At 43.2% G+C, this 141,267-nt stretch overlaps 17 protein-coding genes and 4 non-coding genes across 21 annotated transcripts; 10 read left to right on the top strand and 11 right to left on the bottom strand.

Annotated features, from left to right (window-relative positions):
* Window positions 1–2,196: 2,196 nt before the first annotated feature.
* On the bottom strand, window positions 2,197–3,138 carry LOC118583695 (olfactory receptor 2B2-like). Its single transcript, XM_036187296.1, has one exon. It carries the CDS (start codon window positions 3,136–3,138, stop codon window positions 2,197–2,199), a length of 942 nt encoding a protein of 313 aa, XP_036043189.1.
* An 11,211-nt stretch (window positions 3,139–14,349) lies between these two features.
* LOC118584627 (olfactory receptor 2B2-like) lies at window positions 14,350–15,291 on the bottom strand. The gene has a single exon (XM_036188894.1). It carries the CDS (start codon window positions 15,289–15,291, stop codon window positions 14,350–14,352), a length of 942 nt encoding a protein of 313 aa, XP_036044787.1.
* Window positions 15,292–48,320: 33,029 nt separating this feature from the next.
* LOC118583692 (olfactory receptor 2B2-like) lies at window positions 48,321–49,309 on the top strand. Its single transcript, XM_036187292.1, has one exon. It carries the CDS (start codon window positions 48,353–48,355, stop codon window positions 49,307–49,309), a length of 957 nt encoding a protein of 318 aa, XP_036043185.1. The 5' UTR covers window positions 48,321–48,352.
* An 11,058-nt stretch (window positions 49,310–60,367) lies between these two features.
* Trnag-gcc lies at window positions 60,368–60,438 on the top strand. Its single transcript has one exon. It is a non-coding gene; the product is annotated as a tRNA-Gly (tRNA).
* A 373-nt stretch (window positions 60,439–60,811) lies between these two features.
* Trnam-cau lies at window positions 60,812–60,883 on the top strand. Its single transcript has one exon. It is a non-coding gene; the product is annotated as a tRNA-Met (tRNA).
* Window positions 60,884–64,435: 3,552 nt separating this feature from the next.
* On the bottom strand, window positions 64,436–64,864 carry LOC118583743 (histone H2B type 1-H). Its single transcript, XM_036187343.1, has one exon. It carries the CDS (start codon window positions 64,829–64,831, stop codon window positions 64,451–64,453), a length of 381 nt encoding a protein of 126 aa, XP_036043236.1. The 5' UTR covers window positions 64,832–64,864; the 3' UTR covers window positions 64,436–64,450.
* Window positions 64,865–65,134: 270 nt separating this feature from the next.
* Window positions 65,135–65,527, top strand: LOC118583723 (histone H2A type 1-B). Its single transcript, XM_036187323.1, has one exon. The coding sequence runs from the start codon at window positions 65,135–65,137 to the stop codon at window positions 65,525–65,527; it is 393 nt and encodes a 130-aa protein (XP_036043216.1).
* Window positions 65,528–66,344: 817 nt separating this feature from the next.
* Window positions 66,345–66,755, top strand: LOC118583722 (histone H3.1). The gene has a single exon (XM_036187322.1). The coding sequence runs from the start codon at window positions 66,345–66,347 to the stop codon at window positions 66,753–66,755; it is 411 nt and encodes a 136-aa protein (XP_036043215.1).
* A 4,244-nt stretch (window positions 66,756–70,999) lies between these two features.
* Window positions 71,000–71,530, bottom strand: LOC118584628 (histone H2A type 1-H-like). The gene is made up of 2 exons (XM_036188896.1): window positions 71,510–71,530; window positions 71,000–71,383 (listed from the first exon to the last, which is right to left on the bottom strand). Exons 1-2 carry the CDS (start codon window positions 71,528–71,530, stop codon window positions 71,000–71,002), a joined length of 405 nt encoding a protein of 134 aa, XP_036044789.1.
* Window positions 71,531–71,656: 126 nt separating this feature from the next.
* Window positions 71,657–72,104, top strand: LOC118583740 (histone H2B type 1-M). The gene has a single exon (XM_036187340.1). The coding sequence runs from the start codon at window positions 71,681–71,683 to the stop codon at window positions 72,059–72,061; it is 381 nt and encodes a 126-aa protein (XP_036043233.1). The 5' UTR covers window positions 71,657–71,680; the 3' UTR covers window positions 72,062–72,104.
* Window positions 72,105–83,573: 11,469 nt separating this feature from the next.
* H1-5 (H1.5 linker histone, cluster member) lies at window positions 83,574–84,344 on the bottom strand. The gene has a single exon (XM_036187314.1). It carries the CDS (start codon window positions 84,286–84,288, stop codon window positions 83,617–83,619), a length of 672 nt encoding a protein of 223 aa, XP_036043207.1. The 5' UTR covers window positions 84,289–84,344; the 3' UTR covers window positions 83,574–83,616.
* A 2,379-nt stretch (window positions 84,345–86,723) lies between these two features.
* On the bottom strand, window positions 86,724–91,133 carry LOC118584629. The gene is made up of 4 exons (XM_036188897.1): window positions 90,729–91,133; window positions 90,151–90,164; window positions 87,845–88,040; window positions 86,724–87,223 (listed from the first exon to the last, which is right to left on the bottom strand). Exons 1-4 carry the CDS (start codon window positions 91,131–91,133, stop codon window positions 86,741–86,743), a joined length of 1,098 nt encoding a protein of 365 aa, XP_036044790.1. The 3' UTR covers window positions 86,724–86,740.
* A 1,066-nt stretch (window positions 91,134–92,199) lies between these two features.
* Window positions 92,200–92,593, bottom strand: LOC118583733 (histone H2A type 1-B-like). Its single transcript, XM_036187333.1, is given in 2 exon segments — window positions 92,200–92,460; window positions 92,462–92,593. Coding segments are annotated over 2 exon segments (393 nt in total).
* A 301-nt stretch (window positions 92,594–92,894) lies between these two features.
* LOC118583744 (histone H2B type 1-C/E/F/G/I-like) lies at window positions 92,895–93,290 on the top strand. The gene has a single exon (XM_036187344.1). The coding sequence runs from the start codon at window positions 92,895–92,897 to the stop codon at window positions 93,273–93,275; it is 381 nt and encodes a 126-aa protein (XP_036043237.1). The 3' UTR covers window positions 93,276–93,290.
* A 6,007-nt stretch (window positions 93,291–99,297) lies between these two features.
* LOC118583738 (histone H2B type 1-C/E/F/G/I-like) lies at window positions 99,298–99,723 on the bottom strand. Its single transcript, XM_036187337.1, has one exon. The coding sequence runs from the start codon at window positions 99,714–99,716 to the stop codon at window positions 99,336–99,338; it is 381 nt and encodes a 126-aa protein (XP_036043230.1). The 5' UTR covers window positions 99,717–99,723; the 3' UTR covers window positions 99,298–99,335.
* A 294-nt stretch (window positions 99,724–100,017) lies between these two features.
* LOC118583727 (histone H2A type 1-B) lies at window positions 100,018–100,410 on the top strand. Its single transcript, XM_036187327.1, has one exon. It carries the CDS (start codon window positions 100,018–100,020, stop codon window positions 100,408–100,410), a length of 393 nt encoding a protein of 130 aa, XP_036043220.1.
* A 20,660-nt stretch (window positions 100,411–121,070) lies between these two features.
* On the bottom strand, window positions 121,071–121,689 carry LOC118583761 (histone H4). The gene has a single exon (XM_036187362.1). The coding sequence runs from the start codon at window positions 121,681–121,683 to the stop codon at window positions 121,372–121,374; it is 312 nt and encodes a 103-aa protein (XP_036043255.1). The 5' UTR covers window positions 121,684–121,689; the 3' UTR covers window positions 121,071–121,371.
* Window positions 121,690–123,057: 1,368 nt separating this feature from the next.
* On the bottom strand, window positions 123,058–123,450 carry LOC118583726 (histone H2A type 1-B). The gene has a single exon (XM_036187326.1). It carries the CDS (start codon window positions 123,448–123,450, stop codon window positions 123,058–123,060), a length of 393 nt encoding a protein of 130 aa, XP_036043219.1.
* A 292-nt stretch (window positions 123,451–123,742) lies between these two features.
* LOC118583739 (histone H2B type 1-C/E/F/G/I-like) lies at window positions 123,743–124,132 on the top strand. The gene has a single exon (XM_036187339.1). The coding sequence runs from the start codon at window positions 123,752–123,754 to the stop codon at window positions 124,130–124,132; it is 381 nt and encodes a 126-aa protein (XP_036043232.1). The 5' UTR covers window positions 123,743–123,751.
* Window positions 124,133–132,233: 8,101 nt separating this feature from the next.
* On the bottom strand, window positions 132,234–132,307 carry Trnai-aau. The gene has a single exon. It is a non-coding gene; the product is annotated as a tRNA-Ile (tRNA).
* A 520-nt stretch (window positions 132,308–132,827) lies between these two features.
* Trnat-agu lies at window positions 132,828–132,901 on the top strand. Its single transcript has one exon. It is a non-coding gene; the product is annotated as a tRNA-Thr (tRNA).
* The last annotated feature ends 8,366 nt before the right edge of the window (window positions 132,902–141,267 follow it).

The following is a 141,267-nucleotide window of genomic DNA, read 5'->3' on the forward strand; positions in this document are numbered from 1 at the left end:
CAGTTAGATGAGAGTAAGATATTTTGGTGTGCTGTTGCACAGTAGGGTGACTGAAGATAATGATTTCATACTGTATATTTCAAGAAGCTAGAAGAAAGTATCCTGAATGTGTCCATAGCACACATTTTGGAGATGTTCAATCTGATTTATGCACCACTCAGTATCTATATGTGTTAAAACATCACATATTACCACATTAATACAAAATTGCATGGTTTGTACATTGGCTAAAATAAGTTTACTTTATAAAGTATATTTCTTCTGGACAGTGTAGAGTGGGTCATTGGAATACTATGACAATCTGGGTCTTTTCACTGGAATTTAGTAACATAGGGTAAGTTTTTTGTTTTTTGTTTTTTTTCTTACAAAAACGGAGTAAAGGTATTGCACATTTGCATGATATGAATGTTATTTGTAATATATATATATATATATATATATATATATATATATATAATGTAGATAAGAGAAAGTGTAAATGAGAGAGTGTACTGAATGTGTTTGTTGAAATTAAATACAAACAGACAAGTTCTACTGCTCCTAATAATCTTATCACCCATGCATGAAGTTGACAAAATCAATCAGCACAGGCTGGAGAGATGGCTCAGAGGTTAAGAGCACTACTTGCTCTTCCAAAGGTCCTGAGTTCAATTCCCAGCCTCACAACCATCTGTAATGAGATCTGGTGCCCTCTTCTGGTCTGCAGGGATACATGCAGACAGAACATTGTATACATAATAATAATAAAAAACAAACAAAAAATCAATCAGCACAGTGTTATTATCAGTATGCTATCCCAGGTGAGGTTCCTTTGGAATTTGTTGTCAACCATATTTCAGTATCTTGTAGTGTATGAAATGAAGAAGACATATGTATATTGATTTTTGTTAAATTTTACCAGCTTATTTCTTGCCTTTATTCTTATTTCATACATCTTTAGGATAATTTTCTCTCATTCCATTGTCCTTTTTATATCATTTATTATTATTAGTGTTTTGTCTGCTTGTTTATCGGTGCACCTCCTTTGTGCCCATTACCTACAGAGGCCAGAAGTTCAGAAGAGGGCATCAGATCTCCTGGGACTGTAGTTACAGATGGTTGTGTGGAGTCATGGAGACACACTGGGGACAAAAGAACACTAGTTGCTTTTCCAGAGGACTGGGGTTCGATTCCCACCATCTACATGATGTCTAATAACTGTGACTTTCATTCCAGAGGATCAATTGCCCTCTCCTACCCTCCATGAACACTGCATGCACATGCTGCATAGACATATAGGCTGATAAAACACCAGTACACACAAAAAAATGTGTCAGCACTTTGCTAGGTTCTGAAAGCCATATGAAAGATGGATGAATCATGGTATGTTCTACCTCAAGGGAACTAGTAATGATTCAATAAGCATTCTTCTTGCATATGAAAAGTGAATTGAATAAGTTGTGGAAATCATTGTACAATGAGCTTTTGTGAGATCATATAAACTGCATACAATGCCTTAATGGTTAAAGGAGAGAAATGTAAGGAAAAAAAGAAATTGTTCAAAATGCCAAAGATATGTTTGATTCTGACTGTAAAATCCAGCTTTATTTATATATATTTATTTATTTTTGATGGACAAGATTCAGGAAGACTTTAAGAGAACTAGAAAGTACAAGAATAAAAGTATTAAAGATTTGATTAAAACTGTAGAAATTACCATTGTATTTTTTAGTATACTGTTTCTTAAAGAGTGTGAAATTTCACTGTAGGTCTTCTAAGAGTGTACTTCTGATTACGGAGTAGAAGCCATAGATAGTTTTACAGAATGATACTAGATCTACACATGTCAGGAAAAAAATAGTAGAGTTCTGATTTTTGCATGTAGATGAGATATTTGTGTTATTAAAATGTATTATTGGGGAAAAGATCCACAGACATGTATTTCAGACCCTGAGATGTCTAAGAAACCTCACCAAAGACAAAAAGGCTGTAATCCTGAAAGTGTGAAGCTTATAAGGTTAGCTGTTTTGGAAGATCAAAAAAGGTCACTTCTCACAGCTTGTGAAATGAATATATCTAGCAGAATAACACTAATATAGGTTTCTGGCTTCAAGATTTTATTTTCATAGGATCATCATAATAGTGCCATGGAAAACAAAATAATATAATTAATCAGGCTATAAGAGCTTATGTTAATAGGGTTATCATTGGTATTCCTTATTTTGTGACCAAGAAGACCCTTGTTATCAACCTCTTAAATGCTCCCTTTACTTCTTTGTTCCTAAGGGTGTAGATGAGGGGGTTCAGCATGGGTGTGATGATCCCATAAAATAGGGACACCATCTTCCCCCGGTCCTTGGAGGCAGGGGATGGTGGCTGCAGATACATATAAATGGCAGTACCATAAAAAAGTACCACTACAATTAGGTGGGAGCCACATGTCCCAAATGCCTTTCGCCGACCTTCAGCTGACCTTATTCTCAACACTGCTTGGACAATAAAAGTATATGAGGTAAGGATGAGAGACACAGGTATTAAAAGAAAGACAATACTTACAAAAAAGAGTTCAGTTTCAATTGTTGTGGTATCCACACAAGACAATTTGAGCAGGGCAGGGATCTCACAGAGGAAATGATCCACTTCCTTGTGACCACATCGTGGCATCTGAAGAGTCCATGTAGACTGCAATACTGAGTTGCTGAAGCCACTGATCCAACATACAGCTGCTAACTGGAGACAGCGCCTGTGGTGCATGATGACTGCATAATAGAGAGGCCGACAGATGGCTACAAACCTGTCAAAGGACATGACGCCCAGGAGAAAACATTCAGTGCAACCCAAGGCCAGGAAAATGAAAAGCTGGGCCACACAGCCACCATAGCTGATGACCTTCCGGGTGCTGCATATGTTGATGAGCATCTGTGGGACTGTGCTGGTGGTGTAGCACAGGTCCAGCAGGGACAGGTTAGTGAGGAAAAAGTACATGGGGGTGTGGAGTTTGGCATCCAGGCGGGACACAAGAATGATCATCATATTACCAAAGATGGTCAAGATATAGGACACAAGAAACACCACAAAGAGCGGCAGCTCCAGCCATGGCCGATCTGAAAACCCTAAGAGAATGAATTCCTCTGAGATGCTCTCATTCACCAGACTCATGTCAAATGGTACAGCCTCCGGGTCCCTGGAAGAACACAAAGGGTTAGTAAGTGGTGAATGTGATTATTGGCCGCATCAGTTAGTTATGAACTGACAATGCCAGAGAGTTTCTTGCATTTATAAGCTGATCCTGTTAGGTTTGAAAAATAGACTGACAAAAGGTTAAGCATCTGTCAAACCTTTCATAGGTGTTTATGGATTCCTATGTAACAGTTCATAGCAAAGTGATTTCAAGTCACAGCACTGTATGAGTTTCTAGAGCAACAGAGCTTCTCCTTTGGGGTTCCTGTTCCATGGATGGGTCTTCTGGGGTCTTTCTACCCAGATTCCTGCTGTTGGGGGGGGCATATAGATATTGTTCCTATTATTTGAATTCACTTAAATCTCTCCCCAGAATCAGTGGGAGTGTCTGGTTGTAGGCATTTGTTACTACTTAAACCTTGTTTCCCCATTATTCCTGCTCTTCCTTCAAATAAATCCAGATGTTATGGCATCTATCTAGAAAGTTTTGGACACAATGTCAGGAGACTTGTCCTCTTAGGCTCATGGTACAGAATCTACACAGGATTGTTTGCTGGTGTGATAATGAGGCTGGCAGGCCTGGCTCATCCACCCCAAAACCTCTTTTGTAACTAGTTTCATTGCCCTACAAAATGTGTCCTGTGCTCTGATCTTCAGGTTCCTCCTTTGTAGGACAGAAATACAAATGCATTTTCTGGCCTGTTGAGAATCACAGGGTCACTCCACTCAGCCTGATCCTGGTAGGGAACACAGTAGTTCCAAATGGGTCAGTGATACAGATGGTTATGTTACAACCCTAACTGTTGGCTTCAATCCCAGGGGCCAAGACATTATCTTCTGTGTAAACTGTTTGGCAGTGCATGGTCCCCAGGAGCACAAGTACTGGGCCACAGGAGCACAGGTGCTCGGCCACAGGAGCACAGGTGCTGGGCCACAGGAGCACAGGTGCTGGGCCACAGGAGCACAGGTGCTGGGATACTTTGCGTGGATTGAGAAGAATCCTAAATATCTTAGAAGGAGTGATGTAGCAAGTCCAGCATATAAAATAACAAATCCCAAAGAAATCGCCCTAAGAAACTGTGTTCAAAGTGACTTTATCAATTTGAGAATGTATTTTTATCAGTTTTATCCGTAGTCATTAAATATTAGCAATGGGTATTGATTTCCCCCACTTATTCTAAAATATTTACCCCTTCCTCTGCTGGGATTTTATAAAACAAGATAAGAAATACTATTTCAATGTATTTGTGTGTGTGTGTGTGTGTGAGTGTGTGTGTGTGTGTGTGTGTGTGTGTGTGTGTGTGTGTTGGTTGGTGCTTGTTAGTACACACAAATGCTGAAGCACATATAGGAAGGTCAGAGGGCACCCTGGGCTACTTTTGTCTTTGACTTTGGTGGGGACCAAATTTCTCTTTTGTTGTTCATGTTATATAAGGCAGACTAGCTGGCCCTCCAGATTGAGGCCACTTTCCTATCTGTGTCTCATCTCCCTAGAAGCACTGAGATTCTGCAGAGCAGAGTGTGCTCTAACTAAAGTGTTTTTCTGGGGGGAGGGGTTGACTCAGGTCCTCACATCTATGCAATAAGACATTTATCTGCTGAGCCACTTTCTCATTGTCTCAGTATAGTTTTTATTTCTGGAGTTATGGTCTCATGTATCCCAGGCTGGCTTCAAACCCGCTCACATTCTGTTCCTGTGACACCTCCTTGTTCTATGTTTTCCAAATTACCTCATTTTCTTAGGAGAAAGTCTTTCAAGTATGATGTTTTCTAAATTTGTAAACAATAAGTTTTTCTCCACAGACAACTAATAAAAAGAAGGTTTTTCATAAAAATTTCTCTTTGAAGAAATGAACCCTGAAGGCAGAAGCTTGGGTTTCTATGCTACTCCAGCTTAGCTAGCTTTCCTGACAGCCCAGATCTGCTGGAGCCACAAGCAGAAGGGACAGCTGACCTGCTGTGAAGGCCATGATCCCCACCGAGATGACAAATGTCTCCTAATGCTCAAATTCTAATGCAAGTCTATTGAGAAATTTCTTATATATTCTACTTACCTCTGATTTAAGCATGAGAGACAGAAAAATTTGTTTTGACTTCCAAAACGCCTGGCATTCAAACAGAATTAACTCAAAAGGCACAAATATAATGCCATTTCCTTGTACTGGTCATACACTTGTTCAGGTGGAGTGGATTGTTCTTTAGTTGTGCTTGCTGGAAGTCTCAAGGTCTGCAGTCAGAGCAAACTGGATGGTGAGCAGGATGCACAGGTGATGCCCAGGAAGGGTGGTTCTGGAGTTGATTCAATTACACTTCAGAGAGCCGTTCACTATTTTTTAAAGAGATATTTTCTGGTTGAATTTAGAAAAAGGGGGAAAATACATTTTTCAGCCAAATCCTGAATTAGGCTTCTGGTAAAAATCTCAACACTGTTCCTCCCTTTATACTATCCGTAGGGGCAAACCAACCTCCTGATCCAATGGAAGACAGGAAGGAGATCTAGGAAGGGACGTCACTCTTTCATTGTTTGGTTCAGGATAAACATCTCCAGGGACCAGTTCCTTAACTGTGTGACACTACAGCAGTGATGATGAGGAACAACAACCACCAGAACATCTGAACAACTAACAACTGCATTGTGTGCCCAAAAGGGCTGTGTTTACACTTGTAATTTCTTATTCAATGAGTTCCCTAAAGTCATTCCATTACTGTTGTTCTTTTTCCTTTAAGTTTTTTGTTTTGTTTTGTTTTTTGAAACAGAGTCTGGATAGATACCCCAAGCTGTCCTAAAGATCAGGCTCCTCCTGCCTCGGTCTTCCAAGTGTTGAGATTAAGGAGTATGTCTTCAGTGGATTCACAGGGCTGTGTCTCTCCATATGGATTCACAGGGGTGTGTCTCCATATGGATTCACAGGGCTGTGTCTCCATATGGATTCACAGGGGTGTGTCACCACATGGAATCACAGGCATGTGTCACCACATCTGGTCATCATTTAATCATTTCTATCAGGAATAAGAAAATTCATTTTATGTTCCCTAAGATAACATCTAAAAGCATGTTCTCATACCATTTATTTCCACCCACATCAGGAAAGAGACTATTTGACCAATCTTGTCCAGTTGCTTATTAACTTTGTCTATTATGTATTTCATAAAAGAAAAATTGTGAAAACGTGTATTTATGTGCAATATATGCAGAATGTCTTTTCTTTCCTGGGTTCATTCTCTCTATAAATGTAACGAAAGTAAGCTCCAAATGGAGGTCCTTGGATGCCCATCATCCTTGGATGAAGTAGATTGGTGCTGCCAGGAGCAGACGTGTCTCACTGTCATAAGAACCTCGGGTTATAAACATCTTAAATGTCATATTCTACTGGTCTTAAAGTGCTTGACAGACACCTATCTATCTAAATATATCTGTTTGACCTTGAAAACAATACCTAACATTGTTACAAGTTTGATTATTATAGATGGCTTTTCTAGTAACTTGTATTTCTTAATTATACATTACATTTCAAAATGAGCTGCATAAGCACAAAACCCCAAACAAGAATAGAAACATACATACGTTATAACAAAAATAACTTCAAGTTTGTATCAATATAGCAAAGTCTATACCAATGTAAAATATTTGAGGTTAATAGTCATCTTTTTATCCTATATTCCTATATCACCACTAAATGATGACTAATATCCAAAACCTAATGAGTAACCCAAAACCACCCACCACACCTCTTGAGAATTTGGGCATCATGTCCTCTAGACTGCTCCCTGTGGTCCAGGGATGAGGACATCTTTAGGAGACCCTGAGAAGATTAAGATAATGGTCAAGTCCTGGGAGAGCTAACTGTTGTCTAGTCTTGGTAAGGTTGGAAAATGTAGGACTTACCTGAAGTCTGGCTGGAGTAGTCTGTGGGGCTGGACCATCTCTGTCAGGTTTTCTTTTGGGTCACCAGCCAGTGCCCAAATCATGGCATGAAAAATTGTTATTTGTAGTTGGAGTTTTCAGTCGCTCAGACCCAATCAAGAAAGCACACAGAAACTTACATTGTTTAGAAACTGTATGGCCATGGCAGGCTTCTTGTTATCTACTTCTTCTATCTTAAATTAACCCATTTCTGTTAGTCTATACTTTGCCACATGGCTTGTGGCTTACCAGTGTCTTTACATGTTCCTTTTCACGGCGGCGGCTGGTGGTGTCTCTCCCCAGCCTTCTACTTCCCAGAATTCTCTTCTCTCTTGTCCTGCCTATACTTCCTGCCTGGCCACTGGCCAAACAGCATTTTATTTTTACAGAGCGATATCCACAGCACTTCCCCTTTTCTTTTTTCTTTTTTTTTTAAAGGAAGGTTTTAACTTTTATATAGTAAAATTACATATAACAAAACAATTATCAAGCAAGAATTATAGTTACATTATTAAAGAAGATATCCTATCTTATATTGGTGAGTCTAAGGTTTTATATCTAACTTATCTTTTATCATAACTAAGCGAAATTATAACATTCTAGTCTCCAACCACATCAAAGACCTCAGAAGGATATAATATTACCTGAGAACCGGGAGAAGGATGCAAGCAACTTTCGGGAGTCTTGCAGGGTAGACAGAGACAGCTGGCAGCCTGAACAGTCACCTAATGTTCCTTTGTAATGTTGGGCCATTTGTCTTTGGCCCACAGGGCTAGAGTCTCTCGGTCACTTCTCTCAGTGTCCTGTAGAATGTCTGGCAGTTTCCTCTGCGAAGCAGGAACCTGAAGGACCATTTTGTCAAGCAAAGTTCAGTGGTCACCTTTCTATGGGCCCTGCATGTCCAGTCGATCAAGCAGTCCAGGCAAGAACAGTTTCTTGCCCAAATGGCTATTTTTGCCAAGGTGAAGATAAGATATGAAGTGGCTTTCAATACCCATCCTCCTCTCTGAAGTAAATCGGTGCTGTTAGGAGCAGATATGTCTCACTGTCCAGAAAGTCTAAATTTTAAAAGTATTTTAAATGCCATATTCTGTAGGTCTTTAAAGTATTTGAAGATTACCTATCTATCTGAAATATCTCTATGTATACCTAGAAGACTTAACTAACATGGCTACAAGTATGATTATTATAGATGACTAATTATTAATCTATTTTTAATTATCCATTACAATTTAAAATGAGTTATATAAACATAATACATTAAACACGAGTAGAAATATATACACAATATAACAAAATCAACTTTAAGTTTGTATCAATAGACTAAAAACTATACCATGTAAAACATTTAAAAAAAGTTATTGTTCTTTAGAAGTTCCTTAATCTACCCTTCATCCTATCATATCTATATCATATCCCCTTTTTATCTTTAGAAAGAGATTGCATAAATAATCAACCAGTTTTAAATAAAAATGTTGGTTTTTCTCTGTACCACACCAGAGGGTTCTTCTGACTTGGGAAACAAGAATCTCTTAACCTTTTCTTTTAGCAATATATCTGGGTTTAGAGAAGGAGTGAGCCAATTCCATCTCCAAAGCCAGCTTGATAATTTTGGGAATGTGGGCGTAGTTTCTCTTACTACTTCCTGATGGAGGGGGGCGCTGTATCTTATGGGGACACAAAGAAAATTTTAGGATTATGGAGTAGTCCATGAGGGTAAATCTCTGAGCAGTTGCCTTGAAACCATTCTGGATGTTGGATCATCTGGGCCATGGTGTCATCAGAGACCTTTCAGGTGGTCTTGGCTGATCAAACCTGATGTATCTTAATCTGGAACAAATCCACAGCCTCTGGCTTTCTGTGGAAACAAAAGCAGAGACTCTTTTCCAAAGCAACATAGCCTTATATCCAAAATTTGAAGTCAAGGTACCTTTAAAATTTACATATTTGTTTAATTCAACAGCTTTTACGATCAAATCTTTTTCAGCAGTTAAAAATCCCAAAGACAAGACAAACCAGATTCTCTGTGTAATATCCATCTTTGTCAAGACTGAAACACCGCTGTGGCTGCTGGATCCGCCCACCTCAGCTTCCCAACATGGCAGTGGTACAGTTTACCACCAGCTCTGGGTCTGGAGCCATGTGTACCATCAACTATCAGAAGCAGTTCTATCAAAGCAGCGCATAGCCTAGAAATCTTTTCTTTTAACTGGCAAAGGCTAAATCCACCATGCAGCAGAGCAAAGTGCTGCTTGTAGATTCCTCATTCCTACCAAACGGCAGGTCAGACGCACACGCCAGGAACCAGCCATAGTAGCTCAAACCAGCAGACTGCCACTAACTTGAGACAACTAGGAAGCTGTTTTTAGCTCCGTTTTAGAATCTTTTTTGTCAGGTTTTAGGTGGAAACTCTTGCCAATACGTTGGTTGCCATTTGTAGTTGGAGTTTTCCTGCCTGGCCCAGTCCAGACAAATCTCTCTTACCTGCCAGTCCCACAGTTGCTCAGACCCAACCAAGAAAGCACACGGAAACTTACATTGCTTACAAACTGTATGGCCGTGGCAGGCTTCTTCTTCTATCTTAAATTAACCCATTTCTGTTAGTCTATACTTTGCCACATGGCTTGTGGCTTACCAGTGTCTTTACATGTTGCTTTTCATGGCGGCAGCTGGCGGTGTCTCTCCCCAGCCTTCTACTTCCCAGAATCCTCTTCTCTCTTATCCCGCCTATACTTCCTGCCTGGCCACTGGCCAAAAATATTTTATTTTTACAGAGCGATATCCACAGCAGTTATTAGTTATGAATGCTCAGCCTTTTCTTTGCTCTTCTTCTAATGTGTTTCTCTTTATCTATGATTTATGTGAGGGCTTTTTACCTTTCTCTTTTCTGTCTATCTTCTATGGAGTTTCCTCTGTGTCTGGCTGCCTGGCTTCTGGCCACAGGCATCTCCCTTTCTTTCTCCCTTACTCTCATTCCTTCCCTCTCTTTCTTCTCTCCTTCTACTTATTCTCTCTGCCTGCCAGCCCTTTCTACTACTGCTCCCTACTGCCTAGCTATTGGCTCTCCATCTTTTTATTAGACCAATCAGGTGTCTTAGACAGGCAAGATGAAACAGCAACATGTCTTTATATACTTAAACAAGTGAAACATAAACCAATGTAACACACTTTTACATAGTTAAAGCAATTTCCCACAACATGAACAAATGTAACACATCATTGCCAAGTTACATAATAATCCACAAAACAAATGTCATTATGAATCCTCAGGGGACAGGGGATGAGACATTTAACTGAATTTCCCATAGAGGAAGAAGAAATGTGACATAGAACCAAAAGTGTTCTGGAGTCAATCAATAAGACATGCCTACAGTGACCACTAGTTAAAACAGGCAGAGGGGCTTCCCTACTCTTTCTTACTTTCCTACCACTCCTGAGTGAAGCCGTTACTGATACTATGATTTCAAAAGTATGGACTCTAGAACTTTAAAAACTAACTTTTGTTGTTTCAATGCATCAAGAATTGGACAACATATTATGGTGGCTTTGGGTGATGAATACAACTGATTTTTTCATTGAGTCCAAGATTTTAACTTCTGGGAACTAACAGAATTCATCCTATATTGTGGTTGCCAGAACCATAGACCTTTTGGATTAGAAGGGATCTTACAAGCTGTGTAGTCTGACATTCTTCCTATATTGTGGTTGCAAGAACCATAGACCTTTTGGATTCAAAGGGATCTTACAAGCTGTGTAGTCCGACTTCCCTCCAGGATTTGTGAATGTCAGAGATATTAACCCATTTGTGCCACCCATATCTTATAGTGTGACATCTAGGACAAGAATTAGAACAGATTCCAGCAGCTCTGTTCTCAGATGACAAGCCATCAGTCCAAAGTCTACACAACACCCAATATGTCATACCTTCATTTTCTCTGTTTTATTCTTTGGTCATTCACAGACGTCAATGTATCAAGTTCGATTTCACTGTAAAAATATTTCTAAAAAAAGAACTGATATAGGAAATCATTAAGTAGATTTTAATTTGGTCTTTATTTTATATGCATTTCTATTTTCTAAGATTGTCAGAAATGGTCCACTTAATTAGCATGGTATAGCTTCAATAACTTTATGAGTGCTTTCTTCTGTAGTACTAAAATTAAATTCTTGATTTTTACCCATTGGTAGGGATTCTGCTCTTTATGAAAGAAACTATATTTCATGAGCACCCTTCCAATACTGATGTCAATGACATCAGGACAAAGCAAGTCCTACTCCATGCTGAACAAATCCATGCCTTAAAAACATCTTCAAGAGTTTTGAAATTCTGATTCCTTAATTCGTCACTCACTCCCTATTCTATGAATTCATTTCAGTTGCAAAATAGATTGATTAAAGTGAAAATCCCAGAGCTGAAACCATAGTGTATTAGTGTTTGTCTTAGTTACGTTTCTATTGCTATGATAAAAAGCAATGACCAGAAGCAACTTGGGGAGGAAAGGGTTTATTTCATCTAATGCTGGCTGGTCCATCACCCATGTAACTCAGGGAAGGAATTCAAGGCAAGAGACCAGAGAAAACTTCAACTACAGAAATCAGAGGCAGGAGCTGAAGCAGAAACCATGGAGAAACATGTATTGCTGATTTGCTTATAATGCCTTGCTTACCCTGCATTCTCCTGTCATCCAGGACCACCTGTCCAGGAATGGCAATGCAAACAGTAGGTAGGGCCTTTCTACATCAATTGAGAACTGAGAAAATGTCCTACAGACTTGTTTACAAGTCAATCTTATGGAGGCCTTTTCTCAATTAAAATTCCCTCTTCCAAGGTATACTTAGGTTTATGTCAAGTTGACAGAATCAACCAACACAGTGTTATTATCAGTATGCTATCCCAAGTCATGTTCTTATGGAATTTGTTGTCAATCATATTTCAGTATCTTGTAGTGTATGAAATGAAGTAGATATATGTATATTGATTTTTGTTAAAATTTACCGGCTCCTTTCTTGATTTTATTCTTTTTTCATACATTTTTAGAAAAATTTTCTCTCATTCTATTTTCCTTTTTGTATCATTTATTCTTACGTGTATTGGTGTTTTGTCTGCTTGTTTATCTGTGCACCTCCTTTGTGCCCATTACCTACAGAGGCCAGAAGTTCAGAAGAGGGCATCAGATCTCCTGGGACTGTAGTTATAGATAGTTGTGTGCAGTCAGGTATACACTGGGAACCAAAGAACACTAGTTGCTTTTCCAGAGGAATGGAGTTTGATTCCCACAATCTACATGGTGTGTTACAACTGTCCTTAACTCTAGTTCCAATGGATCAAATGCCTTCTTCTACCCTCTATGAACATTGCATACACACGGTTCATACACATTTAGGTAGACAAAACACCAGTACACATAAAAACTAAAATAATATTCTTCAGTACCTTGCTGAGTTTCAAAAGCCATATGGAACATGTATGAATCATGGTATGTTCTACCTCAAGGAAGCTAGTAAAGATTTGATAAGCATTCTTTTTGCATATGAAAAGGGAATTAAATAAGTTGTGGAAATCCTTGTATGATGAGCTTTCATGAGATCACTTAAACTGCAAGTAGTGCTCTAATGGTTAAGGGAGAGAAATGTACGGACTGCAGAAATTGTTCAAATTGCCAACAAGAAGTTTGATTCACATTGTAAAGTCCAGCTTCATTATTTTTATTTATTTATTTTTGGTAGATGAGATTGAGTTAGATGTTAAGATAAGTAGAAAGTCAAAAATAAAAGAATGGAAGATTTGATTAGAACTTTACAAATTATAATTGAATGTTTTAGTATACTTGGTGTTTCTTAAATAGTATTGTGTGTACTTCTGTTATGGAGCAGAAGCTATAGACAGTTTGTAGAATTATGCTAGATCTATATTTGTCAGAAAAAATAGCACACTTCTGATTTTTGTATGTAGATGTGAATATTCACGTGTACTAAAATGTATAATTTCTGTGGAAGAGATCCACAAACATGAATTTTAGACCCTGAGATGTCTAAGAAACCTTGCCCAGCATAAAAATGGTATAAAGCCTGCAAATGTGAAGCTTGTAGGGTTAGCAGATTGGGAGGATCATAAAAAGACACTTCCTGTGTCATGGAGAGCCTTCAGCTTTAGAGCTACAGGTCTGGCCCCTTCACATGCTCCAGACGTTCAGGGATGATGTGGATGTTGGGGTAGGATAACTATAGCCCTGGTTCTGGGACTGGGTGGTAGCTGGGTTGCTCAGCTTAACAACTTTCCCTTATCATCACCATTAAAGTGAGTTCTCCACCATTGCTGTGGGTAGCTCACACAATAAAGAAGGCAGCAAGAATCAGGGCCAGTTCTCCTGTTTCCTGCCCTCAGGGATGGCTCACCCACACCCACACCATCAGGGACAGCTCTTCTGTTTTGCCCATGAGAGGTGCAGGACCCACTCTCCCAACTGCTGAGGTTGGTAAGGGGCAGGTCCAGCTCTCCTGCTCTCATGTCCCAGAGGCCAGCTCTCCTTCCCACCTAGGGTGGGTGATAAGCAGGGTGGGAAGAACTCATTGATGCTACCACATCGTAGATGTGGGGGTGTCATCTCTTCTGTTCTCAATCTGGACCACTGGCTGCATACTCACTCCCTCACACCCCTGGCAAAAGTGTTAGCTCTGGTGTGCAACCAGGCAAAGTTTCATGGCCCACTATCCTGTGTGTTGCAGCTAGTGAGGGGAAGGGAGAGGTCTCTCAAGGCAACAACAGGATACCATCAAGAGTAGATCCAGTGAGGTCCCATATTGAATGTGTAGTAGAAGCCAGAGTCCTTCAACCAGACCAATGACTAATTGCAATGAACATTTCCAAGTTGGGATGTATGGATTAGTGGGTATAACAGTGTGACTCACTGTGTCACACTACAGCATCTGCACAGATGCTGTTATATGTTAATATGTGTTTTTTGTTTGTCTTTCAAACTTTATTTTATTTTTGGGAGGAGGTTGCAAGGGGAAGAGGTTGAAGAGCTGATAGGAAGGAATGGGGGATGAATGATATCCAGTTGCATGATGTGAAATCCACAAAGAATCAATGAAAAGATTAAAAAAATAGTCACATCTCAGGATTTGTGAAATGAATATACCTAGGCAGCAAAACAGTAATAAAAGTTTGTGTCAGCAAGATTTTATTTGAGGAGGATCATCATAGTATTTCCGTAGGGAACCAAACAATATAATTCATCAGGAAGTAAAAATGTATACTAATAGTGCTGTTATTTGGGCAACCCTTATATTTTAATCACAAAGACCCTTGCTATCAACCTCTTAAATGCTCCCTTTACCTCTTTGTTCCTAAGGGTGTAGATGAGGGGGTTCAGCATGGGTGTGATGATCGCATAAAAGAGGGACACCATCTTCCCCCGGTCCTTGGAGGCAGGGGATGGTGGCTGCAGATACATGTAGATGGCAGTACCATAAAAAAGTACCACTACAATTAGGTGGGAGCCACATGTCCCAAATGCCTTTCGCCGACCTTCAGCTGACCTTATTCTCAGCACTGCTTGGACAATAAAAGCATATGAGATAAGGATGAGAGTCACAGGTATTAAAAGAAACAGCATACTGATAAAGAACAGCTCTGCCTCATTTGCCGTTGTATCCACACAGGACAACTTGAGCAGGGCAGGGACTTCACAGAAGAAGTGATCCACTTCCTTGTGACCACATCGTGGCATCTGAAGAGTCCATGTAGACTGCAATACTGAGTTGCTGAAGCCACTGATCCAACATGCAGCTGCTAACTGGAGACAGCGCCTGTGGTGCATGACGACTGAGTAATGGAGAGGCCGACAGATGGCTACAAACCTGTCAAAGGACATGACGCCCAGGAGAAAACATTCAGTGCTACCCAAGGCCAGGGAAATTAAAAGCTGGGCCACGCAGCAACCATAGCTGATGACCTTCCGGGTGCTGCATATGTTGATGAGCATCTGTGGGACTGTGCTGGTGGTGTAGCACAGGTCCAGCAGGGACAGGTTAGTGAGGAAAAAGTACATGGGGGTGTGGAGTTTGGCATCCAGGCGGGACACAAGAATGATCATCATATTCCCAAAGATGGTCAAGATATAGGACACAAGAAACACCACAAAGAGCGGCAGTTCCAGCCATGGCCGATCTGAAAACCCTAAGAGAATGAATTCCTCTGAGATGCTCTCATTCACCAGACTCATGTCAAATGGTACAGCCTCTGGGTCCCTGGAACACAAAGGGTTAGTAATTGGTGAATGTGACTATTGGCCGCATCAGTTAGTTATGAACTGACAATGTCAAAGTGTTGCTTGCATTCATAAGCTGATCCTGTTAGGTTTGAAAAATAGACTGACAAAAGGTTAAGCATTTGTTAAACCTTTCATAGGTGTTTATGGATTCCTATACAACAGTTCATAGCAAAGTGATTTCAAGTCACAGCACTGTAAGAGTTTCTAGAGCCACAGAGCTTCTCCTTTGGGGTTTCTGTTCCATGGATGGGTCTTCTGGGGTCTTTCTACCCAGATTCCTGCTGTTGGGGCATTTAGATATTGTTCCTATTATTTGAATTCACTTAAATCTCCTCCAAGAATCAGTGGGAGTGTCTGGTTGTAGGCATTTGTTACAACTATTTAAACCTTGTTTCCCCACTATGCCTGCTCTTCCTTCAAATAAATCCAGATGTTATGGCATCTATCTAGAAAGTTTTTAGACACAATGTCAGGAGACTTGTCCTCTTAGGCTCATGGCACAGAATCTACACAGGATTGTTTGCTGGTGTGATAATGAGGCTGGCAGGCCTGGCACATCCACCCCAAAACTTCTTTTGTAACTAGTTTCATTGCCCTACAAAATGTGTCCTGTGCTCTGATCTTCAGGTTCCTCATTTGTAAGATAGAAATACAAATACATATCTGGCCTGTTGAGAATCCCAATGTCACCCCACTCAGCCTGACTCTATGGGAACACAACTTTGTGCTGAATGCTGACACAGTGATACAAGGACAAAAATGCCCAAAGATTTCCTTGGAGCTTCTTTTCCAAATGTCGTGCAATTGGTTATGTTACAACCCTAACCATCAGCTTCAATCCCTGGAGCCAAGGCACCATATCTGGAGTAAGGATGTTATGTCTGTGTAAACTGTTTGGCTGTGTCTGGTCCCCAATAACACAGGTGCTGGGCCACAGGTGTCAGAGTGCTGGGATACTTTGGGTAGAGTTAGTCGGAATCCTAAATATCTTAGAAGTAGTGATGTAGCAAGTCCAGCATCTAAAAAGTATGAATCCAGAGAAATTGCCCTAAGAAACTGTTGTTCAAATTGACTTTATCAATATGAGAATATATTTTTTATCAATTTTATCCATCGTCATTAATATTAGCAATGGGTTTTGATTTTTTTCCCTCAGTTATTCTAAAATAACTCCTCTTCTGGAATTTTATAATGATGAAATAAGATATTGATTTCCCAGGGTTCAAGGGGGCTTTGTTATGTGTGGCGTGGGATCTGATGGCAAAGATCTACGCATACTATGTTCTTATGTCTGTTAACTTTATTCCTCTAAGACAAAATTCTATCCATTCAGCTGTAGCTCCATCAGGCATTCAAGGCAGGAATAACTCTAGACATACCAAGCTCTATATCCATCTACTCTATTTCTCTGGGATGAATTCCTGTCTCCATAACTACAGTTCCATCCAGCTCCTTAACTCATAGTCCAGCTAACGACTAACTCCTATGCTTTCAGCCTCATCTTCGTCCTCTGTATCCTCTTTCTTCATCTCTACTACTCTCTACTCCTGGCACTCAGAAAACTCTGCTCAAGATCTGCTTACCCTCTATGGAACCTCTGTTGTCTTCTCTTCTCTCTTGCCATGCTGTTCTGTCTCTCTACAGAATATGTCTGCCTTTCTTTCCCTGGCACCTTGTTCCCTGCTCCTCAGGAATGATGTTTTATCTCTCACCTTGATATGCAAAAACCTCTTTTGTTCTCAGTCAGTTGCTCTGGAGAACCACTAGGCCTCCTCAAGGCAGGGGATGGCCTGAGCTTCATTAGCACAGGAAACACAGCTATGTGTCTCCTGCCAGCTTGTCTCCTAAGCTCAGCAGGGAGGTAGTAACTTAGTAGGTTCAGCAGGTCTGGGGAGCTGAACTGTTTACCAATTGGTCTCAGCACTCCAGGATTTCATAGAAGAAGACAGCTGGAATATTAAAGGCTGGATAACCCCAAATATCCATAATAAATGACTTTGCCTTTTGACAGACCCTTGGCAGGTCAAAGGTCAGCTTTAATACACAGCTGAATCTCTATGATATATTCTTGTAGGCCATAAGAATAAGAAATAATGTTTCAATGCAGTTTCGTGTGTGTGTGTGTGTGTGTGTGTGTGTGTGTGTGTGTGTGTGTGTGTCCTGGTTGGTGCTACTTTGTACACACACATGCGGAAGCACATATAGGAAGGTCAGAGGGCACCCTAGGCTACTTTTGTCTTTGACTTTGGTGGAGACCAAATTTCTCTTTTGTTGTTCATGTTGCATAAGGAAGGCTAGCTGGCCCTCCAGATTGAGGCCACTTTCCTATCTGTGTCTCATCTCCCTAGAAGCACTGGGATTCTAAAGAGCACAGTGTGCTCTAACTAAAGTGTGTTTTTTGGGGAGGGGTTGACTCAGGTCCTCACATCTATGCAATAAGGCATTTATCTGCTGAGCCACTTTCTCATTGTCTCAGCATAGTTTTTATTTCTGGAGTTATGGTCTCATGTATCCCAGGCTGGCCTCAAACTCATTCACATTCTGTTCCTGTGACACCTCGTTATTCTGTGTTTTCCAAATTACCTCATTTTCTTAGGAGAAAGTCTTTCAAGTATGATGTTTTCTAAATTTGTAAACAATAAGTCTTTCTCCACAGACAACTAATAAAAAGAAGGTTTTACATAAAAATTTCTCTTTGAAGAGATGAACCCTGAAGGCAGAAGCTTGGGTTTCTATGCTGCTCCAGCTTAGCTAGCTTTCCTGACAGCCCAGATCTGCTGGAGCCACAAGCAGAAGGGACAGCTGACCTGCTGTGAAGGCCATGATCCCCACCGAGATGACAAATGTCTCCTAATGCTCAAATTCTAATGCAAGTCTATTGAGAAATTTCTTATATATTCTACTTACCTCTGATTTAAGCATGAGAGACAGAAAAATTTGTTTTGACTTCCAAAACACCTGGCATTCAAACAGAATTAACTCAAAAGGCACAAATATAATGCCATTTCCTTGTACTGGTCATACACTTGTTCAGGTGGAGTGGATTGTTCTTTAGTTGTGCTTGCTGGAAGTCTCAAGGTCTGCAGTCAGAGCAAACTGGATGGTGAGCAGGATGCACAGGTGATGCCCAGGAAGGGTAGTTCTGGAGTCGATTCAATTACACTTCAGAGAGCCGTTCACTATTTTTTAAAGATATTTTCTGGTTGAATTTACAGATATGGGGAAAATACATTTTTCAGCTAAATACTGATTTTTGGCCTCTGGTAAAAATCTCAACACTGTTCCTCCCTTTATACTATCCGTAGGGGCAAACCAGCCTCCTGATCCAATGGAAGACAGGGAGGAGATCTAGGAAGGGACGTCACTCTTTCATTGTTTGGTTCAGGATAAACATCTCCAGGGACCAGTTCCTTAACTGTGTGACACTACAGCAGTGATGATGAGGAACAACAACCACCAGAACATCTGAACAACTAACAACTGCATTGTGTGCCCAAAAGGGCTGTGTTTACACTTGTAATTTCTTATTCAATGAGTACCCCAAAGTCATTCCATTACTGTTGTTCTTTTTCCTTTATGTTTTTTGTTTTGTTTTGTTTTGCTTTGTTTTTTGAGACAGTGCCTGGACATATTCCCCAGGCTTTCCTAAAGCTCAAGATCCTCAATTTTCCAAATGTTGAGATTACAGGGGTGTCTAACCACAGGGATTTAGGGGTTTTGTCACCACATCTAGTCTGTTCTATCAGAAAGAAGAAAATTCATTTTATATTCCCTATCACGCCATCTAAAATCATGTTCTCATAACTTTTATTTCCACAGCAGGAAAGAGACTGCTATTTAAGTGATCTTTTCAAATTGTTGTTAACTTTGTCTATGATATATTTCATATAAGAAAAATTTAAAAACATATATTTATATCTAATATATCCAGAATATCTTTTGTTTTGTGGGTTCATTCTCTCTACACCAAGTTACTATTAGCAGAGGATTATATGTGGCCTATTAAATTATCTTGTTTACAATCTAACTGCAATATGTCATTTATTTCAACCAGAATACAATATGTTTGTAGTTTCACTTTTATGATGTACAGGTTCACTTCAATTTACTTTTTAGACAGATAGATTTAGAAGATGTGCTTATAATTCTAAAAAAAATAAATAAATAAAACCCTAAACTTTAAACAAAATTGGAGAAAAATATCCAATAAACTACCAAATTAAAAATAAAATGACAAACTGATGTAGAGTAGCCAGGTTTGAGAAAAGCACCTCAAATGATCAATGTAAGAAAATAGATTCAATTATCAAGGAAGTCTATAATATAGAAATGATAAAATTCTATTTTCTCATCAGATTTTAAAAGGGAACTCAGTTTTGCAGGCTTCCTGAAGAGGAATAATGAATTAATTCCTTTTATTTATTTTTTTCATTTTTTTATTTGTTTTTGAGAATTTTATAAAATGTATTTTGATCATATTTGCCCTCTTCCCAACTCCTGGTCATTCATCTCCCCTCCTCAACCCACCCAACTGTGTCCTCTCATTTTGTTTAGACCTATCAATTCCAGTTTGTGCTGCCCATACATTATTCTTGGATGTGTGGCCTTCATTAGAGGATGGTCAACTCCCAAGGGGCTGCACTCTCACAGAACACTGACTGTCCCTCTACCAGAAGCTACCAATTACCAACAGATCTTTACCTAGGGATGGGACTTAGTGCCTTCCTCTATCCCCATGTGGGAATTTTGTCTGGTTTCATTCAGTTTCTTCATACTGTCTCAACCACCACGATTTCATATGTGGAATTCTTCTTCTGTGTACAGAAAACACTGTTTCTTTTGATTCTTAATATGTTTCAACCTTCTCTTCTGCAATGATCCCAGAGCCTTGAGCAGAGGAAGTGTGGTATAGATGTTCCATTTAGAGGTGAACATTCTGTCATCTCTCATTATTGTACCTTGACCAGTTGTGAGTCTCTAGGTTAGGTCTCCATATACTTGAAAGAAAGAAAGAAAGAAAGAAAGAAAGAAAGAAAGAAAGAAAGAAAGAAAGAAAGAAAGAAAGAAAGAAAGAAAGAAGGAAGGAAGGAAGGAAGGAAGGAAGAAAAGAAGAGAAGAGAAGAGAAAAGAAAAGAAGAGAAAAGAAAAGAAAAGAAAAAGCTCCTCTAATGAGGTTGAGAAATGCACTACTCTGTGGGCACCAAGTTAAGTCTGTAGTTAGAGTTTTCCTGCCTGGCCCAGTCAGGACAAATCTCTCTTACCCGCCAGTCCCACAGTTGCTCAGACCCAACCAAGAAAGCACACAGAAACTTACATTGTTTAGAAACTGTATGGCCGTGGCAGGCTTCTCGTTATCTGCTTCTTCTATCTTAAATTAACCCATTTCTGTTAGTCTATACTTTGCCACATGGCTTGTGGCTTACCAGTGTCTTTACATGTTGCTTTTCATGGTGGCAGCTGGCGGTGTCTCTCTCCAGCCTTCTACTTCCCAGAATTCTCTTCTCTCTTGTCCCGCCTATACTTCCTGCCTGGCCACTGGACAATCAGAATTTTATTTACACAGAGCGATATCCACAGCATAAGTCATTAGAAGTTGGTTGAATATTATGCACATTTAGGAGAGTCGTAGAAGTTTCTCCCCTAGAATCTAGGACCTGTCAGCCACAAGTACTTGATCCTGATTACAAGGCCAAAAATGGGTTTCACCTTGTGGAGCAGATCTGAAATCCAATCAGAAAGTGCTTGATTACTCCCATGACATCCGTATCAGGAGTATTTCCTACTATCTCCTCTTTCAGAGTCGGGCTATCAGGTCATATGTTGCTCCATTTGAAGTTTAGTTATGCAGACTTAGAGACAAGTAACTAATTTCATTCTTATTCTAATTTCAAACCCATCCAGTTTGTCCAGCATCATGGTTGAAGGTATTATCTTTTCTCCAATGTGTATTATCAGCTTCTTTGTCAAGAATCATGCAGGAGTGTGGGTTTGTGTGTGGGTCCTTAATTTTATTCCACTGATCAACATGTATGCTTTATGCTAGTACCATGCTATTCTTATTACTACAACTCTGTACCATAACTTGAAATCTGGGATGATGATTCCTCCAATATCTCTTTTATTGTTCAGGATTGTTTTTACTGTTCTTGGTCTTTTGTATTTCCATATGAAATTTAAGGTTAATTTTTTTCAATTTCTGAGATGAATTACATTGGAATTTTGAGTGATTGCATTGAAATTGCTTTCTGTAAGATGTCTATTTTCACATTGTTATTCCTAGGATGGAAAGTCTTTCCCTTGTGGTATCTTCCTCAATTTCCTTTTTCAGTGTCTTGAAGTTTCCATTGTATAAGTCTTTCAGTTCTTTGGTTATTTGTACATCAAGTGTTTTTGTTTTTATGTTTATGTTATTGTGAATGAATCACTACATGTAGAAGAATTAAACTAGATGCTGATGTCTTTTTCAGAATGATTGTCATTTATGATTAGTAGCTACTGGGGTTTTTTTTTTTGGTGTATTAATTTTAAATCCTACCTTTTTGCTGTAGGAGATTTGTGGTAGAGTCTTTAATGTATAGAATCATCATCTGTAAATAAGGATACTGTGAGATATTTCCCCTAGAGAGTTAGGTCTTACACAGATTTACTTTTTAGATGGCATTATTACATCTCAGATTAGAAATGGAAAGTGAAAAAAAAATCTAGAGTTTGAGGATCTTAAGAATTTCCTACCTGATATAATGAGTCCTTCTGAGAATTGAAGATGAGTGTCTTATAGGTCAGAAACTCAATAAAAGTTGAGGAAAGTTAGCCAGGAAATAAAACTCAGCATACTCTTCATTTTTTTTTCTTCCATTTTGCTCTGACCCTTTCTTTTTGTTCACACTTGGCCCATCCTTACACATAACTCCTTACAAATATATTCAAGTTTATAATCTAAGGGACTATTACTGCTGTAGAAATCTCTTTTGGGTGAAATAATGTAATACAACCCAAAGATCCTAAGTGTTGTAGGTGACAGTATGACTTAATGTATTATAATTTGACACCATAGACCATCTCAGAAGAAGAAACAAAGTTTATGCCAGTCATCATTTCCACAAATTCTATGCTATTGATATGCATTCTCTTTTGTTGCAACTTAGTCTAGTTGTTTTCCTGGTAGCTCTAGAAGGGAATGAGAGATCACCGATCACCGATAGTACTTTCATTGTATGTATTCAGAGCATTTGATGTCAAGTGCCCATAAGTTCTTTGAACTTTATTTTCCCAAACTGCTTTATGTGATTTTAGCCTCTTTGTGATTTGTACTATTTTCACATTTTAAAACAGACTTCTTACATCATTTCCCCCTTAGTATTTACATTCGCTAAGCTGCTAAACCAACCCTGACACTTGCCTTTCAGAGTTCCACCTTCTACTTTCTGTTTTTTCTTATCCTAGCCTGCTACCCACTCCATTGGTATAAAGACACCTTCATTAGCAAAGTTTCTTTAGTAAACTTTGGGGCAGAGTCTCACTCTGTAGTCCAGCTTTTCCTGGGACTCATGACAATCCTGCCTCTGCATCTTGAGTGATGGAATAATCACAGATGTCTATAGTATGCCCTGCTTCATTTGTTAATTCTTGTGTCTCACTACTTGTAATTGTCTTTCTCTTTACACTAAAGGAGGCTTTCTAAGTATAAGTTTTATCAGGCCATGTATAAAGTCCTGACAAGGAAGCCCTTAGCCTAGAGAACACATATATTCTTTAGTACTGATTATTAACCTAATTGTGTTTACATTTCCAGCTCTACCTCAAGCTTATCTTTATCTTGTGCTAAAATTATTAAACTATTGATTATTTCTCCAGTAACAATGAAACATTGAATTAATTGTAATAAAATAACTTGGAATAAATTACAGGATGATAACATTTAGAGGGAAAAAAAATAGCTCAAACTCCAGCCCAGAAACAACTACTGTGGGCTTAAAATTTTAAAGTCTCATTTAAAATTACAGGGGTGGGAGAACCCTTTGAAGAGTGATTGTGAATTACATAAGGTAAGAAATGCTAGATGCCAGCATTGTCCCCAACACACAATGCATGTTTTGCAAATATACATTTTATAATTGGCATTTCTATAATCAAAGAAGGTGTAAAGGCATCATGTTAGGCATTTTTCAACTAATAATCTGTGATGTTGTTCTGAGATTGAAAGATGCTAAAGAGAGGCACTGTTAAACTATCTGATAAAGTATTCATCTCTATAAGCATCTCAACAGGAAGATGATGGAAAAGGAAGAAAACGGAAATGGAGATCAAAGTGAGGAAGATGGACAGAGTGAAGAAGATGGAAAAGATAAAAATACAGGTGGTCTGCAACACTCAGGAGGCACCTTGTCTGAGCAATGCAATAGAGCCAATCCTGTTGGCGGAGAGGTGTGGGTGAGCCCAGCCCCAAAGTTGTGAGCATGGGGGGGGGGATGCAACCCTGTCCATCAATGCCTGAGGCAGGTGAGAGAACTGACCTTGAGCTCATAAGATCAGAAGAGCTAGCCCACCCCTCATCTGCTGCAGCACGCAGGAGAGTGGCCCCTACCATGCCTGGGCAACAAAGGAGAGCTGGGCCTGAAGATATAGGTGTGGGAGATTCGAACCTGAAAACATGAAAGCAAAGAGAATTGGCCTCTCCCCTTGTTCATCTCTGCAAGGGGTGAACTCCAGGGCATTGCAGAAGAGCCCACCCTGGCAGTGAGGACAAGGGAAAGGGGAGAGCTGGCAGGCTGAACAGGTCTGCAACTACCCAAGTCCAGAACCAGGATTATGAGTTGGCCCACCCCAATATCCATGCCATTTGTGATGTACTGGAGCACATGAAGGGACCAGTCCTGCAGACCCAAAACTGCAGGATCTCCACTACACAGGGCAACAGCAGGAGAACCAAGAGGAGTCCCAGTGAGGACCCAGCATCAACAGGTGTAGCAGAAACAGAGGCCTCAAGCCAGACCAATGACTCCACAATGAACACTTACAAGTAAAGACATATGATCAAAAGTGTTTACTGCGTGACTCACTGTGTCACAATGCAGCTTCCAGGACTAGATTTTTTTTTCCTATTCTTTTTTCTTTTAAATTTTATTTGGGGGAGGGGCTGCAAGGGCAGAGGGTGGATACAAAGGGACAGGAAATGAATGGGATCAAGATGCACGATGTGAAAGACATAAAAAATAAATAAAAAAGAAAGTTGAAAAAAATGTGGCTAGTGAAAGAAATGGAAAGCAGGATAAAAGTGGTGTGGAGGCCGGAAAAGAAGCCAAAAATGAAGATTTCAAATGGAGGAAAAGAGGAGTCTTTGAGTATTGTTTAAAACACCCCTATGTGATATCATAATTTGGTAACACAGTTGATTTTTTATTTTTGTTATATCTTTGCAACAGACAGACAGAGAAAGCCACAACCAATCAAAATGCAGAATTGTGGACCAAAGGCTGCACACCAATTGGTTATCCAGTACCAAATGGTTAGTCCTGAAAATACATGCATAAATAACATGATGCAGACTGAGCAGGCTGCATTTATGTATTTAGGAAGATGTGTGTGTGTGTGTGTGTGTGTGTGTGTGTGTGTGTGTGTGTAACAATAATTAATGAAAAAAGAGGGCATGGATTTGAAAGAGAACCAGGAGAGGTAGATGGGAAGGTCTGGAGGAAGTAAATTGAATTGGGAAATGATGCAATTGTACTATAATTTCAAAATGAAAGAAATAGTCTTTAAAAACTGCTCCATGCACTATCATAATTCTGCAGCACAGTCTGTTTGGACCATTGTTATCTCTCCTGGCAGTGTCTCCCCACCTGTGACATTCTGTTGAGCATGCTCACCCTGTGACAGTTATTATCACAACAGTCAACACAGGTGATTCTCCTCCTGGAAGGGGTCCTGCTCCCTCCTGCTGTATTTGGTCCTGTCTTCTGTGGGCTGCAGCAGCCCCTCATGGCTCCTGTGGGGTCTAGCAACTCTGTTCTGTGTCAGCTCTCATTTCACTTTGTGCTGGATTTTACTTCAGTTTTTAAAATGTAGATACATTGTGGGCAGGCGAATTCTTGATAAAAAGAATGGAATGTGTACACAGAAAGAGGGGAAGAGAAAATTTCAACAAACTTAGCAAAATGAAACAGCCAAATGTGTGTTGTGGTCAGTAAGTGAAAAGATGTGGGTATAGGGGTAGAAGATGGAAATATGGTAGAAAATGAAGCCCCTTATCTGACCTACATACAGAAAAACTCCACATTTTGTGATAATGACATTAGTCTTTGTACAATCTATTATTCAAACCCCAACATGTAGTTAAAAACTACTAGACTTGAGAAGAAATCAGAGCAATCAATAATTAAGGTTTCTTTCAAAGATGCTGTGGTAGTTTGAGTGTAATTGGCCCTATGAGCTCATAGGGAATGGCACTATTAGGAGGTATGGCTTTATTGGAGTAGATGTGGGCTTCTTGGAGGAAGTGTGTCACTGTGGGGGTGGGCTTTGAGGTCTTCTATGCTCAAACTATACACATTGTGGAACACAGACACCTTCTAGTGCTTGCAGATCAAGATGTAGAACTCCCAGCTCCTTCTCTACCACCATATCTGCCTTCATGCCTCTCCTGCCTGCTCCCTCCCAACCAACCCCTGAGGCACCAGTGACCACCAGTCCCATGGGCCCCACCTGCACTGATTGGAAGAAGAGGTGAGTCTCTGAGGTCCTGTCTAGATGGCCCAGTTCCCTAGCCCCTAAGCTCATCACAGCCCCAGAGACAGGGCAGCAACATCCTCTCCTGCCCCTTCACCAACCATCCCCTGCAGCAACAATGATCACCAGATTCACAGGCCCCCACCTGCAAGTCTTGGAAGAAGAGGAACTCCCAGAGGCACAGACTCCATCTGTATGAATTGGAGGAAGAAACGGTTAGATGGCAGCATAAGAATACATTCGAAGCCGGGCGGTGGTAGTGCACGCCTTTAATCCCAGCACTTGGGAAGCAGAGGCAGGCAGATCTTTGTGAGTTCAAGGCCAGCTTGGTCTATGGAGCGAAATCCAGGAAAGGTGAAAGCTACACAGAGAAACCCTGTCTCAGAAAAAACAAACAAACAAACAAAACAAAAACAAGAATACATTCAAATCTCAGTGAGTTGAAGGCCAGCTTGGTCTATGGAGCGAAATCCAGGAAAGGCAAAAAGCTACACAGAGAAACCCTGTCTCAGAAAAAACAAACAAACAAACAAACGAAACAGAACAAAACAAAAACAAGAATACATTCAAATCTCAGTGAGTTCAAGGTCAGCCTGGTCTACAAAGTGAGATCCAGGACAGCCAGGACTGTTACACAAAGAAATCATGTCTCAAAAACAAACAAACAAACAAAATATTCAACAACATAAAGAGTTGAACCAGAAACTAGTGGTTCTACAACAGCAAGACCTGAACATCCTACTGCAGATGAAGCAGAAGAAAATTACCTTAAAAATAACTTCATGAAGATGATAGAGACCCTTAAAGAGGAAATGAAAATTTCCCTTAAATAAATAGAGGAAAAGACAAACAAAAATTTGGAAGAAAACAATAAATCCCTTAAAGAAAGCCAAGGAAAAACAATCAAACAGGTGAAGGAAACAGTCCAAGTATTGAAAAATTGAAAAAGAGGCAGTGAAGAAAACATAAATTGAGGGAATTCTGGATGAGTAAAAAAACAAACTACAGATGCAAGCATAACCAACAGAATACAAGAGATGAAAGACAGAATTTCAGGCATTGAAGATACTATAAGGAAATGGATTCGTCAGTCAAAGAAAATGTTAAATCCAGCAAATTCTTAACACAAAACACCCAGGAAATCTGGGACACCATGAAAAGACCAAACCTAAAAATAACAGGGATGGAAGAAGGAGAAGAATTACAGCTCAAAGGCACAGACAATATATTCAACAAAATCATAGAAGAAAACTTTCCCAACCTAAAGAAGGGCATGCCTATGAAGGTATAAGAAGCATACAGAACACCAAATAGATTGATCCAAAAATAAAAAGTCCCCTCGCTACATAATAATCAAAACACTAAACATACAGAATAAAGAAAGAATATTAAGAGCAGCAAAGGAAAAAGGCCAAGTAACATATAAAGTCAGACCTATCAGAATTACGCCTCACTTCTCAATGGAAACTGAAAGCCAGAAGGTCCTGGACAGACATTCTGCAGACACTAAGAGACAACAGATGCAAGACCAGACTACTGTACCCAGCAAAGTTTTCAATCACCATAGAGGGAGAAAGTAAGATATTCCATGACAAAACCAGATTTGAAAAATACATATCCACAAATCCAGTCCTACAGAAAATACTAGAAGGAAAACTCCAACTTAAGGAAGTCAGGTACACCCACCAAAACACAGGCAATAGATAATCCCACAGCAGCAAATCTCAAATAAGGGATACACACACACACTATCACCACCACCACCAAAACCCAAAATCACAGGAATTAAAAATCATTGGTCATTAATATCTCCTAATATCAATGGACTCACTTTGCCTATAAAAAGACACAGGCTAACAGAATGGGTACAAAAACAGGATCCATCCTTCTGCTGCATACAAAAAACACACCTCAACCTTAATGACAGACACTACCTCAGAGTAAAGGGTTGGGAAAATATTTTCCAATCAAATGGACCTAAGAAACAAGCTGGTGTAGCTATCCTAATAATTAACAAAATAGACTTCAAACTACAATTAATCAAAGAGATAGAAAAGGACATTTCATGTTCATCACAGGAAAAATCCATCAAGATGAAGTCTTGATTCTGAACATTTATGCCCCAAATACAAGGGCACCCTCATTTGTAAAACAAACATTATAAAAGTTTAAATCACACATCAAACTCCACACATTAATAGTGGGAGACGTCAACACCCCACTCTCACTAATGGACAGGTCTGCCAGGCTGAAACTTAACAGAGAAATAAGGGATATAACACATGTTATGACTCAAATGGACCTAAAGTTGACTACATACTCAGTAACAAAATAAACCTCAACAGATAGAAGAAAAAATTGGAATAACCCCCTGTATCTTGTTGCATCACCATGGCTTAAAGTTAGAATTCAACAACAACACAAATTTCAGAAAGCCTACAAACTGATGGAAACTGAATAATGCTCAACTGAATCACCAATGGGTCAAGGAAGAAATAAAGAAAGAAATTAAAGATTTCCTAGAATTCAATGAAAATGAATGCACAACATACCCAAACTTACAGGACACTATGAAAGCAGTGCTAAAAGGAAAATTCATAGCACTAAATGCCCACATAAAGAAGTTGGAGAAATCTCACACTAGTGACTTAACAGCAAACCTTGAAAGTTCTAGAACAAAAAGAAGCAAACTCACTCAGGAGGAACTGATGACAGGATATAATCAAATTGAGGACTGAAATCAATAAAATAGAAACAAAGAGAACAATAGAAAGAATCAATGAAAAAAGAGTTGGTTCTTTGAGAAAATCAGCAAGATAGACAAACCCTTATCCAAACTAACCAAAAGGCAGAGACAAATTAACAAAATCAGAAATGAAAAGGGAGACATAACAACAGGCACTGTGGAAATCCAGAAAATTATTAGGTCATACTTCAAAAACCTGTACTCCATGAAATTGGAAAATGTAAAAGAAATGGACAATTTTCTGGACAGGTACCACAAAATTAAATCAAGATCAGATAAACAATTTAAATAGGCTCATAACCCCTAAGGAAATAGAAGCAGTCATTAAAAGTCTCCCAACCAAAAAAAAAAAAAAAAAAAAAAAGCCCAGGGACAGATGGTTTCAGAACTCTACCAGAATTTCAAGGAAGAAATAATATCAATACTCCTCAAATTGTTCCACACAATAGAAACATTGCCAAACTCTTTTCCCAAGGCTACAGTTACCCTGATACCCAAACCACACAAAGAGATGACTAAAAAAGAGAAGTACAGACCAATCTCCCTCATGAACATTGATGCAAAAATACTCAATATAATACTGGTAAACTGAATCCAAGAACACATTAATAAAATCATGCACCATGATCAAATAGGCTTCATCCCAGAGATGCAGGGATGGCTAAACATATGAAAATTTGTCAATGTAATCCACCATATAAACAAACTGAAAGAAAAAAACCACATGATCATCTCATTAGATGCTGAAAAAGTCTTCAGCAAAATCCAACACCCCTTCATGATAAATATCTTGGAGAGATCAGAAACACAAGGAAATACCTAAACACAATACAGGCAATTTACAGCAAGCCCACAGCCAACATCAGATTAAATGGAAACTCAAAGTGATTCCACTAAAATCAACAAGACAAGGCTGTCTACTTTCTCCATATCTTTTCAATATAATACTCAAAGTTCTAGCTAGAGTAATAAGACAACAAAAAGAGATCAAGGGGATACAAACTGGAAAGGAAGAAATCAAACACTCACTATTTGCAGAGGATATGACAGTATACATAAGTGACCATAAAAATTCTACCAGGATGCTGGGTGTTGGTGGCGCATGCCTTTAATCCCAGCACTTGGGAGGCAGAGGCAGACGGATCTCTGTGAGTTCGAGGCCAGCCTGGTCTACAAAGCTGAGTTCCAGGAAAGGCACAAAGCTACACAGAGAGACCCTGTCTCGAAAAACAAAAACAAAACAAAACAATCTACCAGGGAACCCCTATAGCTGATAAACACCTTCAATAATGTGGCAGGATATAAGATTATAGCTAAAAAAATCAGTAGCCCTCCTATATACAAATGATAAACAGTTTGAGAAAGAAATCAGAGAAACATCACCCTTTATAATAGCCACAAATAACAAAATACCTTGAGATAACTCTAATCAAACAAGTGAAAGACCTGTATGACAAGAACTTCAAGTCTTTGGCAAAAGAAATTGAAGAAGATATCAGAAAATGGAAAGATCTCGCATGCTTTTGCAGAGGTAGGATCAACACAGTAAAAATGGGAATCTTACCAAAAGCAATCTACAGAATCAATGCAATCCCCATCAAAATCCCAACACAATTCTTCACAGACCTCAAAAGAACAAAACTCAACTTCATATGAAAAAACAAAAATCACAGGACAGCCAAAACAATGCTCTACAATAAAGGAATTTCCACAGGTATCACCATCCCTGACTTCAAGCTCTACTATAGAGCTATAGTAATAAAAACAGTTTGGTATTGGCCTAAAAACAGACACATGGATCAATGGAATCAAATTGAAGACACCGACATTAATCCATACACCTATGAACACCTGATTTTTGACAAAGAAGTCAAAATTGTACAATGGCAAAAAGAAAGCATCCTTAACAAATGGTGCTGGCATAACTGGATGTTGACATGTAGAAGAATGCAAATAGATCCATATCTATTGCCATGCACAAAACGCAAGTCCAAATGAATCAAAGACCTCAACATCAATCCAGTTACACTGAACCTGATAGAAGAGAAAGTGGGAAGTAGCCTTGAACACACTGACACAGGAAACACTTTCTAAATATAACACCAGTAGCACAGGCAATAAGAGCAACAGTAAATAAATGGGACCTTCTGAAATGGAGAAGCTTCTATAAGGCAAAGGACATGGTAAATAAGACAAAACAGCAGCCTACAAAGTAGAAAACATCTTTACCAATCCCACATCTTACAGAGGGCTGATCTCCAAAATATATAAAGAACTCAAGGAACTAGACATCAAAATACCAAATAATCCAATTTTAAAAATGGGGTACAGATTTAAACAGCGATTTCTCAACAGAAGAATCTCAAATGGCCAAAAGACATTTAAGGAGCTGCTCAACATCCTTAACCATTAGGGAAATGCAAATCAAAACGACTCTGAGATACCATTTTATACCTGTCAGAATGGCTAAGATCAAAAACACTGATGACAGCTCATGTTGGAGAGGATGTGAAGTAAGGGGAACACTCCTCCATTGCTAGTGGGAATGCAATCTTGTACAGTCACTCTGGAAATAAATATGGCAGTTTCTCAGAAAATTAGGAACCAACCTACCTCAGGACCCAGCAATACCATTATTGGGAATATACCCAAAAGATGCTCAATCATAAAACAATAACATTTGCTCAACTGTGTTCATAGCAGCATTATTCATAATAGCCAGAATGTGGAAACAACCTAGATGCCCCTCAAAGGAAGAATGGATAAAGAAAATGTGGTACATTTACATAATGGAGTATTTCTCAGTGGTGAAAAAAAGAATGACATCAAGAAATCTGTAGGCAAATGGATGGAACTAGAAAAAAATCATCCTGAGTGATGTAACCCAGACCTAGAAAGACAAACATGGAATGTACTCACTCATAAGTGGATATTAGATGCAAAGCAAAGAATAACCAGGCTACAATCCACAGCCCCAGAGAGGCTAGGTAAAGAGGAGGACCCTGAGAGGGTCATACATGGATCACCCCAGGAAAGGTAAATTATTAAGATCTCCTGGGTAAACTGGGGAGTGGGGGGTAAAGGGAAAGAGATGAAGGATGGGAACATGAGGGATTGAGATGGTCGAGTTGGGGGGGGGGCAGAGAGGGAGAGCGAAGAAAGAGATATCTTGACAGAGGGAGCCATTATGGGCTTAGAGAGAAACCTGGTACTAGTGAAATCCCTAGGAACCCACAAGGATGACCCCAGCTAAGACTCCTAGCAATGATGGAAAAGGTGCCTGAACTAGCCTTCCCCTATAATCAGATTGGTGACTACCTTAATTGTTATTATAGAACGTACATCCAGTGACTGATGGAAGCAGATGCAGAGACCCACAGCCAAGCACTTGACTGAGGTCCTGGAGTTCAGTTGAAGAGAGAGAGGAGGGATTATAGGAGCAAGGGAGGTCAAGATCATGATGGAGACAGCTGACCTGAGCTAATGGAAGCTAACAGACTCTAGACTGGGGCGCCTGCATGGGACCGAACTAGGCCCTCTGAATGTGGGTAATAGTTGTGTGGCTTGATCTGTTTGTGGGTACCCATTCCCTATGGTGTGATGCCTTGTTCAGCCTTGATGCAGTGAGGAGGGTCTAGGTCCAGGCTCCAACTTGATGTGCCAGCCTGTTTTGACTCTCCAAGGGAGGTCTTACCTCCTATAAGGAGTGGATGGGGGAGGTGAGGTGGTGGGGAGCAGGAGAAGGGGAGGGAGGGGGAACTGCGGTTGGTATTTAAATTGAAAAAATTTTTAAATTAAAAATATAAAGAAAAAATATTTTTAAAAGATGGTAAGTGGAGGCTAGAGAGAGGGCTCAGTGGTTAAAAGTGCATAGTGTCCTGGTGGAGGACCCAAGTTTAGTTCCTAGCATCCACTTGGGGCAGTTCATAGCTGTCTGTAACTCTAACTCCAAAGAATCAGATGCCTTCTTCTGGCCTGTGAAGAAACTTGCACTCATATGTGGTGATATTTTATGTATGATCTAACAGATAAAATTGGCCTGAACATCAGAGGACAGAGCCAGCCACCAGATTAAACATAGGAGCCAGGCAGTGGTGGCACACATCTTTAATCCCAGCATTTGGGATCTCAGGCCTTTGCTCCCAGTACTTGGGAAGCACACACACCATTAATCCCAGCACTAGGGAGGTTGAGACAGGAAGTGATATGGCTGGGCTGAGAAAGGCATGTAAGGTGGGAGGAGACAGGAACTCAGTCCTTTCCGCCGCCGAGGACTCAGGGGCATTCAGTCTGAGGATTCCTGGAGACAGGATCTTTCCCTTTTGGCTGAGGAGTTGGTGAGGTGAGAAGTGGCTGTGGCTTGTTTCCTCTGATCTTTCAGTATTTATCCCAATATCTGGCTCTGGGTTTTTATTATATGACCAATTAGGACTTGTGCAACACTCATGTGCACATACTCACACACAGATACACACACAGACATACCCAGACACATTCATTAAAATAAAAACAAATTCCTTTTTAAAAAGAGGCTAGGAATAGCTTGGTCAGGCTGTGCAAGTATGAGGACTTGATTTCAATTCCAAGCACTCAGTTACAATGTTAAGTGTGGCACAATATGCCCATAATCTCAGGTGAATCCTCAGGGTTTACTGGCCAGCCTGCCTAGCCAAATTGGTAAGCCCTGGGAAAATATGAAAGACTCTGTCTCAAAAAGCATCGTGGAGAAGTCTGGCCACTGGCCCCACACACCTGCACATGCCCCCTCACTCCTGCACACAAATAATACACATGCATGAAGAGAATAAGGATGATCTGTAAAAATCAATGTTTGAATGGCACAATTACATTTCTAATTTCTCAAAAGTGTGGAGTATCTGGTATGTATTGGTTTTTGATATTTAAAAAAAGGGATATGACAACATGTGCACTCTTCAGTGAAAATAGAAGTACAGACAGGGAAATAAAAAGCAAATTAATGAGAGTTACCTAGAGAAAACAGTGGTTTGTAGTTTACAGAGTAGGACAGTGGGGTAGGGTGGGCAGGCTGAGAAAGAACTGATCCTTCCTTAAGTATGTTTTATGTAGTTCCTCCTTATAATGTAATAATGTTTTGCATATTTAAATTTTAAATAGATAAAGTAGAGAAGAATGGAAGGTGTCCAAAAGAAATACAAACAGAAGTAAATGACCTACTATGGTGATATTGTGTTCCCCAAAATATTGTGCACCCTAATAAACTTATCTGGGGTCAGAGAACAGAACAGCCACTAGACAGACATAGAGGCCAGAAAATGGTGGCACACACGCCTTTATTCCTAGCATTCCAGAGGCAGAGATCGGCAGATCTGCCTGGATCTCTGTGACTTCAAAGCCACACTGGAAACAGCTAGGCATGGTAACAATAGCCTTTAATCCCAGGAAGTAATGGCATGAAGCAGAAAGGTATTTAAGGCATGAGGACCAGGAACTAGAGTCTGGTCAAGCTTTTAGGCTTTTAGCAGCAGTACAGCTGAGACCCATTCAGATGAGGACACAGAGGCTTCCAGTCTGAGGGAACAGGATCAGCTGAGGAATGGGCAAGGTGAAGTGGCTGTGGCTTGTTCTGCTTCTCTGATCTTCCAGCATTCTCCCCAATAACTGGCACTGGCTTTGTTTTTATTAATAAGACCTTCTAACAATTCATGTTACAACCTACTTGAACTAAAAGTGTGCACTGTCCCCAAGTTATAGAAGATAAGGAAAGCTGGGTGGAGCTGTAACTTAATGTTTAGGAAAACAGTATTGTAATTGTTGCTTTCAGGGTCAAGACAAAAAGAAATTTATTAAAGTTCTGTAATCTTGTTACTAATAGTATTATTCCCAGAAGGAGAGATTAACAGTTCTGAAACTCTCTGTGTTATAGGATTGAGCACAGTGTAAATACATAGTGGACAACAAAACCAACTTCCCATTGTTGGAGAAAGAAACAGGGAAAAAGAAAGAAGGCTGGAGGGGACCCTGTGGTGTTCAGATATGAACTAACGTCATCAGAATGATCTGTGGATACACACACACACACACACACACACACACACACACACACACATATACTCACACACACACATACACACACACATAAAGAGAGAGAAAGAGAGAGAGAGAGATTGAAATAATACAATCAATATGTATGTATTCAGTTTTCATGGCTATAACAAAATACTTGAAGCTATGCTATATATGAAAGAAAGACATGTTGACCTCACAGTTTGAGAGGGCAAAGGTCCCAATATGTACCAGTATTGATGAGATGGAAGGCATCATGCTGGGAGTGTGTTGAGTGAGACTGGTCATGGGCCAGGCTTGCCTTTTACACCATTTCTTTGCTGCACACAAATTGATGGCCCATGAGACACCAATTCCTTCTGCAATTTGGTAATCTTGTGATAAGCTTCATTTCTTCCATATCGAACATGCATCAGTAGTGCCAGGCATGGTAACACAATCCTTCAATCCCACCACTTGGGAAGCAGAGGCAGTTGGATCTCCATAAGGTGAAGGTCAAATCTGGCCTACATAGTGAGTTCCAGGACAGTTGGAGATTCATAGTGAGACCCTGTCTCAAAAAAAAAAAAAAAAAAAAAAAAAAAACCCAAAAAAATCTTCAGCACTGATACACTGGGAATGTATCAGTAATGTACAACTCTTTGAAGAAGACAAATCATACTTGAACCAAAGCAGTAATCAGATCTATTAAAAAGCTGTTTGGGCCCAGTGGTGGTGGTGGTACAATGGCTTTAATCCCAGCACTCAGAAGGCGGAGGCAGGCAGATCTCTGTAAGTTGGAGGCCAGCCTGGTCTACAGAGCAAGTTCCAGGACAGCTAAGGCTACACAGAAAAATCCTGTCTGGAAAGGGAAAAAAAAAAAAAAAAGCTACTTGCTGAAAGGAACCAGAAGCAAGAAGTACATAGTAAGGGGCATATTTAGTGCCTAGAACTTGATTTTCAAATATATAGTCCAGTAAAAGGAGCCAGGGACCCTGGAAGAAACAATGTTTCAAGGCTGGGCAGCAAAAGGTACTAGATGACCCTGGACAGTGGTCACAGAGCTTAGACACGCTCAAACAGTGAGCATGCTGCCAGGTCATGGGAGGCTCCCAGGGTAGCTATCACAGGCCAAAAACTGGGACAACCTGATATTAGTTAATTACAACTCAAGATAAAACAGGAGACAAACCTGGGCTGAGTTGTAGTCCCATGAGTGTGCCCTTGAAGAGATGAGGGCACGTTGAAAGGACAAAAGAGTAAAGTTGAAAGATCTTTCAAAAGACAAATAGAGGGTAATTTCAGTGACAGCTGAACCAGGGTCAGCTAATCTGCAGGGCTTCACAGCACTTTATCAGTGTTAATTCCCCGAACACAGAGTTCCTGAATTGTCTTTGCAAACTTCTTAGAAGTTTGAAATCAGTTTCAAACAAAGTGCATTGGGAATAATTCATTTAAGATATGTTTAATTTAAATGTAGAGAAAATATAAGCATATATATATATATAATTTATACTTCTTCAGAAAATTGAGATTGTAAGCCGTAATTTAAGGTGCACTCTGCCTCTTTTTCTTCAGCTGACCATTCTTTGATAAGGCATGGGTTTGCTACAGAACTCTTGTAATTTTTCTAAAACCCTTCTGTCCGAACTTACACAGCCTCCACATAGCATCCAAGCTGCTTCAGGGAGATAAAGAATCTTGCCTCTGCATGGATGGGTTCATTAGCTTTCTCTTGGCTTAAAGCCACACATGTATTAATCTATACCTAGGCAAAAGCAGTACCCAGACATAGTATATTTCCCCTCCAGTTTAAAATTAGCTCAGTCTGTCCACTCCATATGAAGCTTTGACAACTTACGATTTGATAACAACATAAATTAGCAGCTCTGAAGACCAGAAATGCACTGTTGTCTACAAAACCCAAGATCCTCTGGCACACAGCCAGCTCTGGTGCTGAGCTGGAAAACAGAAAATCATTTTAACAAGTGACAAACTTGTCTTCACTGTGATCACTTCAACAAGAAGAAAAAATAGCATTTTCTCTCATTCCTTTTCCTTCACAGAAACACAGTTGGGAAACTTCAGGTAAGTGCAGATAGAGGGTTTAACTCATTGCTAAGGATAGCTGATTCAAGGAATCCTGCTCTTCTTTGAACCTGAGACCCAGGGTGAAAACAGGAAAGGCCAGAAGTAGGAAAGTACTGAATCCAAGTGAAGTACCTAGTCAGGTTCCTGTCTGCATTGCAGGCCCTTAGGATGCTCCAATGCAAACACAGTCTTGTGCTCCATAAGGATGCTTCAGTTAGGGACCTACTATGTGATGACCGTGACCCTACGGCATCACAGAAGAGACGGACATTTCCTGTCATCTGATGACATTGTGACAACTGTTAGAACAAGCTATTGCATCTGCGCTTCCTGTGGAACTGATGGAAACAAACCTGTGTTGCCAGTGATGAACAAGCCACACACTATTATGCACACAGTAAGGAGTACTTAATGAGTGGCCACGTTACTAGCTTATATTATTGTATTTTAAATTGCACCCTCATTACTTACAAAGCATTTCCCATAAAGCATCATGCTCTTTTGTGCTGGCAGCAGTCTTAATACATGTGTAATGATTGCATCTTTTGATTAATTTGCACAATTTATGTTCACAGAGTGAAATCAATTGATAGTGTATTTCTCAGAATGTATCTCCCTTATACCTGAACACCTGTGAATATGGTTGGCAGAGGAAGGATGGCAAGAAGGGCTGAGCCCTTGATGACAACACTCTCCAGAGACCTTCCATGGTCCTGGTAGATTAAAGATAATCAAGGATACTGTAGTTTAACGTATGCCGTGGAATTTGAGAGCTTATGTATCTCTGAGGAACATGGGCCCCTCCATGTCCTCTCTTCTCCTTTTGGTAATACCAAGTCATTGAAATGGCTTTTAAGAACAGCCTCATCAGGACCAAAGAAACAGATGCCCGCAATCCCAGTACTCAACAAGGCAGGACTGAGAATTGAAGCCAACTTATGCTAGATGTTAGTGAGACCCTGTCTTGATCCAAACCAAAACAACAACAGCCTTAACAATAATAATATAACAGTCAAAGGGGTAGGTCCATCCCAGAGCCAGCAGCTGAACTGATCCTTTCAGTAAAGGTGTCTACTTCAGGTCATTTTCTCAATTGAGGAGCCCTGTTCCCAGATGACTCTAACTTATATCAAGATGACAAAGACTAACTTGGAACATCCTATTAGAAAAGACTGGCCTGTCTCTAGTTACCTTGAGCCTTGGAGTGTGTCTCCCATGCCTTTCTATTAAAGAGCTGTGTGCTCACCAGAGGCTAGCCACTGTATTAGTCATGACGATTGGATTTTACTCCCCAGAATTGTGAGACTTGAAAATGCAACTGTTTTTCAGGATTTTTTATTTTCCTCTTTTGTTAAATGTAGCTTTTAAATTTCCATCTCTACTATATTTAAAGGCTTGTTTAAAATCTTGTATAGGAGTCCTTAATTAATTTTGGTCACTTTAGCTTTATAAGAATAACAATTTTTCCCCATCCCCTACCCCTTATTCCTCACTAGATGTCCTTTTGCCAGTTGACTATGATATGATTAGATTTATGAAGCCATCAGCTTCTGGCTGGCACCCAAACCCAGCAAATTTCTCTAGGGAACAGCAACTTCAAGTCCACTTCACAAGTCTTCACTCTATGGAATAGCAGCCTTTTGTGTTTATTGCTTCAGTGGCTCTGTTACTTACACAAATATTTTTGATATTTTTTATTATGACTTCTTCAGTTCCTGAAGGATTAGCATACTTCCCAAGATATTCTGTTGCCTAGAAGCAAAATTCATGATCTAGATTTGTGCTAAGTTTGCAGCAGAGGACATAGATTTCACTACCAATGGCTTCACAGGTAGTGGTTACAGGTCACAGTTTCACCGTGAAACTGAGCTTAGTTTCCTGGACTAGCAGTTGCACAGGCCCTTTCTAAGACCCTGGTCCTAGGGGTGCATTCATACAAACTTATCTTACCCATAACTCATGCCTCTCATGCTTTTCACTTACATATTAACTGGTAATGAAACAACAATGAGAATTTTTATCATCTAACTAAGAGATGGTGTAGCTGGAAGTTTTCTTGTGTCCTGGCCTGTTGGCAGTCAGGAAAATCTCTCCCACTCCTGTGCCCCAAGTAAACACACAGAAGCTTATATTAATTAAAATTGCTAGGCCATTAGCTCAGGCTTATGACTGACTAGCGCTTATACTTAAACTCAGCCCATTTCTGTTCATCTATATGTCACCACGTGTTCCGTGCTTTACCTGTGTGCCATCACATGCTGCTCCCTGGATAGTGGACTGGCATCTGATTCAGCCTTCTTTTCCCCAGAATTATCCTTGTCTGCTTATCTCACCTATACTTCCTGCCTGGCTACTGGCCAATCAGCATTTACCAACAAATCAGAGCAACACATATTCACAGCATAAAGAACATCACACAGCACCTCCCCTTTTCTGTATAATCAAAAAGGAAGGTTTTTAACTTTAACATAGTAAAATTATATATAATAAAACAGTTATCAAGCAAGAATTACAGTTTTAATGTCTAATATATTTGCAAAATTAAAGAAAATATTCTATCTATCCTACATTTATGAGTCTAATTTATCTTTTATCATAACCAAGGAAAATTATAACTATCTAGACTTCAACTACATTAAAGACCTCAGAAGGATATAATATTACCTAAGTAAACAGGAAATGCATTTTAAGCAACTTCCAAAATTCTGCAAACAACAGAGACAGCTGCCTGCCTGGACAATCAGCCAAACTTCCTCTGCAATGTTGGGACATCCATCTTTAGCCCATAGGACTAATCTTTTAGTCACTTCTCTCTGTGTCCTGTAGAATGTCTGGCAGTTTCTTCTATGAAGCAGGAACCTGAAGGATCATTTTGCCTTGCAAAGTTCAGTGGTCACCTTCCTATGGGTCATGCATGTCCAGTTGATACAATATTTTGTCAAGCAGTCCAGGCAAGAACAGTTTCTTGCCCAAATGGCTGTTTTTGCCAAGAAGAAGATAAACTCTGTATGGAGTGTCTTCAATGCCCATCTTTCTCTTTGAAGTAAATTGGTACTGCCAGGAGCAGACATGTCTCACTGTCCAGAATATCTATTTTTAGAACATTTTAAGTGCCATATTCTGTAGGTTTTTGAAGTGTTTGAAGATTACCTACCCAATTGAATTATATCTATGTATACCTAGAAAACTTAACATGGCTATAAATTTGACTATCATAGAAGATTAATTATTAATCTGTATTTCTTAATTATCCATTACAATTTAAATAAGCTGCACAAACATAATATCTTAAACAAGAGTAGAAATATATATATACAGTATAACAAATTTAATTTCAAATTTGTATCAGTAAACTAAAACCTATACCAATGTAAAACATCTTAAACAAGTTGCTGCTCTTTAAAAATAGGTTGATTAATCTACCCTTTTATCCTATCATATATATATATGTGTGTATATATACATATATATACTATATTTCCATATCATATCCCCCTTTCTTCTTTTAGAAAGATACTGACTATGACCAATAACAATTTGTAACCAACAACCTAAACAAAGACAAACATCCATAATCCACTTTTTGGGAATGTGGGTGTAGTGTTCCCAGGCTACTTCCTCCTGATAAAGGGTGCTGTATTCCTGTGGAACACAAAGAAAATTTTAGGATTATGGTCAAGTTCTGATTGGATTGGTCTGTGAAGCTGTATTCTTTGAGCCTAGAAGCTGTTTTTGGATGTTGGATCATCTGGAGACCTCTCAGGTGGTCTTTCTTGATCAAGCTATATGAGCCTGGAAGCAATCCACAGGTTCTCATCTTCTGTGGAAACAAAAGCAGATCCTCTTTCCCAAAGCAACATGTCCTTAGACATGAATTTTGAAATCAAGATATCTTTAAAATATGCATATTGATTTAACTCAGTAGCTTTTTGATCAAATGTCTCTCTGTAGTTAAAAATCCCTAAAACAATATAATCCAGACTCTCTGTGTAATATCTATCTTTACATGGCTTATTTTTATTTTACCTTTATTGTCTCTTTAAAGACTTTATTTTTAAAACGTTCTATTTCTTGATATAACTGTCTATATTCTTTTTCCTCTCTTCTAAGCCTATATCTATAAAACTGTTTAGAGGTTTATTTTATCTGAATCTGTTTTATTGTCAATCTATTGTCAATCTATTGCTTTAAACTGCAGAGGCTAGTACTGAACCAGCAGCCGTGGCTGCTGACTCTGACCATCTCAGTTTTTCAACATGGTCGAGATAATTTATTGCCAGCTCTGGGAGCCATGCTGTCCACTGACTCTGGGAGGTAGTGGGTCTATGTTTCCATCCAGCAGCATGTAGCCCAGAAACCTTTTCTTTTCTTTTCTTTTTTTTTTTTTGACTGTACTAGCAAAAGCTACATCCACCATGCAGCATACTGTGCAGCTTACTGCGCAGCTTGGAGATGCCTCTGAATAACACAGTAGGAATCTACCATGTTGTAGGTCAAGCCTGCACTCCACAAACCCGCCATAGAGTAGCTCAAGCCCACAGGCAATAGCTGGCCTGAGAGAGACAACTAGGAAGCTGTTTTTAGCTCCATTTTAGAATCTTTTTTTTTTTTTAAAGCTTTCTCAGGTTTTAGATAGAAACTCTTGCCCCACATTGGGTGCCATTTGTAGCTAGAAGTTTTCCTGTGTTATGGCCTGCCAATGGTCAGAACAAATCTCTCCCACTTGTGTGTCCCAGAGGCTTATATTAATTAACACTGCTTGGCCATTAGCTCAAGCTTACTACTGACTAGCTCTTACACTTAAACTCAGCCCATTTCTGTTAATCTATATGTTGCCACATTCCCTGACTTTACCTGTGTGCCGTTACCCTGGGAGGTGGGCTGGTGTTTCATGACTCAGCTTTCCTCTTCCCAGAATTCTCCTCTCTGCTTATCCTGCCTATACTTCCTGCCTGGCTACTGGCCAATCAGCATTTTATTTATCAACCAATCAGAGCAACACATATTAACAGCATATAGAACATCCCACAGCAAGATGGCATGATTCGTAGTCATTTGTATATATAGGTAAGTGATGATTAGTCTTTCTGCAATAGGAAGAATCTACTAGTTACATATGTGCCACTGTGATCAAAATGACAGAAACAACTTGAGGAAGAAAAGGTTTGTTTTGGTTGTGGCTTGGCAAAGATTCAGTCATCAAGGCTGGAGGGACATGGCAGCCAACCTCAGTCCATGCCAGTTAGAGAGGAGGACTAGCCACACAACAGTGGGCCAGAAAGGTCAAGGGGAGAGGGAGGAGAGAGGACAAGGAAGAGGAAGAGGCAGAAGAAGAGGAAGAGGAAAAGGAGGAAACAAAGAGAATTGTAGACAACACACCAATATGCATGTAATACAGCAAAAGCAGTACTGAGGAAAAATTATACCCATTAGTACCTACAAGAAAAGTGAAAGATCACAGATAAACAATCAATTAGTGACCCAAGAAAATGTACTACACACACACACACAAAAAAACCAAACTCAAAAGTAGTAGAAGGAAAATCTAATAAAGATGAAAAAGTACATGAAATGGACTCCCTCAACTAAGAAAAGAAATGAATAGACAATTGTTTATGTAGCCATAAAACGGAACCCAGCTGTAATAAAACAAAAACACTACTAAGATGCATGTAGTAAGCGGATAAAATTCAAAACATTATGCACAGTTGAAGAATCTAACAAAAGTTTACACACTGCACACAAAGAAGTTTTGGTAGAGAGAAGTATGTGGTGCTCACACCAAGTATCCCACACCTGTGACACTGTCAGGACTCAATGGAGTGACCTGCCTCACGACGAGAGTGATGACATGCAGAGGGCTGGCTAAGCAAGGAGCTGTGTTGAAGAGCCTGGTTTCTTCTATTTGGAGAAGAAACAGATAAACAAGGAAAGGGAGAAGACCAAATTGAATTGGAATGAAGGTATCACTGAGAACTCATGTACTTACTGTGTACAGGTGAGTGAGTTAGAAAGAGGTGAAGAATGTCTGTGTGGGGGTGTTACATACTAATGTGTTCATGCACTCTTAGGTCAAGCTTTCTTTTCCATCCCCCCACCCCCAAGGAATCCAGAGCACTGTGGAGAAATGGCTGTTCGAGAAACATCTTGTGCTGAATGTATGGAAGGGTTTCTAGAAACAAGAGGACAAGACAAAGGGTGTAGTGGCAGCTCCAAGAGACTTATGTGGGTACAAAGTGGGGGAAATCTGAGGTCAAAATAATGACTGACTGAAATTTCAACTATTAGGATGAAGAGGGAATGTGTGAGTATATACTGCTTTAAAGTTTTGAACAGGAGAGTGGAGATTGGAAAGGGATCATTTCAAAACCATGGTGTCATGGATGCAGGTACACATCGAGGGGAGGCAGGAAGCAGAGGGGACTTTTAGTCAGATAAAAGAGGTCCAAGGCTATCTAAAGGATTCTTCTTCGTTAAGTCAAACATGACCTTAGATGCTATCTTAGGAAATTTATATGTGAAATAAAATTTTTGTTCTCATTGAATTAAGCAGTGAGCAGATGTGGTGGCATATCCCTATAACACCAGCACTTAGGAGGCTGAGGCCATCCTGAGCTACACAGCCAGACCCTGTATCAAAAATAAATACCAAACAAAAACAAACAATGGCAATTAACTGGTTCTGAGAAACTCTGGATAGCTTACAAAAAGAAAATGAATCCCCAATGAGCACAAAATGTAGTTTTCATTCGATAAAGCACTTTATTTCCAGGCCATTCCTTTAGTGTCTGAAAAAGTAGAGAATCCCATCCCTAGAGGGAAGTTCCTTTTGAGCTAATCAGTGATAGAGAGACATCGTTTGGCAGATCCCCTGCCTGTGTCCCATTGGGTCAAGTGCTGACTTTGCCACTATAAACAGAAGACCTAGGCAATGTACAGTTGAGATTTCTTCCACCAACCAAAAGGAACAGCAGTCTTTACAGACAAAGTATTTTTACCCAGGTTTGCAATACTGACAGGAAAAAATAATCTTTAAAAGTAACAGTAGATTCCCTAAACTGTAAATGATATGGAATCAATGCCACACATTCCAGGTCTGAGTGATACTCCCTGCTCCCTGTTCAGATAACTGTGTTTGGGGATCTCAGAACTTCTGCACAGCAAGTGAAACTAAAGAACTTTATTCAGTTTGCCAAAATGAGTATACAGCTAAACAGAGGAGGAAGGGGCCACCGTTTCTGTGCATTTTAAATTAATACTACTTGCATTCAAGGCTACTTGGTCATCAAAGCAAACTCATCTGTTTCCAATGCTTAAGTTGGTGGTAAGTAACTGCATTTATTCAAACTGCTAAAATTCACATTAGGATTTCAGTGTTAGAAGACATTTGTCATCTGGGTGGGGACCATGGCCTTCACAGCAGGTCTGCTGTCCCTTTTGTTTGCTGCTCAAGCAGATCTGGGCTTTCAGAAAAGCAAGCTAAGCTGGAGGAGCATAGAAACCCAAGCTTCTGCCTTCAGGGTTCATCTCTTCAAAGAGAAAATTTTATGTAAAACCTTCCCTTATTAGCTGTGCTGGGGGAAGACACCTATTATTTATGCTTACAGCTTATCAAAAAAGGGTAGTATGGTAAAGAGCCTCTCATCAGGGTATAAGGTAATTGGAGGAATCATCAGTAAATAATTTTCCATGGAGAGGAAAATGTCAACTCAATCCCAACACAGAAAAAAAAACTGACATTGAAAGTGCTTAATTCACTCACTCAACTGCACAGGTGGAAGACCTGGAACTGACTCTTGTTCCCTTCTTGTCCCAGTGTTCTTCACATCATAAAGCTTAAAGAGCTGTTATCAAGATTTCTCTCATCTTTTTGAGTTTTCAAGCTCAGATATGGGGCCAGGAAACTCAAGAGGAAGATGAAAGCAGAAGGCCAACCCACACACAGGCTAAAAACCAAATACATAAACATATAAAGTAGTGATATTATTCATCAAGGAGGCGCCCTAAACTTTGGATTAAAATACTCTCAGATGACTGCAGAAAAAATTGTAAAGACCCCTCAGCAGCTTCCCAAAACTCTCAATAACCAATGTCAGCTTTAACTCACTGCTGTGCTCAGATTAAACTGTTTTGGGTTTTTTGTTTGTTTGTTTGTTTGTTTTTTGAGTTTTTTGCTGGCTAAGTGACAGTTGTTATTCTAGAGGATAATGCTATTACTCTAAGGTGCTGCAATGTAGGCATGCTTTAAAGGAGAGAGACCTATTTGGTGACCTCAGAGACACCAGCAGTAACTGCAAGCAAGTAGAGTAGACATTAAGAGGCAAAAATAAGAGCATAGTCCAGGTAGTTCACCAATGCAGCGAAGGGTACCCTAACCTTTGATTTTATGTTCTTTTTCATAAATAAATGTTCTTCTAAGGCAAATGCTCTAAGTCTGAGTTCAACTCACTTAAAATACAGAATGATAGCAATACTATCTAGAGATATGCTTTTAGGAGTTCATAAATGTTTGAGGGGGTCTCACTTGCTGAAGATGGACACATTCAGAAAGCTGAATAAAGGCACAGTGTGAGAACTAGAGCATTGAATTCTTCCACTCCCTTCCTGGCTTTCCTGACTGTTTCTCTGTTGTTACCACTGTTCCAACAGTTCCTCCTAGAGCGATGAATTCTTCTGTTCCTCTTGTTCTGTGACTATGGAGCATGAGAGGATGTCACATATCACAGCTGCACTAATATATATGTTGTTCATTAACAAATTATAAATCATGACTCTCAGGGTGAGGGGTACATTGATTAGAAATGAGTTGACTAATTTTCTCTCCTTTATTGATAATGAAGCTTCCTGGAGAAATAGTCTTTTGCTGAGTTCTCAGAAGAAACATTAGAATCAAGGTCTTAGTCATTTGGGTCATTGGTCATGTTGGAGGAGAAGACACAATGTCCTTGATGGTGAGATGCCTCTTTCGCAATAATACAGAGATTATTTTACTCTTTAGCATTAGTTAGGGAGACTTTACAACTTAACCAGTGAGAACCCAGTTTGGAAGCAGAAGTAACTCAGTCAGTTACTATGCCAGGACCACAAGTCCTTGGTGAACTGAGACATACAGTCACTGTAACTATATGGACTTGTTACAGGATGGGGGGTGGGGAGTGATACACTCTTGTAATACTAAGACATGTAAAGTGTATAGTATGTTAGAGACCTGTACCCAGCACGTGGAAGGGTACAGCAGGAGGATAATGCCAACATCAGCTATGTATCAAGATTGAGGCTAGTTTCAACTACATAAGACTCTGCCTGAAAAGAAACAAAAACAACAAAAATGAAATTGTGAAGCATGTGAAATGTATCCTTACTAATATTATTTTTCCTGTTCTTTCTACCCTGTGCCCACAATTCTTGGCAATGCATGTTTTTGACTAAAAGGATAAAAATGTGTTTCTTCAATCCATGCATTAAATGTCCTTGTAGATTCATATTGAATTTTAAGAAAGCGCCAAGTTAAAGAAATTTAATTTCTTATGAAGATTCAAGTCTGATGGCTATTAAAGTCTTCACTAAAGTTGTTCTAGTCTGGAAATAGAAGCCCAAATAATCTGGGGAGTAAAGCAATTAAAATATTATAAGAGAAACATGTGCTCATTTTAAAACAGAATCGACAGCTGGCAGATTAGCAGGCCAAGACTGGTTTGCTTTCCTCTCAGTCTGTGTTTCCCAGGGACAAGAGTCTCTTCCATATTCCTCATAGTAACTTTCAACTTGCATATTAACAATTAGATCCTGAATGCTGTATATTCTTTAAATGGAAGGAATCATGCTATACAACTGTTTAGTAATGTAATTTCACTTAGAAGGACATTGGAGACAGGGAATCTAGCTGCGTTTGGCTCACTGCTTGTCTGCTGTGCTTGAAGGCCAGGGTTCTGTCCCAGCATGCTTCAAGAGAGAAAGACAGGGCACATCTCTGAACTGCACTCTAGAGGTGGGAGCAAGAGGGAGACCCAGGTGAGCCTGGGCTGCCAGGAAGTTTCATGCAAGTTTGGCCACCTGATATCTCGTCTAAAAGAAAAACTTAAAACTTTGTGTCTCTATATATGACCATATATCTCAGGTTTCTTAGGGGAGAGCAAGGGGATGCTTCTTGAGGGAGTACATGTTCTGGGACGAGTAGAAAAAAAATCAGCACCCTTTGCTAAAATTTTGATGAACAGGATCAGAGCTGAGAAGCATATTTTCTAATGGTGATTAAGTCATAAAGTAATTTAGATTATCACAGAGAATGGTTTAGGATGCATACATTCGTTAACTGTCAGATTGTCTCATAAGTACTGTCAGAATGTAGAGCTATGAGTAGTTTCTCAAAGTATCCCAGTACTCGGACACCTGTGGCCCAGTGCCTGTGGTCCTGTGGCCCAGTACCTGTGGTCCTGTGGCCCAGCACCTGTGCTCCTGGGGACCAGGCACTGCCAAACAGTTTACACAGATGATGATGTCTGTACTCAGGATATGGTGCGTTGGCCCCTAGGATTGAAGCCGACAGTTAGGGTTGTAACATAACCACCTGCACCACTGATCCATTTGGAAAAAAAGCTCCAAGGGAATCTTTTGGGCATTTCTGTCTTTGTATCACTGTGGCTACATTGAGCACACTGCTGTGTTCCCATAGAGTCAGGCTGAGTGGGGTGACATTGGGATTCTCAACAGGCCAGATATGCATTTGTATTTCTATCTTACAAATGAGGAACCTGAAGATCAGAACACAAGATGCATTTCTAGGGCAATACAACTAGTTACAGTGGGGGTTGGGGTGGATGAGCCAGGCCTGCCAGCCTCATTATCACACCAGCAAACAATCCTGTGTAGATTCTGTGCCATGAGCCTAAGAGGACAAGTCTCCTGACATTGTGTCCAAAACTTTCTAGATAGAAGTCATAATGTCTGGACTTATCTGAAGGAAGAACAGGAATAATGGGGAAACAAGGTTTAAGTAGTTGTAAGAAATGCCTACAACCAGACACTCCCACTGATTCTGGGAGGAGATTTAAGTGAATTCAAATAATAGGAACAATATCTAAATGCCCCCCCCCAACAGCAGGTATCTGGGTAGAAAGACCCCAGAAGACCCATCCACGGAACAGAAACCCCAAAGGAGAAGCTCTGTGGCTCTAGAAACTCATATAATGCTGTGACTTGAAATCACTTTGTTATAAACTGTTGCATAGGAATCCATAAACACCTATGAAAGGTTTGACAGATGCTTAACCTTTTGTCAGTCTATTTTTCAAACCTAACAGGATCAGCTTATAAATGCAAGCAACACTCTGACATCGTCAGTTCATAACTAACTGATGCAGCCAATAATCATATTCACCACTTACTAACCCTTTGTGTTCCAGGGACCTGGAGGCTGTACCATTTGACATGAGTCTGGTGAATGAGAGCATCTCAGAGGAATTCATTCTCTTAGGGTTTTCAGATCGGCCATGGCTGGAGCTGCCGCTCTTTGTGGTGTTTCTCGTGTCCTATATCTTGACCATCTTTGGGAATATGATGATCATTCTTGTGTCCCGCCTGGATGCCAAACTCCACACCCCCATGTACTTTTTCCTCACTAACTTGTCCCTGCTGGACCTGTGCTACACCACCAGCACAGTCCCACAGATGCTCATCAACATATGCAGCACCCGGAAGGTCATCAGCTATGGTGGCTGTGTGGCCCAGCTTTTCATTTTCCTGGCCTTGGGTTCCACTGAATGTCTTCTCTTGGGCGTCATGTCCTTTGACAGGTTTGTAGCCATCTGTCAACCTCTCCATTACTCAGTCATCATGCACCACAGGCGCTGTCTCCAGTTAGCAGCTGCATGTTGGATCAGTGGCTTCAGCAACTCAGTATTGCAGTCTACATGGACTCTTCAGATGCCACGATGTGGTCACAAGGAAGTGGATCACTTCTTCTGTGAAGTCCCTGCCCTGCTCAAGTTGTCCTGTGTGGATACAACAGCAAATGAGGCAGAGCTATTCTTTATCAGTGTGCTGTTCCTTGTAATACCTGTGACTCTCATCCTTATCTCATATGCTTTTATTGTCCAAGCAGTGTTGAGAATAAGGTCAGCTGAAGGTCGGCGAAAGGCATTTGGGACATGTGGCTCCCACCTAATTGTAGTGGTACTTTTTTATGGTACTGCCATCTACATGTATCTGCAGCCACCATCCCCTGCTTCCAAGGACCGGGGGAAGATGGTGTCCCTCTTTTATGGGATCATCACACCCATGCTGAACCCCCTCATCTACACCCTTAGGAACAAAGAGGTAAAGGGAGCATTTAAGAGGTTGATAGCAAGGATCTTTGTGATTAAAAAAGAAGCATTGCCCAAATAACAGCCCTATTAGTATAAATTTTTACAGCTGATAAACTATATTGTTTTATTCCCTACGGAAATATTATGATGATCCTCCTCAAATAAAATCTTTCTGAGAGAGAACTACATCAGTGTTTTGCTGCCTAGATATATTCAGTTCACGAGCCATGAGAAGTGACCTTTTATGATCCTCCCAAACACCTAACCCCATAAGCTCCATATTTTCAAGCTTTATGCTATTTGTGTGCTTGGTAAGGATTCTCAGACTTCTCAGGGTCTAAAGTAAAAACCTGAGAATTGTTTCTACAAAAACAAGGCATTTCATACACATGCAGATACACTGTTATGCACATAAACATACTCCCACGCTCTTTTAAATGTGTAGATGCTCTAACAGAAATATGTAATGCGGCCATAGACTCATCTTTTTGAGGCTTGGGTGAAAATTCAGCATTGTCTCTACACCAACACATATTTAAAATTCACAGTGAATCCTCCACCCAAAGTTTATTAAAATATTTATTTTATTTCTATAGTTTCTACCTCTGTTAAATAAAAGTCACATCCTGTTTTATCTATCAAAAAAATAATAAAGCAATATTTTAACCTTTAATCAAACTGCTTTGTGACATTCTAAATTATTTCTCTCATATATATTTATACATATTAAATATATATATATCATCTTTCCTCATTAACTCTTAAAGGATCTATAGTTTAAATCATTTTTTTTTAAAAACAGCCTTACAATGATGCCCACTCATGTCCACTGTACTTTTGTTATGCAAGAAGAAGTTTGTTTTCTTGCTGTTACTTGCCTTGAGTCAACAGACTATAATTTATATTCTTCCACATTTTCAGAAATCAATAGTGCTGAACAAAATTGTTATACACTATAAGTCCTAACTGATTGTTTATTATATATTACACTAATTAATCTCTTCAATTCTTTTTCACCAAACTGATCTTAAAAACAGAGAATGCAGTAACAACAACAAAATGCATAGAACACTCACACTGAATTGAAGCACCCTCGGGGGTTCTAACACAGCAGATCTGAGGGGAGACTAAGAACTTGTCTTTCTACAAATCCCCAGAAAGTGTTGATGTTCCCTGGCAGGGAGCAGGCTTTAGGAACTGCTCTACTAACAGTTAAAGAAAACAGCAATTACACTGGGGTCCCATCCTTTATATCTATCAATGGGAATTAAAGAGAAAAATGGGAAAGAATACTAGAAGTGTATTTTGAAAACCGGAGGGCATTTTCTAAGGGAAGTACACACATATCTTAAAGTCCACGTAAAGGAAAGACCAAATTTCCAGAGACAACTTTTTAGTCATTTCAAAGTCAAAGTCAGTGTCCTCTAGAGATCTGTGAGAAGCTGGCTGTGACGGCTCTCAAAGGCAGGATGCTAAGGAGAGAGCGGTTGGACCGCGTGCTCCATCCTGGCCCTCTGAGATAGTACTGATATTTTCTCAGATGTCATCTGGATGCAGCCTCAGAATCAGGGTGAGGTCGAATGAGCTGTTCTCTGTCCTCTTGACTAAAGGGGGGTGGGTGTTGGAGGAACTAGCAAAAGGAAGGAAATTGAGGTATTTTATGCTTTTAAAAGTGAGGAATTTAATTGATTCGGCACACTGTATACTGGTGAATTTTAAAGGAATGTATAGCTAAATGCTACAAATATTTTCCTAATAGTTGATGTATATGTGTACAGATGATACACGATTCTTGATTGCCCCAGGTAATTCTCATTATACTTTTGTACAATGTGGATCCAATAGTGACTAAGGAGACAGAATAATTCTATGTGCTCCTATCTGTGTTAAAACCTCTCATAACTAGTGATTAATAAAATGCTGCTATCTTGGAAATAATTCACTATTGATACAGGTTTTAAATATTTTACTCTACTAATTGACACTTATCAATAGCCTGTCTGGATTTAAAAATGACAGGATTAATAAGATGATGGAATAAGAGAAAATAATTCTAAAGGCATGAGAAATATGATTTAAAGTAAAAGAAACAAATAAATGGGTGTTATTTAACATAAATCAGTGTAGTTATGTCAAGTTCACTTTCTATACTAAAAGGTACAGAAATATGATTGACTACATATTCCATAAAATCCTCACCTGGGAGAACATACTGATAAACTATTGGTTATAGCTCTGAGATTTGCATTTAAGTTGGCATGTTATATAACTAGAATGCCTTCATAGAATAGAGAGTGAGGAACTGAGCAATCAGAATGCCAAACTTCTTGAAGACTTTTTAAGGCATGGATTTGTTCAGCATGGAGTAGGACATGTTTTGTCCTGATGTCACTGACATCAGCATTGGAAGGGTGCTCATGAATGTAGTTTCTTTCATAGAGAGCAGAATCCCTACCACTGGGTAAAAACCAAGAAGTTAATTCTAGTACTACAGAAGAAAGGACTCATAAAGATACTGACACTGTACCATGCTAATTGAGTGGACCATTTCTGACAATCTTGGAAAATAGATAATTATGACACAAGGCTGAAACAAAAATCTCCTCAATGCTTTTCTATTTCGTTCTGTTTCAGTTTTCTAGAGTGAAATCAGATTTGATATGGTGATTCCTCTAAGTGACCAAAAGAAAGAAAGCAGACAAACAAAACGATAGACAGGATACTGGCAAGTCCTGCGCAGATGTTGAGCTGGTGGCTGTGGCTTCTAAGAAGGACAGAATTGCCCATTTGATTGTGCTCATGGATGTCATACTGGAGGAACGGGTCAGTGTCTCTGAGATCTCCAAATACTGTGGAGAAGCTGGACCGCGCAGCTTGTAAAGATCCTTCCAACCTAAAACGTTAAAGTCCTGTCAGCTATAAGAAGAGTTTGGCTAGATATGAAAAAGATTTCCAAAGTTCTGGATGTTATGTACCTGAAACCAAGGCGCAAGCTGGCCATTTTCCTCAGGTGAGTGTCGAGGAAGAGCTGTCCCATGCATGCTGCAGCTCCCGGAGTCTGTGGGCTGGTCAGGTTGCTTGCTCACAACCGGATGCTCTCACCTTGGCTCCTTTTGCTTTTCTTTCTCTACTTCATGAGCCTCAGCCGAATCTCTCTCAACCCGTCTCATAAATATTCATGATGGCATTTGGGAGTCACCTAAATAATCTAGAATAAATGCCTCCTCTGAAGATTCTCTATTACACCTTTTGCTAATTAAGGTAACACAAGTTCTGTGGACCTACCTCATTGCCAAAGTAAGGTCATCACTAAAGTGCTGAGCCATCTGCACCGTTCTGGATCGGGTAGCCACTCATCTCCTAAAGACAGAAGGAGAAAGCTGTTTCCTAGAGTCTCAATCACATTAGCAAGAATCCACTTTCATCTTACTCTTAGCATCAACACTAGCTGACAGTGGTGAGAAAAATTTAGACTCCACACATTTTTCCTATTTGAAGCAGTAGAAGAAAGATTGCATCACTTACCAGGATATGCATTGAATTAAACATTGGGCAAAAGTTGGCAGGAAAATAAAAATTTTCCATCTCTTGGCTGTTGTGAATAGAGCTACAGTAAACATGGGAGTGCACATGTCTCTGAAATACTGATTTCATTTCCTAGATGACTGGGCAGTAGTGAGATTTCTGAATTATATGGCATTTCTAGTTCTTTGAGGAACTTTTAAACTGTTTTCTGTAATGGTTATGCTAATTTAAATTGTTTTCTGTGGTAGGTAATATGGCACCAACAGTACATAAATGTTCTATTTTTTTCTACATCATCACCAGTATTATAAAGCCCATTATTACTGGGGTGAAGTGACGGATCATCATTGTGGTTTTGGTTTGCATTTCCCTGATGAAGTAAGGCTCCGTATTTTTAGAGGAACCCACTGGTCATCTTTATGTCAACCTCTTCGAAATGTCTGCTTAGATCTATTGCCACTTTTTCTATCTTTTAAAGCCTTGCTATATCCTGAATTCCTCACATATTCTGAATGGTGACTCACATACAATCTGCAGCTATGTTCTCCATTTTTTAGTTCAATTGTTTCCTCTTGTGCAGAAGCATCTGAGTTTGATATGGTCCCATATACTTACTTTTGATTTTATCTCTTGTGCATTTAAGGGCTTGTCCAAAAGAGCCTTCTACATTCTAATGTTGTCAAACATTTCCTCCATTTTTTTTTTTTTCATACAAAGACTGGCCTATTTTGAAAGTGTGTTTTTGCATCTTTGTTGAAAATCAATTGGCATAGATGTACAGGATTAATTCTAATCTTTCTATTCTGCTGTTCTGTTTGCTTTTATGCCAGAACTTTTTCTGTTTTGATTGCTTCAGCTTGATAGTATATTTTTAAACCAAGAAATGTGATTATAATTGCTTTATTTTGTCCAAGACTTCTTTTTGTGTGAGTGTAATATATGTGTGTGTATATGTTCATGAGCATATAAACATACATTCGAAGGGCCATTGAACGTATCAAATGCCTTCTGCATCTATTGAGTTCAAAGTGAGATTTTTGTTTTTACTGTATGGTGTAGCATGCTTGTTATTTGTTGGAGTATCCTTTCATCCCACTTAGTCTTGGTGAATAATCTTTTAAATGAATTGTTGGGTTTGGCTTGTGAATGTTTCCTTAAGGATTTATTTAGTTGTGTTCATCAAAGATACCACCCTGCAGATTTATCACTGTGTCTCTGTCATCTTTTATATCAGGGTAATGCTGGCAACATAGCATATACTTGGAATAATTCCTTCCTCAACTTTGTTGGAGTCATCTAAGAAGAGTTGATATTAGTGACTCTTCAAACTCTTGGCAGGCTCTGCTGTGAAGGCCTCTGGCCTCGGCTTTCTTTTGATGCAACTTCTTCATTGCTATTCATTGTTACTGATCTTTCCAGATTTCCTACTTTGTCCTGGTTTAATTTTGTCAAGGTATGTCTGTCCAGGAATTTGTCCATTTTTTCTAGGTTAGTTATCAAGTTTGTTGACATATAAATGTTCGTACTAATGCCCAATGATTTTATCTCAGCTGTGTTTGTTCTGTTTCCCATTTCTCATCTCCTCTTCTCTTTCTCTTACTTAGCTAGCTAAGGCTTTGCAAAATTTGTTTATATTGCTGAAATAAAATTTTAGTTTTTCTGGGCTGTGATGGCACATACCTTTAGTCCTAGCATTCAGGAGGCAGAGGCAGTCAGATCTCTGAGTTCCAGGCCAGCCTGGTCTACACCATGAGTTCTAGGACAGCCAGAAGTATACAGAGAAGCCCTGTCTCAAAAACAAAAGCAAAAAGTCCCTTAGTTTCTGCTGACTGTTTAGGGTCATTTTATTTGTCGTTATTTAAGTTATCTCTGTCTGAACTTAATTATGTCTTCTTTTTGGCTGATTTTGATTTTAGTTTATTCTTGTTTTCCTAGATTCTTAGAAGGTAATGTGAGTTATTTGAGATTCTCTCTCTCTCTCTTCCCCTTCCTTATGTTGTCCTGATGTAGCTGCTTGTGATGTATTTTCCTCTTGAAACTATGGTTACTGTAGGACATGTTTTGTTATGTTGTGTGTCTTCTCCTTTCATTTGTTTCAAGTTATTTCTTCTACAAAGAATTACTATTTAAAGATCTGTTTTATCTTCATTTATGTGTCTGTCTGTAGGAATGTATGTAGGTGCCTGTGGGGACCGGAAGTGGGCATCTGATCCCCCCGAACTTGGGTTATCGGTGGTTGTGAGCTGTTTAACGTGAATAGTGGAAACCAAACTTGCACTTATCCTCTGGAAGACTAGCAAATGCTTTGAACCATCTCTCTAGCTTCCTCACAGAATTACTTGTTTTGGGGGGAAAAATGGAAGAATGGTAGCATTGTGCATAGTAGTAGAAACAAGTTTATTAGACAGTGATCATGAGTCTGTTGGTCAGGTGTCTGGCTCTCTAGCAGGGATCCCACCATTTGGGTGATGGAAGCAGAAAGATTGTGCGTCAGATGCCAGCCTGAGCTAGTGGAATTCTGTCTCAAACAAAACAAAACTCTCCTAAAAATTAAAACAAAACCAAACAAAAAAATGAACCTACAGGTTTAGGATGTGTCTTGGTTTGCTTGATAGTGTGTGACCAAAAGTAACTGGGGAGGAAAGAATTTACTGTCATAAAGAAGGAAGTCATGGCAGAAACCTGGAGTGGGGAACGGAAGCAAAGACCACTCAGGACTGCAGCTGCTGTCGTGTTCCTGGCGGATCACCCAGGGTTACCTGTACAGGGGTGGTACCACCCAGAGTGGACTAGCTCCTCCTACATTAATCATTAATTAAGAAGACACACCACAGATTTGTCTGCCAGCCAGTCTGATGGAACCATCTTGTCAATTGAGGTTTCCTCTTCTCATGTGACCCCAGCTTGTGCTAAGTTGACAAGAAAGCAAAACTAAGTACCAAACAAAGCATCAGCTAATCGGCACAGGATGCTCGTGTCATATTATTATAGGAGATAACTGCCACAAAACACTTCCCAAGGGTTATTGGGTTTCTGTGGAAGTTGATAGGTTTTCATTGGATTTGCATCTTATGCACCGTTTCAGCTCGAAAATATCTAAGGCCTATCACCATATTATTTTTCTTTTTATTTTGCTAATTAATTTTTTTGTGTGGTACTTAGAATTGCATCTTGGACTCTATGCTTGGCAGGCAAGGACCCTATCACTGAGCTGTGTGCTCACCCTTGCTACCTTTTTCTAAGATAAAGACACAGGCCAATGAAACAGGACATGAAGACAAAATGCAGACTTCCAGATGATTTCAACTAAGTTCATGATTTTTTTCTTGACCCACTGAAGGTTCAAGAGGAAGTTGTTTAAGGTCTGTGCATTGATATAGCCTCCAACTTTTTCATCCTATAAGTTTCTAGCTTTACCACTGTAGTTGGGTTGGAAAATACATATATTCGGTATTACTTCAGTTCTTTTAGAACTGTTGAGACAAAAAGAAGCCATATTTTAAAGACACAAAAAGGCAAATGGTAGATTATTGGGAAGGAGTGTATGATGTTAGCACCAGTAAAGGAAAATCTGATTTGGCTATGTTGTTATTAAAAAATAGATTTCAGACCAAGGAACATTATCAAGAACTTATCATCAGTTACTAGTGATAAAAGATGAGTTCTTCAGAGGGTATGCAAATTTTAAGCAAGTGTACACATAATACAACTTCAGGATACAGGAAGAAAATCTGGGAAACAAAAGCAAAAGTAATCATAACAGCTGAAGACTTTGGCAGACACAGGAGAAGCTCTGGACATTGCTCCTTTGTAAAGAACTGACACTGTCAACAGGCCTTGGTCAGAAACATAAAGAAATTTATATTAATAACTGCACCTCGTCAGAGAAGCAGGCGCCAGACAGCTTTCGTCATCCAAGACACTCACCTGTGTGTAGCTCAGGATGCTGTGGTAACTACTGCCATCCAGAACCATACACAGAATGCCAGCTGTGGGAACAGCCAGAACAGTTTACACAGGCAGCCTTGCCTGTGAGGAGGCACAGTCCTCGGCTTTCTCCTTGAGGGCAGCGATTAGGGGTATGTGGGGGACAAACTGCAGTGAAGGAGGGAGGATTGAGGCAGGGAAAAGTGAGATGGTGGACTATTGTTAGAGTAAGAAACATGTTCAAAAGATAGTGGTATCAAGCAGCGTGCTCCTAGGGTGGAGTTGAAGCCATTAGACGTAATGCTCTCACACCTGTGATGGATCAAAGCAAGAGCTGCTGGTTTTCTTAAGGTATTAGGCAAAAGTGTGGCAATGAGACCCAACTAAGTAGATGTGTAGTTGTTTGCTTTTTCTCTTTGCTCTTTGGGGACCCACCACCCAGCTCCCAAATAAATACATGAGTCTTATTCTTACTTATGAATGCCTGGCCTAGCTTGGCTTGTTTCTAGCCAGCTTTTCTTAACTTAAATGATCCCGTCTACCTTTTGCCTCTGGGCTTTTACCTTTCTCTGTTCTACGTACCGTTCTTTCCTTACTCCATGGCTGGTTGTATGGCTGAGTGGTCCCTGGCATCTTCCCTCCTTCTCCTTTTCTTGCTCCTCCTTCTTCTCTTTTTCCCCTTCTATTTATTCTCTCTGCCTGGCAGCCCTGCCTGTCCCTTCTCCTGCCTAGCTATTGGACATTCAGCTCTTTATTAAACTAAGCAGGTGTTTTAGACAGGCAAAGCAGCACAGCTTTACAAAGTTAAACAAATGCAACATACAGAATGCAACACATCTTTGCATCATTAAAACAAATATTCCACAGCATAAAAAAATGTAACATATCTGTAACAATAATTCCACAACATAGATGAGAAGTGGAGAAAGGCAGAGAAAAATATAAACAATCTGTCTTTGGTATTTAGGCATGATCTTTATTTAGGTTTAAATAAGAAGTATTTGGGCATAGGAAAGATATGTACAGTGATGCAGTCTGTTCAGAGTGGACTGACTGATCCCTGTGTCACTTCTCCAAAGCTCAGGGAAGTTGTCGTTGCTCTCATGACTGGAGGGGAGTGATCTGACTATGGAAACATTTCTATCTCAGTTTTTCCTGATCTCCCACAGCCCCAGTGCCAAGGCAGGCCATGGAAGCCAGAACCTTTCTTCTCTCAAATAGTCACAAATCCCAGGAGTGTTATTTCAGCCTTTCCCTTCTAGTCTGTGTAGCAATGGCTAAGAAATTTCCTGACCTACATGACCTGATAAGACATTCCAGGAGGAGTCTTATCCTAAACCAGTGAGGAATTAACACTGCTTGGAGAGGCCAGGAAGACTCTGGAGACAGGCCTTCTAAAGGCTCTCACTCAGCCTATTTATGTTTGTTCACACTGTTCAATGTTCAGTCATTGCTGTCCTGTCCATTGCTGCCCACACTTCATCAAATGCAATCATAAAGATAGATGGTTCACCCTCAGTTCAAGGCTCCCACATCATGTCAAACTTTGATCAAATATATTTGCTATGTTTTCTTCTTATTAGCCTCTTTCCTTAATAGAGGTGTTGGCTCTGTGCTTTATGATGGACAGAAAAAGAATGATCTCCTTTGATGTCATTATACCAGAAAAAGTCAGCTGTGAGGAATTGAAAGGGTAGCGTGATCATACCATATAATGCCTTACTCAGAGGCTAGCTGGTCTTGTTGCCTGGCTCATGCTAAGGGCCAGCATTTCATTAGCGAGCATATTATTATGACCGATGGCAAAGATAAGCAGTTCAGCTCATCACTTGTTGGTAAAAAAAAAAAAGAGCCCCACCTGGGTTGGTGAGACAGCTCAATGGTAAAGGCACTTGCCACTCAGATGTGAAGGCCTGAGTTCAATCCCAAGATCCTAGAGCAAAAGGAGACTAGCAACTTCTGACCTCCACAGGCAGGTGCAAGCATACAATACACACGTGCATGCATGCATGCACTGACACACCCACCCACAATAATAACAAAGTAAAGCTTTCGGAAAGAAGAGCGGTCCATGAGTCCTAAGTCCTCTGAGCAGGGTGCGAGGCAAGAGAGCAAATAGAAACACCACTCCAAGGCCTCCGCTTGGGGGTTTCCTGATCGGAGGCCCCAACCTTCGCTTTACCCTTCTCTACCGTAGAGAAATCCTTTTTGTGCAGACCTTACGATCACAGGGTTCTTTCCTTTTTTGCAAGAGTTCCTTTCTTTCTTTGCAATAGCAATATTGGGTTAAAGTCTCTCCTGGATGTAGATTTTCTTTTATTTTTTAAGTTTAGTTTTGGGAGCGCTTAGCTCTGGAAAACACTAACAGATCTTTCAGGAAGAGAGTTCTTATTGCCATAGTCTCTCTCTCCAGTGTTGCTTCCAAATGGGCTCTCCTTCTTCAGTGTGGTTTTTTAATCTAACAGTGTATTCTGGAAAGAAGCCCTTTATCAGGTATGCTGTGCATTTTTTCTGTAAACAATGCCTTTGGCTGAACAGGTTTTACATTTTAATTCAATACTGAATATTCTTTCTCCTCTCTCATTTAATGTGGGGTTTAAGGCTGCATCCATAAAAGAGATTTTTGTTTTGTTTTGTTTTTCATTTTTTTCTCTCCCTGTCCCCTCTATTTATCCTTCACTCATCACCAGGCTCCACCCTCAGCTTCTGTCCCATCGGATATTTGGAATCCTCAAGTTTTTTTGGAGAGAATTTCTCCACCCTTTCAATTTCTCCAGAGGTTTCTGTAGAGCTGCACAATTATATTTTCACTCCGGAGGTGCCTGAAAGGAGACCCCGAGCAAAACCAGATTTAGTATGCACAAAGGAAACCCAGTTATGACCTCGCTCACACATTCATTTCGACATTCCTGAGCTTTTATGGAAAGGCTTCTCTTTGGATTTTCTGTTGATTGGATAACAGCAACTACATCTTGAGTTTATTATGCAAAGTCATCTAACACGAGCTCATTTTTATATTTTTATGGAAGTCACGATTGTGCCTTTTGAGAGAAGTTATCCCTTGATGAGATCGCTGCACTCGATATTTCTAAAAGACATCCCAGAGCTACTTCAGAAATCAATGCAACCTTGACCGCCCAATGTCCTTCTTACCCGCCAGCACGCCTGCTGACCTCCCGCGGGTGACCAGCAGGGAGCAGCACTGGATCCCACAAGCCAGAGAGGGTCTCGGGGTTCCTGCCCTATTGTGCTCTGCTCTTCTGCGCCCTCTGGTTGGGCTGGGGAATTCCTTCCCATTTTCTTACTTTTCTTCAATCTGCTAGTGTTCCTCCCGGTTCCACCCAGATTCCTAAGCGACTGCTGAGAATTGCATCCCTTGAAGTGATATTCACAGTCTTCGCAGGTGCCCGCCTCCTTACTGGCCCCCAACAATCTCCCCCTACCCTTACCGCCCCGGTCCTGCAACCTCTCTACCCCTGAAGGGAAACTTATAAGGTCTGCAAGGTGGTGGCAAGTGTCTGGGACGCCCAGTGGTTGCAATAAATCAGGAAGAAGCATTACGAAAGGTTATTCGATAAAAGTATAAAATGACATTCATACCTTTTTTATAAAGAAATTATATTTTAATAGTTAAAAATAGGCAATGCATACATTTGTAAGATTATTAAGCTCATGGGAAGTACAGGCATTGGTGGTTCAGTGGTAGAATTCTCGCCTGCCACGCGGGAGGCCCGGGTTCGATTCCCGGCCAATGCACGACGATATTTTCTTTTTTTTTTTTCTTTCCTTAAAAGCTACACAGAGAAGCCCTGTCTCAAAAAAAAAAAAGAACATCTTGAAAATACAATTCGCCTCAAAGTCAGTCGCTTTCCTTACTTTTTCGACTATTTGCATATGTTAATCATATTTTTATTAAAATCGCCCTTTCAAATGAACAGGACTAATAGTTTAAGGACAAGTTGTTTTCTTAAACAGTAACTTTTATTTATCTGAGGCCATTTGAAATAAAAATTTTCCGAACAAATTTCATTAGATCTGAATTTTTAATTAAAGTAACCAAACATTTTTTTAAGGGTGGTGTTTACATGACTATATAAAGGTATCAATTCAGAGACCTAGTCGTGCCGTTAGCAGAGTGGCGCAGCGGAAGCGTGCTGGGCCCATAACCCAGAGGTCGATGGATCGAAACCATCCTCTGCTAGAGTGAACTTTTTACATTCTCCACAAAGAAAATCTATAAAACTGAAGTTTTAGCAACTTTCTACTGTTTGCTCATAGAAACGGGAATTAATAGCCAATTGTAGCGTCATGCTATTACTATTCCTCCAAGCTCAAAAAACGCGGTTTCAGTTAACTGGGAGATGGTAACTATCTCAGAACGGTGATATTAAACCCAGCGTCCAAAATAGCACGTCTGTACGCCACCAGACCGCATAACACAGATGCTCAGTTCAAAGGAGCTGCTCCTTATAGCTACTACGTATAGCACGGGTTTAAAGTGTCAGCGGAAGTGATAACGAGTAGCCTTTTGCTCCTGCTCCGTTTTCCTCCTCGCAGCTTATTACCACCACCAGCTCAGTATGGTGTGCTTTCTTTACCCCTTTGGCAGTGTGGGGAGCTCATTCACTAGGACCGGGGTTAATCTGTTTCTGTTCTGTAGTCCCCACTCTACCTTGAGCCTGGCATGGTGACGTTTGACACATCTTGGATACTGGTGATATCTAGTTCATCGTGCACTAGAATTTAACATTGTTCTTCAAAGGTTACAAAAATGATCAAATGGCACTGATCTATTTATTTCACACCATGAACTATAGGTCTCTTATATTTAAAGGAAGGAGAGGATGAAGAGTGGGAATTTTGATGGAGGATAGTGGGAGATTCACACAGCAAAGATAACGCCAGCCTTATTTCGGTAGCACACCAGTGTTGTTCTTTTCCATGTAGTTGTCATCCAGGTCCATCTCGCCCACCTTGTAGAATTTAGACTTCTCCACAGGGCAGGCCAGAACTCAGTGATGCAGGTTGTGATGCCTGTTAGAGGCATGTTCTTTGAGGGAATGGGCTTCATGGCTGGTCAATTCTAGTGAACAAACATTTACACCCTAGCACTGTAAATTTTGCTTATCTCTAACAGGCCGGGTTAAGCATACTACTTATTTTGAGAGTCAGTGCCCCCTCAGCTAAATTCTACTTTGTGTGATTTTCTGTCTCCCAAGCAAATCTATTAACAAAACCTTTTTATAATATTAAGCCCATTACTTTGAGTTTCTTCTACTACATAGCCAGTTCAAGGACAGCTGGCCTATATGACACCTTGTTTCAACAAACAACACAAAGTCATTTTGAGAAAGAGCACCTATGGGAAGGTTGCTTTCAACGGGAGCACATTTTCTTTGTACAACAAATCCCTTTCCCAAGGCTGAAACAAATCTTTTCGAGTTCACATTTGTGAGTGAGGCCTTTTTAGAAACAGGCTGTTTCTGAATGAAGAGCCTTTGAGGTCACTTCTAACGGAGAGAGAAGGGAGCAGGAAGAGTGGATACTGCAGAAAATTACACAGAAGGCAGTGGAGTGGAGTGGGCAACGCTACAGCCTCTCATTCTTCAAATCATTTACACATTTTAGAGCTCTGGACATTGAGTATGGAGATTTCCCAACCTCAGAATTTCCTAGACAGGAAACTGTGTGGGGAAACAGTCTCCTGGCAGAGAACTGAGTGTCACTGGTGAGGTCTAGAGAAGCAAAGGGGGACTGAGACCCACATATCAGCCTCACCTTCTTGCCACAGTCAACATCTGGGAAAAAAAACAAAAAACAAAAAAACTGGCATCTTATCAGTTACAGTCAGTCTCTATTGAGTTGTAAGATATCCTGACCATCAAAGGCAGCCAAAGACCCCCATTATTACAGTCAGGTTATCCCCTGAAAGGGCATAAGATCTTCTGGAATTGTCTTTATCCACCTCCAAGTCTTTGGCAATTTGTTCTAACAACTCTTATCTCTTTTGTGAAGAATCACTGATACTGTTCCAAGCCAAGTTTCCAGTGTCAGGCCTGGCTGCATTTATCTCCCAGTAACTAGTGGACTCTCCAGCATCAGGCCTTGGAAGCACCAGCCCTTCTAAATTCTGTACACAGAGACTCACGGCCACTGCAGAGGACCTGTGCTGTCACTGGGCATCATGAGATGGACCTGACCCGGCAATTGCTACTTCAGATGAAGAATTTTAGAGGGCAGAGTTCAGAGGTCGTGACACAGAAGTAATGACTGAAATTTTGAAGTTTTGCCTCTCATTGTAGGTGCTTAGGCATAGAGGATGACTTCAGCCAATGAATTGGCTGAGCAGCATCTGGAGACCTTGTATAGGGGGAAACACAAATATAATAAGATCTAAGGCTGGCACTGATGGTTTTCTTCTTAAAATCCATGCTGCCTTCTGGGATACAAACTGACACCTTTTTTTCTGCTTAAAGTCTTAATTGTTGATTTCCTTAAAGTCAGAAGTTGATTTCCTTAAACAGTTCTCTTTGGTTCTCAAACATGAGTGGAGATTTAAAAAAAAAGGTCATCAGTTCACTACACAGACATTTTAAAAACAACTGGTGATCCTTGCTTTGTCTAAAGTAGCCTGGAGAAGAGAAAGAGAGAAAGGGAGAGAAGAGAGAATTAAAAACAAAACAAAACAAACAAGAAAACCTTAGGAAGTTCATTTGCCAAGGATCTATACTAGGAATCAGCGCTCGGGCTGATTCATGTCACCTTTACCCTCACCCTTTTGCTTCTTGTAAGACAGAAGAGAAGGGAAAAGCCACCAGAGAAAAGGGAAGTAATTTTAAGGACAAGACTGAGGAAAACAGGTAGAAGAGAGTGTATCACAAGGCACAGAGGCAAGGAGGCCACTGGTATCTTAACTTCCTTTATTTAGTCATTCGGCATTGTATACACATATCAAAACATCACATTGTGTCCCAACTAATGTATAAAACTTGTCCTTGCTAGTTAAGAATAAATAAATAAAAATAAAAGCAGAACAAAGGTAATATATGTAGAAAAGAATGATTGTTTTTATGACATCATTAAGTTTGCAGGCAAAATGGATGGAACTAGAAAAAATTATCCCGAGTGAGGTAACACAGACCCAGAAAGACAAATATGATATGTACTCCCTCATATGTGGTTATTAGGTGTAAAATAAATGATAACCAGGCTATGAGCCACAGCCCCAGAGAGGTTAGGTAACAAGGAGGGCCCAAAGAGGGATGCATAGATTTCCCTAGGAAGGGAATAGAAGAGATCTCCTTTCATTAAACGGTGTGGGGTGGTGATATGAGATGGGGTTGGGTGGGCTGGGGGCAGGATGGAGGGGAAGAGTAATGAAAGTCTTGATGGGGGGAGTGTACTTGGGGATTAGGGACAAATCTGGTGCCAGGGAAGCTGCCAGGAATACACATGGGTGACCCCAGCTAAGACCTCTAGGAATAGTGGAGAGGATACTTAAAACTGTCCGTCTCCTGTAATCAGATTGGTGATTACCCTGTCAGCATGGAGCCGACAAAATAAAGGTCGACCTCGATTGATTCAAACATTCCTATTACCCCGGAAAGGGGGAACTTGCCGGGCTAAAGGGTAAATAAAGCTCTAGAGTGGGAGTGGAAATATCAAACAGGACTGACTTCCCAAGATTAATACATGTTAACAGCTATTTCATATGTAAACTGTGGGTGGCTCTGAAAAGAGCCTTTGGGTCAGAGTGGGGTCCGCCCGCTCACTTGGAGCTGGTGTACTTGGTGACGGCCTTGGTGCCCTCGGACACGGCGTGCTTGGCCAGCTCCCCGGGCAGCAGCAGGCGCACGGCCGTCTGGATCTCCCGCGACGTGATGGTCGAGCGCTTGTTGTAGTGCGCCAGGCGCGACGCCTCGCCCGCGATGCGCTCGAAGATGTCGTTGACGAACGAGTTCATGATGCCCATGGCCTTGGAGGAGATGCCCGTGTCGGGGTGCACCTGCTTCAGCACCTTGTACACGTACACCGAGTAGCTCTCCTTGCGGCTGCGCTTGCGCTTCTTGCCGTCCTTCTTCTGCGCCTTGGTCACCGCCTTCTTGGAACCCTTCTTCGGGGCGGGCGCAGACTTCGCGGGATCAGGCATAGCGATGAACAGAACAAGAGAGAAACAAGCACAGTAAAGAGCAACTAAGAGTCAAGACGTAGCCTGCGCTGGCTGCTTTTTAAACAGACTTGTGGCTATACCGATCGCAACTACCAAACGTCACTCACTAAATGCCCAATCAACGCAGGGATTTTTCAAAACCACGGTGCCATTGGTTGAGGCGAAAGTGCTCTATGTAACCAATGAAATCGCTCCGTTTTCGCGCCCTGCGGTGACTATAAACTGCGCCAGTGTGTCTTTCTCGTTACTGACTGAGCATCTTCTAACAGCCAGTTTCCTATCATGTCTGGACGCGGCAAGCAGGGCGGCAAGGCTCGCGCCAAGGCCAAGACCCGCTCCTCCCGGGCCGGCCTGCAGTTCCCCGTGGGCCGCGTACACCGGCTGCTCCGCAAGGGCAACTACTCGGAGCGGGTGGGCGCCGGCGCCCCGGTCTACCTGGCGGCCGTGCTGGAGTACCTGACGGCCGAGATCCTGGAGCTGGCCGGCAACGCGGCCCGCGACAACAAGAAGACGCGCATCATCCCGCGCCACCTGCAGCTGGCCATCCGCAACGACGAGGAGCTCAACAAGCTGCTGGGCCGCGTCACCATCGCGCAGGGCGGCGTTCTCCCCAACATCCAGGCGGTGCTGCTGCCCAAGAAGACCGAGAGCCACCACAAGGCCAAGGGGAAATAAGACATTAAAAACAAACCTTTTAGCTAAGCCAAAGGCTCTTTTAAGAGCCACCCACCCTTTCTCCAAAAGAACTGAACACTGAGGAGAATAGAATAGAATGGCTGTTAGGTGCATTATGTTGTTGCCCCACCGTCTGCTCAAACCACTGAAACACTGTTGCCTCTGTACATTGAGTCGAAAATTGTTTAACTCCTGTGGGTGTGCTAACTAAAGGTTGGATGTTGTCTAGAGGTTAAGACTGGTACTTTGACCAAATAAATGTTTGTTTCAACTCAAGACACTTAGAACTGCATATTTATTGGGAAACGATCACTATGCACAGCCCTCACTTGAATGCTTTTTATGAGCATGACTGATAAGGCAGCCGCCATTTGCCAACATCAAAACCAGCTAAGGATGTCACATCAATACGTGGTATCACAGCTAAGCATATTTCCACTCCCCCTCTCCCCCTCTTCCCCTCTGTGCAAATTAAAGGCCAAAGTGTTAATCATTTAAAGCCGTTTTTAAAAGTCACTACCTAATCCATTACCTTTTATATAATCTGAAACAGAAAGAAGGCTGTAGAAATATGCTTTAAGAAAAATTACATTGGTTTCCACTAACACGCGGTCGAATTGTCTTTTCATTGGGGCAATTCCACACTATTGCTCAAAAAGCAAATCATTCATCAGCCTGCGAGAAAACACAAGGACTCCACAGCCAATTGAGTTGTTCCTGCAGCCATTTTGACCAATCAGAATCCGTTCGTCTGTATAAATTTTGGTCGCGGGACGGGTTAGCTCAGGCTTTTTTGCAAACTGAAGCTGTAGAAAGTATGGCTCGCACTAAGCAGACGGCCCGCAAGTCCACCGGCGGCAAGGCCCCGCGCAAGCAGCTGGCCACCAAGGCCGCCCGCAAGAGCGCCCCGGCCACCGGCGGCGTGAAGAAGCCGCACCGCTACCGGCCCGGCACCGTGGCGCTGCGCGAGATCCGGCGCTACCAGAAGTCCACCGAGCTGCTGATCCGCAAGCTGCCGTTCCAGCGCCTGGTGCGCGAGATCGCGCAGGACTTTAAGACCGACCTGCGCTTCCAGAGCTCGGCAGTGATGGCGCTGCAGGAGGCCTGCGAGGCCTACCTGGTGGGTCTGTTCGAGGACACCAACCTGTGCGCCATCCACGCCAAGCGGGTCACCATCATGCCCAAGGACATCCAGCTGGCCCGCCGCATCCGCGGGGAGAGGGCGTAAAGTTGGTCTCTTCAGTCTTTTTCAAAGGCTCTTTTCAGAGCCACCCACGTCTGCACTGAAAGAACTGTTTGGCTTTGTTCAGCCTTGGCATTTTGGGACTCTTCCTTACCAGTTTGTTACCCAAATTACTTAGTGTTGGGTCTAGTACCTAAGCATTTGGTCGTAAATTTGTAGCCTAAATACCTGCGCGATTGTTTTTTAGGTACTTGCACAGCCATTGAAGCCAGAGTCCATTACAAAGCCATCTCCATTTTAGGTATGTGTGAAGCTTAAGGCTTTGTCTCCGTTTATCATGCTAGAAATTAGAGACAAATGTGCTTTTAAAGTGTTTGGGTGTTTAATCTTTGCATGTTTGCGCCACTTGTACCTGGTGTTCTCAGGCTAGAATGGGGCATTGTGTCCCCTGAGACTAGAGATCTAAAGGATTTTGAGTGAAGGGGTTAAACTCTCACAACTGAGTTTAGATTCCAGTTCTCCGAGAAAGGCAAAACGTGTCTCCCACGAAGAGCCATTTATCCACAATACCCTTACTCTTCCGGAGAGGAGAAAACAAGACCTAAATCAGGTCGGCCTCACCATGCCTCAAGGGCAAATCCAGCAGCTCCTTTCTGAGTCATGTCAGAACTTGCCCAAGCTTTTGCAAATGTCCAAAAATAAGACTAAATTTCAGCCCATTAAAAATATACTAATGTAACTGCTGCTTGCTTAACCAATTACAGGTGAGATGATCTAACTTCTGAAACACCTCTTAGCTGTGCTTTAAAGGAGCCTCCACGATCCTCTTGGGGGCATTGCCATTTTTACAGGCCAATGACCCCATGTGTGCTGGAATATTAATAGACACTCTTTGCTCTTACATACTATTTGAGTCTGGGGTCTCCTTCAGCGTCTCTTTGGACCCTTACATGAGCTACCATGCAGTGCTAGAAATCTTAGGTCTTTCTGGAAGAGCTACAGGCCTCTCCATTGCTCAGCCATTTATCTCTCCAGCCCCATGAAGGGCATTTGTGTGCTCCTGATAATGTGTTCAGGATCCTCGGATAAATGAAGAAAACCTTGAGGGACGTGCAAAAGCCATGATGAGCCAGAGTACTAAAACCAGCTTCCTGTGGCCTGTGAAGGCCATCCTTGAGTGTAAGTGTCTATATATCTAACATTCATTTTCCTTTTTAGCAAAGCATTCAGCTTTTCCTGGCCAAGTGGCCTACGTAACAATCCTGTCTCAACTTGTCAGTGGGCTTACTGAAAAAAAAGTGTTTGTGCAAGAGTGAAGAGTTCTGGTCCCTAGCGATCACAGGCCTGCAACTCCACCGCAAAGGAGGCAGAGATAAGTTGGCTAACTTGACTACGGAGTCCCTGGGCTCTGGGTCAGAAGAGGGAACCTCAACTGAGGGTATAAGGCAGGAAGTGGTCAGGCCAATGTCAACCCCTGGCCACACACCTGCACTACATGCACACATTACCATACATACCACACACACACACACACACACACACACACACACACACACACACACACAGAGAGACACACACACACACAAAATAAAATAAAATTTTAAGTTTAATAATATCATAGTGCTTTGTGTTACCATGAATTCCTAAAGCAAAATAAAGTCCCTCTCCAAGGAAGTGACCTCTGTAAAGGAAGATGGATATTTTGGAAGGAAGGCTTGTGAGGCTTACTGCAGATGGAGAGTTTGTCTTGGGATCCAGGATAAGCTTCCGTTGACTGTACAGTAAGCAGTACATTCTTTCCTTCCACACGAAGCTCTCTTACAAATCCTAAAAGGACTTACACAGGCTTTGGTTTTGTTTTTTCAGGTTTACACTGATCAAAACTTGGTATGCATCTCACAATTTTGGCCTTTCAGTTAGAATTACATGAAATGTATTTTAGCAGCAGCGATCATCAGATACATGTACATGAATATTCTGTATCTGACAATATTCCATATGCTGGCTATCATAATGTGGTCAGGTAGGTCATCCTCTAGATAAACTAAAAACTCAAGCACACCTCATCTCCCATATAAGAACTTGGTTTTGCTTTAGTAATGGCATATAAAAATGAATATGAGGTAACAGATGCCACATTCTTTTGGCATGCCCTAGTAGGTAGACATTAATGTTATTAAGACAAGGATCAGTAAAGAGTTGAAATGCTGAGTGATGGATCTAGTTTTGTGTTTGTTTTTCTACAAGAAATCTTGACATGAGGCCAGGAGTCACATAGAGGGGTTAAGTCTCTGACAGACATAAAGATCTGGAATTCTGTAGTATATGAAAAATATTGAAAACTAAAGGAGAGGGCTATCTATCTCTTGTAGCTTTTGCTTTATTGTCAACATTAAAGTTTCTGACTTGCCTAGTTCATAGCAGCCATGACCTGTGCTTGTGGGCATTCTCTGCAGGGTCCCATACTACCCTTTAATGATAATTCCTTTAACTTCCAGAGCGGGGGTTCCCTCCATAGGTTAGATACTCTTTTAGACCACCATGCTCCCTGTCCCCCAAGACTGCACCCTTTTCTTCATCCTTCTTAGGTTATTGACTCACTTTTGTGTTGCTCCTCACTAGATTATTTCTGTAGCTCAGACACTATACTCATGGCATCCAAGGGTGAAATGAATTGTTTCTGAAAGAATAATTCGAATTTAAGGAGGTAAAACAACAGTTATTGTGCTTGAACTTCCTGAGGCAGCATCACTGTTACATGATATAAACTTCCTTTCCAACATCCAGATTTCCTATGTGCTAAAATGGGCAACATCAAGGGTATTTTCCCCCACTGTTCTCCAAATGGCCTTTAGCTTTTCAGAAGAAATTAAACTTTTCCTGAACACAGGTTGTCTGCTTATTAGTGCTTTGGGGGTTGGGATGACAACATTCAATATCATTGTTATTACTGCAGTCTCATTTAGCAACCATCCCTGGCCGCACGCGCAGGCGTGCGTGTGTTGTGTGTGTAGATGTAGGTGTTCAGTATATAAAGTAAACACTTAGCTCATTGCTTCTAGCAATTTTTTTTTTTTTTCGTTTTCTTTTTTGTGATGGAGTCACACTGTAAAGCCCTGGCTGGCCTGGAATTCACAGAGATCTGCCTGTTTCTGCCTCCTGAATACTGGGATTTGAGACGTGGGTCACTCATGCAGAGTAATGTTCCTTACAGTTTATGATATGAGCCAGCAACATAAGACAGCAAGGTACAACGGTTAACTACAAATATTCATAACAGGAAAATAAAGCCAGAAACATAATTTTCTAAATTTGCATTAATTTATAGACCCACCTCAAACAGCAATCCCACTTCCTTGGCCTTTGGCTTCTTCAAACTCAGCAATCCCACTGCTCAAACATCAATGATGGTATTTACAGGTATGAGCCACCCCATACCTGGCTTGTGAAATTTCATTTCTGTGTCACAGCAACACAATCATATATATGAATACTAGATCACTACAGAAAATGTAAGTTGTGTTTCTCAAAGGACATATTAATGCACCGTCAACCTCTCCCTACCTGTAACTCCAGTTCCATTTTATTTCCAAGCTGAGTCATAAAACAGACAGTCATCGGAGGTTAAGTCAAAAACAGAGCTAAGCTAATATTGCTTACTTTCTTTAAAAATACATATCTATTCGTAATTACTATTGCATCAGCAGGGTATGCATATGTGAAAGCCAGAGGACAACCTGTAGGGGTTAATTTTCTCCTTCCATGTGGGCTCACAGGATTGAATTCAAGTGTTCAGAGCAACTGTTTAAGGCTTCCTGGCTCTATACTGGGCCACTAGCTGAATTTTATTCAAACAAAAATGAAGATTGCAGAACTGTTACTTAGATGTGATGCTCCAGGAACAAAAAGCAGTAAAGAACAAAATAGTGCTGAGGACGCCTTCGGCAGAGTTTTCTACCTTGAACTCTAGACTGGCACTACACAGTGTTCACAAGTATTAATCCGTGTTCAATTTGGCATAGCATCTGGGATAATACAGCTAATTTTGGTAAGGCGCTTGTCATGTAAGCCTATAATCTGAAAGTGATAACTAGAAATGAAGCACTCAAGTTGGCCGGCGGCTTCCAGACAATAACTCAATGGAACAACATGAAGGTAAAGCTCATCTTCAAACTGTTTCAATAATGGACTAATCACAAATCAAAGCGTCACTTTTTTTTTTTTTTTAGTAAAGAACGGAGCTCTGAAAAGAGCCTTTTTTCCCTAAGAACTCTTGAAAACTACACTGCTCACTTGGCCTTGTGGTGGCTCTCGGTCTTCTTGGGCAGCAGCACCGCCTGGATGTTGGGCAGGACGCCGCCCTGCGCGATGGTGACGCGGCCCAGCAGCTTGTTGAGCTCCTCGTCGTTGCGGATGGCCAGCTGCAGGTGGCGCGGGATGATGCGCGTCTTCTTGTTGTCGCGGGCCGCGTTGCCGGCCAGCTCCAGGATCTCGGCCGTCAGGTACTCCAGCACGGCCGCCAGGTAGACCGGGGCGCCGGCGCCCACCCGCTCCGAGTAGTTGCCCTTGCGGAGCAGCCGGTGCACGCGGCCCACGGGGAACTGCAGGCCGGCCCGGGAGGAGCGGGTCTTGGCCTTGGCGCGAGCCTTGCCGCCCTGCTTGCGCCGTCCAGACTTCACACAAAAACAGATGGGTAGGATGATTTACCTGCTGCAGTGCAAGAGCAGTTCATTTAGGGCGCTAAAAAAAGGAGACGTGGCATTGGTTAAGACTCTAGTTTCATGTTAACCAATGGAAGCACAGGATTGGAAAATCTGCATTCTGATTGGGTAAAAGTAACTTCTAAATAACCAATAACGATACGTCCAATTTTTCACTCTATTTGCATACAGAAACCTATATAAGCAGAGCGTTCACGTTGTCTTGTACCCTGACAACCGGTTCTGTTAGGTAACTTCCTAGGTAATAACATGCCGGAGCCAACTAAGTCTGCGCCCGCCCCGAAGAAGGGCTCCAAGAAGGCGGTGACCAAGGCGCAGAAGAAGGACGGCAAGAAGCGCAAGCGCAGCCGCAAGGAGAGCTACTCGGTGTACGTGTACAAGGTGCTGAAGCAGGTGCACCCCGACACGGGCATCTCCTCCAAGGCCATGGGCATCATGAACTCGTTCGTCAACGACATCTTCGAGCGCATCGCGGGCGAGGCGTCGCGCCTGGCGCACTACAACAAGCGCTCGACCATCACGTCGCGGGAGATCCAGACGGCCGTGCGCCTGCTGCTGCCCGGGGAGCTGGCCAAGCACGCCGTGTCCGAGGGCACCAAGGCCGTCACCAAGTACACCAGCTCCAAGTGAGCGGGCGGATCTCATTCTTAACCCAAAGGCTCTTTTCAGAGCCACCCAACAGTTCATTTGGAAGGGCTTTTACACCACAAACATTTCATAGGGTCTTTTTTTCTTAATCTGCTTATTTTTCAGTTTTAATTACAAGCTTTGCTCCAAAGCTATGCAGACACTTAGAATGTGTCTACCCCCACTAGGGATTAAGTGCCTTTCAGCTGTTATATTTCTAGTGGTTTTGGTCCTATCTGTTCGGGAAGTCACAATGTGTTTTAAAGTAGTTAGTACTTGGTTCACAAATCTCAGTTGCAGATTTCATTTAGTTTTCTGAGCACCAGTTCACTAAACTGCCTGGCTTTGATTTCACCCTAACCACCCGAATTTGCCTCAAATTTTGCGTATTTTTTCCTCAACTTGGGTAGTTGGAATTATAGGCCAGTACAACCAGGTTTGGTTTTACAAGCTCCCCTTTTTTTCCCATGGGGTTGCCAGGTAACCTTAGGTTGTTTATTGATTTATTGTCTTCTGTTGTACCATTGCTTGCTTGCTGTGACTTATTTTTAGTTATTTATAGAAGAATATTGGTGTGATGTTGATATTTCAAAATGGAATTTGTTTCGGGATTCTGGTTACAAGGATTTTTTTTTTTTTTTGTGAGCTGGGGATCGAACCCAGGGCCTTGCACTTGCTAGGCAAGCACTTTACCACTGAGCTAAATCCCCAACCCAACCCTGCAAATTTAATGGTAACATATTAGTGAGATTTCCTGTCCCTATGGCAAAATACCTAACAAGAGCAATCAGGAAGGAAGGGTTTATTTCAGCTCCTGAGCTGAAGGGATACAGTCCATCAGAGCAGGGATGGCATGTTAGCCATCCTGGCATGGGAGGAGACCCTCCCTTCCAACATCAGGCTACATGAGCGATGGGCACTCCACCTGAAGTATATATAGTTGCCCCCTGAGAATCTCATGCTAGGAGAAGGAAGATGTTAAAGCCTTGATACCAGCTGGAGAAGGAACTTGCCTCCTCAGAAGAGGTTTCAAATAGTTCTGACAATTTATCAGGCAACCTTACGGGAACAATGGCTCTTGAGATAATGGTGGACCAGTGTTGGGTGGGACATGCCTTGATCAGGACTACCTAGTCAAGTATATCCCTTCCCTTCTGGTGTAAGCTCGTGTCAGGACCCAAAAGAAAAATATAAAGGTCACTGAACCTCCTTATTTGGTCCTCTTCCACTTGAGGACACATTGACAAATCCCCTTTCTCTGCTATTCTCTAGGCCTGTCTCCTTAGTCAGCCATCATGTTGAGACTGGGTGGCCATGGCAAGCTTGCTGTAGCCCAGGTTTAACTGTTTAACACTCCAATACTAAACACGGCATTGGGAATATGAAGTAGCTGTCACATCACATCCATACCAGGAAGCAGAAAGATGCATGCTGGCATTCATCTTGTTTCCTTGTTTTAATTTTTTCAGTCTAGGACCCCGACCAAGCTTGAGTTGGTCCGTCCAACCCACGTTGCAGATATGTCTTCCCTCCTCAGTCAAATGCTTAGCAACCGCATCACAGACCCACCCAGGGGTGGGTCTCCCATGTGATTCCAGATGCAATTGCTCTGAAGAGGAACAGGAACTGCAAGAACGACAGAGAAGTTGCCTTGATGTCCTTTAAGCACAGTGCTAGGAGCTCTGCTGGAAGGCACAGGTCTAAAAGTCTCTAACGTGCTTAGATGACTGCGTGGCAGTTTACTAAATCAGCTTAAAACACAGAGCAAGAGACAAGCAGGTAAGAGGAGCGAGCTAACATCCTGCGGCACAGATGGGTGAGATGGCCAGCTCTCGGAAGTCAGTGGAATTGTAACAGATCTGTCTGCCTTATTTGCACAGTGACTTTGGAGAGAGACAAGAGGAGCAGACCTGACCACTGCTGGGAGCTGTCAGTTTGTCCACTGAAGAGCTACAGTGTCCTTTTTGTCCTTCTCTTCTCCTCCCTCTCTCCCTCCCCCTCCTCCTCCATCACCCCAAACACTCTTGTTCCCTCCTTCTCTACCTCTTCATCATACAGTACATGCTACCCTGGAACTAGCTACGTAGCACTGACTGGCCTTAATCTCATGATTCTCCTGTTCGGACTACTGAGTACAGGAACTAGAGGTCTGCACCACCATGCCCAGATTATATCATTTCTTCAGTACAAAATTATTGTATCCCCAGTTTGTGTGTTTTTAAAGTCTATGACTAGTTGATGTTTGAGTGTGTCCTGTGACTATCAATTCTATTCAGTGTTTCCATTTTGTGCCTCAGCATGAGCTATCTCATGATGCCAAGGCCCTTCTGTCTATAGTAGACTACACATGCTCCATTTCCTAAGTACTTATTTAGACTTAAATTAGCTTAAGTGGTTTTGCCTATAGCTTACTAACTAAAAGCATATTTATTTTTTATAACAGAATTGTTACAAAGCCAGGCATAATGGCACATACCTTTAATTCCAGCAGTCCAGAGTCAGAGGCAAGTGTATCTCTATGAGTTCAAGGTTGGTCTTGCCTACATAGTGAGAACTCCTCTCAATAAACAACAACAAAAAAAAAACTTACCAAAAAAAATGTGACTTCAAATCTAAAGGCATGCTACAATATAAAAATCACTAAGTAATGGTGTGATTTTTTTCACATAACATGTTTTTATTTGTACATATGTAAAAGTTTCTAGGTTAAATGTATAGTGAATTTTATCATTATCAATAATAGGGTGAGTCAAAGCTGTACAGTTCTGTTCTTACATATGTGAAGATTCAGCAGTCAGCTAAATGGCTTGTTATGTTGTCTTCACAAACATTTTGTAATGGTGACACATTTGAGAATTATAGAAATGAAAAAAAGTTTGTTAGATATTTGAATTCATTTTTGCTTTTTTAAAAATTAACAGCCATGGCCAGGTGGGTGGTGGCATACGCCTTTAGTCCCAGAACTTGGGAGACAGAGCCAGGCAGATCTCTGTGAGTTTGAGGCCAGCCTGGTCTGCAGAGTGAGATCCAGACAGGTACCAAAACTACATAGAGAAATCCTGTCTCGGACCAAAAAAAAAAAAAAAAAAAAATTAACAGCCAAAACAAATGGGTTTCATGGTAGCATTTTCATACATACATTGTTCCTATATGCCTTCCCCTTAATATATGCTTTCCTCCTTTCTCTGGTAGTGCCTTAGACACTGTTCTATTGTTGTGGATAGACACCACAACCAAGGAACCTTATCAAAGAAAACATTTATTTGGGGGATTACTTACAATTTGAGAAGGCAAGTAAGTCTATGACCATCATGGTGGGAAGCACAGCAGCAGGCAGGCAGGCAGGCCCTAGAGGAGCAGCTCACTCACATCTAATCCACAAGGAAGGGGGGGAGGAGAGAGAGAGAGAGAGAGAGAGAGAGAGAGAGAGAGAGAGAGAGAGAGAGACTGGGGCTGGCCTGGGCTTTGAAACCTCAAACAATGGAACTGGACATGACAGCACATAACTATAATCTCAGCATTCTGAAGACTGACACAGGCAGCTCTTGATTGGCAGGTCTGCTAGTCTCAAAGGCAGAACAACAGGGGCTGGGGAGATGGGTCAGGGAGTAAGAGTACATCATGTTCTTGAAAAGGATCCAATTTCAGTAGCCAGAACCAGGAGATCAGAGGCCATTTTCTTTACTCATAAGCACAGGAACACACACACACACATACACACACACACACACACACACACACACACACACACACAATATTTTTTTAAAAAGCAAAGCAATAGTAATGCATTTTGTTAGTCTTCTGTTGTTCATGCATGTGTGGAAATTTTAGGGTCACTTCCAGGATGAATTTTGTCTTGAAGGAGCAAGAAAGCCAGTTTTTGGTGAAATGATTGCCACTACTTTGCACAAAGGCCTTTTTTGTTGTTATACAATCTACACCTTAGGAAGTCAATTTCTGCACAGCAAAACCTCTAATCAGGAGTCTCCTGAATGAGACTTCTAGACACCTCTTCATGCTCCAAGCACTCTCATAACCAAATTCTGCAAAAGCTTTGAACCCTTCAGGAAGAATTCAGACAAGATTCAAACACCTCAACCAAAAGGTAACATCACAAAAGGCAATTCATAGCCCAGGCACTAACACTCTGGAATTCAAAACAGATGCAATGCAATACTACATACAGTATTAATTGATTTTCTTCTGCTATAATAGAACACCAAAATCGACTCAACTTATAGAAGAAAGTTTATTTTGGCATACAATTCCAGAAAGTCAGAGTCTGTAATGGCAGGGACCAGGCATGGCACCTGGAGCAGGAGGCTGAAAGTTGTGAGCATGAACAAGCACAAGAATGGAGCTGGTAGCAAACTGTAAGTGGGTCTAGGCCTTAGACTGTCAAACCTGCACCCTTCCCCATCCCACCCTCCCACCCCCACCTCCCCACCCCCCCACCCCATGACCATGTTTTCCAGCAAGGCCTCACCTTCTAAACCTCTCCAAACAGCATCAGCAACTGAGAACCAAGTGTCCAAATACCTGGGACAATGGGGGACATCTCTCATTCATTCAAACCACTACAAAAAGAAAGACATTTTTTTTTTTTTAAGGTCACTCCATTTTCCATTATTGCTCACGTTTATGTTAGTCATTTCAACGTTTATTGAACACGTCCTTAGAGTCGGGTTCACAAGTCAGCAGTGGAATCACACAGTCACATACATCTGACAGCCTGAAGACTGAAATGGATGCTGCACGAGATGGGGGGGGGGGGGATCAGAAAGGAACAGTGGCTGATACAGAAATAAGAGGAAGCTCTGGGGCCCCTACATGGAGATACAGGTTTCCTGAACCTGAGCATGTAAGGTCTGCGGCAGGTCCTAAAGAAGAAAGAGAACTGGAAAGCAAACAGTAAAGGTGTGCTGAGAACTTAGCTCTACTTTGTGAACTTGGTGCTTAGCCACCCTCGGGGCTTTGGCAGTACTCACACGCGTATTTCCATCTCCTTTTGTCAATCTTTATCAACTGCAACAAAATTCCTCAGGCGGGCCTACTTCTGGAGAAAAGAGTTTTGTTTAGCTTACGGTATTGGATACCAAAAGTCTAAAGATAGTGAAGGTCCCATGACAAATGGCTGAGAACCCTAAAAAAATCACTTTTTCAAAGAGAGGCTTGCAGTGGAGGGTGGCTCGCTCACTCTTCTGTAATAATTCTTGAGAATTAACTCAGGGCTTTCCACAATTACTGTGATCACTTCCATGGCCCCGGCCCATAGTGACCTAAGGGCTTCCCAAAAGGTCCTGCATGCTAAAGGTGTGGACTAAAGGTCCCATATCACCACTGGGGAGCACATTACCATCACAGTGATGTTTGCAAACCAATCAAAACAAACTCAAACAACATTGCCATCCATTATCCATCCATCAGGCAGCAATCCATCCGCCCATTCACCCATGATCCTATCCATCCCACACCACACATCTATGCTTCGGTTCACTCACCACCCTCCCGTCTACCCTTTATCATCCATTGCTCTTTGGTGTGACCATCTACCCTGGCACTATGTACTCACTGAAGTTTTCTGTACGACCCCGCTGGCCAGTTCGGATTCCCCAGCCTCCAATTCTTTCACAGTAGCCTCAACTGTGGCTGGGAGAGGTGAGAGTGTTAAGGTCCATGGACTGTGGATTGCTTCCCCAGGTCTCTCTAAAAGCAGGAGGAGGACCCTACAACTTCTCACCCAGGGGCACCTTACTCAGATCATCCTCTCGTTCTCTTACTCGCATCCTCCCTTCTTTTTCACTTCCCGCTCTCCAAGCCCTTCGTCTCCATCCTGGCTGGAGTTGTGCCGTCACTGTCTTCCTTCTTCCCAAAATTCACACAGAAGCTCAGCAGTTAAATCCAGTGTTTCCTGCAGCCAGGTGTGACTGAGTTTCAGTCTTGAGATAGTTGACAGGATCCCAGATCTTACCCTTTAAAAAAAAAAGTATTTGGAGGCTGGAGAGCTGTCTCCATGGTGAAGAGCACTTGCTGTTCTTGCAGAGGTCCCTGGTTCAATTCCCAGAAGTCGCAGTGACTCACATTTTGAACTCCAGTTCCAGAGGATCTGGCTCCCCCTTCTGGCTTCTACAGGCACTGCAATATACGTGGCTCACATTAACAGGCTAGCAGAAACAATCGTGCACATAAACTAAAAATAAATTATTGTTTAAATTGTTTTACTATTTAAAGTGTGTGTGTGTGTGTGTGTGTGTGTGTGTGTGTCCGTCCCTGCATGCATGTATGTACGTATCCTTGGCAGCCAGAGTCACCAGATCCCTCTGGAGCTGGGGTTTTGGGAATATTTGCTGCCTGATGTGGATGCTGGAAACTGAACTTGGGTTTTCTGCAAGAGCAGTATCTGCTCTAAACTCCTGGGCCATCTCTCCAGCACCCCAGATAGGAGGAGCACACTTTTTGGTTCATTCTTTATATTTTTCTCTTTGAATACAAATGTAATGGCTGGAGTCGAAACACCTATTTTGGACAAGACCTAGAGTTCAATAAAAAGAGCTTGAATAGCAGACCATGAAAGATGAGAATGGTCTATGCTGTTTTAGGTTTCCAGTAACTCAGGACAGAAGTTATGAGTTTGATGAGGGCACACAGTTCTGCACCCAAAGTCACAAAGTGGAAAGGACAGGCCCTTCGCATTGTCCTCAAAGTGGCATCCAGATGTAAGGGAGAAAGCTGTCTCTCTCTGTTCCTGCTCCCTCTCTCTGGCATTCTAGTAGCCTGCCTGCATGCAGCAGTTCAACCTGACCCAACTGGGATTTTCTATACTTATCTTTCCGGGTAAGAACAATTTCTCATTTTGTTACTACACATTTAAAATGCTATCTGAAGTGTGAGGGCAAATATGATGGCCAAAACATTCTAGTCAGAGGAGTAAGAGAATGTGTCTGGATTTTTCTGAATTCTTGCAGAATAATTCAATCTGGGTTCTTAATGTCATGTGTCCCTCCCTGGATCTTGATCTTGGCATGGTCTCAAGTCCTCTGCCCAGAGCCCCAGAGGTACCAAATTCAGCTTACCTCAATTTCACAAGCTTCGAAGAAATGCTGAGACATGGGTTAGTACAAGTCCATCCTCAAGAACAACTCCTACTGTGCGTTCAGTCCCCAAAGAAGCAGATGGGCACACATTCCAGCGTAACAAGTCTTTTGTACAGCCGAGAACTCCAAGGGCTCAGAATCGCTGACCTCAAAGAGTAGAGTGCCTGGCCACACACTGCAGGCATCCTAGCTCTGGCTTTCATCCCAATAGGTTTCACAGAAGCAGCCCTCTCCTGAGCCAACTGGGAACCCTGAGCTGCTCCATTTCCTTTGTGTACCATACTCTGCTCTTTCCTCTGCCCTCTCCTTGGGGTTTCCCTGTCCCCTTCTCTGTCTCACTGCTGTCCTCTGACTTACTGTCTCCTGTCTTGCAGTCTGTCCTTTCCAAGCTGAGCCTCGGTGGACCTCACAGTATGCTGCAGCACTAGCTCTCCTGCCCCTGGAACAAAAGGTCCTCCGGTAACCAACCCAGCTGGAGTATCTCCCACACTGCACTTCCACATCTGCAACACAGTATGGTTCAACATGCCACCTACTAACATACATTGTGCAGATCTTACTGAAAGGACCAAGCAGGATGCCTTAATAGGCTGCTCAGTCTTCTCTCAGAGATCAGACCTCAATTTCAGTCTCCTGAGACTTGAGCCAGCAGTTTCACTGATGCACCTGCCAGCATGGACAGAGAGACAGGATGCACAGAGCCTGCGTCACTGAGCCAGCCCCCACAGTCAGTACATGCTAGGCTGGCCAGCCTCCACAGCAGCTCAAGTGGACTTGTCCAGGCCTGCCCAAAAATGGATAACTGTAACCACCAAAACTAAGGCAGTGGAGGTGGACCTAAATGACACGTAACATTGTAGCAAGGGCCAGACAAAGCAGGGACCGGGATGCAGGTGGGTGTGGGTATGGGGGAGGGGATGCAGGTGGGTGTGGGTATGGGGGAGGGCAGCTCTGACTGGCACTAGTGATGTCACCTCTCCTTTCCAGGTCTGGACACAGGGCTGTGACTTCTGCATTGACAGCAGCAACAAGAACCTCACCTAAATTAGTGTTCCCTTTCCTCTCCTGCTGTTCTCGCCCCTCTTATTCCTCCTGTGTGAGCCTGAGCTCCAGCTAGTGCGCAAGCATGCACAGAGAGAGAGAGCCAGAGTGAGAGATAGAGAAACAGAGAGAGAGAGAGAGAGAGAGAGAGAGAGAGAGAGAGAGACAGAGACAGAGACAGAGACAGAGAGAGAAAGGGAGAAAAGTTTCCCAGAGCCCGTTGTCTTGATAAAACCACATTTACCACTTAACCTCATTGGTTTCCATTCCAATTATAAATAAAAGCAATTATTAACAAGAATGGCAGGATTTTCATCAACAGTGTATTCTATCCTCTGCTCTAAGTCTCTGTGTGGGCTTAGGCCTAGTGTAGCCAACGTATTTCAAAACAATCAAAGCCGGGCAGTGATGGTGCACTCAGGAGGCAGATCGAGGTGGATCTCTGTGAGTTCAAGGCCAGCCTGGTCTACAGAGTGATATCCAGGACAGGCACCAAAACTACACAGAAAAACCCTATCTCAAAAAACCAAAAAAATAAATAAAAATAACAAAACTTTGCAAAGTTCCCTTACAAACTACCAAATAAATAAAGTAACATTCCGATGAAGAGATATCAATACAAAAAATTCAGAGGCAAAGTTGAATCAGATACATTTGTGTACCTCTTTCTTGTCTCTCTAGCATACTTCTGAAATACCTTTGTTACTCAAGTTCAAAAATATACTCTCCTTGTTATGCCCAAATCTCGGGGACCCCCCAAAAGACCACCACAGAGACCGAATCCCACATGTAAAAGCAAAGAGCCTTTATTTCAAGCTCCAGAGCTTGGTCTCTGTCTGACACAGAGGTGAGAGAAAGAGCCCTGAGCTCAGGTGGGGCAGAGTTTTTATCAGAGCAGAGATTGGGGTGAGGGGATTTTCAGGGTTCAGGACCCTGATTGACTGACAGTTGTCCAGGGGAATCTGTAAAAGAAAAATAGTGTGTACTAGACTCAAGGACGTCTGGCCACCTTATCTAATGGTTTGGGATGTCAGGTACTTCCCCATCCCTGGGTGGATCCCTGGGTGGTGTCAGTTTAAGGCTCTTCCCGGATCTGGGTAAGCCTGTCACAGAAGCTGTGTCTAGGCCCCTAAGCCTTTCATGGCTGCTGTGTGGTCAAGCTATTTTGGGGCCCCTTCACATCCGGCCCCCTCACATCCTACCAATTAGTCACAGATGTATTATTTTTCTATTTGTTAAAAGTACATATGCAAACATATTGACCACCTAAGGTGTTTAATTAGCAACATACTCAAGCTGGTCACTTAACATCTCTCCAGAATGGGGTCTTGAGATGGGGGTACAGGACACTTTGAGTCTTTGCTTAAGGCGAGGCATCAAATTTGGAAATACTGCTCTATTGCTTAGAATTTCTCCCCCACATTGCAGACAAGAAAAAATGTAGCTAAATGAAACATACAGCTAATTTTAAGAGTAATCTCCATTGTGGATGAAGGAAAATTCTAACCCTATGGAATAAATGGCATCTTGGCAGGATGGCACAAGCATTCTAAAGCATGCTATTGCCAGCGCTGAGGCTCAGTAAGGGCTGCTTTCAGTTGGAGGTCAGTCTGGGCTGACTATGACCAGACCTGAAAAATTAAATAAGTAATCGCAAAAATCATCTTTTAGGGGGCGAGATGTTAAAAGGCAAATCAAACACAGGCGTCAACATGAAGTAGCATTTTCATTGTAGGAACTTCATACAAAAGGTATGGCGACAGAAACAAATATGGCTACTTTGCTCATCTACACAAACTGGCCAAGTTGGAACTACCAGCATAGTGTTTACACCAGAAGCCACTTCTGACTTAAATTAAGCCTGTGGGGTGCCTTAACTCAGTGTAACTTAACTTCTCCGATAACATTCAGGCATTTCAAATTAAGCCTGCAGTGAGTGAGCAAGAAACCACATTCCCAATATTTATATTGCGAAAGAAAACGTGACTTGAAAGTTCTTAAAGACTGTTTATTTCTTATTACTGACTGCCCAGCTGGGATGCCTGAAACAGTTAACAATGTTGGCAACAATCTAACCTTAAAAGTGAAGACTATACTGGCTGGAGAGATGATGGCTCAGCCATTAAAGGCTAGGCTCACAACCAAAAATATGAGTTCGGTTCCCAGCACCCACGGATATCTCTCCAGCCACCAAGAAAAAAAAAAAGTGAAAACGATACACGATCTTTAAAGCTTAAAACCGACCAAATGTTAAATAAATACAATAAAAATCCTGTTTGGGGTATCACAACAATTACATTAATAAACCTTTAAAACAACAAAAGCACTGCTATCCAGGAACTTCACTGTCTGTGTGCTACCAATGGAAGAACCAAGTAAACGCTCTGTAAGTGTAAATGGGCCGGGTGGTGGGGGCGCACGACTTTAATCCCAGTACTTAGGAGGCAGGCGCAGGCGGATCTATGAGCTGGAGGCCAGCCTGGTCTACAGAGCTCGTTCCACTAGTCAAGGCCAGTAGTCAAAGATGTTAGACATTTAAACCCTGTCTCGAAAAGACACCTGAAGTGTCAGTGACTTGGAACGCACAGCCTTGGTGCACTTGGACTCGGCGTGCTTGGCATATGGCATCGGAAGATGCCCGTGTTGGGTTGTAGCTGCTACAGCACCTGTACACGAACACGGAATAACTCCATTGCGGCGGCGACTGCGCTTCTAGCAGTCCTTCAAAGATTTGCTCATCGCCTTCATAGACTACTCCTTCCGGTCGGGCACGGACTTCACCAGCAAAAGAACTGTGAAAAACAAATGGAAATGTATACGTAGGGTGTAGGCTGCAAATGTAAGCAAGTTGTGACGATTGAGTAGCGCGACTCTTCAGACGTCACCAACTAACTGTCCAATCAAAGTACCGTTGGTACGAAGCCATGGAACCACTGGGTTAGGGGATTGGACTATGTGCAACCAATGAATTCGGTCTCTTTTTTCGCGCCCTGCGTTAACTTCTACGTTGGTAAAGCCTCAGTGCAAGCTAAGTGAACACATTGTGCCTTCTCAGCATGGATGGTAGTAGTACGCGCTCAAAGGTCAAGACCGGCTGGAATGGGGAGTGGGAGTGGAGGGAACATGAACCACATGGGGAGGGATCCAGATTAGGGAGCGGGGTCACGTTCGAAAGGGCTAGTGGCCGTGTTCTGGCTAACATGGCGACTTCGCTACAGTACCTCAGTGGCATAATTTCTATTTCAAGAAACTCCGCCAGCCTTACCTTACAGACGATCCCGCATGGCCATGTGTTTGGGTCAAAGTAGAACACACGCGGGATATTTGAGATAAAGGTAGGTCAAGTGTGTACAGCTGATTCCCAGAGCTCTGTGGGTGGCTCTGAAAAGAGCCTTTGGGGCTTTGTTGCTGTCAGAAGCAAACCTACTTCTTTTTGGAAACAGCCTTCTTCGCCTTGGCAGTTTTAGCCTTAGCCGCCTTAGGCTTGGCAACCTTAGGCTTGGCTGCCTTGGGCCTCACAGCCTTGGGCTTTGCCGGACTCTTAGCTGCCTTTTTAGGCTTGGCTGCAGCCTTGGCCTTCTTAGGGCTCTTGGCCACTTTCTTTACACCAGCCGCCGCAGGCTTCTTTGCTTTCTTTGGAGTTTTCTTGACGGTCTTCTTTGCCCCCGCAGCCTTCTTAGGCTTTTTGGGAGTAGAACCTGCAGGCTTCTTAGCCTTGGCCGCGCCTGCCTTCTTGGCCTTGGGCTTGGCCTCGCCGGAAGCCGCCTTCTTGTTGAGCTTGAAGGAGCCGGAGGCGCCGGTGCCCTTGGTCTGCACCAGGGTGCCCTTGCTCACCAGGCTCTTGAGCCCCAGCTTGATGCGGCTGTTGTTCTTCTCCACGTCGTAGCCATCAGCAGCCAGCGCCTTCTTGAGCGCCGCCAGGGACACGCCGCTGCGCTCCTTGGAGGCTGACACAGCCTTGGTGATGAGCTCGGACACCGGGGGTCCGGACGCCTTGCGCTTTGCTGCGCCGGCCTTTTTTGTCGTCTTCTTCTTGGCGGGAGACTTTTCCACGGGAGCCGGAGCAGCAGTCTCAGCGGGAGCGGTTTCGGACATGGCAAAAATATAAGTTGCTAGGAAAGCAAAGAAATGCTAACTCAAAGAGCAAGTTTTGCAATGCTCCTTTGTTCAGGTCCCGGGTTTATATAAGGCAGAGCTGGGCTGTGATTGGTGGAACGTCCAATCCACCGCCCTCTGGCCGCGGCGACTCAAGGTTAGAATCCCAAAATGTGTTTGTTAGTCCCCAAATTTTTACTTACTGCTGAAAATTATGGCACAGAAATTGGCAGTCTGGAGTTCCAAAGAAGAAGAGCCTTCGGTCTCACATGTCTGTGTGTGCTTTTTTGAATCACACCCAACTGACCAAAGATATTTATAAAAATCCCACCAGTGTTTTCGAAGAATCCAGCAAAGCAGAGAGCATCGTGATAGTTACTTACATGTTTCCATAAACTTATAGGAAGTATGCAATGAACATTACTTAAAAGGATTTGTTCCCAAGTCCCGCTTTTAATTTTTGTAAGAGTAAAAGTAAAAATGTTTTTTATTTGAGCACAAACTTTGTTTCTGACTGTAGCAAATAACACAGGTAAGAGTGTCCGTTTGGCTACAGGCTGAAATTAACCATTTCAGAGATTTCTTTTTAAAATGGTTCAGGCTCTTAGTAGTTTCCAAAATTGATATCTATAATGGAGAATGCATTTTTTTGCAATTGTGAATGTTTCTTCTTTCAAGTAGGAAGATTAGAAATCATTGACTTCAGGAGTTGTTGAAATGGCAGAGCAGTTAAGAGCATTTACTGCTCTTGCAGATGTGCGTTTCTTTCCCGGAACCATAGGGCAGCTTGCAACTGTGTATGTAACTCGGAGTCTCAGAGGAATCTCAGGCTTTTTTCTAGATTCTCCCGATCTCGTGCATGTAAGTGGTGCACATATATACAAGTAGGCAAAACCTCATTCAAATAAAGATTTCTAAAGTAACTCAAATATTTAAAAATAAATCACTAACTTCAAGGCTAACCAACTTAATTCTAAGTCAAAATAAATCAACTATGAATTTGATTGATGGGCTTTTGTCAAATTTCCTAGTCATATTTGAAGACAAAAAAAATGCTTAATAAACATAATTTACATTATAGAACTGCTTTAAAAGACGTTCAGAAAATTCTTAGGGTGACGCTATGGCCCTCAAATGCAGTTGTTTGAGATGGCCAGTGAGAATTTCAAAACATTTAGGAAACAGAACAATCAGGCATACTCTTAAGTAAATAGTCAAAGCCAATAGAGGTTTTTTTTTTTGTTTGTTTTTTGCATGTTGAGATGCCAAGCAGGCCAATATTTTAGAATATTATTAAGAGGCCAGCCAACAGAGTTTCAAAGAATTTGAGAAAAATGAAATGAGGTAAAGAGAAGGGGCGAGGTGAAGTTTGTTGTAGGGGAAAACGTGACACTTGCTATGATGAGAGCTGAGACATGCTAGACTGGGGAAAGACATACAGAATTCTGCATTAGTAAAGGACATCATCATGTTGATTCAGTTGTAAAATAAATCACGAAGAATGCTGTCCTTTTATTTTACAATTACAATGCAGTTTCTTTTGACATTGACAATCTTGATGCAGCTTTACTGTGGCACGCCCATAACCTTGACAATTATGCAGTAGAGACAAGAATAGGACTACAAGGTCATCCATTGCTTTGTATCCAGGTGAACAATGAGTAACTTGAAACCTTACCTCAAAAAGTAAAAACGAATAAAAAAGACTGTCTTAGAATACACGGAGACAAGGACAGTAGAGGCCAACGAACATGTTTGCTACAGGAGATGTAGGAATGGTGTATGAAACAGCCAAACCTATATAGTAAATTGTGACTCCCAATGTAGGAAAATTTTAAAACCATATAAAACATCGTTAAAAGTAGTCAAGAATGTAACTTGGAAATCTTAAACTTTACTTGCTCACCCAGAACAGGCTAATTAAACACGAGAGACTATATATTAATAACACTTGAGGGCTCAGGATTGCCAGATTCCAGGCAAGCCTCATCTACAGTGAAGCACAGCCTCACAAAACAAAAACCAGTAATGTAACCAAATCACTATTCAAAACAAGTTCTACTTAGGGAACACTCCAATGGAGCATGAAGATACTTTACATTAACTAGTAATAAAGTACTGGACTCTTTAAGGGTATGCTCTGAAGTTTCATTTGCAACCACAAAGTTGAGACCGGAAAAGCTAACAAAGAACATGTGTCTGTAATGTGAAAGACAGAACTGGTCTCACAGGTTGAAGTAATGTATAAATGGCATCCCTGCAAAAGGCTGCTTATGCATAGAGCAATGTAAATGGTGCCTCACTACACTAAATACCCAAGAATTGCGAAATGCTTGTGTTGAGTGGATAAATTGTTTTAAGAAAACGGACTCTTATTAAGCCAACAGCTTGCTTTTGGTGACAACGGAGGGGCTCTTAAAAGAGCCTTTTGCAGAATAGACACCCGTGAACTTTACGCCCTCTCCCCACGGATGCGGCGGGCCAGCTGGATGTCCTTGGGCATGATGGTGACCCGCTTGGCGTGGATGGCGCACAGGTTGGTGTCCTCGAACAGACCCACCAGGTAGGCCTCGCAGGCCTCCTGCAGCGCCATCACGGCCGAGCTCTGGAAGCGCAGGTCGGTCTTGAAGTCCTGCGCGATCTCGCGCACCAGGCGCTGGAACGGCAGCTTGCGGATCAGCAGCTCGGTGGACTTCTGGTAGCGCCGGATCTCGCGCAGCGCCACGGTGCCGGGCCGGTAGCGGTGCGGCTTCTTCACGCCGCCGGTGGCCGGGGCGCTCTTGCGGGCGGCCTTGGTGGCCAGCTGCTTGCGCGGGGCCTTGCCGCCGGTGGACTTGCGGGCCGTCTGCTTGGTGCGAGCCATTTCAGAAGCAGGGAAAGGACCCCAGTAGTTAAAGCTGTAGGAAAGCCTGCGTTTATATACTGTGCTGCCCTGCTGGATTGGACAGTAAATTGCTGACATCATAGATCCAGACATGGGATTGGTCCGCGTTTAAACCCAGTAAAAAAGCAAGAATTCGTTACCTACCTCTTATTTAAAATGTACAAAATTCATCTTTTAAGAATAAATTACTCTACCATGTGTCAGGAATTAACATCACAAAAAATGTTGACTTTGAAGATTAAAGGACCTTTTCATTATTTAAACAAAGGAGACATTTGGGGCACAAATTTAATTAAACAAAACAAAACAAAACAAAAAAAACCTGAAAGGGAAATTGACAAGAACTTCCTGGCGTCATCAGCACTTCCCCACACTTGAAAGCACCCAAGAATGGCTCCAACACTTCCATCACAGGAAACTGCTTTAGAAATTGCAGTTCACACGGCCTTTCTCTCAACTGTTGCGGTTTTGGCGCTAAAAAGTTCAAAATGGGCGAACCAGCAAAATTCCTGTAGTTACAAACCCAGAAGGCATTGAGATTGGACTACTATGTTACACTGTCACTGAAAGGGACCATGGCTGGAGAGTGGCATTCATTTACAAGTTACAAAGTTACACAGTTCGTGGTTCGAAGGAAACCCCGGAATTATTCACAGAAACAGCAACCTGTACAGAAAAATGTATACAGCCCTGGGAGACTAAGGCAGCCTCTGGAATAGCTCTCCGGTGATGCTTTGGATGCCGCCCTGCTGTGCCGGGAGGCAGGGAGCGGGCTTGGGGATCCTTCTCTGTGTTGTTCAGGACTGTGCAGTGGCGTTTAGCACAGCCTTTGCCCAGACCCTTCTCATCTTTAATGTAGTCAGATGTGCTAGACACAAAAGACAATAAGGTCAGACTGTAGGGGTGTTGTTTTATGAATAGGTTTGTTGTTGTTGTTTGCCTTTATTTTTGTTTGTTTGTTTGGTTGGTTTTTTATCGAGACAGGGTTTCTCTGTGTAGTTTTGGTGCCAGTCCTGGACTCACTCTGTAGCCCAGGCTGACCTTGAACTCACAGAGACCCGCCTGCCTCTGCCTCCCGAGTGCTGGGATTAAAGGCGTGCGCCACCACCGCCCGGCTATAAACAGGTTTTTTTACCTGATAGGAAACACCTTGCACCACCAATTTACTCAATGTTTTACCACAGAACCTTATCGTGATTTTCAGAAAAAGGGAAAGGACTGTGCAGGAACTCCAGATCTAAAGAGATCTATTGGGAAATATCTCTTCACATTTGGAACTACCCACTGCTAATGGGCCACCCCAGCATGGCAGTCAGGCTCCTTAGCCTCCCTTTGTTCACAGCACGGATAACTAGTCTTTGTGGTTGGTGAGTATGAGACTCTCAGTTTAAGAGGGCTCATGCAAGTTATTTCTGACAATGTCTGGTGTGCAAAGAGCTTTCTTTATAAGAGAAACTAAACAGCCTGAGTAGATGGCAGCAGTTGGTGCAGTGTAATTGACTTAGATGTGGTTCACCCCAATTGCCGAATGCAGTTCTTTGTCTTTGTTCTATGTATAAATGTTTGGGTAAGAGGGATGCAAACCACAATCATGTACTGCTTTCGAACACTTTGCTTCTCTCAGACTTGCCACATTTCTGGTGAGAAGTGATTAATGTTTTCTTCATTCCAAAAACATCCAAGAAGCAGTGCTCTCGCTCTGTATTTCTTTGCAGTGTGTAGAGATGAAAGTGCTATCCAACCTTGCCCCTCTCCCCTTTTTCCACGAGGGGAAGCAACTGCACCCAGACATCCTCTCCTTTGTATTTACAAATAGGCAGAATGCAGGGACTGAAGTTGGCTTCATCCCAGGAAAAACTGAAGGCAAGCATCCTGCTTGGTTCCCAAGACTCCAGCTGTTTGGCCATGACCTGTCTTTCACAGCAACAGAGACTTGCCCCACCCGCCTTCTCTCACATTCAATGTCGGAGATATTTAGCTTTAAAATGGGGCAACATTTTTATTACTTTTGGAAGGAATGTCACATTTAATCTTAAGAGTCAGCTTGTCAACGTACATTTTGAAGTGTGATCTGCGCGTACAAAACAATACACGTTGCTGAGTGTATTTCTCATTGAGTTACTAGTTTGTAAGTGACTGATGCGGGCATCTTGTAGAAAAGGCTCAAGAACCCCCTTTCCTTGCAAAAAATATTTTCAAACCAAGAAGCATTCTATCTGTGGACACAGAAAAAGCTCTGGGTAAACTATTTGAAATCTTCAAACACAGAAATATTGGGTCTCATTCTCTCTCATCTGATTCTCTAATGAAAAAGAGTTCAAAACAAAAAAAGAAAGATTTCATCTACTTTAGATTCCGTGCCTGTGGCCTTGAAACTAAACTGACAAAAGGCACATTAACAGGGGAAATAATTTAATTTCATAAGATATACAGAGAAAAGCTTTGCAGCAAAACCAGAAAAGTCCACCATGCAGCTCATGCCCTATTCTAAGGGTTTGGAGAGTTAAGATAAATGCAGGAGGAACTCACAATTCTATCAGAACTAATAACGGGAAAGGTGACCTAATGAGAACCCTCCCTGTGATCTGGTATGTTACAGACAACTAAGGAGCTGGAGAGATGGCTGAGTGGTACATGCAGGGAAAACACCAATGTACATAAAATACGAATAAATAAAAAGGGAAACTTGGTCTACCAAATATCCCACCCAGTAACTTTTTTTTTTTTTCATTGACCGTGACTAAAATCTTGATACTATTGTTGATGAGGCTCAGAGTTCAATATTAAAAGAATGGAAGGCTTGAGAAAGAAATGTCGAGCATTCTCCCACCCTTCTTCCCTCCCAATCCTAGTTACTGGAAGCAAAATTTCTCTTCAACAAACCAGGAAATAAAAAGTAGAACTGCAGTCCTCCAAAGCAACACATTAACGTGAAAGTTCATTCTTTCCTTTCTCCTTGTCAGTGCCTCATTCCATACCGGTGAGGAGACTGCTGAACACAGGTGAAGAACACAGGTGAAGAACCCGGTCCAGCAGGCCTTGCTGGAATTTCCCTTTGCGCTAGGACCTTTAGGTCAAATGATGCGTGGAGTCGCATCTCCACACAGCTTGCAGTCTATTCCTTATCATGCATTTAAAACACACAAATGGGTACTTTCCTGGAGTTTAAATGATAATCGTGTCACTTGCCTACCTGTGTATCTCTTGTGCACCACGTACATACTAGTGCCTTTGATTGAATGCCCTAAGTTACAAACGGTTCAGAGATAGTCATTGCTAGGAACACTAGGATACTGTTAATACTCTTAACTGCCGGAACCTGACATAATGGTCACTAAAAGGCTGGAGATAAACCTTAAAGCAAACTAATAGAGAAACCCTACCTAATGTTCATGATGGATTCTCTGGGTATAATTTTAATATAAGCTATTGTCCTTTTAGCTTTTTGTAAGGCCCCTTGTAGTTGTGACAATTGGTGAAAACAGCCTCTCAAGTGAGGAGGTGGTGGCTCTGAAAAGAGCCTTTGGGGAAAGAACACGCCCAGAAAATCTTAAGCCCTCTCCCCGCGGATGCGGCGGGCCAGCTGGATGTCCTTGGGCATGATGGTGACCCGCTTGGCGTGGATGGCGCACAGGTTGGTGTCCTCGAACAGACCCACCAGGTAGGCCTCGCTGGCCTCCTGCAGCGCCATCACGGCCGAGCTCTGGAAGCGCAGGTCGGTCTTGAAGTCCTGCGCGATCTCGCGCACCAGGCGCTGGAACGGCAGCTTGCGGATCAGCAGCTCGGTGGACTTCTGGTAGCGCCGGATCTCGCGCAGCGCCACGGTGCCGGGCCGGTAGCGGTGCGGCTTCTTCACGCCGCCGGTGGCCGGGGCGCTCTTGCGGGCGGCCTTGGTGGCCAGCTGCTTGCGCGGGGCCTTGCCGCCGGTGGACTTGCGGGCCGTCTGCTTGGTGCGAGCCATGACCTCAGAGCTAAATGCACTGAGGAGAGCTAGACTGATGGCGTATTTATAAACAGAATCGGAAGCTGATTGGAGGAGAGTACACTGGGCCTTGCATACTATAAAGGGATTGGTCCATTGCTCACGGGCGTTTGCTCCCCCCGCCCCCCGCCGCAATTCTGCATTTAGGTCTGAAATGAAGGTTTTTAAATTGTTTACCGGTACCCCCGGCACTCGGGAAACTGAGGCAGGAGAATCGCTACTAGATGAAGACCAACCAGTATTATATAGTGACAGACCTTGTCTGAAAAAAATGTTTACACATCCTTTGATACTTTGTGATCTACAGGCAGTTTATTTCTCAGGTAAAGGTTATTTTATGCATGCTTTTTCCGATATACATATGTGCCAGTGACAGTTTTTTTCTAAAAAGTACACTAAAGTAGGGTAAATAATGTGCCAGGTTATGTGTCCACGCTATTAACGCTGGTAATTAGTATGCTCTCAAATATTTTACTTTTATTTTGTCCCTTCAAAATTGAATATATTGTACATGTCAATTTTTGGTCTACCAAAATCCCAATTCAGCAGAAGGAAAATATTTGCTTATGGCCACCAGTGTCCATGTATATTTCAACCCTCTAGTTATTTCAAAATTTTCATCGATGAAAAATTTTATAGGTGAGGAATTCATGGAGCAACTTACTGTTGTATTTTTTATATTTTTCAAACTTATGTGAAGGGATGATGAGGTTCAGGAGGAACATAAAAAGCCGTCCAAACTAACAAATAGATTCTCCCACCCACCAGTGTAGTTTCTTACAACCTTATTTACACAAAAGCAGTGGTTCCGGTGTGGAAGCTGTGGGTTAACTGTTAAGCTATTCTATTCAACGACGAACATGGAGGGGAAAACGAACTATCCTCCCACAGTGAGGCTTAAAAATCTAATGTGTGTCTTATCTCTTGGATAGGAAAATAAATGGCTGGAAAAAATTACAAGGTTACACATCCAAAGTGTCCAGTTCTTTAAAGACAGTGTGGGTGGCTCTGAAAAGAGCCTTTACTAAGGTTTGTTTTAAATGACTTATTTCCCCTTGGCCTTGTGGTGGCTCTCGGTCTTCTTGGGCAGCAGCACCGCCTGGATGTTGGGCAGGACGCCGCCCTGCGCGATGGTGACGCGGCCCAGCAGCTTGTTGAGCTCCTCGTCGTTGCGGATGGCCAGCTGCAGGTGGCGCGGGATGATGCGCGTCTTCTTGTTGTCGCGGGCCGCGTTGCCGGCCAGCTCCAGGATCTCGGCCGTCAGGTACTCCAGCACGGCCGCCAGGTAGACCGGGGCGCCGGCGCCCCACCCGCTCCGAGTAGTTGCCCTTGCGGAGCAGCCGGTGCACGCGGCCCACGGGGAACTGCAGGCCGGCCCGGGAGGAGCGGGTCTTGGCCTTGGCGCGAGCCTTGCCGCCCTGCTTGCCGCGTCCGGACATGGTCGAGAGACAGGAGCCGTTAACAACCGGGTGGACCAGAACTGCCAGAGCTTGGGCCTTATAGTCTTCTCTGGGCGCGAAAAAGTACCCTTGCGATTGGCTGTCTCCTTCCCTTCATTTAGACCAACGAGGAGCGTTTGTGCCGACCCGCACACTGCGATTGGGCGAGAGTCCGGGTGACATCATCGCAATAGCACCCAATCAGAAGTGTTCTTTTGTAAGCCTCATTTGAATAACGCCTTATAAAAAGGCAAGTTCGGGGCGGACCGGGCGCTGCATTTCCCGTGGTGACTGTGTCGAGATGCCTGAGCCCGTGAAGTCTGCGCCCGCCCCGAAGAAGGGCTCCAAGAAGGCGGTGACCAAGGCGCAGAAGAAGGACGGCAAGAAGCGCAAGCGCAGCCGCAAGGAGAGCTACTCGGTGTACGTGTACAAGGTGCTGAAGCAGGTGCACCCCGACACGGGCATCTCCTCCAAGGCCATGGGCATCATGAACTCGTTCGTCAACGACATCTTCGAGCGCATCGCGGGCGAGGCGTCGCGCCTGGCGCACTACAACAAGCGCTCGACCATCACGTCACGGGAGATCCAGACGGCCGTGCGCCTGCTGCTGCCCGGGGAGCTGGCCAAGCACGCCGTGTCCGAGGGCACCAAGGCCGTCACCAAGTACACCAGCTCCAAGTGAGCGGGCGGACCCCACTCTGACCCAAAGGCTCTTTTCAGAGCCACCCACACTTTCAGCGGAAAAGGCTGCTACCACATGCGTCTCTTACTGTAGTTCTGGGAACCTGCTGGTGGGGACGTGTGGCAGACTTGTGTTCAGTAGGTCTCCCGTGAACCCCTGCCCACCCCGAATCTCAGTTTTTCAGTACGTGAGTCCCCAAGGGTTCTGCCCTCCTTTACCTGACAACTGATGTTGCCAGGGTGCTGGGACTCTCAGACCACCCACCACTATGGTGACCTCCTACAGAGAGTCAGCGTTGCCATGTGATAGCTCAAGTTAGGAGTCCTCCGGGACATCCAGTGTGAAGCTGTGAGCTTTCATTTCCGAAGAGAAGAGAAAGTCATATTAGGTCCTGCACTGCCTTTGAGAGGATGCTTCAGTAGAAGGGCACAGGCAAGCAAGGATTTCACTGCCCCACAGGACCCCCAGAAAGTCTGACAAAACGTTCACCTGAGCTGGGTGGGCCTCTGGATCTTTCCCTGTGGCAGAACTGTCTTTGGCACTTAAGGATTTTAGCCTTGCAAAGTCAATTTTACTAGGGGGTGGTGGCGCACGCCTTAATCCCAGCACTTGGGAGGCAGAGGCAGGCAGATCTCTGAGAGTTCCAGGCTAACAAACAAGCCCCCTCCCCCCCCCAAAAAAAACTAACAAAAAACGAAAAAGCAAAGTCAATTTTATGCTCCTGAGAGGTAAAACACCCATGTATTATTAACACGTGCCTCGAGAGGGCAGTAGACTTTCGCTGAAAATGTCTTCCAGTATTAACCAACCCCCAATTCTGCCCAACACACACTTTCACAAGCAGCGCCTGTTCTCAGTCCTCAGAAATGTGAGCTTACATGTCCAAGCAGGCCTATGGTCAGAGATCAATACTGCAGGAAGTCTCCTCAATTGCTAGAACCCATGCTCTGGTGTGGGTGTGGAAGGACAGATTCCTGGTGTCTCCTTAGTCCTGGGAAAGAATACATGTGTGCCAATTTCCCCCTATGTTTAGAAAGAATCGTCACGTTATGTATCCTAGGACTGGATAACAGGATCTGAGTAGTGATAAATGTCTAAGGAGAAGGCAATCCACCTTGAGAAAGAGATGCGCTCTCCTCGCAGACTCTGCTGTAAGGAGCATGTGGACCAGCAGTTGGTGGTCAGGCCCCTGTGTCCAGTCACAGCTGCAGGGTTCTTGGGCTGTTTCTCAGATTTCAGTTAGGGAAAGCCCCTGCAGCTGAAAATTGCAAGGAGTGTGCCACCACATAAATTTACAAACTTACTCAAAACATGAGCCGTCTCTGACTTTTCCTCAGCCTACTACAGGACTGCATAGTTCCCTAGTGGGGACGGAAACACTTTCCCTTCACCCTGGGCTTTTTTTATTTTCTCTCTATTACAGTTTAGCCAATTATTTCCTTCAAAGCACCATAAATGGAGCTCCCAGAAACCAAATGCCAAGTGCAAATTACTTCATTTATCAGGTACCCTCGGTTTTCCAGGTTTCCTAGACCAAGTTTTGCATAGGCCTTTGATCCCTGGGGGACTCTCTGATCCTTGACTCTCAGATAAGATCACATAGGGCGATAAGAGAAACAAAAGGTGTGGTTAAACAAAGGAAGGATTAGGGTTAGGGGCTGCTCTCTGGAACCAGGCCTGGAGCTCAGCAGGAATGCACTCCACCCACTTACACATCTATAGACATATACACTGATTACAGAACCAATGGAATTTCAAATGGCTAAGACAGAGTTCCAGAGAGTTCGGCACAGGGTTGGTCTACAGATGAGGTGCCCAGCCTTGCTGATTGCAGGACGGAGCTGCTAGAGTCCGGTTTGAGGGCGAAGCTGCAGAATTAGGCTTCGAAGTGACAGACTGAACCCAGTCAGGAGCAGGAGATGGGAGCCAGGTGCAGGACCAGAACAGTGAACAGGGCGACCTCGTCGAGTGACCTGCCACAGCGCTGGGCGCCCAGCAGAGTCTCAGCGGCGTTAGATGATGGGCGAGCGTGGGGCCCTGTGCTCTCAGCGTTAGGTGTGCTGTGCTCTATGGTGTCCAGGCAAGGGAGTTAAAACGTTTCTTCATCCATGTGTTGATTGCGTTCTTGAGCGTGGTTTTCTGGGCATGATTTTACCTCCATGGTTTCCATTTTTTTCCAGGAAACCTATAGTGTGGCTCCCTTTCTGTTCCCAGGTGTAAGTAATCCTTCAGTCAGGGCTGGATGTGCAGTGCCCGACAAATGATGTTGTTTCTGGGTCTACCCAGGGTCTGCATCATGTTTTTCTCTCAAAAGGGAGCCCAAAGCTGATTGTATAGTGAAGTTTACTGTGGTTAAGACACAACTTGAAAGACGACTATTTTATACATTATGAAGTTGTCAGTCCCACAGATCGAGAATAAGACCACCACCACAGTTTAAAACTAAATTTGAAGTAAACTTTAATTAAACACTAGCCAGGTGGATGGCCTCCGGGGTTCCATAAAATGGCCCCTGAACCAGGGTGTACAGTGACTTGAGTATTTCTCATCTGGTCAATTCAGGGCCAAGTATATGGCCTGTCATACCGCCAACCTACATCCAATCAGAAGTATTTCCTGCCTGTGCCCCTCCCGCCCACACGTGATCAAGCACATCCGGTGCAGATGGGTCAAACACAGGTGTTTAGGGTAGTGAAAAGCCTGTGGCTTGTCATCTCCCATAAACAATAGTCTCTAGCATTCCAGGAACTGTCTGTCCTTGGCTTGCAGATCAGAGACATTTTTGTTTCATGGGTCCCTTAAGGTACAGTAATTACAGCTTACAAATGTAACTTTGTCTCTCACATAGTAACTTAAAGTAGGACATAGCCTAACTTCAACACATATTTACTCTTTTATATGTTATCTGAGAGTTAATATCAGCAGTTAAGATTAGAATTTAAATCATGTGTGGTAACTTCAGCCAAGTTACCAGGGAAAAGTAGGAATACTTAGAAAATGCTGAGAGACACAACAAGACACACAGCTCTCAAGACAGAAGTCCACGCCCATGCATTTGGCAGTTTGATTATTTTTCCAAGCTCCTGTTTTCTTAATCCTACTACCACTATTACAAAGAAAAAGAAGAAAGAGACAGGGTTTCTGTGTGTAGCCTTTACTGTCCTGGAACTCACTCTGTAGACCAGGCTGGCCTGGAACTCACAGAGATCCGCCTGCCTCTGCCTCCCGAGTGCTGGGATTAAAGGCGTGCACCACCACTGCCCAGTTTAAGTAGTTTTTTTTTCTTCTAATTACCCTAATCTTATTCAATGGTGGCTTACAATTTTGAAAAGTAACTAGCTTACCAAGGACCTCCAGTCCACTAAATGTCTTCCTCCTTTCATGTCTTCCCCCTTATAAAACTTCATACAAATCTTTTAATCTCTCTTATCAGGAAAAAATATTCTCTCTGTTTACACAATATATCCCGAACTTGATGGTTTGGAGCAGGAGAGCTTGCCCCTGACTTTGTGTTATTTTGCACCAATTCCCTTTAAACTAGCCGATCTCCACAGACTGTGATGTAGGATCCAAGCCAGAGCAGAAGACACTCACCACTTACGTTGCAAAAAAAAAAAAAAAAAAAAAAAAAACAAGTGAACTTCCTGTACCTTTGTGCTAGTTAGCCCAGGTCTGGCCTGCTTGCTGGCTCTCCTCTGCTTTCTGTGGCCCCTCTCTTCCCTCTGTCAGACATGGAAGGCTCATTAACTGTAGCACTTGGAGATCTTTATGGAGATTCCAGCAGCTCACACTCTTAAGAGATCTGCCTGTCTGCCAAGTGCTAGGATTCAACCCTTTAGCACTGCCTGGTGAACTCTTTCAAAAAATAAAAAAATTGGGGCTGGAGAGATGGCTCAGAGGTCCTTAGTTCGATTCCCAGCAACCCCATGGTGGCTTATAACCACCTGCAGTGAGATCTGGTCTCTCTTCTGGCCTGCAAGGACACATGCAAACAGAACACTATGTATGCCTAATAAATAAATAAATAAATTTAAAAATAAAATTAAAACATTTTTAAAAATGGCCTTAAAGAGATGTGTTCCCTTTGGCCTCATGTCCGTCCCTTTGTGTAACACAGAGATTATTCTTTTCTGTGTCAAAGTCAAGGACCTGGTAGCACCTGAGCTGGGGCTCTCACAAGATTAAGACCCGAGTGAGAGTAAGGTGTGTGTCTTTTCAAGGTGCCCCTGAGACCAACAGTGTGTCCAAATGGAAGTATTTGTCTTTTCATATACATATATGAAGTAAAGAAATTTGCTTATCCTACCCCAAATTATGCCCTTTGTATTTGAGAAACAGCAAATTCAGGGAGGGACTTGATTTGAATTTCCCTTAAATGACCAAAGACAAATGTCCAGACCTGACTGCAAGATGACAGTCTTCTAGAAACATGTCAAGTAGAGACTGTGTCAGCAGAGACTGATGGACTTGTGGGAAGTGACTGTCCCCAGGACACCCCAGATCACGCACCTCCCACTAGTTCATCTCCCTCCTCCCTAGGAAGGAATATCAACTACGGGGTCTCTGAAGGTCAGAGTATTCATTTTTCTTTCATGTGATATATGCACACACTTTTCTTTGGTTTCTTTGGTTACCATTATCTACTTAATCATGGAACACTCAGAAGTAGAGAAGGAAAGTTTACCCTCCTTCTCAGGAATTCAGTTGGAAAATCTAAATCCAAACTGTAGCTGATGGACAAGACTAGATGAGGAAAGAGGATTTTTCCTTATGCCTTGCTACAGAGCAAGACCCCTGTCTCTCTCACGAACAAAAAATTCAAAACCCAAACCCAAATGAAGAGACTGTATTGCATTCTGGGATAATTTAAAACATTCATTTTATTAATGTAGTAAGTAGTCCTTTTGAAGGATATTTTGGAAAGTATTTAACAGTTGGATCCCCTTAGACAAGACTGGACTTAGACTGCAGCTTCAATTGGATCATTTTAATTCCCTCAACTTTAAAGGAAGACAACAGAATTTGCTCCCAGGACAATACAGAGATTAATGGAGATGATTAGGGAAAATAGTTAGGCTTTTATTAAGATCTCCCTAGTTATACAACAGCTAACACAATTCTTCCAGCTGTGGTGTACTAGCATTTCATTGGTATTCAACTACCTTTAAGCTGTTCATATTCATACTAAAATCAACACCATATTTGCATTTAATAGCCTAGAGGACTTACAGAAATGACTTTTTCCTTCAAATGTGTTTGAATTAATCTTTATCTAGTATTTTATGCTCTGAAAAACTCTAACACGATTGCAAACTAAATCACATTAAGACCCTCTTTGGTTTTTTCTTCTTCCACAATCGATGTTCAACCATCACACTAGGAGAATATAGATCTAAGTACACACACACACACACACACACACACACACACACACAATCAAGTAATAAGCAATGAAGGTGAAGCAGAAAACAATTATGAAAGTAACAAACCACTTAAGTTTTTCTATTTTCCTGAGTGCTTAGCTGGAGACTTGTAAAACTAAGCCTTATCGTATAGGCCTAGAATTCCAGTACTCATGATGTTGAGGCAGTGAGATCCAGTTAGTTCAACAACAGCTAAATGGTTAAATCTGTTGTCAAAACAAAACCGAGAAAATGGAACTCAGTCAGGTTAAGCTGCGTCTGACTACATCTCTTAAGTCTTCAGCAAACATCATTATCTTTTAAGAGGCAGGGTTCTGGTTTCTAAAACATGATTTGCGACTTTCGGACCTACGTGTCATACCGGAGATTTAAAATACTGCGTCTCAACACTTAACTGACAAACAACCTAAGTCTCCATCGCACTTTGTAGAATCTGGAATACCAGGATAAAAGTAGTGCCGGGAGTGGGTGCTACAATTATAACACCAGTACTCTGGAACAAAGAGAAGCTCCTGCAATCCCAACCTAAACCAGGACAGTTAAGAGTTTACAATCATTGTGAGAGCAAACAAGCTCTCTTCTGAGAATGTGCATGGCTCTGAAAAGAGCCTTTGGGTTAAGAATGAGATCCGCCCGCTCACTTGGAGCTGGTGTACTTGGTGACGGCCTTGGTGCCCTCGGACACGGCGTGCTTGGCCAGCTCCCCGGGCAGCAGCAGGCGCACGGCCGTCTGGATCTCCCGCGACGTGATGGTCGAGCGCTTGTTGTAGTGCGCCAGGCGCGACGCCTCGCCCGCGATGCGCTCGAAGATGTCGTTGACGAACGAGTTCATGATGCCCATGGCCTTGGAGGAGATGCCCGTGTCGGGGTGCACCTGCTTCAGCACCTTGTACACGTACACCGAGTAGCTCTCCTTGCGGCTGCGCTTGCGCTTCTTGCCGTCCTTCTTCTGCGCCTTGGTCACCGCCTTCTTGGAGCCCTTCTTCGGGGCGGGCGCAGACTTCACTGGCTCAGGCATCTCGACACAGTCACCACGGGAAATGCAGCGCCCGGTCCGCTCCGAACTTGCCTTTTTATAAGGCGTTATTCAAATGAGGCTTACAAAAGAACACTTCTGATTGGGTGCTATTGCGATGATGTCACCCGGACTCTCGCCCAATCGCAGTGTGCGGGTCGGCACAAACGCTCCTCGTTGGTCTAAATGAAGGGAAGGAGACAGCCAATCGCAAGGGTACTTTTTCGCGCCCAGAGAAGACTATAAGTCCCAAGCTCTGGCAGTTCTGGTCCACCCGGTTGTTAACGGCTCCTGTCTCTCGACCATGTCCGGACGCGGCAAGCAGGGCGGCAAGGCTCGCGCCAAGGCCAAGACCCGCTCCTCCCGGGCCGGCCTGCAGTTCCCCGTGGGCCGCGTGCACCGGCTGCTCCGCAAGGGCAACTACTCGGAGCGGGTGGGCGCCGGCGCCCCGGTCTACCTGGCGGCCGTGCTGGAGTACCTGACGGCCGAGATCCTGGAGCTGGCCGGCAACGCGGCCCGCGACAACAAGAAGACGCGCATCATCCCGCGCCACCTGCAGCTGGCCATCCGCAACGACGAGGAGCTCAACAAGCTGCTGGGCCGCGTCACCATCGCGCAGGGCGGCGTCCTGCCCAACATCCAGGCGGTGCTGCTGCCCAAGAAGACCGAGAGCCACCACAAGGCCAAGGGGAAATGAGTCAGTTCACCAAAGCTACTTAAAGGCAGACCAAAGGCTCTTTTCAGAGCCATCCACAGTATCTCTTAAAGCGCTGGACATTTCTGCACAAGACAGTGGCATTTTGTGCAGTTTATACTAGTGAGATGTTTTCCTGATAGCTAAAGTCCTCCTAGACCAACCCTTGGTTGATGGCCCGGGACAGTGTTGTGCCGTATATGGAACAACGTGTAAACTTTTGGGCCACCTAGGTTTTTTCCCTGAAAGCTTTCCATCTGGATTTTAGCATTAGCCATTACACGAGAAAACTACATCTGTTTCAGCTCCGCGGTTATCAATGACTGTCTCCAGGTAGTTACTCAGATGGACTTTCACTTTTAAATACAGGAGATGCGTTGTTGTCTTTCGGGTCTCGGTGTGTAGCCCTGTCTGTCCTGGAACTCACGACATCCTCCTGCCTCTGCCTCTGCAGTGCTGGTCGCCGCGCCTGCAGATCCGGCTTCTCTGTAGCCGGGGCTAAGACCAGACTGGCCAGGGTCTGCCTGGGAGACCCGGGATCACAGGCGTGCGCCACCAGCGCCCTGCTGTGTAGTCTACATACATACGCACACATACATGCACACACATACATACACACACATGCACACACACATGCACACACATGCACACACACACATACACATACATACATATACATATACACACATTAATACACACACATGCACACATACACATACATATACACACATTAATACACACATGCACACACATACACATACATTAATACACACATAATACATTAATACACACATATACACACATATACATACATTAATACACACACATACATACACACATACACATATACATACATACACACACATATACATACGTACACACACACATACACACACACACACAATACATACATACCTACTTCTGGCATTAAATTATCCGGTCCTTACATTTGCGTCTTTAAAGGTAATAGGCATGCTTCTGCCCAAATAGCGGGCAGATAGAAACGTAGGTGCTACAATGTTTCCTTTGCATAGTCTACAATACGGCAGGTTTGGGGAGGACACGGTAGGATCACATTAAACGAAGATGGTACAAAGCGCTTTAAAAACTCAAACACTAAGAGTGCAAACCTGACTCTTCCGTTGTTCGACACGTCAAACAGTACTAAAGGACAACGTTAGGTGTGGGGAGCTGATGAAATTAGGCGGGATTTCCATTTACAACGCGCAGCGTTCACATTGCGCTGAGGGCCCCGCCCCCTGGCCGCCAGCCGTTCCCGCCAGTGCGCTTCCTGCTTTCACTCCGGTCCGCAAGCTCCCTATAAGGGCGAAGCGCTGTGTCGGCCGTGGCATCAGGCGGATTTCGCCCTGTGTGTAGCCATGTCTGGTCGCGGCAAAGGCGGGAAGGGCCTGGGCAAGGGCGGCGCCAAGCGCCACCGCAAAGTCCTGCGCGACAACATCCAGGGCATCACCAAGCCCGCCATCCGCCGCCTGGCCCGGCGCGGCGGCGTCAAGCGCATCTCCGGCCTCATCTACGAGGAGACCCGCGGGGTGCTGAAGGTCTTCCTGGAGAACGTGATCCGCGACGCCGTCACCTACACGGAGCACGCCAAGCGCAAGACCGTCACCGCCATGGACGTGGTCTACGCGCTCAAGCGCCAGGGACGCACGCTCTACGGCTTCGGCGGCTGAGCTGCCCGGGCTCCTTCTCGATCCCTAACGGCCCTTCTCAGGGCCACCCACCCGGCCCTCGGGAGAGCTGCAGCATTGCTTCCTTAAGCTCCGGGATTCGCAGGGCCTCCTGTCCTCCGGGTGTGCCCGCGATTTCACTCTGCAGCTGCTTTGCATCCCCTGTCGGTGTAAGGTGAACGCGAGGCGGCGGGTGACGTGTAGTGGGTGCAATGCCCGCTTGAGGTGCAAAGGCAGCTCGTTTAGGAGTCACTCGTGGGCCATGGCTACCTTAAGGGGAGCTCCAACCTCAAGGACCTCCTTGACAAAAGCCCCTGGCCTCAGCCCTGCAGGAGGCCGGAGCAGGATGCTTCCCCCAGCAGGTTCCGGTCTAAACTCGGCTCTAAACGGGCCGGGCAGTGGCGGTGGAGGGGAATAAACGCAGCTCCCGGCAAGACTGGCTTTCTCACCCTCCCGGTGTCCGCGGCTCCATTCCTGGGTGTGCCAGTTGCAAGTGCGTTTCTTGCCCCTCACCCTAATAAATTAATTCCTTGCTCTACTGTGCTTCTGTCTGCTGCTGTCTGAAATAGTTGAGCTTTTCCGCTGCTCACTGGGGAATTTTTTCCTGCCTTGGAATTCTCTAGTTGGCAGAAAAATGGAGCCGGGTCCAGACCGTTAGGACTGTACCGGCTTGGGGAGTGATGGTGTGTTGATGCCTAACAGCTCGCCTCCCCTTGTACACGTGTGTCGGATGGGAAAGGGAGGTCTACGCGGTGCTGGAGCTGTGGACGGCCCCTTAGGTTCAATAGACGTCAAGGACTTGTGCCTTTGGCATTTCCCCTTCACTGGCCTCCCAAGTTCACCTTGCAGCCGTATTTCTGTGCTTCCACGCAAGTATTGTCTTAGATACACATCTTCTAAGATCATGACTTATTTGTCCTTCCTGTGGTGCCTGGCTTACATTGGTATTTTATTCTGGTTTGGGTTGTGGTAAAGTCTGATGTCCTTCTTAGACGGAAGGACTGTCTTGTAAAGTAATAAGTGCCACATTTTAAAAAAATCCATTTATCCTGGTAATAGATTGACTTCATGGGAGCTATTAACCTTAAATTACTATGTAAAATTGGTGAGTAAACACTATTCCTCATTTTTATGCTAGCATAAAAAGGACTCCTTCCTGGTGATGAATGTCTTCGGTGCTTAGTGGAACGGGAGGAATTACTGTAATATGGGTGAGATACAGCTAAAGGACAAAGTCTGTAGTCATGGGATGCAGATGTATCTTATTTGGACGGAAAATTGAGGTATAGCCAGATTTTGCTTGCTTAAAGATCAAAATTTGTTTTTTGTGCGTAGGGGCTCTGGAGACTAAATCGGGTTCATGTAGACAACTGTCTGGCATCATCCTTTTGAGACCTGGTCTGTTTGCCCAGGCTGGCCTTGAACTTGTGATCTTACTGCGGCTGTCTCTACAGGAGATGGGATTTCGGGCATTCCTTACCAGGTCAGGTTCCAGAGCTGGCTGATTATTCCCTTCCAGCAGGTAAGTTAAATCAGAAGCTCCTGGTCGCTCACCCCAGATAGGACTTGTTAGCATTTTACACCTATTGCTGGTCCGTGGGGCCTTTCCAGATTTAGAGAAGTCTTCTTATCGCTGTTAGCGTTTCCTGAGTTCTAAAACTCAGTGCCTGTGGAACCCTCGGACTCCCGACTGTTAGAATTCAGTCCCTTGGAGATCTCATGCACTGGGTGCTAGGGCCCTAAACAGCATCTGTCTTTAATAACTTCTAACTTTATATCTTCCCCCCCCCCCCCCCTTTTCTTGCTTTGTTTTGTTTTTCAAGACTGGTTTCTCTGTGTAACAGCCCTGGCTGTCCTAGAACTTGCTCTGTAGACCAGGCTGGTCCTGAACTCACAGGCATGTCCTTATTTAGGTTAGGAAAATTTTCTTTTATGTGTTGTTAAAAATATTTTCTGGGCCTTTGAACTGGGAATCTTCTCTCTAAGGCACCTGATTGGTCTAATAAGAAGCTGAACAGCCAATAGCGAGGGAGGAGGTATAGGCAGGACTTAGAGGCAGGCAGAGTACCTAGGAGGAAGAAGAAAGAAAGAAAAAGATGCCATGAGGTAGCCAGACAGACAAGGAGGAAGCAGGAAAGTAGGACATACAGAATGGAAGAAGCGCCCCCCCCCCCTCCGGCAAAATGTAGATGAATAGAAACAGGTTAAATTAAGTTAAAGGAGTTAGTGGGATGGGACAAGCCTAAGCAAAGTCAGGCATTCATAATTGATAACTCCATGAGTTTATTTGGGAGCTGATTGGAGGCCCAAAGAAAATTTCAACTACACCCTCCTCTCTGATGACTTTACATTGTGTCAAGTTGATATAAAAATAGCCAGCAGCACTTTGGAACTGATGGAAGTGGATGCAGAGATCCTGGGCTAGGCCCCAGGTGGAGCTCCAGGTGTCCAACTGTCGAGAAAGAGGAGGGACTGTAAGAGCGTGAATTGTTGAGACCAAGATTGCAAAAAGCACAGGGACAAATAGCCAAATGAATGGAAGCACATGAATTATGAACCAAAGGCTGTGGAGCCCCCAGCTGGATCAGGCCCTCTGGATAAGTGAGAGAATTGAATAGCTTCAACTGTTTGGGAGGCATCCAGGCTGTGGGACCCGGACCTGTCCTTAGTGCATGAGCTGGCTGTTTGGAACCTTGGGCTTACACAGGGACACTTTGCTCAGCCTGGAAGGAGGTGACTGGACCTGCCTGTACTGAATCCACCAGGTTTAAATGAGTCCCCAGGGGTGTCTTGATCCTGGAGGAGATGGGAATGGGGGGGAGGGGCTGGGGGGGAGTTGGGGGTGGGACAGGAGGGGGGAGGACAGGGGAACCCATAGCTGATGTGTAAAATTAAAACACAAATATAATAACAAAAAAAGCCAGCATAATTGTTAATAACAAGCCACCAAACTTCCGTGTCCAGTTGATAATGAAATCCATGCCTTAGTCAACTTCAAGAAACTCCCTTGGTTTATTTAAAAAAATAAACATGGTAACATGAACTGACAAATTCTCAGTACCTCCACATGTAACCTCTCTTCAATATTACTGGTGTTTGTGTACTGGATAGTTTTTCTGCTTCCAATCTTCATTACCAGCTGTATTATGATATTGCATGTGGGGACCTCAGCTGGCCAGGGTGTCCCACGGTGAGGAAAACATGCTGGGCAGATGTAGCGGCACGTCATTCACAGCCCAGGCGCTGCATCCGTGAGGAAATGATTTTATTGTAATAGATGAAGTGAGGGAAAGAGGGAAAAACAGAAGAAGGGAGAGGAGAGGGGGAGGGGGCTGAGGGTGCCACCTCGTGGGGGTGCAGAGAAAGAGAGTGGAAGAGAGGGAAGAAGGGAGGAGTTTTTCCTTAAATCAGGCTTTCACATCAGGACACACGGCGGGCCCAAGGGGTGGGTCCGAAGATTAACAAACTGTCCTATAGATAGGTGTTTTTGAAGTATTGGTAAGTGCCCAGATAAACCATTAAGCTCACAAGATGATTAAAAAACTGAAATACTGTGGAAATAGTGTCTATTAAATCAACTCCTACAGAAAGCATATGTCAAAGGTAAAGAAATGAGGTAAATTAACATTTCAGGTAAGGGTGTAAGCAGGTGTGCCGCACAGCAACAAGCTCGTGGTTGGTGGTGGTCATGTGTTTTGTCCTTCCCATTGCTGCATCAGGCTTCTACAGTGGTTATGGAGACAAGGGTCCCAGTTTGGGCAAAGTGGAAGGTAGCTGGACCAAGGACTTGTATCTCCATTGTTCAAGAAGGCAGAAAAAAAATGCACCTGGCCACAGCTGTGGCTCAAGACAAACCTCTAGAACACTCAAGTTTTATTTCTGGTTTTGGGCTAAAGGTACATAGATCCAGAGTGTGTATCACCACTGTGTGGCTGAATTTGGGCACTCCATATGCCACGTGAATTTAGTGTATCATGAATGTGATGGTGGCGTGGATGTGGATGCCCCCATAGGCTCATATGAATGTTTGTTCTGCAGTTGGAGGAACTGTTTGGAAAGGATGAGGAAGAGTGGCCTTGGAGAGGTGGGTCACTGGGGGTAGATGTTGAGGTTTTGTTTTTGTTTGTTTGTTTGGTTGGTTTTGGTTTTGGTTTTGATTGGCGATAGGATTTTTCTGTCTAACAGCTCTGGCACTTCTGGCCCTCACTTTGTAGACCGACCACACTGGCCTTGAACTCACAAAGCTCTGCCTGCTTCTGCCTCCCCAGTTCTGAGATCAAAGATGTGTGCCATCACCGCCCATCGGGCTTTGACATTTCAAAAGCCCAAGTCATTCTCAGTTACAGTTGCCTCTGCCTCCACTTGTGGGTCAGATGTAAGCTCTAAGCTACCACTCTAGTGCCATGCCTGCCCACCTGCTCCCATGATGACCATGAACTCAAACCCACTGGAACCATCAATCCCAGTAAACATTTCTTTTATAAATTGCCTTGGTCATGATGTCTCTTCACAGCAAAAGGAAAGTAACAAAGACAATGAGTACTGAGTATCCCTATATCTCATGCATGTTCAACATCCTGATATTTCACGTGTCTTATGAATGCTAATCTTTTGGTTCTTTTATATATATATATACCATGCACGACTTACTTATCTATGCCTGACACATTTTAGAATATTTTTTACCTATCACATTTGTTTCTCAGTAACAGAACTGCAGGGTTTCAAATAGTGCCAGGAAGGTATATTGTAAAATGTCAGGGAACCAAGACCATGAATTGTTCCAAATATGATACAATCCTGGAACAGATGTATAGCAATATGGTACAGTAAATCCAATCTTTTGTTCTATTCTATTTTAATGATAGGGTTGTCAAACAATAAAGAACTTGATTGCTTTAAAATGTTTTATTACTGTGTGTGCATGATATGTGTGCTGAGCTCATGGGGGAAATCAACCTTAAGGAGCCACTGCTCCCCCTCCACCTTTCTGTGGGTGCCAGGGACTGAACTCACGTCAACATGGGGTGTATAGTAAGTTCTTTGCCTTTGTTTTTTGTTGCTGCTGTTTGAGACATAGGGTCTCAGTATGTAGCTCTAGTGTTCGTGGAACTCACAATGCAAACCAGGATGGATGCACAGAGATCCACCTGCCTCCGGTTCCCAACTGCTGGAAGATTAAAGATGTGTGCCACTATGCAGAACTGTAGCAGGTACTGTCACCACTGAGTCATTTGGCCGAGAACTTGCTTGTTCTAATGAATGATTCATTCATTCTAATCCATGGGAACAAATTCATAAGTAACGGGACTTAACAAAACCTTTTGTGTAAAGTCCACTCTCTACCATTCTGTTACTGTGTGGACAGAGCAGTAATATAAATCATATGTTTTTTTAATTTTTAAAAAAGTTTATTGTACTTTGTAGACGAAATTCTAAACAGTCTTAGTAAATAAGAAACACAGAGCCAAATACAGGGGTGATAGCCGAAGAAGTCAGAGAATTAGAGAGGAGCCACTGACTACCCTTTAGCTTACCACCAAGCTGTAGTTTCCCACACGACAGAGCTGCTTCCAGTCTGACTTGTGTTTTTATTGCCTTTCTGTTCTGCCTTCTCATTGGCTCTAAGCCCAGCTACATGACTTCCTTGTCACTGCCTGTCTATACAGACCTCCAGGTCTCTATGGTGGGTACTGGGATTAAAGGCTCTGTGTGGCTGTGTCCTTGACCACACAGAGACTCTGCCTGCCATGTGTTTCTGGGTGTGTGACCTCTGATCTCCAGGCAAACTTTATTAACATACAAATAAAATCACATTTCAGCACAATTAAAATATCACCACAGTGCTTTATGTGGATGAATTTTTATGTGAATGTATGTGTGTACACCACATGTGTGTGTGCCTGGTGCTTTGTGGCAGCAGAAGAGGGTGTCACACCCTCTGGACCTAGACTTACAGAGGCTTGCGAGCTGCCATGAGGGTCATTGAGAACTAAGCTTGGGGTTCTCTTAAACCACTGAGCTGTTCCTCCAGCCCTACATCATACATTTCCCACACAGTCATTGTTCTTTCTTTCTTTTCCTTCTGTAACCGGGCCCAGGCCTTGGTAGGCCTTGAGACCTTAGCACAACTGACTCCATGGTGGAAGAACCGTTCAGGCTCTAGAGCTCAGCACATAGATAGCATCGCCTGCCAAAATCAAAACAAAGGCCTAGTTCATCAAAGTCCACCGTTCTGGGAAAGTCTCTAACTGCACTGACCTTGCTTCTTGGCTTCTGAGGTTCCACTCCTGGCTCACTGTTCTTGTTAAATGAAGTGTGTCAACCCAGAACATGGTTTTCATGCTTAAAAATCTCACCCTGAGAAAGTCCTGGAGCTACACTGGGATCCTGAACACCCAGTGTACTCGCCGGCCAGCTAATAAAGACTTTCCATTGGCTTAAACCCATGTCTGAGCAGTCTTCTTTGATGAATACCCCACAACACCTTCTTTTTTTCCTGTCTTTTTTTCTTTCAGAATGGGTTTCTCACTATGTAGCCTTGGCTGGCCTCGAATTTACTTTGTAGACCAGGCTTGCCTCAAACTCAGAGAAGTTTGCCTGCCTTTGCCTCCCAGGTGCTGGGATTAAAGGCGTGCACCACCACTCCAGCCAAAGTCATTGTTCTTAAATCCCAGACATGTCGGACGAAATTTCACAGAATGTTTTTCTAAAGTTTGAGAGGACAATTTGAAAACGAAAGCCACTGAATGTATGTTGGTCAAGAAGGCATGTTGGTCAAGGTAGCATGGTTAGTGATGATAGAATCAGCCCATTCCTAAACAAACAGACATTCTTGTGTTGATCTTGGGTGAGGCACTGTCTCCATGATGACCTACAAATTCTAAAACTACTTCAAAGGTTCAGTTTGACAAGCATCTCTTATACTCTCATTTGGATGTGTCAGGAAAACTAAGTTACAGGTGAGAACTTTGTGGGATGAGCCTTTGGATAGGTACAGAAAAGAAGACGCATTTGTTGATAACAGAACAGATTTTGTCTTGTTAATTTCCTACATGAATTGACATTATCGTTATGAAGAAGAGAAGTGCTCTCTGTTTAGGAAACACAGCACCAGCAGTGCAGACAGTGACAACCTTCCCAAGGCTTCTGATATATTTCCAAAAGTTTTCACAAAGACAGCAAGGAAAAAATAACAAACAAACAACAAGCAACAAACACACAGAATTAATCGGCTGGCATTTTTATATTGCTCCATATTCTGAATACAAGGATTGTTATCAGGCTCTGGTTGGAGCCTGGGTGGAAGAGTGTTTGCCCAGCATACATGAAGGCCTGAGGTGGCACACAGTTGTCATCCCAGCACTCTGAAGGTGGAGCCAGGAGGATCAAGACTAAGGTTGTGGCCAGTAGTGGTTAAGAACATGTACTGTTGTTGCAGCACCTGGAGAGGAGAGGAATCTCACACCTGCCTGTAACTGTAGTTTCAGGGGATCCAGCTGTTCTACCAATCATAGGCATTTGCACCACCACCCCATACACATAAAAAAAAAAAGAAAAAGTTGAATTTTTGTAAAGTTGGCTACTTATCAGTTCATCAATAGTTTGGGATGTTTTTAATGAATGAATGAATGAATGAATAGTACTATTTAATCCATTTAAAAATGGGTAAACTTTGTGTGTGTGTGTCTAAACTTTTATATGGTGTGGAATGCACAGCACATTAAGAGAAATATCTACCAGACTTCTTAACCTTATTCAAAAATAATGACTTTTGTCGTCAATCCCTCCTTTTCATTTGAATGATTCTATTATTATTTACATCCTGACCATAGTTTCCCCTCCTTCCTCTCCTCCCAGTGTCTCCTCCTAACTCTCGTTTGTGCCCCAACTCTCCGTACCAGGCTTTTTCTTTTGGGCCACCAACCAGTTCCCAAATCATGACATGGAGACTTATTATTAGTTTTGAATGCTCAGCCCAGCCTGGGGTCATTTCTGGCTTTTGTCTTGGGCCTTTTTATCTTTCTTTCCTATGAGACAAATTTCTTAATGGTCTTATTAATAAAATACCCAGAGCCAGATATTGGGGTAAAAATTGAGAGATCAGGGAAGCAGAAAGAAGCCAGTCACGTTCTTACCTCTAGAAATCCTCAGCCAAGGAGAGAGAGCTACTTCCTGTGCACCCACACCTATATACTTTTCTGTCCCTGCCTTCTTACTTCCTCTCTCTGCCTGCCTACATCACTTCCTGTCTGTCTGTCTGTACAGACCTCCAGACCTCCATGGTTACTGCTGGGATTAAAGGCATGTGCCAACATGTCTGGCTCTGTTCCCAGTGTGGCCTTACACTCATAGAGATCCGGATGGATCTCTGCCTCCTGAATGCTAGGATAAAAGGTGTGTGCTATTAAACATTGCCTGACTTCTATATTTAATATGGTGGCTGGCTTTTTCCTCTGATCTTCAGATAAGCTATATTGGGGTGCACAGATAAAACATCACCACACTTTCCTTCTATGTATCTTACTCTCACTGCTTATCCTATCTGCTGGCTGATGGCTGCCTGGCTTCTGGCCTGGGCATCTCCCTTCTTTTCTCCTACTTCTTCTCTCGAGCCTAGATTTCTTCTATTTATTCTCTCTGCCTGCCAGCCCCACCTATCCCTCTCCTGCCTAGCTATAGGTCATTCAGGTTTTTAGTAGACCAATTAGGTGCCTTAGGTGGGCAAAGTGAAACAAATGCAATACATCTTTACGTAATTAAACACATATACTTACGTCATTAAACAAATGCAGCATAAACAAATGTAACACATTTTGTTGAGTTAAAATAATATTCCACAACATTTCCCCATTTTTGTCTAAATAAAAAGGAAGGGTTTTAACTTTAACATAGTAAAGTTTTTACAATAAGAGCAATTATCAAGTAAGGATTACATTCACACTGTCCAGTCCATTTATACTTGGCAAATTCCATTATTTATCCTACCTTGATGAGTCCAAAGTTTTGTATCCAATTTACCTTCTATCATAACTAAAGAAAACTATAACTATAATTATCTAGTCTTCAACCTCAACAAAGACCCCCTAAAGGATATACTATTACCTGAGTAAACAGAAAGTGCATTGTAAGCCACTTCCAAAACTATAGAAATGACAGAGACTTCTGGCAGCCTAGACATCACCCAAAGTTCCTCTGCAATGTTGGGTCATCTATCTTCAGCCTACAGGTTTAGACTATCTGGAATAATCTTCTATAAAGCAGGAATTGTGAAGGATTGTCCTGCCTTGTCTTGGCAAAGTTCCTGTGTGTTCTGCTTGTCCAGTTTGTACAACATACTGTCAGCAGTCAAGGGGAGAGCAATTTCTTTGCCCACTGGCTAATGTTGCTATAATGAAAACAAACTCCATATGAAGTTTCTTCAATGCCAATATGAAGTAGATTGGTGCTGCCAGGAGCAGACGTGTCTCATTGTCATGAAAAGCCTCAAGTTGTTAAATGCTGTATTCTATAGGTCTTTGAAGTGTTTGAAGACCATATATCTATCAAAATATACATATTTAACCTTGAAAACATACCTAATATGACTACAAGTTTGATTATTATAGATGACTAACTACCAAACATTTCTTAATTATGCATTACATTTTTAAATGAGCTGCATAATCACAATATTGCCCCAAACAATAGTAGAAACATATAATATAACAAAAGTAACTTTAAATTTGTGTCAATATGCCAAAGTCCATATCTAACAGAGAGTATTGGGGTCCAGCCCCTTAATAGCCTTCTCCCAGAGTTCCAGAAGAGATGCTACCAGTGGCAGATTAATTAATCTGAGGGATACTCTAATAAATTTATGTACATTCACTTTATTCTTCTGAGTCAGTTCTCTCTCTACAGCTTCTATTCTGCTCTTTTCTTTAGCTCCTTTCTCACCTGATTTCCCTCTACATTTTCCTGCTGTTCCCTCTATGTGTTATCTTAATTCTTTCATCTAGTTCTGACCCATCTAGTTCTCATCGATCTAGTTCTTTCTCATCTTAGCTCCTTTTCCAATAATTTCTGAAAGGTTTGTTCTTAAAAAGCCTGGGAAGTTTCTCAGATAAGATATTTTTGTCTGGAGATGGTTCTGTCCAGATGTTGCTAATGATGATAATTACAGGGAGGCTTGAAATTCTGTGTTATTGCTGTTAGCACAGAAGGTTATCTAAATATTCCATTAGCAGAGGGGAAATTGTGCCCAATGAATGATCAAAACACACTGTTCTTTGGAAAGATAATTGAATGTAAAAGCTATGGTGGCACTTAAGAAATTCATTTCAGGAAAACGGCTAATATCCAAGACCTAATATCACCAAGAGTCATTGAGCCTTGGCTTTACCTCTGGAAGACCCTTGGCTTCTTCCAGGTATGAGCTTGTCATAATCAGCTGAAATCTTACTTCATATTTTTACAGCTCACAGCATAACCAGTGTAAACTGTTTGAAATGAATAGTTGTCCTTTTATCCCATATTCCTAGATCCCCACTAAATGATGACAGGCATCCGTGACAACCAAATGACCAAAAACCACCCGCCCCACGTCTTGGGAGTATGACAACTTTGTGTTGTCTATGGATGATGGCATGTTTTTAGGGAACCTGAGAAAACTGAGATAATGATCAAGTCCTGGGAAAACCAGTTATAACATTTGCTGTCCAGTCTCTGTGCAATGGGAAAGCACAAGGCTTATCTGTAGTCCTGGCTAGAGTAGTCTGTGAGGCTGGACCATCTCAGTCAGCAGTCTTGAAGCTGTTCTGGATGCAGAACTCTTGAGTAAATTGCAATAGAGGCACTCTGAGAGGCTGGATCACCTGGGCCACCTATTTTCATTGGTGTCTGGTCCCCTTGCTCTGAAAACACATAAACGTTCAAAGATAACATGTGTATCTTCATTAACACAATATGGAATGTGCATTATACACAAGCCAGCCAAAGATAATTTTTTGTTTTATGTTTGAGCAGGTAAAATATACGTCACCTGTCTTATGGTTTTTCTGTGTTTATTTTTTTATATCTGTAGCCAGTATTTTCAGGGGGTCATCACTGATCAGAACTGATCTCTATCAATCTTGAATGAACCCACAGCCTTTTGTTTCCTGTGAAAACAAAAGCCTGACCTCTTCTCCAAAGCAATATAGTTTTTTACTTCCATTCTAAAGTTAAAGCATGTCGAAAGTATCTAGGCTGGTTTAATTCAGCAGTCACTTTCACAACCCCATGTTTCTCAGCAGCTGTCTTTTGCTCATTAGCATTTAAAAAAATTCAAAATCAATGCAATAACATACAGGATCAAGACTCCCTGTGTATTTCCCATCTCTACATGGCTTATTCTTTTTAAATTATTTATAAACTACTAGCTATTTTCTATGATTGTCTATATCCGTTTTTTTCTAAAGCCTATGCATATTTTTAAAAAATACTGTAATCGGTTCAGAGTTTTTTTTCAATCTGAACCTGCTTTAGTGCACTTCTCTAGCCTTTTCTATCTGAATGAGTAAAATCTTAAACTGCTAAGGAGTTGTAGATGTATTTAAATTTTTTATCAGATCTTGATTTATCTTTGGTAAGTGGTATCAAGAATCACCCCCCCACACACGCACACACCTTTTTTTTAGATTTCCAATTTTGTGGAGTACAGGTTTTTGAAGTATCACATAGTGATTCAATGGAATTATTTTTTCAGTGTCTGTTGTTACGTTCCCCTTTTGTTTCTGATTTTGTTAATTTGGACATTTTATCTCTGCCTTTTGGTTAGTTTGGATAAGGATTTGTCTATCTTGTTGATTTCCTCAAAGGATCAGCACTTTATTTCATTGATTCTTTTTATTGTTCTCTTTTGTTATATTTTATTGATTTCAGTCCTCAGTTTGTTCATTTTCTATCATCTATTCCTCTTGGATGTGTTTGCTTCTTTTCATTCCAGAGCTTTCAGGAGTGCTGTTAAGTTGCTAGCATAAGATCTCTCCAACTTCTTCATGAAGGCACTCAGTGCTATGAGCTTTCCTCTGAGTTCAGTTCTCATCATGTCCCATAAATTTGGATATGTTGTGCATTCCTTGTCATTGAATCCTAGGAAGTCTGTAATTTATTTCTTTATTTCTGCCTTGATCCAGCAGTCATTCATTATAGAAAAGTTCAGTATTCAGAGTGTGTAGACTTTCTGTAGTTTCTAAAAATCCAGCTTTAATCCATGGTGGCCTGATAGGATGCAGGGTGGTAGTTCAGTTTTTTGTTTTGTTTTGTTTTAAATCTGTTGAGACTTGTTTTGTGCCTGAGTATGTGGTCAATTTTGGAGAATGTCCCATGAGGTGCTGAGAAGAAGGTACATTCTTTTGTCTTTGGGTGAAATTTTGATATTAGGTACATTTGGTTTACAAACCCTGCTAACTCCAGTATTTCTCTGTTTTGTTTATGTCTGGGTGACCTGTCCATTGATGAAACTAGGGTATTGAAGTCTTCCAATATATTTTTAAAAGATTTATTTATTCATTAATATGTATACAGTGTTCTGTCTGCACATATCCCTGCAGACCAGAAGAGGGTGCCAGATCTCATTTCAGATGGTTGTGAGCCACCATGTGGTTGCTGGGAATTGAACTCAGGACCTATTGGAAGAGTAAACAGTGCTCTTAACCTCTGAGCCATCTCTCCAGCCCCGAAGTCTTCCAATATTAATGTGTGAGGGTTGATTGTGATTTAAGCTTTACTAATGTTTCTTTTTACAAATGTGGGTGCCTTTGCATTTGGGGCATAGATGTTGAGAATTGAAATGTCATCTTTGATGACTGTGAAGTGTCTTTTCCCGTCTCTTTTGATTAATTTCGGTTTGAAGTCTATTTTGTTAGCTGCTAGAATAGATTGCTTCTTGGGGCCATTTGCTTAGAAAATCCTTTCTAACTTTATACTCTGAAGTAATGTCTATGTTTGATGTTGAGGTCTCTCTCTCTCTCTCTCTCTCTCTCTCTCTCTCTCCTTCTTTTTCCGAGACAGGGTTTCTCTGTGTATCTCTGGCTGTTTGGAACTCATTCTGTAGACCTAGTTGGCCTCGAACTCACAGAGATCCACCTGCCTCCATTTTCCTGAGTGCTGAGATTAAAGGCGTGCGCCACCACCTCCCAGTGAGGTGTGTTTCTTGTATGCAGCAGTAGGATGGATCTTGTTTTCCCATCCATTCTGTTAGCCTATGTCTTTTTAATGGGGAATTGCATCCATTGATATTGAGAGGTGTCAATGACCCATGATTGCTAATTCCTGCTATTTTGTTGTAGTTGGTGATTGTAGTGCACTCGAGAGTGCGCTCGCGCACATGTGTGTGTGTGTGTGTGTGTGTGTGTGTGTGTGTTTTCTTTGTGTTTTGGTAGTGTGAGATTATCTATTGCCTGCATTTTCCTGGGTGTAGTTAATTTCCTTGAGTTGGAGCCCTTCCTTCTATATGACTAGATTTATGGATAGACATTGTTAGAATTCGATTTTATCATGGAATATCTTATTTTATTCATCTATTGTGATTGAAAGTTTTGCTAGGTATAATAGTCTGGAATGGCATCTGTAATCTCTTAAGAGTCTGCAGCACATCTCTTAAGTCCTTCTGGATTTTAGTCTCCATTGAGAAGTCAGGTGTAATTCTAATAGGTCTGCCTTTATATGTTACTTGGCCTTTTTCTCTTGCAACTTTTGATAGTCTTTCTTTGTTCTGTGTTCAGTGCTTTTATTATTATGTGGTGAGGAGACCTTGTTTTCTGGTCCAGTCTATTTGGCATTCTGTGTGTTTCTTGTACCTTTATAGGCATGGCCTCCTTTATGCTAGGAAAATTTTCTTCTATGATTTTGTTAAAAATCTTTTCTGGGCCTTTGAGCTGGGGATTTTCTTCTTCTATTCCTATTATTCTTAGGTTTTGTCTTTTCATAGCATCCCAGGTTTCCTGGATATTTTATGTCAGGAATTTTTTAGATTTTTTAGATGTTAAATACATCTGACTGGTGTATCTATTTTTCCTATCTTGTCTTCAATGCCCGAGATTCTCTATTCCATCTCTCGTATTGTATTGGTGATATTTGGGTCTGTAGTTCCTGTTCACTTACCTAGATTTTCCATTTCCAGAATTCTCTCAACTTGTGTTTTCTTTATTGCTTCTATTTCCATTTTTCGGGTCTTAAACAGTTTTGCTCATTTTCTTAAACTGATTTTTCTTGACATTCTTTAAGGGATTTATTGATTCACTTCAATTTTTTTTTATTGTCTTTTCCTCAGTTTCTTTAAGGTATTTTTTCATTTCCTCTTTAAGGACCTCTATCAGCTCCGTAAGGTTGGTTTTTAAGGTCATTTTCTTGTGCTTCAGCTGCATTGGAATATTTGAGGGTTGCTGTATCAGGCTAGCTGGGCTGTGGTGGTGACAGATTGTCCTGGCTGTTGTTGCTTGTGTTCTTACACTGCCATCTAGGCATCTGGATTTGGGGGAGATTTCTGTTTCCTCTCTGGTCTTCTGCCTGCAGTGGCCTGTGGTTGAGTAGATGGTCTCCACCAGAATTGGAGACTGGATTTCTGATGGCCTGGATGGACTCTGATCCAGCAGGGGTTCCTGCCAGGATTAACAGGTGGAGTTCTGTCTGTGTGGTGGCATTCCTACTGAGCCCTAATCCTTCCTTCGTTTAACAACACCTTTTGTTTCTCTTGCCTTTTGTTTCTCTTATCGCCCTATGTGAATCTTGTCTGAGAGTCAAGGATCAGAGAGTCCCCCAGGGATCAAAGGCTTATGTAAAACTTGGTCCAGGAAACCTGGAAAACCGAGGTACCTGATAAATCAAATAATTTGTACTTGGCATTTGGTCTCTGAGAGCTCCTTTTGGTTTGCTTTGAAGGTATGGAGATTAACTATCTAAACTGTAAAATGGAGTAAATAAATATGCCCTTGGTGAAGGGGAGAGGGCTTCAGTCCTTGGGGCTGGACCCCCTGCAGCCGTGATAGGCTAAATTCATTCTTAAGATGCCTCTGTGTCTTCATTCCATGGACCTGTGTGAACCCACACACTCATGTAGCGACACACAGCTACATGTCTGCCTAGATTAACAGGTGGAGTTCTGTCTGGTTGACTTACCTGGTTTTCAGGGAGCCGGCCAGGCTCTGGTTGGATAGGAGGCTTCTGCCTGAGTAGTGTGCCAGGATACGGGGGCAGGGAGAGGAAGGGTGGTTGGGGTTATGCTAGTGGAGCATGGGCGGGATTGGGGGCCACTCTTTCCTGGGGTTCAGGACACTGGCCTGACATATGAGCTATAACTAATACTTTAATAGTTGCGTTATTTCAAAATGTGGTCTTTGAATTGGAAAATGGGAAAAATAAATAAATAAATAGTTGTTCTATCAGGGGCCTGGAGAGCTGGCTCAGTGGTTAAGAGCACACACTAACACCTGAGCAGTTCCCAGTGCCCCTGTCAGGTGCTCATAACCTCCTGTAACTCCAGCCTCCAGGGACCCGACACCCCCTGTCTTGTCTCCATGGATACCTGTGTGTAGATATACATGAATAAAAAGAAGTCTGTGTTGAGACAGGGACTCTACTTTGTCCTGACACTCACTCCATAGACCTCACATTTGGAAATCTGCCTGCTGTGCCTTCTGAGTGCTGATATTACCACCAGGCCCAGCTAACCAAAAATAAAATAATCTTACATTGTCTTTAGTTACGTCGGTTTGATGTTTTATTACATCAGAAAATAAGCATAAGGAAGCTCTAGCTTCCTTTTCTTTCTTTTGGTTTAAGACAGGGTGTTTTACTGTTACTTAGCTCCAGCTGTGCTGTAACTTGATATGTAGACCATGCTGGCCTTGAACCCATAGATCCACCTGCCTCTGCCTCCCGATGCAGAGGTTGATGTTGGGCAGGGGGGTTGGTTTTTGATTGGATTTGTTTATTGTGGTGATGTTTTATTTGTGCTAAAATGTGATGATATTTTTGTATGTTAATAAATAAAGTTTGCCTGGAGATCAGAGGTCATAGCCAACCATAAACAAAAGTCAGGCAGTGGTAGCACATGCCCTTAATCTGATAACATGGCAGGCAGAGTCTCTGTGTGTTCAAGGACACAGCCAAGGGTGGTGACAACCACCTTTAATCCCAGCACCCACCATAGAGACCTGGAGGTCTGTATAGACAGGCAGTGACAAGGAAGTCATGTGGCTGGGTTTAGAGCCAATGAGAAGACAGAACAGCAAGGCAATAAAGGCGTAGGTTAGACAGGAAGAAGCCGGTTCTCTTGGGAAGCAATGGCGGCATGGTGAGCTAAGGTTAGTTGGTAGCTATCACTATTTATCTGATCTCTACAGCTTTCACCCCTGTATTTGGTTCTGTGTTTCTTATTTAATAAGACTGTTTAGAAATTCCTCTACCGTTTATTTTTGGAGACAAAGTCTTCCTATGCATCCCTCACTGGCTTGAAACTTACCATGTAGACAAAGCTAGGCTGGAACTCAAGGAATCCACCTGCCACTGGAGTGCTGGGATTAAAGGTATGGGCCATGTCTGGCCTAAGCCTACCATCTTAAATATTAAAGTGGCATTTAAATTATGTAGCCCATGCTTGAAAAGTGTCCCACAGTTCACTGGGTTTCCCTGGCATTAGAACTGAAGCAGAAAAGACTGAACTTAAAACCTTGGGAAGTTTGAATTCTGCCCCATAACTGTGGTGATATATTGTGCTCCCTAATAAAGGTACTTGTCTGAGGATCGGAGAGGCAGAGCAAGTCACAGCCACCTTACCTCGCCAACTCCTCAATGGATCCTGAAAGCCTGAGTCCTCACTCGAAAGACCTCAGCCAGAAAGAGATTGTAGTTCCTGTCCCCTCACACCTTATATGCCTTTCTCTGCCCTGCCATATTACTTCCTGGAGTTAAAGGCATGTGCTTTCCAAGCAAAGGCATGAGATCTCAAGTACTGTGATTAAAGGTGTGTGCCACCACTGCCTGGCTCTGTTTCTCTTCTAGACTGAATCAATGTTATGTAGTCCAGGGTGACTTCAAACTCACAGAGATACAGACAGATCTCTGCCTCCTGAGTGCTAGGATTAAAGGTGTGTGCCACAGCTGCCCGACCTCTATGATTAATCTAGTGGCTGGCTCTGCCCTCTGATCCTTGGGTGAGGTTTATTAGGGTACACAATAAACACATAACACCATCAATGGAAATAAAGTTTTGTGTAGGTATGTGTTTTATTTTGTTTTTCAAATACGGTTTCTGTGTGTATCCCTGGTTGTCTTGGAATTTGCTCTATAGACCAGGCCAGACTTGAACTCAGAGATCTACCTGCCTCTCTGTGCTGGGATTACAAGAAAATAAAGTTTTATACTGGGTTAGTATTTATTTGAAACATGAGATGGAAAGTATAAACTTTTTTATATGCACGTTAGCCTTTTAACCCAGCCTACGCCAAGTAAGGGACTAAGGCATAATAGAAATAATTGGCTATTGTACAATAGACTGGTGCCCGAGAATTCCAATTAGTAACAAGGCAAAAACAATAAATACAACACCACAGCCATACACTACACAGAGCAACATATACGGGTCACAGTGAGTGACTTTTTGAAAGATGTGGTGGCCCTGATAATGGCCTTCATAGAAGAGAAGAAGAAGTAGAAAAAAAAAAAAAAAAACCCAAAACCTAAGTACCTAAGCCCCTGAAGCCATTAAGTGTGCAGCTCTGGAGTTTGTGGAAGTGTAAGCCAAATAAATCCTTTCTTCCCCAAGTTGCTTTGGTCATGGTGCTCATCATGTTGTGCCCAGAGTCCAGACCCCCAAAGTCCACGAGGAAACCAGATCCAATGCAAAAGCAGTCTTTAATTTCGAGTTCGAACTCGGGCTCTAGTCCCTCTGATGCAGGAGTAAAGTAGAAGAGACCCAGAGTAACAGTGTGACAGGGCATTTATAGGGGGCAAAGCAAGGACTGCATAGGAACAGACAGGAATGATGCACTTCCAAGCTGGAGGTGCTGGTCCCTGGCTATTTGGTAAGTGACAGCTGCAGTTAAGTTGTTACATCTTGCAGCAGTTACCGGGTTACCGTATTCCTTCTTTATCACTGAAAGCGCATCCAGAGCCTGCTAAGTTTAACTTGTAATTGGTTCTTTACCCTGTGGGGACACCTAGTAGGTTTGTTTGTTTTTTTAATAACTAGGGCCAAGCTCAAGGTCAGGGCCTCAAGGGTGCATCCTGCTGAGTCCGAGGCTCTTTTCTGCAGCCTGTCACAGTTGTGGGATAGCCAAGACAGGCGTCTGGGCAAGGGCCTGGGCTTCTCAATCACAGCAATAGTAACCCTGTCTGAACCGACAATATACTACTGAGAAAATATTAGTGTTTGTAAATTTGATGTTAGCCTTGAGTTCATTAAACATTTATGGGTCTGAGGTTGTGCCTCAGTTGGTACAAAGTGTTTGCCTAGAATGCAGGAAAGCCTGGGTTTAGACCCACCTGCTGCAGGGTTGTGATCACACACATCTACAATCCCATCATTCTGGAGGAAAAGGAAGGAGGCAGCAGGATCATAGTTCAAACCCATTCTCAAAACCAAAATGAGTTGAAGGAGAGCTAAGGATACATAAGAGATGCAGACTTTTTAAGAATAGAACCAAAACAACAAAGCAAAAAAACCCTCAAAGTGTGAAGAGGAGGGAATTGTGCATTTCAGAAGTTATGGAAAAAGCTAGAGATACAAAATTAAGCCGGGTGGTCGAAGCACACACCTTGAATCACTGGGAGGCAGAGGCAGGCAGATCTCCCAGTTAGAGGCCAGCATGGTCTAAGGAGTGAGTTCCAGAGAAACCAGTCTTGAAAACAAAACAAGAAAAAGATATAAAGTTAGAAGTCATTAAAGACGGTCTTTAGACTATTAAGCACCATGCTCGGGCCTCCTGCAGGGCTGAGGCCAGGGGCTTTTGTCAAGGAGGTCCTTGAGGTTGGAGCTCCCCTTAAGGTAGCCATGGCCCACGAGTGACTCCTAAACGAGCTGCCTTTGCACCTCAAGCGGGCATTGCACCCACTACACGTCACCCGCCGCCTCGCGTTCACCTTACACCGACAGGGGATGCAAAGCAGCTGCAGAGTGAAATCGCGGGCACACCCGGAGGACAGGAGGCCCTGCGAATCCCGGAGCTTAAGGAAGCAATGCTGCAGCTCTCCCGAGGGCCGGGTGGGTGGCCCTGAGAAGGGCCGTTAGGGATCGAGAAGGAGCCCGGGCAGCTCAGCCGCCGAAGCCGTAGAGCGTGCGTCCCTGGCGCTTGAGCGCGTAGACCACGTCCATGGCGGTGACGGTCTTGCGCTTGGCGTGCTCCGTGTAGGTGACGGCGTCGCGGATCACGTTCTCCAGGAAGACCTTCAGCACCCCGCGGGTCTCCTCGTAGATGAGGCCGGAGATGCGCTTGACGCCGCCGCGCCGGGCCAGGCGGCGGATGGCGGGCTTGGTGATGCCCTGGATGTTGTCGCGCAGGACTTTGCGGTGGCGCTTGGCGCCGCCCTTGCCCAGGCCCTTCCCGCCTTTGCCGCGACCAGACATGGCTACACACAGGGCGAAATCCGCCTGATGCCACGGCCGACACAGCGCTTCGCCCTTATAGGGAGCTTGCGGACCGGAGTGAAAGCAGGAAGCGCACTGGCGGGAACGGCTGGCGGCCAGGGGGCGGGGCCCTCAGCGCAATGTGAACGCTGCGCGTTGTAAATGGAAATCCCGCCTAATTTCATCAGCTCCCCACACCTAACGTTGTCCTTTAGTACTGTTTGACGTGTCGAACAACGGAAGAGTCAGGTTTGCACTCTTAGTGTTTGAGTTTTTAAAGCGCTTTGTACCATCTTCGTTTAATGTGATCCTACCGTGTCCTCCCCAAACCTGCCGTATTGTAGACTATGCAAAGGAAACATTGTAGCACCTACGTTTCTATCTGCCCGCTATTTGGGCAGAAGCATGCCTATTACCTTTAAAGACGCAAATGTAAGGACCGGATAATTAATGCCAGAAGTAGGTATGTATGTATTGTGTGTGTGTGTGTATGTGTGTGTGTACGTATGTATATGTGTGTGTATGTATGTATATGTGTATGTGTGTATGTATGTGTGTGTATTAATGTATGTATATGTGTGTATATGTGTGTATTAATGTATTATGTGTGTATTAATGTATGTGTATGTGTGTGCCATGTGTGTATTAATGTGTGTATATGTATTGTATGTGTGCATGTGTGTGTATTAATGTGTGTATATGTATATGTATGTATTGTATGTGTGTGTGTGCATGTGTGTGCATGTGTGTGTGCATGTGTGTGTATGTATGTGTGTGCATGTATGTGTGCGTATGTATGTAGACTACACAGCAGGGCGCTGGTGGCGCACGCCTGTGATCCCGGGTCTCCCAGGCAGACCCTGGCCAGTCTGGTCTTAGCCCCGGCTACAGAGAAGCCGGATCTGCAGGCGCGGCGACCAGCACTGCAGAGGCAGAGGCAGGAGGATGTCGTGAGTTCCAGGACAGACAGGGCTACACACCGAGACCCGAAAGACAACAACGCATCTCCTGTATTTAAAAGTGAAAGTCCATCTGAGTAACTACCTGGAGACAGTCATTGATAACCGCGGAGCTGAAACAGATGTAGTTTTCTCGTGTAATGGCTAATGCTAAAATCCAGATGGAAAGCTTTCAGGGAAAAAACCTAGGTGGCCCAAAAGTTTACACGTTGTTCCATATACGGCACAACACTGTCCCGGGCCATCAACCAAGGGTTGGTCTAGGAGGACTTTAGCTATCAGGAAAACATCTCACTAGTATAAACTGCACAAAATGCCACTGTCTTGTGCAGAAATGTCCAGCGCTTTAAGAGATACTGTGGATGGCTCTGAAAAGAGCCTTTGGTCTGCCTTTAAGTAGCTTTGGTGAACTGACTCATTTCCCCTTGGCCTTGTGGTGGCTCTCGGTCTTCTTGGGCAGCAGCACCGCCTGGATGTTGGGCAGGACGCCGCCCTGCGCGATGGTGACGCGGCCCAGCAGCTTGTTGAGCTCCTCGTCGTTGCGGATGGCCAGCTGCAGGTGGCGCGGGATGATGCGCGTCTTCTTGTTGTCGCGGGCCGCGTTGCCGGCCAGCTCCAGGATCTCGGCCGTCAGGTACTCCAGCACGGCCGCCAGGTAGACCGGGGCGCCGGCGCCCACCCGCTCCGAGTAGTTGCCCTTGCGGAGCAGCCGGTGCACGCGGCCCACGGGGAACTGCAGCCCGGCCCGGGAGGAGCGGGTCTTGGCCTTGGCGCGAGCCTTGCCGCCCTGCTTGCCGCGTCCGGACATGGTCGAGAGACAGGAGCCGTTAACAACCGGGTGGACCAGAACTGCCAGAGCTTGGGACTTATAGTCTTCTCTGGGCGCGAAAAAGTACCCTTGCGATTGGCTGTCTCCTTCCCTTCATTTAGACCAACGAGGAGCGTTTGTGCCGACCCGCACACTGCGATTGGGCGAGAGTCCGGGTGACATCATCGCAATAGCACCCAATCAGAAGTGTTCTTTTGTAAGCCTCATTTGAATAACGCCTTATAAAAAGGCAAGTTCGGGGCGGACCGGGCGCTGCATTTCCCGTGGTGACTGTGTCGAGATGCCTGAGCCAGTGAAGTCTGCGCCCGCCCCGAAGAAGGGCTCCAAGAAGGCGGTGACCAAGGCGCAGAAGAAGGACGGCAAGAAGCGCAAGCGCAGCCGCAAGGAGAGCTACTCGGTGTACGTGTACAAGGTGCTGAAGCAGGTGCACCCCGACACGGGCATCTCCTCCAAGGCCATGGGCATCATGAACTCGTTCGTCAACGACATCTTCGAGCGCATCGCGGGCGAGGCGTCGCGCCTGGCGCACTACAACAAGCGCTCGACCATCACGTCGCGGGAGATCCAGACGGCCGTGCGCCTGCTGCTGCCCGGGGAGCTGGCCAAGCACGCCGTGTCCGAGGGCACCAAGGCCGTCACCAAGTACACCAGCTCCAAGTGAGCGGGCGGACCTCACTCTGACCCAAAGGCTCTTTTCAGAGCCACCCACACTTTCAGCGGAAAAGGCTGCTAACACGTGGCGTCTCCTGTAGTCGGTTTGGGAACCTGGACGTGAGGTAAACTTTTAAGTGTTCTTTAGATGTCCCGTGAACCCCTGCCCAGGTTTCTACGGTGCTGGTGTCTCCAAGGGTCCTGCCGCGACGCTCCGCCTGGTCCACCTCTCCAGACGAGGAGAATATGAGGACTCGTTGGAAGCAGCAGCTAAGTCCCTGGTCTTCCGTCTCATGACTGGACCAAGGGCATGCTGTTGGCAGGCAAGCCTTTGCTGGGGAGGGGCACCAAAGTTACCACGCAGGCACAAAGTGCACTTGAAGGGCCAGTCGGGACTCCTGCCCAGGGCGGGCCTTTGAGCTTCGAGCCTTGTCTACCGGGATTTATTAGCCGTGTGTCCGGTTTAATTTGTTCTAGGTCTCGACCAGGGAATACTATGGGCGAGTGGCCCCCTGGGTCGATGTCTGTATTTCCAGGATAAGAGAAGATGCTTGGTATAGGCTCACAACTATCTTAATCTAGAAAGATTCATCGAGATGCTTTTTCACTTGTTACCTGGCAAGATGCAGGTGTAAGAACTGAAAAAAATGGACCTTGCCACCTAGGTTGGCTTGAGAGGAGACTAGCTTTAAGCCCTAGCGTTATTACCCACTGGGTAATCCTCGGTGGAATAAATTCACTGTTAGCACCTCACACACCTGCAGAGTAGAAGGCATCACCGGTTTTATTTTGTTTTGTTTCCCAAAACGACCAATAAAGCACATATTTTAATGTTCTTGCCACCAAAGACGCCCCTGTCTCCTAGACCATTTTCTATGTAGTTAAAATTGCTTCCAATATCTACTTTCCCCTAATGAGTCTTGTACAATATTAGAGGGATCAGCCTTAATATTACACATCCCAGGGGCTCAGGAGAGAAACTACGAATGGCGAGGACTATTTTTGGGGAAATAGGATCTCAGCACACGAGCTATTTAGTCCATTCACTTTAATTCCTCCCTCAGTCTCTAGCTTTACAGTTATACTCCCAAACAATCACGATCCTCCCCTCCAGCCAGGTCCCCAGGCCTGAACTCCTGCAAGGTCATAAAGGCAGGTATGAGTTTCCCCAGGCAGTGAGTGTCAGGAGTGGGGAAGGGAGGTCAGATGAGAGCTGATAAATCAGTTAGTGTATCAAAAAAGGGAATTTATGTGCTCATCTATTCCTAGGAGTGGTTAGGTAAGAAATTAGGGGTCCATGAAGTTAGTAAGGCTGTAAGAAAGGAAAGTCCGATCTAAATTGTGTAAAAATTGTGTCCACCTGACCTAGGCAGTGTCTCCTTGGGGAATTTGCCTTGAATCAGAAGACTTACAATGTGGTGGTTTGGACTGTTATTTCTGTTAGTTCTAGAATGTGTCTAAGGGAGATAGCTGATTCAGTGCTGAAAGGGGAGAAACGGATGAGGTGGGGGGAAGGAAGCCTTTCCTGAGTTCTCCAAATACCTTGAATATCCAGAGAGTGATCAGTCCACACTGTTAGCAATTCTAGGGAAAAATCAATTGGGAAAACTATGAAGGCACACATGATCTTCATAACAGAAGGCAGCTGATCTATAACAAGCCAAGTAACACCAAAAGCTCTTTGGAATTTGGCTTCCTCTGAAGGAATTCCTTGATCCCTTCAGGTAGTAGTGACTTTGCCATAACCAGCTGAGTTCTTACAATATTTTCCTGTGGCGCATAGCAAATAAGCTTGGTAGGATATAAATGGAAGATCATGAGTAAGTCTTTCTGACCATTATTCTCAGTCATTGCTGGTGGCCTGTAAGTTGACAAAATTTTGAAAGAAAATTTAGTAATATCTGTTGGAGTTAGGTATGTATGTATCCTTCATACCCTGAAATTCTCTTAGAAATGTACAGTTTTTGAAAAGATGTAGCAGGGTAGTGGTGGCGCATGCCTTTAATCCCAGCAATGGGGAGGCAGAAGCAGGTAAATCTCTGTGATTTGAGACCAGCCTGGTCTATAGAGTGTTTCAGGACACGTTACTATTCCATTATGTGTCAATCCAAAACTTGGTGACATAAAACCAGCATGTATCATAATCCCGGATTAGTTTGTGTCATAATCCCAGATTCTGAGGTCAGTGATTAGGACAGAACACAACTAGAATCTGTGAGATTTGCAGACTCAGCTGGAAAGTGGCTTGAGTTCACATCACACCTGTCCACACATACCTGACAACTGATGTTGCCAGGGTGCTGGGACTCTCAGACCACCCACCACTATGGTGACCTCCTACAGAGAGTCAGCGTTGCCATGTGATAGCTCAAGTTAGGAGTCCTCCAGGACATCCAGTGTGAAGCTGTGAGCTTTCATTTCCGAAGAGAAGAAAAAGTCATATTAGGTCCTGCACTGCCTTTGAGAGGATGCTTCAGTAGAAGGGCACAGGCAAGCAAGGATTTCACTGCCCCACAGGACCCCCAGAAAGTCTGACAAAACGTTCACCTGAGCTGGGTGGGCCTCTGGATCTTTCCCTGTGGCAGAACTGTCTTTGGCACTTCAGGACTTTAGCCTCTGACCTTGCAAAGTCGATTTTATGCTCCTGAGGCAAAACATCCATGTATTGTCCACACGTCCCTCCAGAGGGCAGTAGAGTTTCACTGAAAATGTCTCCCAGTATTCACCACCAACACACACACACACACACACACACACACACACACACACACACACACACACCACAGTCCCACCCAACACACACTTTCACAAGCAGCGCCTGTTCTCAGTCCTCAGAAATGTGAGCTTACATGTCCAAGCAGGCCTATGGTCAGAGATCAATACTGCAGGAAGTCTCAATTGCTAGAACCCATGCTTTGGTGTAGGTGTGGAAGGACAGATTCCTGGTGTCTCTTTATTCCTGGGAAAGAATACATGTGTGCCAATTTCCCCCTATGTTTAGAAAGAATCATCACGTTATGTATCCTAGGACTGGATAACAGGATCTGAGTAGTGATAAATGTCTAAGGAGAAGGCAATCCACCTTGAGAAAGAGATGCGCTCTCCTCCCAGACTCTGCTGTAAGGAGCATGTGGACCAGCAGTTGGTGGTCAGGCCCCTGTGTCCAGTCACAGCTGCAGGGTTCTTGCGCTGTTTCTCAGATTTCAGTTAGGTAAAGCCCCTGCAACTGAACAACATAAAATCATAAACTTACTCAAAACATGAGCCGTCTCTGACTTTGCCGCAGCCTGCTGCAGGACTGCATAGTTCCCTAGTGGGAACTCTGTAGATGGCAGCATCCTGGTACAATGTCAAAGGGTGGACCTGGCCCACAGGTCTTTTTCCCCCGTGTGTGTTTCCATACTGGTTCTCATCGACATCTCCATCCATTCCTCAAACATTCATCTGACCTTCCAGACTTTCTCACTGGGTTCTGCACCTGTTTCCCTTTATCTGGGCTTGGGCACCCGGTCTGCGTCCCATTCCCACACTGCCTCAAAGTCTGTCTTCCTTCTGAAACCTCTCCCTCCTAATCCAGACAGCTTGTTCTAAGAAGGCCAGTACTGTGTCTTGTCTTTCCATGAGTGGCACGCAGGAGGAGCTGAAAACCCAAAAGTATAAGCTTTTGTCTAGTCTGCTTTGATCGCCCAGGAACCTAGGACCGCTTACGCAAAGTTTGGTTGAACCCGTCATTCGGTTCTTTATTCCCAGTTTCCTGTGACTCTTGCCTTCACCCAAGTCACATCCACGCCCAGAACCCATCTCGGCCCAAAGCTGGCAAGGTCTCCCTGGAGATGAGTTTCAACCACGGCTGTGTCAAAGGTGGAACTGTGGCCCTGCACTTTTCTAAGTTTGATTAACAACTCCCCAGGGACAAGAAAGGTTCCTCAGTCACCGAAGCCCGGCCCCGACCCCGGCCGCCACTCTTGGGCACCTTCCTGGAAGTCCACTCTTGGCTGTAGAAGACTCTGCCCTGGCAGAGGCCAAGCCTCTCCAAGACACTGACAAGCATCTGTGGTTAAAGTGAAGGTTTAGGTTTCGTTTGGTTTGTGGAGCACACAGTCCCAGCAAGGGTGTGGCCTGAGGGCACCTGTTTCTGCAAAAGAGACAGAGCCTCTGAACCGGCCCTTCCTCTGGGTCAGGCCGGTCCTGGAGACCGCAGGACACGCTCTGCTGGGCCCAGAGCCCTGCCGAGGGCCCAGGCGCCCGATCCACCGGTGTGGGTCACCTATCTATCCCGCAGCACCAAGGATATTCATTGATTTGGAAAATGGATTGAACTGGGGTGTCCCCTTCTGGCTGGTTATGTCCAAGGAAGGCTACAGAGCTTTTCCCGAGTCTAAAACCCACCCGCCTTTTCCCCCTAAGGACCTTTTCCTTTGTCTCCAGCAGGGTTTATCAGTTGCCTTGAAGGAAATCGAAGACTATCTCAGTTTTGTCGTGGTTTGCTGAGGTGGAGGCGCTAGATGGAGCGCGTTAGCCACTAGAGGTGGCGAGGTGCTCCGAGCTTGCCCCCGTGACCTGGGAGGCCAGGCCACCCCTAAATCCAGGAAATCGAATGTCTGCCCAAGCCACTGTCGCTAGACCGGCGTCTACAGCACCCCAGTATCTTGGAGCAAAGCCGTTCAAACGCTGAGGAACATGCTGGAATCCGGACTTCAGCCGAAGCTCCATTCACCATCTGGCCTCTCCGAGTCCCGACTTCAACTGAAGCGCCGCAAGCTTCGCCGTGGCCCCCGACTAGTGCCAATTCAGAACAGTATCCAATAACCCTAGAAAGTACGATTGCGTCTTTCCCCGCTATATACAGTTAATCCAGTGAAGGGATATGGGTCCCTCCGAGGAAGGATGGAAGAAAGGCTAACAGCAAAACCTCCATTAGGTATTTTAGCAAGAGCCCGTCGGGGGACCTGGCCTTTTCTTCATCCGGGGAATTCTGGGTCTGCAAACTGCGGAGAACCAGAGCTTATTTCTGTAAAGACAAAGAGTGCCAAGGTTCAGCTAGTCCCCTTAGAATATTAAAAACTCAGGCAAACCAATAATGGTGGAAACCTAAGAGGACTGTGTTTGAAAACCATGCACAGACGACTGTCTGTGGAGAGACGGAAAGACGGAGCCACTATGTCCAGAGCTTGGGAGCTGCAGATGAGCTGAATCGGAAGGGAGGCCAGTCGGAGCTACCAGGGCTTGTTACAAAATACGTTAAAAAAAAAAGAAAACCTCAAAATGGCACTCTTATCAATTGAGTATGTAATTATACTTCAAAATTGCTAAGGGGAAAACAAACACACAGTAACCACTACTAGTTGCTGTAGGGTTCAAACCCACAGAGGCATCTGCGGAACAGATCCACAAGTCTAACGCCCTAACCACTCTACCATCCCAGGGCCTCCACACACTGTGTGGGAAGATAGCTCTCTATTAGAATCCGTACACCTGTGCTGAATCGACTCTTGGAACAGCATGATCATGACTGCGAATTTTTTCTTCCTGCTGTAAGGAATTACTCTTCATGATCACCTCTAACGTTCTAGAGAAATCTTTATTCTTTTCCTTGATTTGCAAAGAAAAGCTACTGGTCGTGGGGGGAGGGTCAGGGAGCCTCCTGCTCCACGGGTCTGTGATTACAGGAGTGTACCACCACACACTGTTCACCAGGGTTGACCTCAGAGTCACAGATTCCCCCTGCCTTTGCCACGTTAATGTTGGCACAAGAGTGCGCCAGCAGGCCCTGATCAAACCCAGGGCTTAAGCAAGCCAGGCAAGGAGTACGTTGGGTGGTCTAAACTTGGAGGTTTTTCTGTCTCCAGGTGCTGTGATTACAGATGTGCCACTATAAACAGGCTGTCTTCTGTCTGTCTGTCTGTCTGTCTTATGATGCATCTGCTTTATGTTGAGGACAAGTAGCTTTCATCTTAAATATCTGGATATTCAAATTTGGAAGAATCTTCTTTGAAGATTCCTCACCCAAGAAACTGAACTCAAGGCATCCCGTCTGTTAACGTGATTTAGATCATGTCATGCCAATATCAGGTCAGTGTTAAGAGGGCAAGGGTATTCTACATGTGACAGTGACTACGCTGTAGGGTCTGGAAGGCAGAGACGGAGACGGATGAAATCAGCATGTTCCCCTCATGTCTCACTAACTGAAGGGACACATAATAAAGCCAGAGTTTCAGGGGAGGACGTTTATAACGTACGGTATTATGTAAAGCCGTAGCTTGTGGAGTCTTATGGCTGACTTGGTTAAAGTACCTTTCTGGTAGTGGAGGACCCTGGGTCTGGGTACCAGCAAAGGCATTTTCCTTTCTCTGCAGGTTTGGGGTTTCATTTTAGGCAAATTCTTGTCACTGGAGGCTACTGAGATTTGTGCCTAATGGAACAGCTTGACCTTCAGTCTCCATGACTGAGTCATGCTGGGTTCTAGGTGGTACTGGGGGTGGAGCTTCTTGACTATTAAGCAAGTCTTCTACCAACTGAGCTCTTGTAGCCCAGGCTGTCCTTAAACTCACAGCCCTCATCCTATCCCAGCCTCTCAAAAGCTGGCATTACAGGCCTGAGCCACCATGCCTGGTTTGTAATAACATCTCATTTGAGCTCCCAGACTCCAAATTACTAGCCCTTCTTCCAAAATCGATATTAGGTACCCCCTTCCCTTCTTCCAAAATCTATATCAGGTACCCCCTGCTGGGAAGCCCCCTAACATCTCCCCAGTTGGCTGAAAATATAATCCTTGGAATATCGTGGAAGATGTTCCTCTTCCTAGCCTCCACCTGCCATTCTAACTTTGTCTATCCCTTCCCAAAGCCTAACCACTTTGCTGGAAGTTTACTACCTGTTTTCAAAAGCCTACCTAGCCAAGGTTTTCTGAGGCTGCTGCACGTGAAACTCTCCGTGCCATCCAGTGCCCTCACTCACTCAGCAGATGTCTTGAATACTTTCTAGGCACCTGCAATGAATGCATCGCGCTAAGTATCTGATGCCTATTGCCGCGGGGATGTGTCTTCTGGTGCTGTGGCACAGGGCCTGGCACTGGCTCAGGCCTACTGGCTAATCCTTCTTCCCAGGGAAAGTTATCCTCAGAGACCCAAGTTTGTTTTTGTTGCTATGAGAAAAACCATGACCCAAAGTGACTAGGGGGAAAAAAGGATTTGTTCTCATCTTCTGGGTTACAGCCCATGACTGAGGGAAGTCAGATCTGCAGGTAGGGCCTGCAGGCAGGAACTAAAGCAAAGACCACAGAGCAATTCTGTTTTCTGACTTGCTTCAGTTCCTCCTACTCAGCCAGCTTTCATATACAGACTAGGGCCGCCTTTTTCATGTGGTTGCAGTTTGAGTCAAGTTGATAAAAACTAACCAGTAAGCGGCGGCTGCAGCCCATTTTCTCAGCCCACCGTCAAACTATATCCCTGCTGTGTGAATGCACATGACCTAACTGACAGCTTGATTTCTTCATGGATGTAGTTACCTTTCTTCTCTGAATGGTTTTACTTCCTACAGGACTTGGACCTTTTTGTTTGTTTGTTTTTAATGTGTAAGGGTGTTTTGCCTGAGTGTATGTCTAGGGTCCTTCATTCATCAAAAGCATTGGGACTAGACCTATCATATGTCAGGCTCAGCACCAAGGATCCAACAATTAAAAGATAAGAATGACCCAGAGCCTCACTTCAAGAAATAAATTATGGCCTTCAGTGATACGAAGATGACAGCAAAGGTAAGGGTGAGGGTGATGGAGCTTACTGGGACCCCAGGATTTGGAACTGTTAGGGAGGAGCATTCCAGAACATGAAGAACCAACCTTCCGATGTCCAGGTCCAGCAGAAATGAAGGAAAGTCAAGGTGCCCATAACAAGGGCTGTGAAGCACAGATGGGTAGTAAATCAGGCAGGAAATTTCAGCTAAAGTATGACAGGGAAAGTTCAAGAAAGCAGGCTGAGGGGTTGCTAGGATACCTAAGGACCAGCACAAAAGTGGTGATAGATAGCACGGGATACGCTTAAGACAACGGTGAGTTGAGTTAGAAAGAAGTCAAGGAAGACTTTAGAAACAAATGCAAAACCTACACTTCCCACTGGCCCGTACAGGGATCGAACCCGCGACCTTGGCGTTATTAGCACCACGCTCTAACCAACTGAGCTAACCGGCCAGAACGCAACAAATCTTCATCCTTCTTACCTATAAAAGGTCTTAAACAGCATCCTTTTTCTTGGCGTTTAGGTTTCAAAATAGGTAATCATACTGATTCATTTTGTTCCAGGTTTGGCCTCAAGGAGCGCTGCGTCATCCGAAGAAACGTTTTGGGATTCTTTATTTTTATTTTCCCTTAAATCAGATGAACCGAGCCCGCTAACGGGCTTTCTTTCTTGTGCTCCGCGGCGTCTACAGATGCTGCTCATACCCGCAACCACACACTCGCAGATGCAGCTCTGACGAGCGATGGATGAGACGAGATTCCCTCTGGCTTCACCAAAGGTCAACGGAGGTCTTTCCTTCAATCCATATTTTCTATGCAACCATTTTAAGACAAAGTTCTTCTTTGGTTGTGACTGCTATTTCTGATTTTTTTTTTTTTTTTAAATCTCCAAGCTAATTTCCAGGGTTGCTGAGCCTTACTAATGTGTGCGATCGTATTCAAATAATACATAACTACACTCCTCCCCAGTTCTGGCTCCGTGGCTTAGCTGGTTAAAGCGCCTGTCTAGTAAACAGGAGATCCTGGGTTCAAATCCCAGCGGGGCCTTTTTGCTTTGTATCTTTGTTAACCTGACCTGTTGTTCTCATCAATTGAATTGCAATGTATTTCTTCACATCCTATGGGATGAAGCACATACAGCCTTTTAAACTTTGCTGAAAAAGTGAACGACTACCTTGCATTGGAAGGTGGAGATGGGAAATGGAGTAATTCGGGAAAAGCTTTCCAGTAACTCCTGAGGACAGGTCAGACTGATTTTGAGATCATGAGATTTGGAAAGCATAGTCAGTCTAGACTAGCTGATGTTTGCTCTTTTTCACTACACACTGTTTGAGAAGTCATGATAACTTATGAACTTTAAACACATTGGGAATGAATTTGCATGCCTGCAGTTCTAGCATTTGGGACGAGGAAGCGAAAGGATCAGGAGTTCAAGACCAGCTTCTGATAAACGTAGCAAGGTCCTGCGTTTTTTAAAAGGTGGTTAGTAACAAAACATAAGTATTTAACAACTGACAACTGATTATAGGTAACTTAAAAATAAAATCATTTTGAGCTTGATGTCTTTAAGTCTTTTCAGGCAGATTTTACATAGAATAACTCCAACTCTGAAAAATTAAGACATTCGTGTTTTATTTTCTGTTTCTTTTCCTACTTTTTATATTCTAAGATATATTTTCAGATTCTGTTAGCCTCTCTAAAAGCCCAATCTCCCTTCGTTCATAAGGTTCACTGCATTCTACGAGCAGAAAACTGAATTTCATGAAGCTTCCTCTCCTGACTTCCTCTAATGACCTAATGACTGGGTAGCTCTTTTTTGGGGGGTATGGGGGGTGAACATGAAAGATTAAGCAGTGTGCCAGAAGACTGACAGTGTCAAGGATGTCCCTTAGGTTGGGGACATACTTCAGTGACAGAAAGCTTGCTTGGCTTGCTCAAAGTCCTGTGTTAGATTGCCATTACTACAAAATTAAAGTAACTAAAATAAACGTGAAGATAGCCACCCTACAGAACACGGCTCCCAAACACCGCTACTCTCCAGACAGGCTGCAGCCCACTGTCCTTGTGGTCCACTTTAGTGTTTCCTTTTAAGTCTAACACAGAGGCCCAGTCCACAGTTCCACATAAGGAGCTCAGAATCTTAGAAGTGCCCATCAAACAGATAGTTAAGTTTTAGGCTGCCTGGGCCCACACCTTAGTGGTGATGACACACACAAAAACACCTCCTCCATCTTGACACTTCCAGCTCGGACCCTCCACTGTGAGGTGTCTGTCTGCAGTCAACGGTTCCTGAGACACTAGGACTTTGTTCAACTACTGTGCTGACCTTTGCTGCCCATCAGCAGCTGCTCATCCCAGCTATTCATCTTCAGATGGAGTTTCAACCTAGTCCCAGACATGTGTATGTCACAAGCTAAACTCACTGTGCTGGTTGGAATGAGAACGACCTCCAGAGACTCATGTATTAGATGTTTGGTTCCCAGTGGGTAGACTGTTTAGGAAAGAGAAGGAGGTGTGTCACTGGAGGTGGGCTTGGAGGCCTCAAATGCCCAAGGCACTCTCTCTCTCTTCCCCCCCTTCACACTCCCTTCCCTCCCCTCCCCCCCCCCAGTGGATCCGGATGTAAGCTCTTATCTACTGCTCCAGCACCATGCCTGCCTGCCTACCTGCTGCCAATGCCTCACACCATGAGGATCACCGACTAACCCTCTGAAAATGTAAGCAAGCTCCTAGTTAAATGCTTTCTTCTATAAGCTGCCTTGGTCATGTGTCTCTTCACAGCAACAGAACAATAACAAAGACATTCCCCAAAAAACAATCCTCTCTAAAGTTGAGTGAGATCCAACTCCACTCACCTATTAGCTCCCTTCAGATCATTACAAGTCCCGCTGATTTCACCAGCACCACACGTGGAGTATTTGCTCCCCCTGATCTTACTGATCTCTATCTGAGCCCCTAAGGATCTCTTTGCCTCTGTCTTACAACCACCTCTGCTTGTTTTCTCTGTTTCCAAGACTGGGAGTCCAAGCCAGACATGTGATGGGCGCTCACTTGTAACCCCGGTGCTAAGGAGGAGTATTTATTCTAAATTCTTAGCCAGTCTGGGCTATGGGGTGAGACTGTATCAAATAATGCGGGTTGGGGATTTAGCTCAGTGGTAGAGCGTTCGCCTAGCAAGCCTAAGACCTGGGGTTCAATTCTCAGCTAAAAAAAAAAGGATCAAATAATACATTTCCAAGTCTTCACTCTTTTCTTTCTGTAACACATGCTGGCCTGGAGCTCACTAGGTAGCCCAGGGTAACTTTGAACTTCTGACAATTTCCCTGCCACCACCTCAGGAGTGCTGGAATTATAGGCGTGTGCCACCATGAATGCTTTTCTTCAGCTTTGAAGGTAAATCTCTGCCTCTGTTTTTCTGTCTGTCTGTCCTTCCCTAACTTCCTTCTTCCTTTCTTTCCTCTACTTTTTTTTGTTTTTTTTATTTAAATATTTTTATTTATTAAATTTTTTTTCATTTTACATATCAACCACAGTTCTCCCTCCCTCCCCTTCTCCCACCTCCTCACCTCCCTCCCACTCTACCCCCATCCACTCCTCAGAGTGGGTAAGGCCTCCCATGGTAGTCAACAAAGTCTGGCATACCAAGTTGAAGGAGAGCCTAGCCCCTCCCCATTGTATCAAGGCTGAGCAAGGTATCCCACCACAGGGAATGAGTTCCAAAAAGCCTTGCCTAGCAAGCTCAAGGCCCAGGGTTTGATCCTCAGCTCCAAAAGAAATCAGAAGCGAACTTCTGCCCTCCGGGGTTCTCCCATTGTGCTGTAAGCCTGTATTTAAGACTTCCTCTCTCCTTCAATAAACAGCATTCGGCATTCAAAAAGGAAGAGAAGAAGAAGAAGAAGAAGAAGAAGAAGAAGAAGAAGAAGAAGAAGAAGAAGAAGAAGAAGAAGAAGGAAGAAGAAGGAAGAAGGAGGAGAAGGAGGAGGAAGAAGAAAGAGAAAGAAGGAGAAGAATTGGGGATCAAGACCATGATGGGGAAACCCACAGAGACAGCTGACCAGTGCTAGTTGGAGCTCTTTCTTCTACTTATCTTTGGAGGCAGGGTCTCATTCTGTATCCTAGGCTGGCCTGGAACTCACAGCAGCCTTCCTGTTTTGGTCTGCCGAGGGCGGGGATTCCAGATGGACACCACTGTTGTGGGATTCTGATCCAAGAGGCAGAACACAGAGGCTTCTTCAGGAAAACAGCTTTCATGTGCATGCATAGGTCAACTATTGTTCGTAAATAAATCTCATAGTGAATACAGAAAAACAGTGCTTTTTATGTGCTTTTTGCATCTGTGTCTCCCAAATATGGTAAATTACTGTTTGGCTTAAAACCTTAACATAGGAGTCTAAAGGCAGGGCTGCTTGGAGCAAGTAGCAAGATCTCACATAAGCGTTTTGGCCAAGACTAAACCACATGCAGCCTCCTCGTCCTTCCTTCAAGGTCTCTGAAAAGACTTACTAAGTGAAGAGGGGTTGTAAGAAAGGTGTGGTCAAGGACACTGCTCGAACTGTGTAGCTATTTACTGAATTCTTCCCAGGTACTTTCCATGAGAAGAATTCTCCCAGAGTCCAGAGGAAGACTCAACAAGCAGCTGGGATCTATTCTGAGGGATATCGAATGAATCTATGTACACTGAGCTCTTTCAATCCATTCACTTTATTCTTCTAAGTCAATTCCATTTACACAGCTTCTTTTCTGTTCTCATACTTAGCTCCTCTCCTTTCTTCCGCTGTTCTCTCATTGTTCTTAGTTCTTCCCCAAGTCTCTGAGGTTTCCAGTTTATATACACACACAATCAGCAATTCTCTGGCCAAAGCAAGGTCACAAGGCTTGAATTCTTTCAGGGTCATAGAGAAAGGTGATAAAGCAGTAAATATCAGCTTTCATTTACAACCCAAAAGGGGAGTGACTGATGGAGACAGGGAATTAAGGATTTAAGGTTAGTGAGGTTATCTTCTCTTCTCTGTAGGTGAGATGAGCTCAGGGCACACTAATGCTTATCTATCGGCCATCTGTCCTTGGATGTTTGAAAGTATTTCAGATGAAATACTTGTGTCCTGAGAATGGCCCTGGCCAGACGTTTGCTAATGAAGAATAAACACAGCTGGGGAATGTTATCCAAATACCCTAGTTATAAAGAGGAAGTTGTGCCCAGTAAATGATCAGTCACACTATTAGAAGTTCTTGGGAAAAGAATCCAATGGGAAAGCTACACCAGCATACAGGAAGTTCAACACAGGAGAATATTTCCTATCTCTGTGGCTTGCAGCAGCTATTTCTGATTTTCTTTCTCTGCGGCTTAGAGGCCCCAATCACGCCACCACACCTGGGTTCTCGGGGTGCTCCCTGAAGCAAAATGTAATTGACTCCTTCTTTTGCTTTATTTTGTAATCCAGCCCAACAATCTCTGGATTTGTTGACTGGCTTGTCCCATGTGCACTTGATGAAATTATTCGTGTGATCCTTATATCATTTCTTGTCTACTGGTCTTTTTTGCCCTTTGTTCCTCGTTGAATTTTACTTGTTCTTTTGTTCCTTCTGCCTTCTTTTGAATTAATGTTTTTCATTTTAACCTAAGTGTTTCCTCTGCATCCACTTTTGTAAAGACTTATTTTGCTTTTAATTGTGTGTATAGGGTGGGTGGTATATGCACAAATATGAGCATGGTTATCAGTGGCGGCCAGAAGAGGGCACTAGATCCCCAAAGCTGGAGATATAAAAGTTGCAAGCTCCCAGACATTGGTACCAGGAACTGAAATCAGGTCCTCTGCAAGAACAGTGTGTGGTCTTAACCACTGAGCCATTTCTGCAGGCCCTGCATCTACTTTAAAATAAAAAAAAAAAAAAACAAGGAAGTTCTTAATAGGTTTTTGCTGTGGAATAATCCTTCTAAAGACTGTGTGAATGTCTGTTGTTTTAATAAACAAGCTGACTGGCCAATAGCTGAGCAGGATAAAAGGAGGCAGGGAAGCCAAACTGAGAATGCTGGAATGAGGAAGGGCGGAGTCAAGAGTCACCACCCAGACGGAGAATGAGTCAGACACACAAAATAGGATGGAGGGAAAAGCCCTGAGCCTCGGGGCAGCACATAGAGTAATAGAAATGAGTTCAGTTGTAAGAGCTCATTAGTACCAAGGCCGAGCACTTATAAATCATATTAAGTCTCTGAGTGATTATTTGAGAGCGGCTGCAGGACAGAAAAACTCCACCTACAGGTTTTCTGCTCCCCACACCCCTCCCCCATAAGTTTCTCTGCCTAAGAAGTAAGTCAGATCAAGCCAGCTTGAAATACTATAACAGCAAGTTTATTGAGAACAAAGCAACTTCTGAGCAGGTTCACTGGCCTCAGAGAACATAGCCAGAGAAGTCACGAACCCAAGCCACGGCAGGAAAGTTTTATAGAGTGTAGGCGAGGTGTGAAAGTTTTATAGGTTGTAGGTGAAGGATAACTATGTGTCCACCACAAGCTGGGTTTGTACCCAAGTATGGTCAAAAGCTGAGCACTTAGGCGGGGACCTGGGCGGCTGGCAGCTTCAGGGAAGAAAGCTGCAGAAGCCACCAAGAATGTGGAACTGGGATTTTTGGCGCCTTTCCTTGGTCTGGGGACTCTGTACGCTGTGGGTTTTGGAGAGGGAGAAGAATGGGGCTGCCTCCTCACTTTCAGATTAAAAGATATCATCCCCTCTTTAGATGTCCTTTCTTTACTAATCCAGTCCACCCCCATCTATTCTTTCTGTGTCTGCTTCACACTGTTGGTTCCTCCTGTTGGAGTCATTTGCTGTGACACATTCCTTTCCTGACAAGTCTGAAACCAGCAAACTTTTCCCTTTAAAGACGCAGATCTGGTATTGTTTGTCCCTGGGACAACGGGCTATTTCCCGGTTTTCTGACGGCCATGGGCAAGCCGCTCTGAACAGTACACACGTTAATGGACACATTTGGTGAAGGCATGTCTGCCAGTGACAGTTCATCACACACCCTCCCTCCATATCATTTCTTTTTGTCAATGGAAAAAATGTAAGGAGTTTCACAAGATTAAAACAGAAAGTTTTCAGGGGTCGGGGTTGTATGCCTTTAATCCCAGCACTGGGGAGACAGAGGCAGGAGGATCTCTGTGAGTTCGAGGCCAGCCTGGTCTACAGAGATAGTTCCAAGACAGCCAGGGCTGTTATACAGAGAAACCCTGTCTTGAAAAACTAAGAACAACAACAAACTCCCCGCCCCCACCCAAAAAATCAAGTTTTTCTGTGAAGAAAAGAAAAATTCAAAATTTCATTATGAGGACATCGAGAAACAATTCTGTAATCAAAGGTAGCAAGAGACCCACCACATGGTTTTTGTGGAGTACTAGTTGTCAATTTTGCCTAGTACCAGGAAGGTTCCTTGTTTGAAACTGCCTCAGCCTCCCAAGTGCCGAGATCATAGTTATCACCACCACTCATGGTGGCTTTACCATTATTCTGGTGACCATCTCCAAACCTGCTTCCAGTCAGCTAGGAAAGCCTCTGGCCCTGAATGCGAGGATGTGTCCGGCAGAGCCTCTGCAACCCAGGCGACCCAAGCCATCTTGCCCCAAGTGAAAAAGGGCAGACCATTTCTAGAACCAAATTAAAATGTATGGTGTTTGCAGGACTTCTAAGAAACAAGAAGTGGAGAGGACTGGCGCCTTGATGAGTGTTTATCACTAAGGCACAAACCTTAGCAGCTGTTTCCACTTTGCTAACCCACACGCAGGAAAGTGGAGTTCACTGTTTTCTCCCAGTATGGAACACAATTCACATTGCTGCCCTAAGAAACCACAGGGATGGCAGAGACAAGGTCCAGGATGTAAAGCTATGTTAGGCATTTTCTGCCAAAATTATTGCCGCCCACACACACACACACACACAAAAGAAAACGCTCTTGATCCCGACAGAGTAAATTCTTTTGTACCTATTAAAGATAGCTTAATTTATCTTCTTGGAGGTTGAATCACACCAGACCTTAGATTCAAGATATTCTGGCAAAACCGAGTGTGATGGCACATGCGTGTAGCCGGACTCTTTTCTGATATAGATATGGTAGGATAAAAGGGTAGATTATTAAATCTACTTTTAAAGAGCAACTTGTTTAAAACGTTTTACATTGCTATGGATTTTAGTCTATTGATACAAGTTTAAATTTAATTTTGTTATACTGTATATATATTTCTATTCTTGTTTAAAGTGTTGTGTTTATGTAACTCATTTAGATTGAAATGAATAATTAAAAAAGATTAATAATTAGTCTTCTATGATAGTCAAACTTGTAACATGTTAGTTAAGTTTTCTAGGTATACATAGATATATTTCAGATAAACAGATAATCTTCAAACACTTCAAAGACCTACAGAATATGGCATTTAAAATATTTTTAAAAATTTAAACTTTCTGGATAGTGAGACATGTCTGCTCCTGGCAACATCGATTTACTTCAGAGAAGAAGATGGGCATCAAAGACACTCCATATTAATTACAAACTGTTTGTTCTATGCCAGAGGCTTATTGCTAGCCAGCTCCTACATCCCAAATTAACCCATTTCTATTCATCTATATTTTGCCACGTGGCCGTGGCATTACCAGTCTACAGACGTCTTGTTCCTTGGGCAGCGGGATGGTGTCTGCCCAGTTCCTCCTTCCTTCTCCCTGTCTCTCTCTTGGATTTCCCACCTGGCTATAACCTGTCATGCCATCAGCCAGAGCAGCTTCTTTATTAATCAATGGTAGCAACATATATTCACAGCATACAGAAAGACCATCCCCTAGCACATGCCTTTAATCTCAGCACTGGGGAGGCAAGAGGCAGGTGGATTTCTGTGAGTTTGAAGCCAGCCTGGTCTACAGGACAGCCAGAGCTACATAACAAAGTAGACCTTGTCTCAAAAAGAAAAAGAGAAAAAAAGATTCTGGTGAAATAGAGGTATAAAAATCAGCAAAAACAAGTTGATGGGGGTTTTGTTGTTGTTGTTTTTTTTTCTTTTTTGAGACAAGATGGCAGTAGTCCTAGCTGGTCTAGAACTCTCCATGTAGACCAGGTTAGGCTCAAACTCAAAGAGATTCTGCCTCTGCTGCCAACAACGCAATGGAATTAAAGACAAGGGCCACCACACCAGCCACCCAAGAGTTTACATTTTTAAATCTATTCTACATTCTGCAACCATCACTAAATACAATAGCCTTGGATGGCCTGGAATAGCTGGGCTTGTGACTCACCCTTGTAAAAATCAGTGCTTGGATGCAGAGGCAGGAGAATCACACAAATTCCAGGCAAGCCTGACCTACAGAATGAGATTCTGTCTCTTCTCCCTAGAGTCTGGTGTGTACTGTATAGTCTATAGCTGCTCTGTTCCA

This window comes from Onychomys torridus, chromosome 5 (assembly GCF_903995425.1).
Source record: "Onychomys torridus chromosome 5, mOncTor1.1, whole genome shotgun sequence".
Classification (NCBI taxonomy): Eukaryota; Metazoa; Chordata; class Mammalia; order Rodentia; family Cricetidae; genus Onychomys; species Onychomys torridus.

Excerpts from the sequence above, each read along its gene's own strand:
- LOC118584629 (XM_036188897.1), bottom strand. The coding sequence starts at position 91,133 with ATGGCTCGCACCAAGCAGACGGCCCGCAAGTCCACCGGCGGCAAGGCC. Across the intron at positions 87,224-87,844 it reads AGGGCTGTATACATTTTTCT|CAGGGCAGCACAGTATATAA; the intron begins GTACAGGTTGCT and ends TGTCCAATCCAG.
- LOC118583740 (XM_036187340.1), top strand. The coding sequence starts at position 71,681 with ATGCCGGAGCCAACTAAGTCTGCGCCCGCCCCGAAGAAGGGCTCCAAG.
- LOC118584628 (XM_036188896.1), bottom strand. The coding sequence starts at position 71,530 with ATGCAGATTTTCCAATCCTGT. Across the intron at positions 71,384-71,509 it reads TGCAGATTTTCCAATCCTGT|TCTGGACGGCGCAAGCAGGG; the intron begins GCTTCCATTGGT and ends TTTTGTGTGAAG.
- LOC118584627 (XM_036188894.1), bottom strand. The coding sequence starts at position 15,291 with ATGAGTCTGGTGAATGAGAGCATCTCAGAGGAATTCATTCTCTTAGGG.
- H1-5 (XM_036187314.1), bottom strand. The coding sequence starts at position 84,288 with ATGTCCGAAACCGCTCCCGCTGAGACTGCTGCTCCGGCTCCCGTGGAA.
- LOC118583723 (XM_036187323.1), top strand. The coding sequence starts at position 65,135 with ATGTCTGGACGCGGCAAGCAGGGCGGCAAGGCTCGCGCCAAGGCCAAG.
- LOC118583738 (XM_036187337.1), bottom strand. The coding sequence starts at position 99,716 with ATGCCTGAGCCAGTGAAGTCTGCGCCCGCCCCGAAGAAGGGCTCCAAG.
- LOC118583739 (XM_036187339.1), top strand. The coding sequence starts at position 123,752 with ATGCCTGAGCCAGTGAAGTCTGCGCCCGCCCCGAAGAAGGGCTCCAAG.
- LOC118583761 (XM_036187362.1), bottom strand. The coding sequence starts at position 121,683 with ATGTCTGGTCGCGGCAAAGGCGGGAAGGGCCTGGGCAAGGGCGGCGCC.
- LOC118583722 (XM_036187322.1), top strand. The coding sequence starts at position 66,345 with ATGGCTCGCACTAAGCAGACGGCCCGCAAGTCCACCGGCGGCAAGGCC.
- LOC118583743 (XM_036187343.1), bottom strand. The coding sequence starts at position 64,831 with ATGCCTGATCCCGCGAAGTCTGCGCCCGCCCCGAAGAAGGGTTCCAAG.
- LOC118583692 (XM_036187292.1), top strand. The coding sequence starts at position 48,353 with ATGAGTCTGGTGAATGAGAGCATCTCAGAGGAATTCATTCTCTTAGGG.
- LOC118583726 (XM_036187326.1), bottom strand. The coding sequence starts at position 123,450 with ATGTCCGGACGCGGCAAGCAGGGCGGCAAGGCTCGCGCCAAGGCCAAG.
- LOC118583727 (XM_036187327.1), top strand. The coding sequence starts at position 100,018 with ATGTCCGGACGCGGCAAGCAGGGCGGCAAGGCTCGCGCCAAGGCCAAG.
- LOC118583695 (XM_036187296.1), bottom strand. The coding sequence starts at position 3,138 with ATGAGTCTGGTGAATGAGAGCATCTCAGAGGAATTCATTCTCTTAGGG.
- LOC118583744 (XM_036187344.1), top strand. The coding sequence starts at position 92,895 with ATGCCTGAGCCCGTGAAGTCTGCGCCCGCCCCGAAGAAGGGCTCCAAG.